General features: G+C 39.8%; 2 protein-coding genes, 1 long non-coding RNA gene and 1 pseudogene across 20 annotated transcripts, besides 3 other annotated features; 1 reads left to right on the top strand and 3 right to left on the bottom strand.

Moving 5' to 3' along the window:
• RNU6-1228P (RNA, U6 small nuclear 1228, pseudogene) lies at positions 3,115-3,221 on the bottom strand (annotated as a pseudogene).
• Positions 32,730-46,315, bottom strand: LOC105376090 (uncharacterized). The gene is made up of 2 exons (XR_001746731.3): positions 46,276-46,315; positions 32,730-33,127 (listed from the first exon to the last, which is right to left on the bottom strand). It is a non-coding gene; the product is annotated as an uncharacterized LOC105376090 (long non-coding RNA).
• Positions 46,316-54,026: 7,711 nt separating this feature from the next.
• On the bottom strand, positions 54,027-112,778 carry OSTF1 (osteoclast stimulating factor 1). 6 transcript variants are annotated; one of them, XM_011518524.3, is made up of 11 exons: positions 112,566-112,778; positions 83,742-83,788; positions 74,787-74,815; positions 73,673-73,723; positions 70,651-70,714; positions 69,469-69,522; positions 67,891-67,998; positions 66,897-66,946; positions 63,676-63,754; positions 60,360-60,458; positions 54,027-54,609 (listed from the first exon to the last, which is right to left on the bottom strand). In XM_011518524.3, exons 3-11 carry the CDS (start codon positions 74,787-74,789, stop codon positions 54,551-54,553), a joined length of 567 nt encoding a protein of 188 aa, XP_011516826.1. In that variant the 5' UTR covers positions 74,790-74,815; positions 83,742-83,788; positions 112,566-112,778; the 3' UTR covers positions 54,027-54,550. The 6 variants fall into 6 exon arrangements, with proteins under 6 accessions (XP_011516826.1, XP_006717116.1, NP_036515.4 ...); XM_006717053.4 differs by lacking the exon at positions 74,787-74,815 and having other exon boundaries at positions 112,557-112,778; NM_012383.5 differs by lacking the exon at positions 74,787-74,815.
• Positions 64,040-64,539: an enhancer, noted in NCBI's record as "H3K27ac hESC enhancer chr9:77751669-77752168 (GRCh37/hg19 assembly coordinates)". NCBI's record gives its function as "activates a minimal SCP1, AML or CMV promoter by ChIP-STARR-seq in primed H9 embryonic stem cells {active_cell/tissue: H9 hESC(primed)}" and the evidence as "EXISTENCE:reporter gene assay evidence [ECO:0000049][PMID:30033119]".
• Positions 112,388-112,477: a silencer, noted in NCBI's record as "silent region_19955". NCBI's record gives its function as "represses an Ori minimal core promoter by ATAC-STARR-seq in GM12878 lymphoblastoid cells {active_cell/tissue: GM12878}" and the evidence as "EXISTENCE:reporter gene assay evidence [ECO:0000049][PMID:35858748]".
• Positions 112,668-113,267: a silencer, noted in NCBI's record as "silent region_19954". NCBI's record gives its function as "represses an Ori minimal core promoter by ATAC-STARR-seq in GM12878 lymphoblastoid cells {active_cell/tissue: GM12878}" and the evidence as "EXISTENCE:reporter gene assay evidence [ECO:0000049][PMID:35858748]".
• Positions 113,137-140,715, top strand: NMRK1 (nicotinamide riboside kinase 1). 13 transcript variants are annotated; one of them, XM_047423548.1, is made up of 11 exons: positions 113,137-113,284; positions 113,424-113,641; positions 118,142-118,205; positions 122,710-122,966; positions 123,712-123,802; positions 124,085-124,133; positions 131,250-131,397; positions 131,479-131,550; positions 132,190-132,296; positions 134,452-134,535; positions 139,725-140,715. In XM_047423548.1, the coding sequence occupies exons 4-11, from the start codon at positions 122,926-122,928 to the stop codon at positions 139,742-139,744; spliced, it is 612 nt and encodes a 203-aa protein (XP_047279504.1). In that variant the 5' UTR covers positions 113,137-113,284; positions 113,424-113,641; positions 118,142-118,205; positions 122,710-122,925; the 3' UTR covers positions 139,745-140,715. The 13 variants fall into 13 exon arrangements, with proteins under 13 accessions (XP_047279504.1, XP_016870357.1, XP_047279505.1 ...); XM_017014868.2 differs by having other exon boundaries at positions 122,681-122,966; XM_047423549.1 differs by lacking the exon at positions 122,710-122,966 and adding an exon at positions 114,596-114,690.
• The last annotated feature ends 3,464 nt before the right edge of the window (positions 140,716-144,179 follow it).

Genomic DNA, 144,179 nt, shown 5'->3' with positions numbered 1-144,179 from the left:
GTAAAAATACATCTACTAAAAAGAAAGCTTGTTGTATGGCAGTTTATAAGAGTTTCCTGGTCCTCTAACACCAGAGTTACATAAAGTTTCCACAGCATACCCTATTTCCATTGCAAAAACCTTTAACCTTTAAGTTAATCCCTCCCCAAATTTGATGATGATGATTGATGAAAATGACAGCAAAAGCCTCCAACTGTTTATTTAGGCATCACTGCCCTCTGCTGGATAAAATTAGAAGTTTCCATGTAAGTGTACTTAGTTTTCCAGATTCTCTGGATATAAAAGGACTTTTAAAGTTATTCTTACCTAGTCAAATCCAGGGCTAAAACTAAGGATCAGTATTTGATTTTCTCCTTTTGCCTAAGGCTCCAATATGATTCAATACAACATTGTTACTGATCCTGTCTTTATCCAAAATTGTGATGTTTTGTTCATTGGGAACTTTTTTGCGTTAAATTTTATTTTTAATATCGCATTAAAATATTGTTTATCTTGATCACTGAATCTTTTGAGGCTCCCTTAAATTTTGTCCCTATAGCAAGTGCCTCACTTGCCTTACCCTAATCCCAGCACTGGTCAAACTAGCCCTAAACTACTTTCTCCAGGAAGTTGACAGCCACATTTGAACACTTCAGGAACATCTTCCTTGACCTCTCTCACTAGGTCTAGGCTCCCTAAACTAGGGTCCTGCAGAACCATGTATCTCTCCTTGCATAATTGCTGAATAAATATCTGACTCCACTCTAGACTGACCTCCATGAAAACAGGAGACTTGTCTGGAATTTTTTCTAAGCATAGGATTTTCAGTACCAGTAGTTAGAGAATAAATATAAGTTGAATGAAAGAATTACCAAATACCAGTGAAAGAAGGAAAATCTTCCTTCTATTAGAGCAAAGTAATAATAACAGCAAAAACAACTGCTATTTCCTGATCACTTACTGCATGGCGGACTTTGTGCTGAGTAACATATGGTCTCATTTAATCCACACAACAGTCTTGCATGGCATGGACCATTAATACCCACATTTCAGCAGAGGAAGAATCTAAGGCTTAGAGAAATGCAGAAACCAGAAGCATTTCTTTCTGTAGAAAGAAATGTAGAAACATTGGTTCTAGAGCTTTCCCTTCATAACACTTTTACATATCACACAAAAATAATTCCATCAAACAAGACTATAAGAGACAATAACTAAAAAAAGAAAAAAGTAGGAATTCCAAATCCTACCCAAAAAGGATTATATGCCTGTTATGTGAAAGGCTCTAGACTAAGATCTTCAGGGAATGAAAAGGAAAAGCAGAGCAAATATCTCTCTGGGATCATCAGTTTAGGAAAATATGGAATATTTTAAAAATTAACTATGCAAATACTAATGTAAAAATATAAGGTCTAGTAGGGTCAATGTCATAAGAGAAGGAATAAATGTGAGAGAAAGATTATAATCTGGTTGGAGGGATCAAGAATCCCTTCATAGGAGGTGGCAGCATGTCAGCCAAGCTCTGAAGGAGAGAATAAATATTAACAGGTAGAATTGAGGATAGGAGGAGGGAGAACAACTGAGAAAGAGGCAACAGTCCAAGGAAAACCACCTTTACAAAAATCGTAACAGCGGGAATGACGACAGTGAGAGAGATCTGGTCTAACCAACTCTATCTTGCCTTTAATGTCCTAACTACCCATCGTCATGCCTGAGTGTGGGCCAAGATAATTTAGGGAGAAATTTAGTTTATAGCTTAATTGATAATAGCCCGTCCCCAAAACTACCACCTCTATAAAACTAACTAAAGGTCACCAGGTTAGGAGGATGAGAGGGGCCTCAATTCATAGTTAAATGACTACCAGCCATTATTCTGGAAGACATAAGATTTGCAACTTCCCCAAGTACTCCTGTAAATAGCATCACTATTGTAGAATCTGAGATTGGCCTTTTGAGATGTCTTTTCAGACGTTTGCATTTCTGATGATGGGATGGTCATACGGGGACCAGCGACTCCTCTGTGGCCCCCACCCAGAAGCAGACTCAGTGCTGGAGGACGGTTTTCCACACCCCTATGATTGCATTCCCAACCAATCAGCAGCACCCATACCCTAGCCCCTGCCCACCAAACTATGGTTGAAAAATCCTAGCCTCCAAATTTTCAGGGAGGCTGATTTTAGTAATAATCAAACACCAATCTGCCGTTTAGCGGGTTCTGCACGTATTAAACCCTTTCTTTATTGCAATCCCCCTGTCTTGATAAATTGGCTCTATCTTAGCAGTGGGCAAGAAGAACACACTGAGTGGTTACACAAACACAAGGAAAGAGGCAGGAGCGTGTGTGTGTGTGTGTGTGTACGGGAATGTTGCAGTTTGTCTGCAACACAAGGCACACATAGAAAGTAAAGGGACATGGGGCAGGAATGCAGACTGGAACATAGCACCAAGGCACCCCCATGCCAGGCCAAGGGACCCTTACATAAGTATTTCCTACTAGAAAGAAAGAACATTTCTGAGCAGGGAAATGCTGTGAAGCTCAAACCCTCCTCCCCCACCAAAATCCATTGCCTCGGGCTGCTGGTAGTTCCCCTGGCTAATAAGGATACCTCATCCGAGCCATTTCCACTTCCAGGCTTTGTCACCTGCTGAGGCCAGAAAGGCAGTGAAAGGGTCTGGAAGCATTGGTGGCCTAGGGAGGGTGGCCCCTGGTGGCCACTCAGCTAACCAACATGGTGGCAGAGGCGGCAGCGGAGGCCCCACTGCGCTACGTGGGTCTGGGTTGGAATAACAGAGTAAATGGTGGGCAGCAACTTAGCACTGGCATTATTGGTGAGGCTGGGACACAGGCTCTCCAAGTCCCGCTGTGGAGGAGGTGCTAGCATCTACATGCACACCGTTCCTAATAGTAAAATCCTTGGAAGACCTTGATGTAGTTCTTGTGTTCAATCACGGCTCAGAAAGGAGCACTATTTAGTCAGTGAAATCCACAAAAACAGTTTTTTCTAAAATCAATAAACAAGTTGGAAATTATTAGAATAATTTGGTGAGTGATATGCACCAGAATTAGTTATATCACTTGTTTTGTGACATACAGTTTAGTTTAGTTAGAGAATAAGAAACCCATTTCTGATTTTCTTTTTTTTTTTTTAACACTTCACAAACTTGTGTGTCATCCTTGTACAGGGACTGTGCTAATGTTCTCTGTATCATTCCAGTTTTGGTATGTGTGCCACCAAAGCGAGCACTGTCATTTTCTTATTCACTTATTTATCTATGCAGCCATAGCAGTTGTTGGATGTTTTAAATACCTCTCAGGTTTGCAGTCATTCATTCACATAGAGACAGAAAGCTGTCATGACGGCCTGGCAGCAAATGAGAAGACATGAAGACGTCCCTCCTACACAGTGGCTGAGCTGATCTCCCTGCATCCAAGACCATTCCCACCCACCCTGCAGAGCTCTGTCCTATGACATCACCTGCTGACTCCCCTAAAATAGCACACTGACATAATGTAGATGTGGTTTACTTTTTCCTTCAGAGGTGGAGGACACTGTTACCAGAATAGAACGGGTTTATTGCCTGATTAACTGGCCTAAACGGTGGGTGAGATGTATTCATCCATTTCTAATTAGTGAAAGCTGGCTTTGTGCCAAGCTCTGTGCTAGACTCTGGGACACAGTAAGAAGAAATGAGTAAGCAAAGGAGCCTCTGGAGGAAGGACACCCGCTCAACCTTAGAGGGTAGGAAAAGCTTCTGGGAGAAAGTGGTGTTGACAACGCTGGGACCTGAGAGATGAGGAAACATTAGCCAGGCTCTTCAGATGCTGGGGAGGAGACAGGGAAAAAGAAAGGAAAGGAGGGAGGGAGAAGGAGCAGAACACAATTGCAGGAAAAAAACAGTAAGTTCTTAAAGACGTGCAAGAGAAAAAATATAGTTCCTTGGGGAAAGTGGATGCTTCTTAAGCCTGGAGCACTGAGCACAAGGTGGGTGCTATAGTTTGGATGTTTGTTTGTCCCCTCTAAGCCTTATGTTGAAATTTAATCCCCAGTGTGGCCATATTGGGAGGTGGGGCCTAATGGAAGATGTTTGGGTCATGGAGATGGATCCTGCATGAATACATTAATGCCCCCCACGGGGGGTGAGGGTGAGTGAGTTCTCATTCTATTAATTCCCTCAAACATTGGTTGTTAAAAAGAGCTGGCGCCTCCCACTTCTCTTGCTTGTCCCCTCTCTCAGCATGTGATATCCGCACACACCGACTCCCCTTCCCCTTACACCATAAGTGGAAGCAGCCTGTGGCCCTCACCCATTGCAGACGCCCAATCTTGAACTTTCCAGTCATTGGAACCATAAGCCAAATGATCCTTTTTTCTTTATCAACAGCCCAGCTTCAGGTATTCATTTACAGCAACACAAAACAGACTAAGACAGTGGGGAGCTGTCACAGGTAAGACTGGGGTGACAAGCAAAGCCCAGGTCACAGAGGTCTTCATAAGCCACATGAACAGGACTGGGCTTTATTGTGAGAGTCGTTGAAAAGATTTAAGAGAAGGGTAATGTGATCAGATTTGCATTTGAGACAGGGTACCCTAGCTGCAGTGTAGGGACTAGATGGGAGAGGGCTAGACTGGAAGCAGGGAAACAGTAAGGATTCTTGCTGTGGTAAATCAGGTGAAAGAAAGATGATGGTGTCAGAACTTAACTAATGACCACGGGGTTGAGAGAAGTGGGCATTTCACACACTATTTATTACAAAGAATTAAAGACCTTGGTGACTGATGGATGGTTTTAAGAACTGAAACTTTGTGTCCCTCTCAACTCCCGACAAAATTTATATTTTGAAACCCTAACTTTTATGTGGCTATATTTGGAGCTAGGGCCTCTAAAGAAGCAATTAAGGTTAAATGAGGCCATAGGTATGGGGCCCTGATCCAATAGGATGTGTCCTTCCTTATAAGAAGAGAAACCAGAGAACTTGCTCTCTCTCTTTCTCTCTGCCCGCCATGTAAGGACACATTAAAAAGGTGGCCATCTGTAAACCAGGAAAAAAGCCCTCAGCAAAAACTAAATTTACCAGCACATTCATCTTAGACTTTCCAGCTTCCAGAACTATGAGAAAATAAATTTCTGTTGTTTAAGTCACCTAGCCCATGATATTTTGTCATAGCAGCCAAATAGACTAATACGGATGGGGGTTCACAGAGAGAGAGGAGTCAAATGGGACCTCCAGGGTTCTAGCTTGGTTAAGATGCGACCTGGAATACCAGGCACTGATAGGTGTGCACAGGAGAAACAGGCTTGTGGGGAGGATGAGTTCCAATCTGGGCATATAGGGTTTGAGGGACTATGGGACATCCAGGCAGAGATGCCCAGTAAGCAGTTGGATACATAAGTCTGGGGCTCAGAAGAAGCAGCTAGATCAGAGATGTAGATTTAACAATAAGCATATAGCTGATAATTAAAGCCTTGAAACAACAAGATATTTCTCAGGAAGAGAATGAGGATGAATAAAAAGAAAAAAAAAAAGACTGAGGACATACATCAAAAAATCACCAATGTTTAAGGAATGGAGAGGAAAAAGAAGAGCTTTTGGGGAAGTTTAAAAGTGGAAGGGGAAAAATCCAAAAATGATGGTGGACAAACATAAATGGGGGTGTGGAAATATCAAGAGGGAGAGCATGAACAATACTGTTGGCTGTTTATGGGAGACTAAGTTAGGTCAAGGCAGAGAAGGGATGCATTGGTTCAGCAGTGCAGGGGATGCTGGCAACCTGGAAAAGAGGACCTTCAGTGGAGTGGCAAGGGCAGAGTCAGGTGCAGAGTAAAGGGCAGAATTAGCAGAATAAACTCTGAGAGAAGTGGAAGTAAAACAATAGCAGAAATAAGGTCAAACCATATTTGCAAATATTTTTACTCTTGAGCTGTAATTTTTTTTTTTTTTTTTTTTTTGAGACGGAGTCTCCCTCTGTCACCCAGGCTGGAGTGCAGCGGCGCGATCTCGGCTCACTGCAAGCTCCACCTCCCAGGTTCACACCATTCTCCTGCCTCAGCCTCCCGAGTAGCTGGGACTACAGGCGCCCACCAACACACCCGGCTAGTTTTTTGTATTTTTAGTAGAGACAGGGTTTCACAGTGTTAGCCAGGATGGTCTCGATCTCCTGACCTCATGATCCACCCGCCTCGGCCTCCCAAAGTGCTGGGATTACAGGCGTGAGCCACCACGCAAAGCCGAGCTATAACTTTTTGATAGATGTAAACAGGAAGATGGAATTCATTACTAGAAGCCATAAAGAGATACTTTATTTGTGTAATGCTATTTCTTAAATTAGACTATATGGCAGGTTAGAAATGAAGTCACATTTCAACATTATGTGGAACTAGATTGGTATATTTTGTTCAGATTAGATTTTAATGGAAATGAAGCTTTGTGAACTTTTAAGCTTTCAAAATGGTTTCTTTTGTTTATTTGTAAAGTGGCTTGAGAGCAACTATAAATACATTTTGACATCAGGCAAATTCCAGGAAAGTTATCTCTGTGTATGTAATATTGGTTGTCATTATGGTGATTTGGAGAAAATAATACTCCGTACATAATTATAACCAAATGATCCATATTGACCCAAAGCCTTACTGAACTATTGTTGAGATAGAAATATCTGGACTGTAGTAAGAGTCTTGGAAGTGCTAATTCTCACCCTCTCCCTCTACCTCCCACTTTTTCTCTGCCTCTGTAATCATCCAAATGCAAAAAGCCCTAAATCAACACTTGGCAAAATCCTCCTAACATTATTTTGAGACGTTTCTGTTTACTTGTGAGTTTTAATTCCTCTGCAAGGAGTTCTTCCCTGCTCTCAAATCCCGAAATGTACTAGAGGATTCTATCACTCTCCTCCTCCCTCCAAATCCCAGAACTTGGCCCATCGAAGACCCATAACCTTACCTTCCCTCTGATTCTCTTCTGCTCCTCCCAAGTCCAGGCAGACATTATCCAGTATTTATGTGGGAGAACTGGCTCTAACTGTTCATGTGGTTTTCCAAACTTTGTGTTTGCCTGGTCTTAACTTCAAAAATACAAAAGTTAAAAATTACTTTTCTTTTACCTGCAATCTGCTCTGTGTCAGCCCATCTCTACGGTATAAAGATAAATTTCATACTATATCAGACTGACGAAGAGATACAAAACCTATAGGGAGGGAATTTTAGTTTATATCTCAAAATATTATCTTGCCACTTAAGCAAATAAAAGAGAGAGATAGAAAGGAGGAGGAAGGAAAGAAAGAGGAAGGAAGGAAGGGAGGGAGGGAGGAAAGTCATCAGATTTAATTTAAAAATTAGATTACCCCCATCATCTAACAACACAATCACTGGGAACAATTTTGGTATATATCTTTTCAATTTATTATCTATATATCCATCTATATATTTCTACTATGTCTATCTTTTGCTACCTGTAGGTTGCAATCTGCTTTATTGAATTTAATAATTCACTTCTCTCATGCTTGACAGCATTACTCAATTCTGAAAAGCCTTTCTAAATATAAAAAAAGTAAATTTAAATTTTTTCTTTAATTTTTAACGAAAAAATTTATGACACTTTTTTATCTTAACCTACCTTACCCAAACAATTTTCACATTGCTAACTAAGCAATAAAAACAAGTTTATACAAACAGCAGACAACAGTATCCCAAAGTATCTGAATATGGTTTGTATATTGACTAAAATATAATAAAGATCTATTGTACTCACAAAATGAGGACAAATAGTCTTCGTAGTGGATGTTGGTTGGGGACAGTTGTGAGAAAGTCATTCTTTTGGAAGATGAATTTTCTATACACCATTTTCTTTACCAATTTTTCACATTTTCAGGGATTCATGATTATATTTGGCACTCAAATTAGAAATAATTGGACTTAGAAATAAAGTTAGATCACTGAAAGCTATCTATAGGGTAAAATAAAGGCTAAATCTTTGTATTAGTCTGTTTTCATACTGCTATAAAGAACTGCTCAAGACTGGGTAATTTATAAAGGAAAGAGGTTTAATTGACTCACAGTTCAGCAGGGCTGGGGAGGCCTCAGGAAACTTACAATCATGGTGGAAGGCACCTCTTCACAGGGCAGCAGGAGGGAGAATGAGTGCAAGCAGGGGAAATGCCAGACGCTTATAAAACCATCAGATGTCATGAGAACTTACTCACTATCACAAGAACAGCATGGGGAAACCGCCCCCATGATTTAATCACTTCCCACTGGGTCTCTTCCACGACATGTGGGGATTATGGGAACTAAAATTCAAGATGAGATTTGGGTGAGGACACAGCCAAACCATATCAGTTTTATAATTCTTAGCAAAGTATGGAAAGAGCACACAGAGACACTATGTCTTTACCCCACTGGATTGGTGAACCTACACAAAGCAAAGTATTTAGAATCACCTAATGTGGTGCCCAATTCTACTTGTTTCACATTATATTATTTGACTAGAAACTACTGTGTTGAGAAAATTGGTTTGGTTAACATGGTTATCCTAAAATCATTTGGTTAACATGGTTATCCTAAAAGCATAATGTTTAAACAATCTGGTTTGGTTAACATGGTTATCCTAAAACTATGTTTTAGGATATAATGTTTCATATCGCATATTTACTTAGTATTGCTTGGGTGAAAAATAGTTAAATTTTTTTAAACATTGTCTGAAAAGTTGTATAACTGTGAAATAGCCAATATGGCCAAAAATTGTTGAATGAACAGTCATTATATGAAGTAAATCTATCTATGGAAACATCATTTTATGCCAGTAAATATGATTCTACAGCAATATTTTAAATGGCTGCATAAATTCCATTACATAAATGTACCAAAATGTATTTAAACAATTCACAATTATTAGAAATTTAGTGATTTTTTTCCAGATTTCATTGTTGTAAACAATACTATGCATGATCCTTCTTGTGGTGAAGTCTCCTAAGAGGCTTTTCATATTAAAGTATTAGCCCTTTTATCCAAAGCTAGATCCCAATTCTTCTGATTCCCAAGTTAGTATTTTTCTCTCTACGCCAAATTGAGGAGACAGGGATCACACTAAATTTGCTGTACATAGATTGACACAACCACAGAAACAAACAAGCAAAGATTCCCATGAACACACACATATTAAAAGTAAAGGCAAAACTGCAATTACTTTTGTACCAACCTAATAGAAGTTTATGTTGATCGTTTGATTCAGAAGAATGCAATTCTCACTCCAGAGTAATTGACCAACGGTTTATTAAATAATATGCTTTTCAGAGGAATATAACCAAGAAAAAAATTTACTTCTTGTCCAAATTTGTCTTCATAGTTTAGTTTGGAAATCCCTTCTGAAAGACTCAATGCTTTAGGCTAGAGTTTCTTTAAGAGTTTTTCAACTTTCCTTGTTAACCAAGTAAGGGAAAACTGTGTTATGCTAGAAAAAAAAATGGCCTGGTTCCAATTCTTTTGCCTTTACCTTTGTTCCTTCATTGACTTGTAAAGGTAATTAATATGGAAAAACTCTGGTGATCCATATGGCCAGTGTTCTCCACTAATTAAGGTGTTAGTTCACATACATACACAGACACATACATGTGTTACCTGGGCAACTATACACAGAAGCAGAAATTAATTAACATGATGACAAATATAATTAAAGCAAGAACCTATGGCCTTAAAATGGTATTATCTGGTATCACCAAAAGAGTAAGACTGAATGTGTTTTCATTTACAGAGAAGTAAATGGCTTCAAATTCCTATTTCCAATTCAGTTATGACATTTTCCTGATGAAGCATACGTCCTGGCCAGAGTACTGTGTTATAAACAAGCAAATTTCCTGTAAATGTTACAAATCTATTTCAAATCTAACAGGTTCTCTTATTTCTCCAATAGCTCAGGTTAAAAATATATATATACAGCACATTAATATAATTTATCCATCTTGTTCAGGAAGAATAGAGAATTGGTAAGGTTAATTGATTTCCCATTTACTATTTCTGGTGTTGGTTTCCATGAAAAAAAAAAGATGTGTTTGGATGTCAGCAAATCAATAACTATTTCATTTTCCTTCATTCTTTTTATGAGGAGGCAGCCTAGGGCAGTGAAAGCCTCCCCAGACATAGGAGACATGGAAATGCCTAAGAGGTGCTACTGCTGCTGGAACAGACACCTGGAATTGGTAGTTGCCATAACCCACAATCCTCACAACAATCACCAGCAATTTCTGGCAACTCAACAATTTCCACTGTTATGGAAGCCAGAATCAGAAAGCTTACCCTTTCCTCCCACTTCTGAACTCTCATAAATGCCACTTACTGACAGAACCTAAAAGGCAGCCTCTTGGCAAAGGATCCTGGGAAATGTAGTTTGTAGACTCCCAGAACTAGCAGTACAGAAGCAAGTAAGAAAGAGTAAGTGCTCAGCTTAGAGACAGCAGATAAATAATTGGCACACCTCTAAAACTAAAAACAGAAGCAGAAAAGCAAAACAGAATTACGGAATTCAGAGGAAACACTGACAGTACAGAGAACGGTAACCAAAAAAAACTTTTTAAGAAATGATTAAGAACAGAAAAAACAAGAAAAGGTAGGACATCCATAAAAACAGAATGAGACACTGTTAAATAAAAAGGCATCTTAAAACAAGAGAGAGCAAATGGAAACAAAAACTGTGATAATTAAAACTAAAAATAAAAGTTCAAAAGAAGACTTGAAAGGCAAGGTAAAAAAAAATCCCATAAAATTTAAATACACAGGAGTAGAAAAAATGACAAAATTAGAGGATCTACTAAGATCTGAATAATAAGAACTTCAGAAAAAGAAAATGGAAAATAGATGAAAGGAACATATAAAAGACATAATAAAAGAAAAATTTCTAGAACTGAAGAAAATAAATCTATAGTTTGAAAAGCCCCACCCAAGTACCCAAAAATGACCAAGGCATGTCACCATAAAATTTCAGCACACCAGGGATAAAAAGAAAATCCTAAAAGTTTAAATAGAAGAAAAAAGAGACCATGTATAAAGATTCAGGAATAAAAAGTCATCAGACTTTTTTTTTTTTTTTTTGAGATGGAGTTTCCGCTCTTGTTGCCCAGGCTGGAGTACAATGGCACAATCTCAGCTCACCGCAACCTCCACCTCCTGGGTCCAAGCGATTCTCCTGCCCCAGTCTCCCGAGTATCTGGGATTACAGGCATGTACTACCACTCCCGGCTAATTTTGTATTTTTAGTAGAGACAGGGGTTTCTCCATGTTGGTCAGGCTGATCTCAAACTCCCGACCTCAGGTGATCCACCCGCCTCGGCCTCCCAAAGTGCTGGGATTACAGGTGTGAGCCACCACACCCAACCAAAGTCATCAGACTTTTAAAGAGCAAAAATAAAGGAGAAAGGAATAGAAAGTATCATCAAAATTTTGAAGAAAACTTATTTCTAACATACAATTCTGTCCCGTCTATATTATCAAACAAAAGGTAAAATAAAAATAAAAACATTTTTAGAATACAGGTTACCCCAAAATTGTCTTCCAAGCATTGTTTCCCAAAAAGTTATTGTAAGGTAAATTCCACCACAAGAAGGAAGTAAACCAAGAAGTCATGAGTTTCAAAAGAAGGAATGAAACACAGAAGAGGTGAGGGGAATTTGGATGAGAATTGGTTCCTCAATGGCAGCTATGCAAAAGCCTAGAGATCAGCCAATCCAGACTGGATTAGTAAGATAAAAGGCTCTGGAACAGAGTTGTTTCCATGGGGAAGAGTAAAGGGGAGGACTAATAGATCAAGTATGGCTATACAAAAAGGACATGTACAATTCTGTCAGAGTACTTGGGAAAGAGTTGACAGGTACATGGAAAACCAAATATATTGGTGGTGGGGGGAGGATCCTAGCAACTACTAACTCCAGCAAAAACAAAAAGTTATAAAAGAAATGTATTACATTTTATGATAATGCTGTGAACAATACATACATAATTAAAAGAACGTAAATGGTGAATACTGATTTCACCAAAAATGTATAATGTAGTAGATGTTTGCATGGGGTCAGAGAAAGCACTGGTGATGTGGGAGTATATAAGAGATAAAATCTCAACTATGCTAGTAGAAAATCAATAGAATATATTGAAAACTAAAACATTAAGGAATGTCATTTAACCATGACGATCCATTTTACACATCATGAAACTATTGCTTTTAAACTGTCAGCAAGTTTTCACAGGTCATACTCAGAAATGGACAGTGCTAGCATTCCAGTCCTAGCCTGTCATGCAAAACCTGTGCCTTCGACTCCTTTATGTGCTGATTCTGCCTCATTGGCAGTGTCATCTTTTATGTCTTTTATGTTTAAGCTCTAAGTCCCACTCTCTAAGGTGTGCATTTCTAACACCATAGAATCCCACATGACATCATGTTAGGGATATTACTCAGAACCTATTGCAGAGGAGAATCATACCAAATCATTTGTCATATAATGTGCTAACCACAAATGGTAGCACATCCTTTGACCAGCATCCTCAGAATAAACTATAACACCAAGATCCTATTACAATTTTAAAAGGAAATCATCTAAAAATGGGATGTTCTCATTCCTGACCTCTCAAAAATAAAGATTCTTAATAATCATTAAAATTCTTAATGATTTTTAGTAATCATAACTCTTTGTGAATGATTTCATACCATTTCTTTGGGTGTCTCACAGAAATGCCCATTTTCGTATTGCAAGCTACTTTGGAGAACTTTTTAAGTACATGTCAAGTCTAAAGTTGTAGTTTTTGCCAGATATAAATTGGAACAACCTGAGGAGTTTTTTCAAATACTGATCCCTAGACACCACCACAGACCAATTAAAAATCAGAATGTCTAGATGTTTTAAAAGCATTCCAGGTTATTCTAATATAAAGTGTTGAAAACCATAGGTTCACAATGTCAGAGTCGTTTGAACCTGTCCAACTCCATTTTGAATAGGGGCTGGGTAAAATGAGGCTGAGATCTACTGGGCTGCATTCCCAGGAGGTTAAGGCATTCTTAGTTACAGGATAAGACAGGTGGTTGGCATAGATACAGGTCATAAAGACCTTGCTAATAAAACAGGTTGCAGTAAAGAAGCCGGATAAAACCCACCATAACCAAGATGGTGACAAGAGTGACCTCTGGTAGTCCTCGCTGCTACACTCCCACCAGCGCCATGACAGTTTACAAATGCCATGGCAACAACAGGTTACCCTGTGTGGTCCAAAAAGGGGAGGCATGAATAATCCACCCCTTGTTTAGCATATCATCAAGAAATAACCATAAAAGTGGGCAACCACCAGCCTTCAGGGCTGCTGTGTCTATGGAGTAAGCATTCTTTTTTTCTCTACTTTCTTAATAAACTTGCTTTCACTTTACGGACTCACCCTGAATTATTTCTTGTGCAAAATCCAAGAACCCTCTCTTGGGGTCTGGATCAGAACCCCCTCTCCGGTAACAACAATAGTGATTCTCAAAATGTGGTTCCCAAATCAGCAGCACTAGCATCACCCGGGAACTTGTCAGAAATGCAGATTGAGCTCTGGCGACCAGAAGTCTAAAGTCAAGGTGTTGGCGTGGCGCGACCTCACTCCCTCCCAAGGCTCCCCGGTTCCTTGCCTCTTCCAGTTTCTGGTGTCTGTTGGCATTCACTGTGGCTGCATCCCTCCAATCTCTGCCTCCGTCTTCACATGGCTCTCTCATCTGTGTGTCCGTGTCTTCCCTTCTTCTGTCCCTTACAAAGACACTTGTCATTGGATGTAGGGTCCACTTGGTAATCCAGAATGATCTCATCTTAAGATTCTTAACTTAATTACACCTGCAAAGACACCCTTACCCTCACATTCATAGGTTCTGGGGACATATTTTTTTGGGGGACACCATTCAACCCACTACAACACTCAAGTTTGAGAAGCAGTGGTAGAGGCAGAATGAATGAGGAAATTCCACATGGAAAGGTGCTCCCTTCAATTTCACAAAAATCCCCCCCCCCTTTTCATTTTCTCCTCTTGTTCACTTCTTTCTCTTCCTTTTATTCACTTGATTGTTATGTGTTTCTATTTCTTTTCCACTATTTTTTTTTTCCTCATATTCCTTGAGAAAAAATTTTTCCATTACTTTTTGACTCTTATAGCCCCGTTCAGGCTGCAAACTGCATTTCCGTTTTAGAAGAAAATTCAGAATAGTGAAACAAGGCTTCCTTTTTTGGGTGAAATATCAAAAATCATATTTCACATAAAATGTGATCAAATCTGATTTTAGAATTAATACTACAGATAAATGCTGTAGATGGTTTAGTAATTCTGTTTTTCCCATTGCAACCAGTGTCCTCTAGTGGTCAATGTTGGAATTGATAGTAAAAAATAAACATTTTCATCTCTTTTCTTGCTTACTGATTAAATAACATATGTTGAGAAAGCAATGTGTGTCAGATACTGTAGATGTCTATATAAGACACCTAGACAAATAAAATTAAGATGCCGTCCTTCAAAAGCTCGACTTTTTCCTGTATTATTTCAGAGATGCTGGAATATTTGATTGGAATATTTATTTCATTAAAATCTATGAAAACCATTTCAAGTTCATTAGTGTAACTATGCAGACGTTCTAGCAAGCAATTTTTTTTGTCCAGAGGGATAATTCCAAGAAACTTTATAATGTATGAAAAATGAATGAAATATACAACATAACTCAGGTCAGAAACACTTGGTGTGATGATTTAATAAATTGTACATGCCAATATAAAAATTTTAACTCTTTGAAACCCCTTTATCTCTCATGTTAATCCTTATATCTCTTTTATGTTTTGAAGAATAGCAAATTGGTTCAAGAGTGCACTAATCAAGCACACACATTTTACTCTCTTTCCTCCCCAAATCCCATGGAAATAAAAATAAATAAATAAAATAAACATGAGAATAAATCTGTAAAGAATTGAATCATGGGAAACTGGCATCACCAGACCAAAAGTAAGTGCAATTTTGACTAAATGTATGGGGTAAGTGTATAGCAGAGTCATGTCAGGCATGGGAATTCCTGATCTGAGTAGGGTTTTCCAAGAGTTGTATTGGTCTTCATAAGACAAGGAGGTACTTAGGGGTGAAGAGGCCATAGCAGGAAGGGAAGCTGGGGGAGTGTTCATGTGGAGAGCCCAGCTTCTGAGATGCTTTCCTCTTAAACCCCAATAAAAGAATCTTCCAGTTAGAAATCTAGTCTTTCCCCTCCTACACTATAATTCCCTCTTTTAAACTTTTCCTATCCTTCAGTAGATAAATTCTTATTGTTATGGGCTAAGTTGTATCCCCAAAAATGCATGTGTTGAAGTCCTAACCCCCAGTACCTCGGAATATGACTGTATTTGGAGGTAGGGTCTTTAAAAAGGTAAGTAAGGTAAACTGAGGTCATATGGGAAGGCCCTAATCCAATATAACTGTTTCATAATAAGAAAAGGAGACTAGGAAGCCGGCAACACACAGACTGAGGGACAAGCACGACAGGGCACAGCAAGAAGGCCGCCACCTGCAGGTCAAGGAAAGAAGCTTCACTGTAAAACAACTCTGCTGACACCTTGATCTTGGACTTCCAACTTGCAGAACTGTCAGAAAATAAATTTCTGTTGTTTAAGCCACCCACTCTGTGGTAATTTGTTATGGCAGCAAACTAATACACATATTCACCTGCAGAGCCTGGTGGAATAATCTTAGAGAGGCTGCACAGGACAATTCATAAAAAGTGAATGAAAGGGAGTCCCAATACCTCGTTATCACACTGGCACCCCTCAAGAGGGATCCTTATTATTTCAAGTCTATGAGCTGTAGCACAATGCACAGGACAATTCATAAAAAGTGAATGAAAGGGAGTCCCAATACCTCGTTATCACACTGGCACCCCTCAAGAGGGATTCTTATTATTTCAAGTCTATGAGCTGTAGCACAATGCAGTCTGCAGAAAGACGAGGAAATTTTAGAAAGAGCAGTAAAGCCAAGATGTTCAGAAGCATCCCTGAGTGGACAACTGGAGACACAGATGACTGAACTATCTGCTTCCACTGCTCCTGCATGATGATTTTACTTAGTACATGGATGAGTATTCATTTTAACCATTACATATTTGTCTGGGTGTAATACATACAATTATTATATCAATTCCATTATTTTACAGACATTGCTGCTAAAAATAAGGCTAGTAAAAATCGAGAATTGATTTAAAGCTGAAGAGGAAAAGTGAAAAATTCCATAAAGAAAAAAAAGTTATGTACAGGGCAATAATGATCATACATCTACAACCTAAGATGCTAGGAAACAAAAGAGTATATATACAGAGTTCTAAGAGGAAAGGATTTAGAACCTGAAATCCCATATCCAGACAAATTATCACTCACATAAAAGGACAAAATAAGGATATTTGTAGATGTCACACAAAACTTTTAGATATAACTACTGATCTGGTTTGGATCTGTGTCCCCACCAAAGCTCATGTTGAATCATAATCCCCATTGTTGGAGGTGGGGCCTGGTAGGAGGTGATTGGATCATGGTGGCAGATTTCTCATGAATGAGTTCATACCATCCCCTTGGTACTGTCCTCATGATAGTGAGTGAGTTCTCATGAGACTGGTGGTTTAAAACTGTGTGGCACCTCCCTGCTCTCTGTCTCAGTCCTGCTTTTGCCGTGTGATGTGCCTGCTCCCCCTTTGCCTTCCGCATGATTGTGAGCTTCCTGACACCTCCCCAGAAGCAGACGCAGCTATGCTTCCTGCACAGCCTGCAGGACCATGAGCCAAATTAAAACTTGCTTTTTTGTAAATTACCCAGTCTCAGGTATTTCTTTATAGCAATGAGAGAACTGACTAATACAAATACTGAATGAGGAACTTCAGTAAGAAGGAAATTGAATCTCATAAGTTAAATTGTATGTAAGAAACATTGGTAAGCACATTGATAATATGTGATAAAATAAATACTGAGGCCTGGTGCCAGTGACTCATACCTGTAATCCCAGCACTTTGGGAGGCCGAGGCAGATGGATCACTTGGGTCAGAAGTTCAAGACTAGTCTGGCCAGCATGGTGAAACCCCACCTCTACTAAAAATACAAAAATGAGATGGGTGTGGAGGCTGGCGCCTGTAATTCCAGCTACTCGGGAGGCTGAGGCATGAAAATTGCTTGAGCCTGGGAGGCAGAGGTTGCAGTGAGCCGAGATTGTGCCACTGCACTCCAGCCTGGGCAACAGAACGAGACCCTGTCTCAAAATAAATAAATAAATACATACATACATACACACACACACACTGAGTGTTGAGTAAGGTAGAGAATAAAGAATTCCCTTCTCTTGGCATGAGTAAAGAGGAGGGCTTGGTTTGGGAAGCCCTATGTTATAGGACTGGGATCCCCCATCTTGCATTCCCTTTTTAGGGTGCTGATAGGCGGGAGAAAACACTTTGGGCTTAGCCCCAGATAGTCTGAACACAAGAGGTAGCTCTTTATGGGTAAATGCCAATTGTCCACACTTGGTGTCCATAGTGAGCACTGGTGATCTCAAGCACAGTCTCCCCTCTCCCCACCGGGTCCCCACTGGGGTTAGAAGAGCCCTTGTGATATGGTTTGGCTCTGTGTCCCCACCCAAATCTCATCTTGAATTGTATCTCCTACAATTCCCACGAGGTTTGGGAGGGACCCGGTGCGAGATAACTGAATCAAGGGGGCAGTTTCCCTCATACTGTCCTCGTGGTAGTGAATAAGTCTCACAAGATCTAATGGTTTTATCAGGGATTTCCGCTTTTGTATCTTCCTCATTCTCTCTTTGCCTGCTGCCATCCCGTCTTCCTCATTCTGTTTGCCTGCTGCCATCCATGTAAGAGGAGACTGGATCCTCTTTGCTGTCCACCATGATTGTGAGGCTTCCCCAGCCATGTGAAATTGCCAGTCCAATTAAACCTCTTTCTTTTGTAAATTGCCCAGTCTCTGGTATGTCTTTATCAGCAGCGCGAAAACGGACTAATGCATCTTGGTTTCAGCTTGCTCACTGCTCAGCAATCAAGAAGATCCCTGGGCCAGTCATTTGAAATACCATTTTATCTTCAAAATAGGTAAATAAAAATGATTAACTTGAGAATATAGAAACAGAGGAACTAAAATACTAGACAATAAATAACAATAACATATAATAAAGGAGGAAAACAGAGATAAACAATCCAAAGATTATTTGGAAGGGAGTTAAAGATACAGGCAAACTTAGATTCCATTAAAGCAACTAAGTATGCATAAATTTAAGAGTGAATGTAAGAACAAGTGAAATAGAATATATAACTTCCAAACTATTAGAGTCGAAAAATGAGAAAGAATTTGATCAATCCAATCAAATTTTAAAAAGAAAAAAGATGCAAAGAACATGTAGTATATAAAATGCACAAAATGAGATGGTAGAAATAACTTCAAATAGATCAATAACCTAAAGTGATTAGAATAAACTCACCAATTAAGAGACAAATATTCTAAAAAAGAATTTTTCTAAGAAAAGGTTTAGAAAAATAAAATACACATATATGCTCTCTTTAAGAGATTCACACGAAACCCAACAGCACAGAAAATTTGTAGGAAAATATGGCAAATGTTATATTAACCAAAAGAAAGCTAATGTAACCATGTTAATATTAATAGCAGACAGAATAGACTTTAGGATTTAAAAAAAATCCTTTTAGGGATAAAGAGGGTCATTATATAATAATGAAAATGAATTCACCACAATGATATAATAATTTTTAGCTTATACATACTTAACAGCATCACCTAAAAAGATATAAAGCAAAAATTCAGAGAATTACAAAATGAATATGATAAATTCACAGTCACAATAGGAAATATCAACATAGGTCTATGAGTAATTGACAGTTTGAGCAGAGCAAAACTATTAATCTTTATATAGTAATTATATAGAGAAAAACCTGTAACGAACAATTAGTAAGCACACATCATTTTCAAACACGTACAGTATGTTTACCAAAATTTACCATATACTAGGTAATTCTCAGCAAACACTAAGAATTAATGTCACGCATACCAGACTCTCTGGCTACTATAGAAAAATGTAGAATTCAATAAGCAAAAATACGATTGTATTAGGTTTCTATTGCTGCTATAACAAATTGCCACTAATTTAGTGGCTTAAAACAACACCCATTTATTATTTCATAGTTCTGTAAGTCAGATATCTGGGTGCAGCATGAATCAGCTGGTTCATGAATCAGCATGAATCATCTGGTTCACAGGGTTATAATCAAGGTGTTCAGCTGGGCTGTGTTCCTTTCCAGAGGCCCTGGGGATGTTTCCAAACTCAGACTGTTGGTCTAATTCAGTTCCTTGCAGGTATAGGACCCAAGTCCCGGCTTCCTTACTGGCTGTCAGCCCCAGCCAGTCTTTGCTCCTAGAAGCTGCCTGTACTCCCTCTCATGCTTTCCATGTGCCCCACCTCCTGCAATCCAGCAGCAGTGATGAGTCCTTCTCATACTTCCAATCTCTCTGGCTTCTGCCACATTTCTCTGTTTCCAGCCAGAGAAAATTATCTGCATTTAAGGATATATTTAAGTAGGTTTTCCCCACCCAGATAATACAGGATAATTTCCCTATTTTAAGATCCATCATCTTCATATCTGCAACTCACTTTTGCCATGTAGAGTAACATATTGGCCTGAGTGCACTGGTGTTTACAGCTAATTGATCACAACCAGTTATAAATTTATTTGTTTCTTCTCCACTCCCACTGCTTCACTTGACTAGCCTTAAAAAATAATTTTAAAAATTAAAAATAATAATATGTAAAGTAACAGATTTACAGGTTCCTGGGATTAGAGTGTGGACATATTTTGGTAGTGGGGGAGGGTCTGCCTATCACTATAGTCCAATAAATAAACAATATATTTGGAATTATTTTAAATCTATACTTAATAGGTCAAAAGAAAAAAATCATGAAAATTTTAAAATATTTAGAGCTTAATAATGATGAAAAGCCAAAATGTGAAGGAATGAGCTAAACCCAATTTTGCTTAGAAGAAAAGCCATAACCTAAAATGTTCACGTGCAAAGAGAAGAAAAAATATTAATGAATAAATGTACTAATACAGAATTTTAATTAAAAACAACAGTCTAAACTCCGGAGCTGGGAAGGAAATAGTAAAAATAAGAGCCAGAGTCAATGAGTAAACAACAAACAAATTATAGAGAGGATCAAAGAATTCAAAGAGTCAATCTTTGAAAATACTACTAAAATAGACAAATTTCTGACAATATTGATCAACAAAGAGAGAGAAGGTAAGAATACAAAAGGAGAATAAACTGCTTTTTTTTTTCATTTTTTTTTTTTTTTTTTTAGAGATGGAGTCTCACTCTGTGGCCCAGGCTAGAGTGCAATGGCACAATCTCAGCTCACTGCAACTTCCGCCTCCCGGGTTCAAGCAATTCTCCTGCCTCAGCCTCCCGAGTAGCTGGGACTACAGGCACACGCTGCCACGCCCGGCTAATTTTTTTTTTTTTGTATTTTAGTAGAGACGAGGTTTCACTGTGCTGCCCAGGCTAAACTCCTGAGCTCAGGCAATCCGCCTGCCTCGGCCTCCCAAAGTGCTAGGATTACAGGCGTGAGCCACCGCGCCCGGCCATAAACTCCATGTTAAAAAAAAATTATGTGAATACTATAAACAATTTTATGACAATAAATCACCAAGATTGCTCTATATATGATCAATAAATGAAAAATTAACATTCCGATACAACAGCAATAAACAACTGGAAAATGTCAATTAAAAGAATTTACAATAGCAACCATAAGATTCCTAGGAATAAATCTAACAACAACAAAAAAGATATGCAAGACATTAATAAAATCAAAATACTATAATGGAGGACATGAAATAATCCCTAAACAAAAAAAATCTCCATAAATGGAGAGATACACTGTATTCATGACAGGATAAAAAAGAAGGCCATTATTTTCAAATTCATGTACATTTTCAGAAACACAAAAGGAAAATAAAATTAGTACTTTTTTTAATTTGGTATTAAGGAAATAGTCTAAACAAAATTAAGGATAAGTCACAGACTGAGAGAAGATATTTGTAATATACACATATAATGAACAAAGGATTCTCTTCCCTAGTATATAAAGAACTCCTAAAATTTAATAAGCAGAAAACAAATAACCCAGTAGAAAAATGAGCAAAAGAGATAAATAGGCAATTAACAAAAGAGGATAACTAAATAATTTAACCTTGATAATAATCAGAAAAAAAATCCAAATTAGAACAATAATAAATATTATTTTATATCCATCAAGATGACTAAATCTAATAATGTCAAGTTTTGGAGGTTATGTAAGGAAAGGGCAGCTCATATATTACTAGGAGTATAAATTGCTATAACTACAAACCCTAGTGAAGTAGAGACTACACATACTTTTCTATCTAATAATTCCGTTTTCAGGCCCCAACCCTAGAAAAATACTTGCCCAAGGAGACAGGTATAAGGATGGTCTTTTTGTGATGAATTTCTCAGGTGTTCTTTGTGCTTCTTGTATTTGGCTGTCTAGATTTGTCACAAGGCTGAGGAAGTTTTCCTTGATTATTCTCCCGATATGTTTTCCAGGCCCCCTCTTGCTTCTGCTCTGCCATGTGAGATGGCTCCACCTTCTGCCATGAGTAAAAGCTCCTTGAGGCCTCCCCAGAATCCAAGCAGATGCTGTTCCATGCTTCCTGTGCAGTCTGCAGAACCATAAGCTAATTAAACCTTTTTCTTTATAAATTACCCCACCTCGAGTATTTTATAGCAGTGCAAGAACGGCCTAATACACTGATCATCTGATAAAGTCAGTACTGTTATTGTCATCATTATTCTTATTTTATCACTGAGAACTTTGAAGCACAGAGTGTTTTAAAATTTTACACAAGATTGGTAGAACTAGTGTGGGAGCGCTGGAGCTTGAAGCCAAGAAGTTTGTATTAATGAGCCCACGACCCTTACGACTATATCATTTTTTCTTTCTTCGCAAGAAAAAAGTAGATTGAGAGTGCATTTACAATCTGTATGAGAGAGACTATGTGTGGGTAGTGATGATTTACCTTAAATCTTTAGATCTGAAGGACAAGCGGACATTCACAAGCAAAGAAAGGGAGTGTTCCAAGCAGAGTGAACTCGTAGGAATTACCTTTGGAAGCAGGAAGCACAGCATGCAGAATGGGATAAAATAAGGTCAGGTAGCTGGGGCAGGGATAGCCAGAGGGAGAGCCATGTGAAAAGGACTGGAGGGGAAGGAGGAAGGATGAAACATGCAGGGCTTTTAAAAATGTTTTGTTATTACCCTGGAAAACAAATGAGAATTCATCCATGCGGATGAGATTCAAGCGTACAGAGCTGGTTGGATGGCCAAAAAATGGATACAGGGATGTGGAGTGATCAGTTGGAAGGCAGGGGAGAGATGACCTAGTGTGGTCCAGGCTGCTAAGGAGGGGTGGACAGGTTCCAGTGAGGTGGTCAATAGAATAAATAATGGGTTGAAAGTGAGGGGTTAAGGTGAGGGAGAAATTAAGGATTATTCTAGATTTCTGACCTAGATAAAAGGACAGACAGTATTGTCACTAAGATAGAAAATGCTGAGTAAGTCTGTAGGATATGATGAGGTTTCTCTTCAGATAACCCGATCAATCTTTTATTCTTTAATTCATAGTACCCCCCCCTGCCTTTTTCCCTTTTTCTCTTTTTTTTTCTTTTTGCCTTTGTTAGATACACAGGCACGCCACAGTACCAGGCATTACCAATACCAGCTCACGTTCCTCTCCTTATTCGGAAAGAGGACTAACTTTCTAGCTCATTACAGACACCCCTTCCCCTTTCTTCTCTGCTTTCTTTTACATGCCCACCTTATCTAAAAAAATCAAATGTTTAGCCAACCGGGATTCATTTAGATTGTACGACCCAACCCCAGCCAATGGGGAAAGGGTACAGGGGCAGGACTTGTGTCAGGAATAAAGGCTCTCGTGCCCCTTTGTTCAGGTGTGCTCTCATGGCGACTGGCCAAGGAGGCACCCCTCTGCGCAGAAGTAAAATTGCTTTGCTAAGACTCCTTTGTTCGAGTGTTCAATTTCCTTAGGATTTTGAATGTTATTCCTAACAAGTCTGAGTGTGGGAATGAGGGAAGACCCTGGGCTGGGTTTTGCACACATTGGGTTTAGAATGCCTTGGGAATGTTCAAGTGGAAAAGGCTGGGAGGCAGTGGGAGACACAGCTCTGGAGTCAAAAGGACAGAATGGCCCGGGATGGAAAGATAAATTTGGGAGTCATCTAGTGGTATCTAAATCCACGAACAAGCATGCTCTCTCCTAGGGAAAAGGAACCTGAGAAGAACAAGAGTCAAAGGTACAATTAGAGCTAGCCCGAGGGGGACAGGAACCGCCCGTGGTGTGTTGTACTGGTGAACCTTGGCTAGTACATGTGTCACAGTGGGAAAAACATCCAAGATGATCCATTCATAGAGGCAGCTCAGGGAATCTGTCTCTATCACGACCCTGATATGTTGTTCACAATCCTACAGCTGCAGAAGGCTTCACCAATGTGAAGTAGAGATCCACGAAGTAAGTCTACCCCTTCAGTATCCTCAAACCCAGGCCCATATGCCTGCCCATATGCCCACCCAATTAGCCCCATGTGTTCTTGTACTGGCTGAATTGTGCCTCCTTCCCACCCCCAAATTCACAAGTTGAAGCCCTAACCCCGAGTACCTCAGAATGTGACTGTATTTGGAGATAAGGCCTTGTGGAGATGATTACATTAAAATGAGGTCATTATCATGAGCCCTAATCCAACCTGATTGGTGGTCTTAAAAGAAAAAAAAAAATTGGAACACACACGAAGACACCAGGGATGCACAAGCACAGAGGAAGGACCATATGAGGACGCCATGAGAGGGCAACTATTGCAAGCCCAGGAGAGAGCCCTCAGGAGCAGCCAACCCCCGACAGACCGTGAACTTCCAGCCTCCAGAACTGTGAGAACATAGATTCCTGTTGTTTAAGCCACCCAGTCTATGATATTTTGCCATGGCAGCCCTAGCAAATGAGCACATTCTTCAAGGCATAATGTCTCATTTTTAATTTTCTGTCATCTAAGGTAGGCTTTTCTTTTTTCTGCTATAAAGGATTAACCGGCTGAGCGTGATGGCTCATGCCTGTAATCCCAGCACTTTGGGAAGCCGAGGCAGGCAGATCACCTGCGGTCAGAAGTTCAAGATCAGCCTGGCAAACATGGTGAAAACCCTATCTCTACTAAAAATACAAAAATTAGCCAGGCATAGTGGCAGGCGCCTGTAATCCCAGCTACTCGGGAGGCTGAGCCAGAGACGCTTGAACTCAGGAAGCAGAGGTTGCAGTGAGCAGACAGTGCACCACTGCACTCCAGCCTGGGTGACAGAGCGAGACTCTGTCTCAAAAAAAAAAAAAAAAAAAATTATCCATCCCTGGTTGTCTAGTGGTTAGGAAAAAAAAATTAATAAAAGCTAATAAAAGCTTACCCACCAAGGATCACCAAGACACACCTGGGGTCAAAAAGAGGTTAGGTTTACTTGCTTCCTGCAGCAAGAAGAGCACACACCATGAGAACTGTGGCACATCTCAAACTAGGGTAATTAGGGGAGGATACTTACAGGGTTTGGGGAACTGGGGTTTGTCATAGCATGGATTTAGGGCAGAAGATGATGGGGAGGGTCTGAGCAGTGATTAGTCAGAATCTGTCAACTTGATAAGTTTTTGGAACAATCAGTGGTCTTATCTTTAAAAGACACAAGTCCTTGTGCAGTTACTATAAAATCAAATCTGTGGTCTTATTTTGAACATAGGGCCCTGGATGAGCTGATGTTAAAAGGGTCTTAGTTTGGATAGTTTTTCCTGCATGTCCTGGTTTGGTACAGTTTGTCTGTTTTGCAAGTTATAGAACAGTTTTGCAAGTTGTGATTTCTGTTTATTTCTCTCCACTCAGACCTCTTTGTGCTTACCTCAGGGATCTCAGACATGACTTAAAGAGCTGACATGGATAAGTGAGCACTGGATTGGTGAAGCATGACTATGCTTTCTTTCTGGGCAACTCCAAACTTTCTTATCTGTTTACAAACCACCATGATCCTAAGATGTGAAAGAAGCATCTTGGCATCTGAAAAACTAAAGATTCAATATGCTCAATTAAAACAAATTTACTTTCTCATTTAACTGACATCCAAACAGTAGAATTACATTAACAATTTAGCTCAAAAGTTCAAATTGGGGCTCTAGAGTCAGGCAGACCTTCATTCAATTCACATCTTCTTATAGGATTTTAGGCAAATTTCTTAACAACTTTTGAACAGTTTCATCACCAGTGAAATGGCATATATAATACTGTCTTTCTAATAGGGTTATTGTGAGAATTAAATAAGTTAATGCATGTCATCTGCTTACTTGTTACTACATTACAAATAGCCCTAAAACTTAGTGGCTTAAAACAGCAATTTTATTTTGCTTATGGTTTTGTGGGTCAGGGATCTGGTAAGGGTTTGGCTGAGCATTCATTTCCGCTCCACAAAGCACCAACTAAGTTGATTTCTTTGAGGCTGGGGATCCACTTCCAAGAACGCTGACTCCCATGACCGGCCAATTGATGCTGGCTGTCAGCTGGGAGATCACCCAGGCCTGGCAGTCAGAGCCCTTGGCTCCTCTCCAGTGCACCTTCCCACAGGGCTGCTAAAGTTCCCCGAAAGTCTGGCAACTGAGTTCCAAGAGACCTCAGTAGAAGCTGGAAGTCTTCTTTTAACAAAGCCTTCAGTCCCAGAGTGTCACTTCCACTGCATTCTACTAGTGATGCGTGTCGCAAAAGCCAGGTAGGAGAATTAAACTCTACCTGTAATTGGGTAGCGGGGTAAAAAATGTGTGGCCATCTTAAATCCACCACTTATGTAAGTGTTTTACATAGTAACTAACCACCGTACTCTGTGAGCTAGTACAATCATTGGAGATATTACTGAATAGAACATAGAACAAAAGATAAAGCTTTTGTTTCCTAAAATCAGCATAGGAGCATAAAGTAGGTATATATTTTGATATCCTGATAGAACTTTTGTCATCTTTATTAACTCTATATTTCTTCAAGGAATGTTTTCCCTGGTTTCTTCAATAATTATAACCACCATAAGTGCTAATGATAGCTTTTCAGAGGTATATGAATTCTAGTTTTGCTATTCTAGCTTTGTTGAAACATTTTTTAAATAATAACTTGTCTCTCTATTGCTCAAGAAGTCCGTTATGAAGCATTCCCAATACCAGTTGTCGCTAGCAACAGCTATCAGGCAAAGGGTGGGAAAGAGCTTTCTCAAATATTAAGTTAAACCCTTTCTTCTCTTCCCAGCCCCTACCCAGCACTCTCTACTTCCATAGGATAAAGTTAAATGACTGGTGATCCAAGTACCTGAGAGAGGCGGCGTGTCCAGCCTTGAGAGATGAGGTGTAACCCAGATTATCTTCTGGTCACAGTTTTTGAAATGAAGGACAGAAGATGTAGGCTGACTTTCAAAATTGTCTTCAAATATCTAAAGGGCTGTCATCTCGAAAAGGCAGATTTAATTCCAAAGTAACAAAAAAAATCTTGGAGGAGTGTATGAAAGTCTTGGTACAATAAAACTACACATTCTCTTTCTCTTAGAGCTAATTAAAAATGTAATGAGGTGCCTCAGGAAGTAGCATTTTTCCATTCCCTGGAGGGGTAGGTAGCAGCAGGGTCTGGATAACTATTTTGTGGAGATGTTACAGAAGGATTCCCACAACTATCGGTCAGGGACAGGTTGTTTACATGATGTCCAAGTGTCCTTTGGACGGTATATAATTTACAGTCCAAATAAAATTCACTTCTTGTTTTCATGCCTTCTTTTACAATCTATGTATGTAAAATCCTTTAGTATGTGATATATTAACCATTCCTTCCCAGGTATGGAATGGCTTTGAGGTTCAAGAGACCCATGCGGCAGAATTTTGGAGATGAATAATAATTACTGAAGAATGGCTTACAGATCCTGCAGACTTGTGTTAAGGCAAAAAGTCCAACATGCCATACAAATGGAGATATACAGGAATTGGATATAATAAGGTGTGGCATCTATTGGTTTGGGGGCATAGGAAAGTCAGTGCACAAAGTACAGTGTTGGAAAGCAGAAGGAAAGTAAGCCTGGTAGGAACCTTGAGCGTAGTAGCATTTATTCACCATGATTAGGTAAGAGATCACTGGGATTATTGGGATTAAATATTGGGATAGTTATGGGCATGGTTGTACTATTAGGCTGGAGAAGGGCTTCAGTCACTAAGGAAGAGGCTGTCACAAAACTAAAGACTACTATCTCCACATAGATCATTCTCACAGGGAAAGTGTTTCATCTTTACCAGAAGAATAATTAGAAAATTATGAGCTCACCAATGACCTTGATATTGCCAAATACAGTTACCATCCTCTGGGCTAATCTTACTATTTCTTTCAGCAACTTTTCACACAAGTTTTCATTCCCGTCTTTTTTTTTTTTTTTTTTTTTTTTTTTAAGATGGAGTCTCACTCTGTCGCCCAGGCTGGAGTGCAGTAGTGTGATCTCAGTTCACTGCAACCTCCGTCTCCCAGGTGTAAGTGATTCTCCTGCCTCAGCTTCCCAAGCAGCTGGAAATATAGGCCTGCGCCACCATGCCTGGCTAATTTTTGTATTTTTAGTAGAGATGGGGTTTTGCCGTGTTGGCCAGACTTGTCTTGAACTCCTGACTTCAGGTGATCCACCCACCTTAGCCTCCCAAAGTGCTGGGATTACAGGTATGAGCCACTGTACCCGGCCACATTCCTCTTTCTTTCTTTAAACATTTTCCTCTCTTGGTTTCAGTGGTTCTACACTGTTCCTGCTCCCTCCTCTTTGTCAGTTTACTCCACCCACATTCCCTTTGCTGGCCCTTCTTGACATCTGTTGTAAAGACTGGGAGTCCTCAAGCCCCATAATAACTATTCTCTTCTCATATCATTAAACACCATCTATGCCACCCATACACTGATCACCCCCGCCAATGTCTATCTTGAGGCCAGACCACACCTAACAGCTCAACGTATATATAGGTTATATACCTAACTGCCTACTTGACATCTCTACTTGTGTATTTCACACCCTTAAACTCAAGATGTAGAAAATACATTGTTTGATTTTGCCCTTTGCCCACACTATTCCTCATACCCCCTCCCCTCCAAATCTGTTACTCTCTAACTCTTCCCTATACCAGTAAATGGTGCATCACCATAGACTCAGTTATTTAGTCAGACACCCAAGAATTTTCCTTGACGTCTACTTCTCCCTCACTCTACCATATCCAATCTATATTAACAAGTTCTGTGAGTCCATGAACAAAATATATCTAGAATCCATCCACTACCCATTTTTTCATAGCCACAACCCTAGTACCAGCTACAGCAGACCTTGTAATGGTCTTCCTAACAGCTCTCCCCATACCTGCCTTGAAGACCTTCAATCTACTCTCCATCCAGCAAATGCCATAGCTCTTTCAAAAAGTAATTTGTTTATCTAACATGTGTTTCCATTTCTCCCCATCCCAGCCCCAAATGGCTCAAAAAGAAAAAGGCTTACAGAATTTTTACTGGACTGTAGGAACAGGTGAGGTATCAGTTCTTACAATTTCTAAGATGCAATCTTTCAGTTCTCGTTAATTCTTTTTTTTCTATTACTCTTTTCCTTTTCATGTGTCAATAAAATGCCTAGGAAATATATCCTCATCTGCCAAAGGAGTCCACTTTTTGACATGTGTGCTAGCCAAACTAGCCCCATAGTGGTCTTTTTAAAGGATAAATCAATTCAAGTGAATCTTAAAACTTAAAACTTTCTATGACTTCCCTTTGAACTTAAAAATAAAATCTAACTCTTTACTGGAACTTATAAGATCTCACAGCAATGCTTCTCAAACTATCTATGGTAAAGAACCAGCTTGTTTTTCTTTTTTTTTTTTTCTTTTCAATTTTCAATTCCTCTCTGATGGATACTTTTATAAGATAAAATAAAAATGAATTACTAGAAAAAATGAAACCAGAAATAAGACATCAAAATATAAGTCCAATTTTTTCATTAGATTGAAGAGCTATCAAACCACTATGTCAAATCATTTAAAAGGCTTTACAAGCTTATTTTCAATTTCTGTATTTATCCCATCATCAAGGATTGACACTGACCTGGATTATTTGGCTTCAGCTTACCTCTCTAACTTTGTCCTAGAAAGTCTTTCCCTCCTTCACTCTGTTCCAGCCCTACTTTCTATATCTTAAACAAAGCAAGGTTTTTCTAGCTTCAAGGCATGTTCCTTCCCCTGGATCTGGAAGCTTCAAAATCCCATATGCCTTACCTGGAGAGTTCCTTCTCATCCAGTCTGTCAACTGAAGAATCATGAGTTTCATAAATTTGAAAAAGAGAGCTTTTTTTATACATATAAAGGCTTGCAGCCTGCAGGGTGGCCTTTCTAACAGTCTGGGAAAGTGTATCCCCCAGCCAGAAGCCAGAAACACACTTCATGGGAAGGGCAAGGGGAACAAGAATTTATGATGAACAGGGTGGCCAAATATACATATTCAATAAGCTAGAGGAGGCCCGGATGCAGTGGCTCATGCCTCTAATCCCAACACTTTGGGAGGCCAAGGCGGGTGGATCACCTGAGGTCAGGAGTTTGAGATGACCAGCCTGGCCAACATGGTGAAACCCCATCTCTACTAAAATTATAAAAATTAGCCAGGCATGGTGGTGGGCACCTATAATCCCAGCTACTTGGGAGGCTGAGGCAGAAGAATCACTTGAACCCAGGAGACGGAGTTTGCAGTGAGCCAAGATTGCTCCACTGCGCTCCAGCCTGGGCGTCAGAGCAAGACTCTGTCTCAAAAATAAAAATAAAAATAAGCTAGAGGAGGAGTCATGAGTATTTATGAAAGGAGAAACAAGCACATGCACAGAGCTTCGTGACTCTCTATGGAACCCAGGCACAAAAAATGGCAGTGTTAGCATGATCCAAGGGTGGAGTTTTCAGCCCTCTGATGTCAAAAGGTGAAGAGAGGACATGAAAATCCACACTACTCATCCTCTGTAGACTGGTCAGAACTACTCTGTGGTTGGTGGTCTCTTATCAGGAAGGAATGCTGGTCAGTTGTTGTGCTGAAACTGCAAAAAGGGGGAGCAGCCTCAGGAAGCTGGGTGACATCAGAGGTAAAATGTTTTGAAAGAACTGGTTTCTGTTTAGCCCTCAGGGAAGAAAGCCTGTTGGTGGTTAGTGAGGGGATGGGTATAATAAGACGTGTCCTATCTCCCATCCCATCATGACCAAGAACTCAGTTTTCAAGGTTACTCTGGCATCCTGTTGGCCAAGAGGGGGTCCATTTAGTCATTTGGGGGGCCTAGGATTTTATTTTCATTTATCAAGTTTCATTTTCATTCCCTTTTCTCAAATGACAATCTCAACTGAAGAAATCCTGTTATTCCCTAACAGAGCCCCTGGTTCCTTTCTGCATACCACATATCATAATTCATATTCTTTACCTATTTATTGTTTATCTCCTAAACTAGACCTCAGTTAAACATAGAAAAAACATGTCAGCTTTATTCACCACCAATATCTGCCATACACTAGGCACTCCATAAATATTTGTTGTATGATTGAATAAATGAATGAATTGAATGAATAAATAAATTAGCTTTTCTGATAGAGGACACTACTAGCCATGCTATCCATACATTTCATTCAGCATTTGAGCAAGGGCAACTTAGCCAAAATGAACAACAAAAGTATGCAATTATTCTATGACTTCATTCAACTGTTCATCTTGTTGACCTAAAGGATAAACTGAGGTAAAATTAATACAAGTAGAGAGTTTATTGGACCAAGTTTGAGGACTGCAACTGGGGAGAATAGTTTCAAGTTTCCCAGAATATATGCTCTAATTAGCAGCAGCTACAAGTATACAAGTGGGTGTTTGTTTGTTTGTTTGTTTGTTTGTTTGTTTTTGAGATGGAATCTCACTCTGTCACAAGGCTGGAGTGCAGTGGCATGATCTCGGCTTACTACAACCTCCACCTCCTGGGTTCAAGCGATTTTCCTGCCTCAGCCTCCTGAGTAGCTGGGACTACAGGCACGAGCCACCACGCCCAGCTAATTTTTGTATTTTTAGTAGAGACAAGGCTTCACCGTGTTGGCCAGAATGGTCTCGATCTCTTGACCTTGTGATCCACTGGCCTCAGCCTCCCGAAGTGCTGGGATCACAGGCATGAGCCATTGCACCGGGCCACAAGTGGGCTGTTAAAGGAAAAATGAAGAGGCAGGTCCTAGGTTGTTTACCAAGTTTTTACATTAAAATAACATAAGCTAGATTGGCTATACATTTTTCTTTGTATCACAAATTCCAGGAACATGAAGATAATGGGTGAGTCAGCTAGTCAGGAAACTACGTGGAAAAAAAAAAAAAAGAACGAAATGCCTTTAAACAATTGCTCCTGGGCATGGGTAGGGGCTGGGGGATGACCTATGTCCCATATTCATGAATCTCCAGGCCTTATAAATGTTGCACACCTCACATAGCTCAGACTGCTCTGGGCTATTTCTTTTTTCTCAATTTAAATCAGGAATTTTCTAAAAAATAGTACTAAATCCAAAATTATTTAATGACACAACTGTCTGCTATTAACTGACCTTCATGGGGTTTGTGTGCCAAAAAAAAAAAAAAAATTTCATCTCTTCTATCCTTTTGAATAACTTCACAGATACTCTTTTACTCACTTAGTGTAAGCATGTGGCACTTATATTCCCTTCAGATGATACCATTACCCACAGGGGTAAACACTTTAAGGTTAAGATTAAAATAGCACTATATTTTTTTTTCATCAAGGCAATTTTGCTTTCTGATGTTTTGTTTTGTCCTTTATTTGTAGACTGTGGTAGAATAATATGAATATGAAAGGCAATCAACTCAAAAACAAAAATCTTCTCCAAGCATATAAATATTCTTAAAACCTTTGTTGAGAAAAAGGCTTGACATGCAAGTGGCACTCTAGTTGACTACTCTGACAAAAACAATATGTAATTTAATTTCCTTGCCATTACCCTGACGAAACTTAATTAAATGTTATGCCTCCAGAGAATATTTTTCAAGATACAACAATCCACATTTGAAATATTAAATAAGGAATTAAGCAATCCTCAATTTAGAGAGTAGAGGTTGCAGGGGAAGTTGGGGGATAAATTTCAGGCGCCTCAAAGCCAAAGCTAAACAAGGGAGTTGAGCCAAGAGTTAGATTTCAGAATTTTCAAACAAATAACAAAAGAGTTGGAGAACTAGGAGCTGTCCCCTCTTCAGCACTTCCTTGAATGTCCACAGTTTCTTCTCCAAACCCAAAGGGTACAGGAAGAAGTCAGAAAGAGGAGAGGGGTTACTTTTTTTTTTTTTTTTTGAGACAGTGTCCTGTTATGTTGCCAAGACTGGACTCAAAACTACTGGGCTCAAGTGATCCTTCTGCCTCAGCCTCCTGAGTCACTGGGACTACAAGCACAAACCACCAAGTCCAGGAAGAGGGATTGCTTTCAGATCCTTCCCCAGAGCCTAGTCTGAAGCTTCTGTTATCTAAGAAGTCAGCACCAAAAGAGCCATCTTTCCAAGGAAACACAAACCAACCTGTTGCTTTGTTAATGTTATTTATTGTTGTCTTCCCTTCTTTAGATATTCACTCCTTTAGGAATGAAATCTTACCTCTATGATTCACCCTTATAACTCAGCTAGGGCATGCCTTGAATACAAGAGGTCAATAAATATTGTTGAATGAATGAATGTATATATGACTTAACACTAGAATGTACAGTAAATGATGAATACAGCACTGTTCAAGTTGAATATACATTGAATTCAATTTTATATAAAGTTGTACACTAAATGCTGAGAAAAACACAACTATGAAGATTAACCACAGCTCTTACTCTTTAGGCATAGATGGTCTAATTGAAAAGTCAAACTTGCACTTAGTGACATCAGCAAAATGGTGAAGTTGGCAGCTGCAGTTCTCATTTCCCACAGAAACTCTAAAAAACAAGAATAAACTATCAGAATCAACTTTTTCAGAACTCTAGCAAACAAAAACTGAATTAAAAAAAGCACAACAAAATGTTAGGAAAGTTTGTGGTGATTTTATAGCAGATTTGGTCTTGAAGCAGGGGCTGCCTGCATTCTTAGTGTAGGACGCTTTCCTCTGATTCAAGAGGGAGTGGAGCAGAGCAGATATTATCCACAAATCATGTATGTCTGTTCTAACCTGTCTGGGGACTACCTGAAGGAGTGATGGAAAGCAAACATCTCTTTTTCTACCTCAGAAATCAGGCCAAAAAAGCAATGCTCTCAAATACTACAAGCCCAACTAACAACTTTCAGGTGCCTGGGACAAAAGATTATAGTCAAAACATAAAATAAGTTGCCCAAGGCAAAGGCTGAGGAAAATTTCTTTAGGAAATCAGGACATTCAAAAGTAGTCATGTATACTGGGAATTTAGAAAGCCATGTACACACCCAGGACAAAACACATACAGAAGAAAGACCTAAGATGACCCTACACTTTCACCTTGAGTTGATCTGTAGACTCAGTGTGAGGATGGCTAACTGTTGAAGGAAGGGCACACATGCACATATACAGAGGCAGTCTGGAAAGATTAGTAGAGGTGGTTTTCCCTTTCTCTCCCTTTGTTTTGTTTTGTTTTTAGTTCCTGGCACTCACGGAAATCTCAGTCAGAACACTAGCTGAATATAAGCTAAGGAACAAAGACTTCTATGACCTCACATGATAAAAAATATAGTCTTTTCAATAATAGTTTGGAAAAAATACTAAACAAACAGACTACTATAACCTTCAACAATAAAAAAAATCACAAGGCATACAGGAAACAGGAAATTGTAGCCCATTCAAAGGAACAAAATAAACTGAAAGAAACTGTACCTGTGGGAGCCCATACCTCAGACTTACTTGACAAAAACTTTAAAACAACTGTCTTAAGTATGCTTACAGAGCAAAGAGAAAACACAGATACAGAACAAAAGAAAATCAGGATAATAATATATGGGCAAAATAAGAATATCAATGAATAGGTAGAAATTATATAAAGGAACCAAACAGAATATTTGGACTGAAAAGTACAAGAACAAAAAATTTTAAAATTCACTAGAGAGGTTCAAAAGCAGATTTGAGTAGGCAGAAAAAAGAATGGCCAAATTTGAAAATAGGACAATTGAAAATACTGAGTCTGAGTAAAAGAAAAAAAAAAGTGAACAGAGTCTAAGGGACCTGTGGGATACCATCAAGAAGACTAATATATACAACAGAAGAGTTTGAAAAGGAGGAGCTAGAGAAAGGGGCAAAATAATATTTGAACAATATTATTGTTCAAATAATGGCTGAAACTTCCCAAATTTGATGAAACACATGAATCTACAAATCCAATAAGCTTAACCAACTCCAAGTAAGATGAGCTCTGAGATCCACACCAAGACACATCATGATCAAACGGTCAAAAGACAAAGAGATAATCTTAAAAGCAGCAAGAGAGAAGCAGCACATCACGTAAAAGGGAGACTCAAAATTAGCAGCTGATTTCAAAAACTATCAAAAACTGTTTGGGCTAGAAGACAGTGGGATAACATATGTGAAGTGATGAAGGAAATAACTGTCAACTAAGAGTTCTATAACCAACAAATAATTTTTCAAAAATGATGGATAAAAATAACACATTCTTAGATAAACAAGTGATGAGGCAGCTTGCTACCACTAGACCTGTCTTACAAAAATATTTAAAGAAGTCCTTCATATTGAAACAAAAGAACACTAAACAGTAACTCAAAGCCATATACAAGAAAAATAAAGACCTCTGGTAAAGGTAAATACATGAGCAAATATTAAAGCGATTATTATTGTATTTTTTGTTTATAACTCTACTTATTTCCTACAGAATTTGAAAGAAAAATGCATTAAAATATAATAAATCTATGCTTCTAGACACATCAAGGTATAATTTGTCATAACATCTTTATGTGTCTAGAAGCATAAGGAGAGGGATGACAGAGCTGTATAGGAATCAAGTGTTGTGTGCTATTAGAGTTAAGTTGATATCCAATCTAATTAGATTGTTATAAATTTAGTTATTTGCTTTGGTTTTTTAATTTTAGGATGTTAAATGTAGTTCCTGTAATAACCACAAAAAAATCTTAAATATATATACAAAAGGAACTGAGAAGGGAATAAAAATAATCTGCAAAAAAAAAAAAAATCAATTAATCACAAAAGAAGGCAGTAATGGAAAAAATGAAAGACAAAAAAGGCATAAGATGTACAGAAGACAAACTGACAAAAGTAAGTCCTTTCTTACCAGCAATTATTTTAAATATAAATAGGCTAAACTTTCCAATCAAAAGGCAGAGATAGGCAGAACAGACGAGAAAACATGATCCAATTACATCCTGTTACAAGAATATCCAAAGATTGAAATTAAAAGGATGGAAAAAAATATTCTATGTAAATAGTAACCAAAAGAAAGCTGGGGTACCAATACTAAAATTAGACAAAATAGACTTTAAATCAAAATTGATTAAAAGACACAAAGAAGGGCATTATATGAAAAAGAGTTTATCAAGAAGATATAACAGTTATAAGCATATATACAACAGACAACAGAAATATTGACAGAATTAAAGGGAGAAATAGGCAGTTCAACAATAATAGTTGGAGACTTCAATACATTTTCAATAATGGATAGAGCATCTAGACAGAAAATGAATAAGGAGAAAGAGAACTTGAACAACATAAACTAACAAGATATAACAGACTTATATACAACACTTCATCCAACAACAGCAGAATATACATTATTCTCAAGTGCACAAGGAACATACTCCAGGATAGAGCATATGTTATGCCACAAAACAAATTTCTATAAATTTTAAAAGATGGAGATTATACAGTGTATCTTTTTCAGTCACAACGATGAGATGAGATAAAGCTAGAAATAAATAATAAAAGAAAAACATTTTTAAATTCACAAATATATTCAGTATGGATCTAAGGGGAAAAATTCACAAATATATGGAAATTAAATTACACATTCTTAAATAACCAAAAGATCAAAGAAGAAATCACAAGGGAATTTTAAAAATACTGAGAGACAAATGAAAATGAAAGACAGTATACAAAAACTTATGGGATGCAGCAAAGGCAGTGCTCAGAGGAATATTTATAGCTATAACCAACTACATTTAAAAAAATAGCTCAAATCAATAACTTAATTTTATACCTTTATGAACTAGAAGCAGAAGAACAAACTAAGCCCAAAGTTACTAGAAAGAAGGAAATAATACAGATTAGAGTGGAGAAAAATAACATAGAAACTAGAAGGTAATAGAGAATCAACAAAATCAAAAGTTGGTTTTTTGAAAAGATCAGCAAAATTGACAAAATTTTAGCTAGACCTGACAAAGGAAAAAGAGAGAAGACACAAATAACTATTAAATAAAATCTGAAAAACAAATGGAAACAATACTACTATCTTAACAGAAATAAAAGGGATAATATTATGAATAATTATATAGTAATTGGATAGCCTGCAAGAAATGAACAAATTCCACACAAATTACCTAAACTGACTCAAGATGAATTAGAAAATCTTAACAGATCTGTAACAGGAAAGATCAGATTAGTAATTGAAAACCTCCTAATAAAGAAAATTTCAGGACCAAATTGCATCACTGGTGAAGTACCAAACTTGATGATTTACCAAATATTTTAAAAAGAATTAACACCAATCCTTCTGACATTTTTCTAAAAAACAGAAGAGAGAGGAATACTACCTAACTTCTTATGAGATCACCATTACCTTATCTGATATCTGTTGAGGTGATCAGACCCAACACTAGGCCGTGGGGGCTACAAAATCTGGCAGAGTCAAAGGAATGAGAAAAGACAAGTTAAGAGTGCATAAGGTGGTTCCAGGGGGCCAATGCTGGTATGGAGGCGCGAAGGCCCCGAGCTCTGGGAGCCCACACTGTTTATTGGTGATTAAACAAAGCAGGTGGTGAGGATGTGCAGACGTGGGGGTAGAAAAATAGCAGTGACGCATATAAACACATACAGAACATGCTCTGCTGCTTCAGGTAACGGAGAACATGTTTACTAGCCTGGGAGAGCAACCAACAAGTCTGTGCACTTTCCAGAGGCTACGAGGGGTTTTATGCCCTGGGCTTAGATTTTGTGGTGCAGCAGGGTAGCCTTCCACCCTTTGGCACAGAGCTTGGTGTTCCAAAGGCCACCAGGGGTTTTAGACCCTGGACCCTGGACATCTTCCAAGACTCTTTTATATTATGACAGACAAGCCAGTCCTGCCTTAGCTCTTCTACCGACAATATCAAAGCCAAATAAAGCCATCACAAGAAAAGAAACTACCTTTTGGAAAAATGGAAAAACACCTCATGTTCATGAATAGAAAGGCTTAAAATTATCAAAATATCAATACAACTAAGCAAACTACAAATTAATGTAATTCCTATAAAAATTTCAACAGCCTTTTTGGGAAAAATGGAAAAGCCAATCCTCAAATTCATATGAAATTTTAATGAACCCCAAATAGCCAAAATAATATTAAAATGAACAAAGTCAAGGACTTGCATGTTCCAATTTCAAAACTCACTACAAAGCTACAGTGATTAAAACAGTATGGTACTGGCATAAGGGTAGAATACAGATCAATGGAATAGTATTGAGAGATCAGAAATAAACCCATATATGTATGGCAAATTAGTTTTTGACAATGATATAAAGTCCACTCAACAATGAAAGAACAGGCTTTTCAACAAATGGCCTGTAACAACTATATTTCTACAGCTAAAAGAATGAAGTTGGACCCCCAAATTATACCATATACAAAAGTTAACTTAAAATGGAACAACCTAGATATAAGGACTAAAACCACAAAACTTTCAGAAGAAAACACGGGAGTAAATCTTGACCTTGGATTTAATAATGGAGTCTTAGATATGACACCAAAAACACAAGCCACAAAACAAAAAACAGGTATATTGGACTTCATCAATATAAAATTTTTGCACATAAGGGGCATTATCAAGAAAGTGAAAAGAAAACCCACAGAATGGGAGAAAATATTTGCAAGTCATATATCTGATAAGGTTATATCCAAAATAATGTTAAAACTCCTAAAACTCAACAAAAACAACCCAATTTAAATGGGCAAAACATTTGAATAGCTATTTCTCCAAAGACATATGGAAATGGCCAAGGAGTACCAAAAAGATATTCACTACCTTTAGTCATTAGAGAAATGCAAATTAAAACAGTGTAATAGTGTAATAGTGTTTCACATCTACTAGGATGTCTATAATTAAAAGTGGAAAATAAGCGTTGGCAAGAATGTGGAGAAACTGGAACCCTCCTACATTGCTGATAGGAATATAAAATGGTGCAGCTGCTGTGGGGAACAATTTGGTGGTTCCTTTAAAAAGCTAAACAGAGGCCGGGCGCGGTGCCTCACGCCTGTAATCCCAGCACTTGGGGAGGCCGAGGCGGGTGGATCACGAGGTCAGGAGAGCAAGACCATCCTGGCTAACATGGTGAAACCCCGTCTCTACTAAAAATACAAAAAAATTAGCCGGGCGTGGTGGCAGGCCCCTGTAGTCCCAGCTACTCTGGAGGCTGAGCCAGGAGAATGGCGTGAACCCGGGAGGCGGGGCTTGCAGTGAGCGGAGATCGCGCCACTGCACTCCAGCCTGGTGACAGAGCGAGACTCTATCTCAAAAAAAAAAAAAAAAAGCTAAACGGAGAATTACCATATGGCCCAGGAATTCCACTCGTAGGTATATACCGAACAGAATTTAAAACAGGGACTTGACCAGGTACTTGTACAGCAACATTCATTGCAGCATTATTCACAATAATGCTGTCAAAAGGTGGAAACATGTGTCCACCAACAGATGAAAAGGGAAACAAAATGTGGAATGCACATATAGTAAAATATCATTCTGTAATCCCAGCACTTTGGGAGGCCGAGGAAGGTGGATCGCCTGAGGTCAGGAGTTCAAGACCACCCTGGCCAACATGGTGAAACTCCATCTCTACTAAACATACAAAAAATTAGCCGGGTGTGGTGGTGGGCACCTGTAATCCCAGCTGCTCAGGAGGCTGAGGCAGGAGAATCACCTGAACCGGGGAGACGGAGGAGGTTGCAGTGAGCCAAGATCGTGCCACTGCACCCCAGCCTGGGTGACAGAGGGATACTCCATCTCAAAAAAAAAAAAAAAAAGAAAGAAAAGAAAAAGAATATTATTCATCCATAAAGAGAAATACAGTTTTGATACATGCTATAACGTGGATGCACCTTGAAAATATTATGCTAAGTGAAATAAGCCAGATGTTAAAAGGACACATATTATATAATTTTAATTAGATAAAATATCTTGAATAGGAAAATTCATAGAGACAGAAATAGACTAGAGGTTGCCATGGGGCTGGAAGAAGAGGGGAATCAGAAGTTATTGCTTAATGGTGACAGAGTTTCTGTTTGGGTAATGAGAAAGTTTTGCAGATAGATAGTGGTAATGGTTGCACAACATTGTTAATGTAATTAATGCCCCTTTTTAAATGTTTTATATATTTTACCATAGCAAAATAAATTACACTGACAAAACAATATGAACAGATATCTGTCTTAAGAATATTTGGTTTTTAATAGAGAACTATATTTATTTAAGTAACATTTCTTAAAGGCCCTCTGTGGTCCAGACTCTGTGAATGCTCTGGTGCACAAGACAAGATTTCAGAGCTTAAAGAATTTACAGTCCAGTAGAAAAGGCAGACCAGCCAACATCAACCCTGATAAATCCAGGGAAAAATGTAAACCTGGGAAGTTAGGCAGCACACAACAGGAGCACTTAATTTAAAACAGATTGGGTAAGGCTGTAAGATGAAAAAGGGTCAAAGCATTCCAAGAAAGAACAGCAAGTTGGCAAAAGCTGTCAATGAGACAAACATCGGGCATTAGGGGGAAACTGTTAGTGGTTGAACAAGGTTGGAGCAGAATTGGGGAGGGAGAGGCCATTATTGAGGGGATAGTGAGGGATGAGGTTAAAGATACAAGCAAAAACCTGACTAAGCTACACTGAGGAGTCCTTCTCCCAGTCTACAGAGATGCCATTACAGGATTTTATGCAAGATGGTAATATCATTAAGGGCAGCTCTATAAAGAATGGATTTAAGAGTGGTAAGACTAAATAAAGGGAGTCAGGCATTTCCATGAGCTTGAGAGAAAAATCTTTAGAAGATAGAGGACCTATCAATAATGCCCTAAAATCACAAAATGCTTGATAAGTCCTGCGTTGGTAATGCTTTGGGTAAACAGGCATTCTCATACACTGTTGATGTAGGGCAATTACCCTATCATCGTAATGTGACAATATTTATGGAAATATATGTGCATGCTTAGCAATTTTTCAGGAATTCATCCTAGAGATAGACATGCTCTTGTATAAAATGAAATACATATGATGTAATTTATCACTGCACTGTTTGTAAACCTAAACTATTGAAAATAGTGTAAATATCCATCAGTTGTAGCCCAATCAAATAAATTATGGTACAGCCATATACTGGAATACCATTTGACAATTAAAAATAAATGATAAAGCTCTTATATAAAGACAGAGAATAACTGCCAAGATTTTTTTTTTTTTTAAACAGGGTCTCATTCTGTTACCCAGGCCGGAGTGCAGTGGCACAATAACGGCTCATTGCAGCCATCAACTCCTGGGCTCAAGTGATCCTCCCACCTCAGCCACCTGAGTAGCTGGGGACTACAGACATGGGCCACCATGCCCAGCTAATTTTTTGTATTTTCAGTAGAGATGGGATTTTGCCATGTTGTCCAGGCTGGTCTCTAACTCCTGAGCTCAAGTGATCCTCACCTTAACCTCCCACAGTGCTGGGATTACAGGCCTGAGCCACTGAGTGAGGACTAAATTTTTAAGCAATAACAAAAACAAAATAATCTCACCCCATCCCCCCAAAAAAGTGTAACATATGATACTATTTATATTAAGAGGAAGGGAGAGATCTTAACTTTTTTTAAAAAATGCTATTGCCAAGATAAAATTTTAAACAATAACAATAAAAAATAAACAAAGACCGGGCATGGTGTCTCAAGCCTGTAATCCCAGCACTCTGGCAGGCCAAGGCAGTAGGATGGCTTGAGCCCAGGAATTCAAGACCAGCCTGAGCAACTGCGGAAATCCTGTCTCTACAGAAAATACAAAAATTAGTCAGGTGTGGGGTGCACATCTATAGTACCAGCTGCTCAAGAGGCTGGGAGAATCGCTTCAGCCTGGGAGGTCTAGGTTGCAGTGAGCCGAGATTGTGCCACTGCCCTCCAGCCTGGGTGACAGATCAAGACCTTGTTTCAAATAACAAAAAAGCAAGAATTGAATGTGTTACTTTTTGTGTAAAAACAAAAGAAAGAAATTCTGTACTAAAGAAGAAAAATGCAGCTGGGCATGGTGGCTCACGCCTGTAATCCCAGCACTTTGGGAGGCTGAGGCGGGTGGATCACCTGAGGTCAGGAGTTCAAGACCAGCCTGGCCAAAATGGTGAAACACCATATCTACTAAAAATACAAAAATTAGCCAGGCGTGGTGGCAGATGCCTGTAATCCCGGCTACTTGGGAGGCTGAGACAGGAGAATTGCTTGAACCCAGAAGGCGGAGGTTGCAATGAGCCGACATCACGCCGCTACACTCCAGCCTGGGCGACAGAGTGAGACTCCCTCTCAAAAGAAGAAGAAAAATGTTAAAAGGACATTATTAAGACAATTAGGGAAGTAACATTATAACAATGTTAAATTCCCTGAGTGTCTTGAATGTGTTGTAATTATGTAGGAAAATGTCCTACTTTTCTATAAGCGGATTATTTGTTTTATCATTCATTCTATAATTTTGACAATGATTAACGTAAAGCCCATTGGCCTATAGTTTCTGAAATCCAACTAAATATTTCCTTCTTTTAAAAATAAGCACGTTTGTTACCACCAAATACGAGCCTTTCAGAGAGATAATGAGGCCCTTTGTGGAAATTAATCCCAGCAATATTCATTGCTCAACCCTCAGTTCTAAATTTCCTCCTGACCATCAGTCTGATGCCTTGGTTAGAGTTCTGTGACTTTTTCATTTTCTCTGTGCTTTAGGAACATACATAAGAATTGTAAAGGTGGACACCAGACTGGAAAAAAAAAAAAAGTTCTATAGAGCCATTGAGAATCTTTGAGTTCAAGGTTAGACATTTAGTGTCATCATTCCTTCATTGTCATCAAGTATATTCCTTAATTAGAAAGCCTGGATCACTCTACCTAATTTATTGCCTCCAAAGTAATTTGAAACAGAAAAAAATATTAAAATTCTATTTTAAATTATCTAATGCAAGTCAAACTGGAGTATAAAAGAGGATTGAGACACAATATTTTACTTACCAATTCAGAGAATTGTGTGCCTGGAAGACACACCTGTTCATAACTCACTCAATCACAAAAAATGAAAATAAAATAAATCCGGAACTAGAAAAATTTTTAGAAATCATCTACTCTTACTCCCGCATTTCAAAGATAAGCAAGTTGAAGCTCGGAGAAGAAGGGATTGAGCGTTTATTGAACGAATATTATGTGATAAGCATTTTTTTTCTTTTTTTTTTTTTTTGAGACGGAGTCTCCTCTGTCCCCCAGGCTGGAGTGCAGTGACGTGATCTCGGCTCACTGCAACCTCTGCCTCCTGGGTTCAAGCCATTCTCCTGCCTCAGCCTCCCAAGTAGCTGAGATTACAGGCACCCCTGCCATCATGTCCAGCTAATTTTTATATTTTTATAGAGATGGGATTTCACCATGTTGGCTAGGCTGGTCTTGAACTCCTGACCTTAGGTAATCTGCTAGCCTCGGCTTCCCAAACTGCTGGGATTACAGGCGTGAGCCACTGCGCCCAGCCATGACAACCATTTTACACATGATCTCTTGAAACTGTAACTGTCCTACTTGGCGGCCAATAGTAATCTCAATTTTAGAGATGAGAAAACAGAGGTTCAAGAGGTTAAAAAAACTTGCCTGATGCTTTTTAGTTAGTCTGTAGTTAATTCCACGTCCAAAACTCAGTTCTCCCTAAAAGTGGATGCATTTTTCTAGAAGGGGAAGTCAAAATACTTTGTACTACTTTGAATGTTCTGAGAGTGTCTTGCTCTATTTGAAATTTTTGAGAATTTCTTGCTGTATTTGAAATTTGTGAGAATGTCTACAATGACAACATCTTTAAAAACTATATTTAAAGTGTTTTGTATTTCTGAATCACGGGGAGTAATTCTGCCAATGATATAAACAGACATTTTGGACCTCTTGGAAGCATTTTAAAAATAGTCAATTAATTCTATATAAATAACAAAATAAACAAATCTTTGGGCAGGTTCATGCATTTCTTTGGTTTGTAGTGTCAAGCCTCTGAGTTTGGGAAGTAATTGTTTGATTTCAGAATCCAAATAATGTTGATGATACCTTACCCACATCCACAACTAGCCAGAAGTAACCCCACCATTTTTGAAATCTGAAAAAAACATTGTTTGTATGTCTATTTTAGAACTATTCATTATATATAATCTTTGTGTATCCATAAAATATATATAAATATTATGTATATGTCCATTTCTCTATGTGCCTCCAATGAGGCTTATCACAAATTTTGCTTATGTATAGCAGTCCATAAAACCACATGGTTGAAATTATACTGATCATTTATTCACCTGTTCATTCAAAAAGCACTTGCTTAAACCTGTACACAAATATTTATAGCTCTTATAATTGCCAAAAGCTGGAAACAACCCAAATGTCCAGCAACGAACTGTGTTATATCCATATAATGGACTATTACTCAACAATAAAAAAGGAAGCCACAACTGATACACGCAACAAACTTTGATAATCTCAAAGTCCTTATGGTTGAGTAAAAGGAGCCAGCCTCAAAAGACTACATACTGTATGATTCAATTTATATGACATCCTAGGAAAAAACAGAACTACAGTAATGAAGAATAGATCAGTGATTGGCAAGGGGGAGGAGAAGGGGAGGGTGTGACTCCAGAGTGATAGCACAGGAAGTTATTTAGTGTTCTGTATCCTGATTGTGGTGGTGGTTACCCAAATCTATACACATGTTAAAATTTATACACTTAAACATAGAAAGAAAAAGAAGTCAATACTACTATGCATTTCTTTTTAATGTTTAAGCACTTATTGTATGCTAGGCACTGTGCTATCTTGAGGCAAGAGCAATGACAGACCCTATCCTCAAAGAGTGCAATGAGTTAAGGCATGAATATAAATACAAAGTAACTACAACACAAAAATATTTGTTACCTGATAACTAAAAAATAAAAACAGCAAATGTTATAAGAAATTAAAGGAAAAAGAGATCATTTGTAGCTTAACTACACAGAAAATGCTTCAGAGTAGAGGTTGCATTGGATCTCACTTTCAAGAGCCAGAAAAGGCAAATGATCATTCCATGAGAAAATTTAGAAAGATTATCTTGTCAATAGTGTGCAGAAAGGTGTCTCAGTCTGTTTTCTGTTGCTCACAACAGAATACCTGAACCTGGGTAATTTACAAAGAAAAGGAATTTGTTTTTTAAAGTTATGGAATTTGGCCGGGCGCAGTGACTCACGTCTGTAACCCCAGCACTTTGGGAGGCTGAGGCAGGTGGATCACTTGAGGTCAGGAGTTCGAGACCAGCCTGGCCAATATGGTAAAACCCTGTCTCTACTAAAAACACAAAAATTTAGCTGGGCGTGGTGGCATGCACCTGTAATCCCAGCTACTTGGGAGGCTGAGGCAGGAGAATTGCCTGAGCCTGGGAGGCAGAGGTTGCAGCAAGCCGAGATCACGCCATTGCACTGCAGCCTGGGCAAGAAGAGCAAAACTTCGTCTCAAAAATAAATAAAATAAAATAGTTATGGACCTAAGAAGTCTAGCTTCAAGGGGCCTCATTTGGAGAAAGCCTTCTTGCTGGTGGGAACTCTCTGCAGAGAACTGAGGTGGCATGGGGCATCACATGTAAGGGGGCTTAGCATGCTGGCTCAGGTCTTTCTCTTCTTTTGAAGCCACCAGTATGACTCCCATGATAATTAATTGACCTATTAATGGATTAATGTATTCATGAGGGCAGAGCCCTCAAGACCCAATCACTTGTTAAACATCCCATCTTTCAAGACTGTCACATTGGGGATTAAGTTTCAACACGAATTTTGTAGGGGACAAACATTCAAATCACAGCAGAAGTGATGCAACAAAAAGGGCCTAGAGGTAGAAAGCATGCTTAAACAGAAGACAAGGAATGTGGAAAGAGCCTGAGCTAGGGTGCTGGCCATGTAACCTGGCACGGCCTTCCAGGCAGCTGGATACACACTTGGGCCCCCCTCCCACCTCAGGTTGTACCGCCTTTCCCGGCAGAATCGATGTACACCTTACATGTATTTGATTGATGTCTGTTTGTAACTTCTGTCTCCCTAAAATATATAAAATCAAGCTATAACCCATCCACCCTGGGCACATGTTCTCAGGACTTAAGACTGTGTCTCAGGACTTGGTCACTCATATTTGGCTCAGAATAAATACCTTCAAATATTTTACAGAGTTTGACTCTTTTTCATGAGCAATCTGCTAAGAGGGAGAATAGCAGAGGCTACACCTGGGCCTTTTGTTCCACAGCAAGAGGTTTGAATCTTTATTCAAACTTAAAAGTATTTTAAGTTCTAGAAATTGTTCTAGATTCTTTTAGAGATTAGAGATTGTCCTAGAGTTGTATAATAATGTGAATAGTTAACAGTTGAACTTTACTCTTAAAAAACGGTTAATATAAATTTGACATTGTGTTCATTTCCAGAATTAAAAATTAAATATAAAAAAATTAGACAGTAATGATGATTATACAACTCTGTGAATACACTGCAAACCACTGAATTGTATATGTTAAATGGATAAAATATATGGCATGCAAATTATATCTCAATAAAGTGGCTTTAAAATTTTTTTAAAGTATGGGAAACTGCATGACATAATTTTTTAAATATCAAATAATAAACAATCCCTTGACCGGGCATGGTGGCTCACACCGGTAATCCCAGCACTTTGGGAGGCGGAGACTGGCAGATCTCTTGAGCTCAGAAGTTCGAGACCAGCCTGGCCAACATGGTGAAACCCCATATCTGTAAAACAAACAAACAAAAATATACAAAATTAGCTGGGTGTGGTGGTGCGCACCCATAGTCCGAGCTACTCAGGAGGCTGAGGCAGGAGAATCGCTTGAACCCAGGAGGCAGAGGTTGCAGTGAGCCGAGATCATGCCACTGCACTCCAGCCTGGGCAACAGAGTGAGACTCTGTCTCAATCAATCAATCAATCAATCAGTCAATCAACAATCCCTCAAATCACAATTTAAAACTCCTTATTGAGGTGGAAATAAGGAAAGAATTTTCATAGATTTTATAAAATAAAGAATAAGAAAATAATACATGATAATTTCTTAAGTATTGGCTTCTTTCATAATAAAGAAATTATGTTGAAAAAAATGAAAATGACATATACAGAATAAAGTAAGTTTATCACATAGCTTGTAGTAACAAGGAAAATGAAACAGTACTGGATGTACATTGTTACAGTTTTAGTATTAAACCACAATCAACATGCAACAGAGGAGACCCACAAAGGAATGTGAACGCAATGAAACTTTTATTGTGTATCATTATGAATTATGTAAAACTATTATCAACAGCACAATAAAAAATGCATGCAAGCCATTAAAATAAGCAAAGCATATCAACAAAGATTGAGGACATGAAATGGCCTTGTGTTCTCATTCAGTTGAAGTAATTACAAATTTTACTGGGCTCTTGGTTAAAAAGGAAACATAGTCGCCACAAGTATTTACTGAAACATTACCTATTTGCCTATTTATGATGATTTCATTCTTAAGATTCCTCAGTGGATCTAAAGGACAATGCTGCTACTAAACAAAGCCGTCCAATACATTTATTCTTATTCTCCAACTTTAAAAGGAAGCATCTTAAACATGAAAGTGCTATTCACTGCTGATAGATGAAATAAAGAAAAAGCAGAGTGAACATTGATATTCTGTAATAGGACAGACTCCACGGGATTGAGTGATCTTGTTATTGTAGTAACTAAGAGACCATAAAAATCAGGACACAAGACATTCAACTCCTGTTTATCTAGGAGAGGTAACAGGGGACGGCCAAAAAACATGGGATTATAAACTCTACAATGGCATTTTGGTTGGCATTTCAATTTCTTCTCATATTTGCCACATTAAATCAGAAGATAAAAGGTTTTTTTTTGTTTGTTTTGTCTTTTGTTTTTTTTTTGAGATGGAGTTTCGCTCTTGTTGCCCAGGCTGGAGTGCAACAGCGCGATCATGGCTCGCCACAACCTCCGCCTCCTGGGTTCAAGCGATTCTCCTGCCTTGGCCTCCCGAGTAGCTGGGATTACAGGCATATGTCACCATGCCCGGCTAATTTTGTATTTTTAGTAGAGACGGGGTTTCTCCATGTTGGTCAGGCTGGTCTCCAACTCCCGACCTCAGGTGATCCGCCCGCCTCGGCCTCCCAAAGTCCTAGGATTACAGGCATGAGCCACCATGCCTGGCCTCAGAAGATAAAAGTTAAAAAAAAAAAAATAGTTGATTTAATCAGGCCCTTTCCATTCCCCTGTGTGTGGCTAAAATGGAATTAAAGAAAAGGAAGGAGGAGAGTGCTGAATATAGAGTACCTGGAAAATTGACTCAAGGAAAACATGCCCACAGTGGGAAAATGGTCTCACGCAGTAATACAATCTAGAAGGAAATACCCATGGCAACCATCTCAGACCCCTTGCTTCCAATTCCTCACTTGCTGGTCAGCTCTTGTACTGACTTATGTTTCTCATAGCAAGTCACTTCCAGGCCTCAGGCTCCAGCTATTAAAAAGGGGATGGGTGTAAGGCACTGGACTGGACATCTAAGGACTGTTTAAAGACAATATGGAAGAACAATTCTCATATGAGCAGTTATAGTTTTCCTGCTGAGATTTCCTAGCAAGGAATAATTGCTTAGTAGTTAGAACTAGCAGTAGCAGTTTCAGTTTCAACACCAGAGGAAAATAAATACATTAATAAATAGTAGTGGTAGTGGTAATAATTAATGAATTCACATAGCAGTATACAAGACACTATTGCTAACTAAAAATGAGAAATGGGGAGAGAGAGAGCTGATAAGGCATGATTTCCCATTTTCAAAAACAGAAGAAAGGCATTCACAAACGTCATACAGTATCTATATATGGTGGCTAAAACATAAACAGTCTGTGAAATGCAATGGCTCATAGAAGAGCAAGACTCCCAGCATTGCCCAGAGCAGGTCTAAAGATCCAGTGAACACCTCCACCACACCAGACCACACTCACATACTCAGCTGTGCCCTCAAGTGCTCTTTCATCCTGAGACCAACCACCTGAGCCCCAGATCTGAGATTAAGCACAGGGGTTTGTCACGCGTTCTGATGCAGATGAGGCGTACCACACCCTGGAAAGTTGACACAACCACCACAGAGGGTTAAGCTGTGACCCGAAGCTCAAAAATCAGGTCCTGGTCGAAGACCTCTAAGAAACTGATGCAGCAATGATAACTTGCTTCACACAAGGAGGAGCTGGTATCACCTGATCCTAATTTTGGGCATATCATGTGGACCAAGGGACCTGGTCAATGTCACAGGCTCAGGATGACAGAGGACTGCATGCCAGCTTTCCCTGAACCCTGCTGTCAGGGTGGCATGCCCTCTCTGAGAGCTTTCAGGGCCATGAATCTCTCCAAAGCCATTTCTAGTTTCAGTCAATGACCAGCTTTGTGTGACTCTTCAAGCCAACCTGTGTCCAAACAGGCATCACATCCACATCTCATACTCACTGTTGGCATGAAGCATTTTCTTGTGGCCTCAGGAATTCACCTTCTGAAATGGGTAATAACAAAATATGCAATTTAGTTCTTTTTTGTTCACCTTGTTCAAAGTTAATATGATTGTATGATACTTTAAAGTGTCTTCAATTCTCTTTTTGTCATTGAAGCTGTGAGACTAAATTCTTGAAGTTTAGACTTTATAGGGGAACCTATGAAGGTGCAAAGTCTATTCATTTGAATAATAGTATTGTCTGAATTTTGAAGTCATGTAAGAGCAGGATAGTAACACCAAACACCTTTCTGATTTCAAATCATCATGTATCAAACATCAGACCCACGGTCTATCAAGCCCATCAAACCACTTGAAAGCAACAGGATAAAACTGAAACAGTGGCAGAGACAATCTCCCTACTTCATCTTTGAATTACTGTAACAGTAATAACCAGGTCTTTTCCAGTTATATATCTCTTCTCTGTAACTCAAATAAAGTACATTTATATTGAAAAACTCGGCCGGGCACAGTGGCTCACGCCTGTAATCCCAGCACTTTGGGAGGCCAAGGCGGGTGGATAACTTGAGGTCAGGAGTTCGAGACCAGCCTGACTAACATGGTGAAACCCTGTCTCTACTAAAAATACAAAACTTAGCCAGGCGTGATGGTGCACACCTGTAGTCCTGGCTACTCGGGAGGCTGAGGCAGGAGAATTGCTTGAACCTGGGAGGCGGAAGTTGCAGTGAGCTGAGATCGCATCACTGCAGTCCAGCCTAGCAACAGAATAAGACTCCATCTCAAAAAAAAAAAAAAAAAAAGAAGAAGAAAAAGAAAAACTCTACTACCACATATGAAGAAACCTAAATGACTGGAAGGCAACATCATTGTCCTCCACTCATTTTTAAAGTATTTTAGGAAATTCTGCTCTTCAATATTGGTGGTGAAACTGAAAAACGTGTTGACACACTCCTTTGTATAACACACATATCTGGTTTTAATGCAGACTTCCCTGTTCATGGTTATACCCAACATTAACTGAGCAACTGCTCAGTAGTAGAGTTTTTCAGGAACTAAGTCATTTGCATATATGATTTTATTTAATCCTTCTAACTCTAGGCAGTAGATACTACCACTTCCTCCACTGCACAGCTAGGGAATCTGGGTGTTTAGGTAACCTGTCGCAGGTCACTCAGCAGAATCAGGCTTGAATCCAGACAGTGTGATTCCAAAGCCCATACCCCTCACCACTTCTCGAAGCATTCTACTAATTTCTGTCAGAACTATGGGTCATTTAGAAAAGGTAACCATTTTTCCTTTGAGGCTCAGCCTCTTCACTCCTTGTCTATTCCTTCCACTTTCCTTCCTGCTTCCTGTCAGGCTGTCTAATGTATACCTTTGGATTTCCTCAGTGTTCTTTTCCGGGCACCGCGAGGAACCTGGCCTCCCTGTGGCTCCCAGTTGCCCACAGGGCTGAGCCTGCTGGGAAACCCAAGCCGCTGGCCACTGGCGACAGACACAGCAGCACTGCCTGGGAATTGTGAAGTTACTTACCTCCATGTACACATCGAGCTCCCAGACTCAGGTAAGACCACATCCCCTGACCCTTCCAAGGGATGCATTTATTTTCATGGTTACACAGAAGTGAGGAGCTCTCAGACTCTCTGAGAGAACTGCTGAACTTAGCAATGTAAACTCAAAGCAAAATGAATAGGTGCTGATCTAAGCTTTCCTTCTCTTATACTTACTCATACTCTAATGTGTACAGAGTAGGAAATTTTGGAAACTTGGGAGTAAAACCTGCTTCATTAAATATTTCTTTAGGGTTACTGGGAACTAAAAGTTTGGTGAAAATTTCTCTGGAAGCGCTTAGGGTCATTTTAAATAAATTATGAATTGATTAGCAGATATGCTGAATTTGTTAGATGCCTATATCAAGGGCTTCCGTTGGAAAGAAGCTGTCCTGTTTCTGCAGATTTTTCTGAGAGAATGTGAATGATGACATCTGACTGTTGCAGCAGGCAATAGCGCGTGGGTTCCCCAGACCCGTGTGTCCACCTTCAACCAGTTCCTTCACTTCTTCAAACCTCAGCGTCTCTGTAAAAAGTTGGGGCATTAACATTCCTCGCCTAAGGTTACTGCAAAGATCAAATGACATCATGTCTGTGAAAATGTCTCGCACAGGCACTGGAAGAGTAGACATTTCATAAATGGTAGTTTTATTTAATTTCATGTCATTTTAAGGGAGGGGCAGATGTAAAAGCTTGTTATTGAGAAATAAGGAAACAGAAGCCACAAATTTGTGGTCTGCAATTTTTCCTTCACATGAGAAAACTGTTCACCAAAGCTATATTTGCAAACAGGAATACCAGAATCTTTTACAATATTTCTCCCACTAAAACCTCAACTTTTAGTAATTGGACACTTCAAAGTTTGGCTATACAATCTTTTCCTGCAATATACATATTTACAATATAAAAATCAAGACAAAAAATACACAGTCTGAGTCAATAGGGAAGGCAGATAATCAGATGTAAATGTTAGGTTCCACAGCCTATCAGAAAAGAAATCATCATTTACAAAGATGATAAATATAGTGCTCACAATAAGAAAATTAGTAAATCAGAAACTCTACACAATAAAAAACATTTATGAAGAAGGCTTATGTGGAAAAATTACATTTCCATCTTTAAAATTATCTGCAAATTACCTAAAATTTCGTTTTCAGCATTATTTCCTTTTTTTTTTTTTTTTTTTTTTTTTGAGATGGAGTCTGTCTCCATTGCCCAGGCTGGAGTGCAATGGCGCAATCTTCGTTCACTGCAACCTCCGCCTCCCGGGTTCAAGCGATTCTCCTGCCTTAGCCTCCCAAGTAGTTGGGATTACAGGCACCCGCCACCATGCCCAGCTAGTTTTTTTTTTTTTTTTTTTTTTTCCTAGTAGAGACAGGGTTTCACCATGTTGGCCAGGCTGGTCTCAAACTCCTGACCTCAGGTGATCCTCCCGCCTCGGCCTCCCAAAGTGCTGGGATTACAGGCGTGAGCCACCGTGCCTGGCCTATTTCCAGTTTTTTTTTTTTAAGATTAATAAAATGGAGTCGCCATTGCTTTGTTCAACATTTCCCTTTGAGTAATAACATAATTAATCTACTGAAAAGAGGAGCCATGGGGGCTTATAAAGAAATGCTGTAATACATGTCAGCCCAACAACAACAAAATGTGCAACAGAACAGCCCAGAAAGAAAACTGAAATGGGAACCTCTGATAAGAATTTTTCTTTGCATGAGGCTCCTGGGCCTACAACTAAACAAGTATCGCACTGCCCAAGTAGCTGGAAGGCATTTCCTATTTAAAGGGTGCAATCACTAGAAAGGAGTTCAGGCCACAGTGACTGTCAGCAAGCTCAGATTACAGCAAAACCTCTGAAGTTATTTCCAAAACATAATCAGAGCTCTCCTCTGCACAGTCAGAGCAGTGGCAAATTCCTAGAACTGATTTTTGTTGCTGAGTTCAGCACTAAACAATCTCTGAGAAAGCTCAGATTAGCCAGGCTGAATAAACAAGAAACAAACCAAAAAAATTTCCAGTGGAGTTTCAGCCACAACTAAATGAGTTGTCCTGTTTTACCAAAAATTCATGCACATAGCTAAGCACTCTCCTCATCTTCAAAAAAAAACTATAGTTGTCCAACTTTCTAAAATTCTCTTAAGTTTGATAATGTTAAAAACAATGATAGTGAGACCTCCACTATTCTTTCCCTCAGATATACAAATAATATATCTAAAGCAAGTACATGGTATTTTGATAAAAATTGTCTATAGCCACACAAGCTGTATTATTTCTGCCCATGTTTTAAAAATTAAGAGTCTTTAGTTGAAATCCATCCTAATTACCCCAGCCCAAAGTATAGAAGAACAAAAAGTTACAGGGTTCTCTAAAAGCTTTTTGTTAAGAAACAAGCCCCATTTTAAAGAAAAATCTTAAAGGATCTATAGGAATAGATACAATTTCAGGAAGAATTTCATATCTTCAAGTTTATGTTTAAGAAGAAATACAACTGGTTAAATCAAATTTAATAACGTATTTATTTTAAGAATAAAATGCCCTCTTTTGTTGGTGCCAGAATTTGTGTTCATACTTTGTTGTCACTAGTGGTACAGATTCTCTTCTACTAAAATTTAGTTGAGGGTGTTTGAAAGACCTCAAATGGGCTTCTCTGGGTATCGTTTCTCAAGGCTCCCACAGAGTGAAAAACCAAACAGTCACAGAATAAACTCTTATAGAGGCAGTTATTCATTTCCTGAGCTAACCCACTTCCTTCTTCATACATTTCCTTCTCTTCATCAACGTGTTTTTTGAAATTAGCATTGAAATCATCTTGCAAAATATACTTTTGGACCTAGGGCCGGGATTCTAGGCAAATTCCAATGGCCATGTCATTTTTACATCATCACTGTAGTGATACAAAATTAGAACGCCAAATGAAGTGTCATGTCAGTAGTACAGAAGGCTCCCTGCAATGCTAATTGTGTTTCAGCAAAAGAATCTGAATCATTATGAACTAGATCCATACTGTGAGAAAACAAATGTTATTAAAAAAACTGAATGCAAAAAATTTCATGGTTCCTGACTACTCCATATGGAAAAGTATGGCATCTATCATAAGGAAATAAATTTTTTTAACCTTTCAAATCTTAGCGAAACTGTAATGAGTTGTTGGGTTTCTCCACTCTAAATACAACCTTGGAGATAAAAACTGGAAGTCTCACAATTATTAAATTTACCTATTTTATTAGACATGCACCTTCTCAATGATTATTGTCCTGACTTTGATCAAAGCTAACACAAGAAGTTGAACTAAAATGTGGCTCTCATTATTCTTCTGTGCTAATAAATATAAAATATAATTTAAAAAATAAAATCAGTTCTTACCTAAATATAAAAAGCTTTACTTACTTAACGACAATGAGTGATACCACAGAAACGGACAAAAGAAATAAAGTCTCTCAAAATGTTTATTTTTGTCAGAATAGCTGACAATTTTCTGTTAAGTATTTTGGTTTATTATTATAATAAGCATTTCCCCCCCTTGAAAAATCCATTCAAAATATCTCAACCATTGAGGTAAAGCATTTTAACTAAAAAAAAAAAAAAAAAAAAAATCCTAATTTGTTTTTAAAGAAAAAAAAAAATCTTAAAATTCCTTTTGCTTGATAAATAGAAATAATATCTTCTTGTTCTACTTTGGTGAACATAAATGTGCCAAGAATCCAGTCACTTACTGGCAAACCAAAGGTGGGAACAATTCATTTACACGTTCTACTCAAACACAGTGCAACACTGCCGTGTTCATATATAATTTTCTTTATAGTTACCAACACTTTTCTGGCAAAGACAAAGTTTTGGAATGGCAAAAGCAACAGAAGTTTTAGATCTCAAAGCTCCAGAAAGGAATTAATCTGAGTCTTCATCATCGAGATAGTCCTCGGCATTGCTTAATGTTCGAACTGCATCTGAAAGAAAGAGGAGGGAAAAAAGCAAAATAGGGAAATTATAAACTGCTCAGATTTTATTTTTTCATTTTCAAAGCTCTTAAATTAGAATAGAATCTTCCATCTGACCCAGGGATTGTACTTTCCCTGAGGATCTTTCTCTGCTTTTGCTTTTCAGCCTAACCATTAAGTTTCTGTTGCCACAGAGGCTGATGATGCGTTCCACAGTCATGCAGAAGTTTTGGTCCTAGGTGCCATGCATCCATTTCCAACAGAAAGGCCTAGCCACAGGCACCATGACCAACATGATACACCACCAGCAGCACTCCACTCTGACAACTGAGCTTCCAACCTCCTCTCCCAGTGACAGCCTGAGGTCTTGCCTAAAGGCAAAGTCACTAGGTAGGACGTTAACTACCGAAGGGGAAAAAGGAAAAGAAAGAATGAAAACAAAGAAGCTTCCATTTCAATGTAGAAAACACCGACAATAAAGCAAAAGGCTGAAATGGGGGGGAAAAGTTTTAAAATAGAGCTGGACCCCATCAAATGTTCAAGCAAACTTGAACAGGACTCAAAAGGAAGACATCTGATCTTTCACAGTCACCCCTTCAACTGTCTAGTCAAATTCCTATAGCAACAGATTAGCCCAAGTATAATTTTAGTGGGAAAAACAGAATGCAAACACAAGCACATTGTTGAAGTTCAATAAATATATGTCACAGCACCCAGATCTTCATGATCTCTAAGTATCACATCTCTGAAGCTTATTATACATATGACCGGTTCCAAGTATGGGGCAGGAAGTGTAAGGGATGGACCTAGAACCCTAGTCATGTCATAAAGCAAGCATCCTAACAAAGACAGCATCACGTGAAAGGGTCTGAGATTCAACTTAAAGAGGCCTCCACTAGCCAAAGATGGGCTATTGATAAAGCTACTAATTGGAATGGATTAAAGCACATTAAATATTTCAAGGCACACCAAAAAGAACTCATCTGTCACCCTTTGGAGGATGACAGAGACCAGCTTATTATTTTAAAACCTCTTAAATAAAGGTCAAAAATCAAGCATTTATCCTGCCCTTGCTACATTAACTGTTCCTCTGCGTAACAAAACAATTGATGAGGGAAAACTTTTCCTAATAGAATGTTCCAGCTAATAACTCAAAAAGAAGTGATTTAATTAGAATATCATCATTTTGTGCCGTTTAGTGAAGTAACAGATCTAGGCAACGATCATCAATGGATGTCACATCACAGGAAGAGTGACAACCAGGTATCATGTGCCCCTGATAAAAGAACACAATATTCTATATGATTTATTATTCCTTCTACTACCAAGAAAGATACATGATTAGGTAGGTAGGTAGATAGGTAGGTAGGTGAAGAGATGGATAGATTGAACCTAAATTGGATCAAACCTCTGGCTAGCTAGCTAGATTTGATACATAGCTAGGTAGGTAGGTAAGTAGGTAGGTAGGTAAGTAGATGGATAGAACCTAAATTAGATCAAACCGATAGATAGATTAGATAGATAGATAGGTAGATAGATAGATAGATAGATAGGCAGGCAGATACATGATTGATTCATGATTGATTGATTGATAGAATGAACCTAAATTGGATCAAACCTCTAAATCTAACACTAATTGACAAAAACATAAAGGACAGAGGAACATGACAAATAACACCATGGGAATGCAGTTAGCAATGTCCACAATGGGAAATTCAAGTGAGTTGACCCAGTTTCTTTAATAAATAAATTGCAAGGTTAAAAAGGGGGAAGAAGAGAGGGAAAGGAACTATTGCTTAAAAAATAAATAAAGAGACATATCTACCAATCACAAACTGACCTTATGTGAATCCTGACTTAAATAAACCATAAGTAAATAAATAAGTAAAAACAAAGATGTATGAGAAAATGGAAGTTTGGACAAGGACAAGATATTTGATGATATTAAGGAATATTAAGGAATTATTTTTTAGGTATGCTAATGCTCTTTTAAAAAAAAAAGTTTTCATGTTTACATGTTTTGGAAAATGATTATTGAGAAAAAGAAAAGAAGAAGGGATGATCAGTACAAGGGAGGTGGAAGCCGATTTATCTTGCAAGAGAGAGAAGGAAAGATAAAGCAGAACAGAGGCCAAGTCTCTTTTCTGGATCTCATTCTGTCACCCAGGCTGCAGTGCAGTGGTACAATCATGGCTCACTGCAGCCTTGACTTTCTGGACTCAAGTGATCCTCCCACCTCAGCCTCCCAAGTAGCTAAGACTACAGGCATGCAGCACCACACTCAGCTAGTTTTTAATTTTTTTTGTAAAGACGTCATCTCACTATGTTGTCCAGGCTAGTCTTGAACTCCCAGATGCAAGCAATCCTCCCTGCCTCCCAAAGTGCTGGGATTACAGGTGTGAGCCGCCACACCTGGCCATGTTTCACTGACTTCACACCAGCCTTCAAGCTACTGGAAGTCTCCAGGTTGACTCTATTCTTCTCCACTCTCCTCAAGAGGAGTTCACAAGAAGTGGGAGGAATATATTTTGTTCTCCCCCAACACACACCCAGGACCTTCAGGACTTCATGTCAACTTGGTAAAATGTAGCTTTCTAAGCTAAAGCCTGAGAGACAAATAGGAAAACTCTGTCCCCTTCTACTCCACTATCCTAAGTTTTGCCCATATTCTGTGTCCTTGGATGGTTACTTCTGCTCTTTATTTTATTCTTACTTCTATTAAAAAGAGAGGATGATTTGCCACAGTGCAGACTCTGACTGAGTGGTCATCAAAAGACAGGCACAAGTCAGCAAATAAATTCCTTCTCCTTCTTTCCTTTCATGAACTGTTCTGAGGCAGTTTTCCCACATGGTCAGGTGTTGTGTGATGAGCCTGTATCTCTTCACAGCCCACCTCTGGGCATAGCACGCATAGGAATGTATCTTCCTGCAGCACTGCCATCCTTCCCTAGCTCACGTTCATTTTACCTCAGTCCCATCACCCTGGCTTTACATATCTCAAATCAAGAACCAGCACTTAAAACCAACCAACAAACATACAAACAATAAATAAATGATGGAGAAATAAACACAGGCATATGGATGACTCTCACAGACATAATGTAAATGAAAGAGGTCAGTCACAAAAAGTACATACTGTTTGATTCCATTTACATAAAGTTCACGAACGGGCAGAACTAATCTATGGTGAGAGAAGCAGAAGACACTGAGGGAGGCATGTGGCGTGTGGGAACTGTTCTCTAGCTTCATCTGGGTTGTGGTGAACAGGTGTAAAAAAAATTAATCAAGCTGTATGCTTAAGATTTATGTACTTACTTAATGTAAATTATACACAAATTTTTAAAAGTTGGAAAAAAATGTTAAAGGGCTCAACTCGAGTATAACCCCCAGCCCTATATCCTAGTTATCTTCCATAGTAACTGCAAAATGTGAATTTTTGTACTTATTAAAAAATCCACATTGTGCTTCTAAAAGTAGACAACAACTACCTTGGGAGGCCAAGGCAGGCAGATCGCTTGAGGTCAGGAGTTCGAGACCAGCCTGGACAAAAAAGGTGAAACCCCATCTCTGATAAAAATACAAAAATTAGCCGGGCATCGTGGCTCATGCCTGTAATCCCAGCTACTCAGGAGGCTGAGGCAGGAGAATCACTTGAGCCCGGGAGGCGGAGGTTGCAGTGAACTGAGATTGTGTCACTTCACTCCAGCCTGGGCAACAGAGTGAGACTCTGTCTCAAAAAAAAAAAAAAAGTGGACAACAATATCAGAATATACCTTTTCCAACTTAGAGTTCATGCTGACAATTAACTCTATGGCCAAATAGTCCAAACCTATTCCAATGAGGATCACAATACAAATTAACTGTATAATTGGGGAAATGAAGCAAGAAAAAACATTTTAAAAGTAACATGAAAATTGAAATATAAAAACTCATTTCTTGGCTCTGTCTGCCAGGCCCTAAGATTACCTCATTAATGAATCTATTACCTAATCAGTTCAAATTCAGGAAGGTAGACTAAACACACTTGGGGTGCACAGAGAAAAGAGTACCTGCCTCCCAGCCCTGTTCTACGAAGGCTGCAGAAAGGCTCATTACCTGCCTCCCTCAACTCAAACCACTCCTGAGTAAGGCTTCTGGGTAAGCTCTCTGAGGTCTAAGAAAGTTTGGTATATGCCTTGTCTATCAAAATGGAGCTCATAGCATGCATTAGACTCTGATACCTTCAGGTCATAAGAAGCCTTACTCTTCGGTCAGGACAGGCTAAGGGTAGCCACACAACAGGAAGTCAGTGGCAGAGAAAGGAAGTTAGGCCAGACTCCTACTTCCTGACCCAATCAAGGCAGCAAGGAGTAGGAGGTCGAACTCAAGCAGAAGTATGTCTCTCACACTATTGCAAATATGGCTTCTCAATCATAATGTAGCTGGGGAGCACCAGCTCAGCTGATACTTTCCCATTCCCTTAGTAGAACCCATCTCCATCTATCCATGAGGAATTACTTTAAAGAAAGGCTTGCACTCCCAGTGAGCTCTCATGGATTAATTAAGGAATACCAACTGATTAGCAGTTACACTATATTCAAACTGAAGTTAAAAAAAGAAAAGAAATCTGGAACAAAGACATATCTAGAATAAAGAACAAAAGGAGGCTGGGCACAGCGGCTCTCGCCTGTAATCCCAGTGCTTTGGGAGGCTGAGGCAGGAGGATGGCTTGAGTCCATGAGTTCGAGACCAACCTGGACAACATGGCAAGACCCCTATCTCTACATTAAAAAAAAAATTAGCTGGGCATGATGACACATGCCTGTAGTCCCATTTTCTCAGGAAGCTGAGATGGGAGGATCACGTGAGCCTAGGAGTTTGAGGCTGCAGTGAGCTATGATTGCACACCTGCACTCCAGGCTGAGCAACAGAGTAAGACTCCATCTAAAAAAATAATAATAATGTACATTTAAACTCTATTTTAAAAAACCACCCATAATACTATGAATAAAGTCCAGAAGATTTAGCAAAGTCTAGAATAAATTTGATTACAGTTTACTGATATCCTCATTTAAAACAGAAATAAAATATAATCATGGAGCTATTAAATGTTATTTTTAAAAATATTTAGTGGTAATCACTCATAAATACATATTTAAATGAGGGAATGAAGATGATCGTTCTCTGAAAAGGACTGTAATGGAAAGCAGGGTGATTAGAACTTAATTGCAAGGAATAAAAGAAACACACAATAAAGGTAAAAGATTATGTTTCTTGTCTAATTTCTGTTTAATTGAGGGTGTCCTATTTTGGGGGTTCTCATTAAGATCAAGGATATTGAAACAAACTTCAGAATCATCTGAAGAGTTTATCTTTTTTTTTTTTTTTTTTTTTTTTTTTGGTTTTCTTTTTTTGAGATATGGTCTTGCTCTCACCCAGGCTGGAATGCAGTGGTGCGATCACAGCTCACTGCAGCCTCAACCTCCCAGGGCTCAAGTGATCCCCCAGCTCAGCCTCCTGAGTAGCTGGGACTACAGGCCCACACCACAATGTCTGACTAATTTTTGGTACTTTTTGTAGAGACAGAGGTCTCACTTTATTGCTCAGGCTGGTCTCCAACTCCTGGGCTCAAGTGAACCTCCTGCCTTGGCCTCCCAAAGTGCTGGGATTACAGGTATAAGCCACTGCACTCAGCTGAGTTTATCTCTTTTGCGCCATTCTAAGTTAATAAATCTTAGTTATGGGGCACCAGAGGAGAAAGAAGAATTTAAAACAAATACCTGTTCCCTGTTTCTTTTTCAGGAGAGATGCACAGGCAGCATTGGTAGCCATGTCGAAGGCCAGCTTCTTCTCAATGTTTCTTAAGTCTGTTCTAGCACCTTCCCAACACAAGAAAAGTCAATTAGGTGTCTTTGAAGACTATATAGTAGTAGCCAATCCTCTCTCCCCACAGCTAACAACTTTTGGCAAAATAAACTAGTGAACAACTCTGGCTCAGAAGTAAACGTTCTCAAAACAATAAACTTTCTCATGCAGTATAATTTGGCATCTTTAATCGGGAAGCTTGTTGCTGCACCTGTGATAACAATTAATTCCGAACCTTTTGAGTCCCTATAGAATTGCATGTGAACTTTTCAGTGAGGAGTTTATGGTCCCTGTGGGGCTTGACTTCAATGAGCCCTTTGCTTCCTCTTTTGCTCAAGAGGGTCTTTAGAAAAGACCAAGTGGATAGTGCTTGAGGGGATTAATATTTTATATCTGTAAGTCTGCTCTCATGCAAATTAACAGAATAGCAACACGTAAAACCAAGAGGCAATTCATTATTCCCATAAGCCATCTTCTACCCACTTTTCCTTTGCCTTTATTGTGTTCAAAATTACATCAGAATTCATGAATACATTTGCATTGTTAAGGATTCAAAAATACAAATGTATGCTGAACAAAAGCACAAGTCCCATTTCATTCCTTCATCTTCTACCTACGCCTAAGGTAACCATTCTTAACAAGTGGGTGTGAGTTCTTATCTCCCTTATTTGCATCAGTGCATTCATACACATATTGATATAGACACAAAATCGTACTACACGTATTGGTCTGTGATTTCATGTTTTTAAAACTTTAATGTCTAATGGTACTGTTTTCTTAGCAAATACACATATTTGTAACTCAACCATTTAAGTATTCCATTTTGTGGTGCTCCAAAATTTAATTACTCCTGTATTGACGGGCACTTAGGCTACTCCTAATTTTCATTATCACAAATACTCCAGTGAACATCCTTGAACAACATCTTTGTTCACACGTATTTCTGAAGAATGGTTTACTAAAAATGGTATTGGAAAGTCAGGCTAAGTCCATTTTAAATTCTGACAGCTACTGTCAGATTGCTTTTCATACTAGTCTCTAATGATCCTCTGAATTTCTGTGGTATCAGTTGTAATACCTCCTTTTTCATCTCTGATTTTAAGATTGCTTTCCAAGAAGGCTTTAGGCCAAGCACGGTGGCTCACGCCTGTAATCCTGGCACTTTAGGAGGCCAAGGCGGGCAGATCATTTGAGGTCAGGAGTTCAAGACCAGCCTGACCAACATGGCCCATCTCTACTAAAAATACAAAAATTAGCCAAGTGTGGTGGCGCATGCCTGTAATCCCAGCTACTTGGGAGACTGAGGCATGAGAATCACTTGAATCCAGGAGGCGGAGACTGCAATGAGCCAAGATTGCGCCACTGCACTCCAACCTGGGCAATAGAGCCAGACAGTCTCAAAGAAAACCAAAAAAACAAAAAAAGAAGGCTTTGTCAGTTCATACTTTCTGCCACAGTGTAGGAAAGTATCATATTTTTTTTGCAACCACTTCCCCTTCAATAAACAAAAATAGGCCAGCACAGTAGCTCATCCGCCTGTAATCCCAGCACTTTGGGAGGCTGAGGCAGGCGGATCGCTTGTGTTCAGGAGTTTAAGACCAGACTGGGTAACATGGCGAAACTCCATCTCTACAAAAATTAGCCATGTGTGGTGGTGCACGTTTGTAATTTCAGCTATTCAGGAGGCTGAGGTGGGAGAATCACTTGAGCCCTGGAGGCGGAGGTTGCAATGAGCCGAGATCATGCCACTGCATTCCAGCCTGGGCAATAGAGACCCAGTTTCAAAAAAAAAAGAAAGAAAGAAAGAAAGAAAGAAAGAAGTGTCCCCAAATTTAAAGGCAAAGAAATATTGCATCAAGAAAAAAAATAGTATGTTTAATTAGTAATATAATGATCTTGTGTCAAAATCTTTCTCCTAAGCAGATCATTCTATTCACAGTAGGGTTATATAAAACCTCATTCTCTCAGTGTGCTACAGATCAAAAACTCCTGAGGGTTAACAGTTCTGTGACTAATCATATACTATATTATACTTTAGAGCTCATAGACATGATTTCTATCAGAACAGGAAATATTCAGAGACAGTGATGATAAAGAAGAAACACAACTATTTCCTGGGTCCCTTTAGATGAGCACTAATAGGAATATAATGTGATCCACATATATAATTTTTAATTTTCTAACAGCCACATTTGCAAAATGTGAAATTATTTTTAATTATATATTTTATTTAACCCAGCATATCTGAAATATTATCATTTCAACACATAACCAACATGAAAATTACTGTGATGTTTTACTTTTTGTTTCACTAAGTCTTTGAAATCTGGTATGCATTTTACACTTACAGCACATCTCAATTCAGATAGCCCCATTTAAAGGGCTCAGTTGTGCACGTGGCTAGTGGCTGCCATATTAGGCATCAAAGTCATCAGTATACCCTTTACAGGGCACTAGAGTGATCCTCATAATGTCTGGCCTTTTAGACCTGCAGCTTACATCACCAGCATACTTAAAATCTAAACCATTTCCTATCATATATCCCACAATATTGCTCTGAGGATCCCTAATGAGGGTAATTCCATGACAAGTGTCTTGGGGACTCAAGCATCCTACATGATAGGCTTCTGGACTAGAGTATGGTATAGGTGATCTGCCTGGCCTTCTCTAAGAGTAAACTAATATTTGTGGGACAAAAGGATAAAGGGATAGTCAGTTTATAAATTCACTGTTTCCTCTGACTTATAAAAACAGGGGATCAAGATATCCTCTCTCGTTCACTTTACATCTAGCACCTGCTCAGCTCAAAGCAGGACATTGCAGCCGCATCATTCTTGCTTATCTGTCAAGACTTCCCTGTGAGAACAGGGGCCTCAGCAACTTTACCTATACAGCTTTCTCAGACAGGATCTCCCCAACACACGTGTACACATACATTCTTTGTTTCTAAGGCTCTATAATCCTGCAGAAACATACAATACAGTTCTTACTAAAAGTAATATATGTAATGTTAAAGCTTGCCATGGTTTTAGTTTATATTAAAAACTAACACAAACCAACCCCCAATAATTTTATTTTATCATAACTATTCCATGATACACAGGCAGAGCAAAGGTTAAACCCTATTTTGAAATAAGACTATTATTCTTCCTACCATTTCAAATGGCGTAAGTTGATATAGACTATTTTTCAGGGCAAGCAAAGACCAGATAAACTCAGCACAAACTTTACCTTTTGCCAGAAGCAACTGGACGATATCTGCATAACCCTTCCAGGCAGCAGCATGCAAAGCTGTATCTCCCAACTTGTTCTATAGTGATAAAAAGAGAAAGTACCATTTTTAAGATAGAGGGTGGATTGAAAGTACATGTTAATTCAGGTTTAACCCAGTTAAACCTAAAAGTTAAACCTAAAATGGGAACAAAGTTATAGAACCACATAAAATTCCAAAGAGAAAAGGAAAGGAGACTCAAGAGATGGGAGAGGAGTCATTTTTGGGAGATGGAATAGGATGGAGGAGTACAAGCTGACTTGGTGGAGCACGAGCTGAAAAGCACATGCCTGCGGAGGGAGATCCAGGAGGAAGGAAGCAGATTTGAACATGCAGAAGCCTGGCAAAAATTAGGAATTGGAGATTCCTGGAGGTGCTAGGGCAGGCATGAGGCATGGGTGGGAAAACAGAGATATTGGTTTAAAGTACTCATAAAAAGTAGAATCTCAGAACCTCTTCCCCTTCTCTTGCTGCCAGATGACCCAATAATGATGACAGATTTACTTGTTGAGAAATTAACCTGATAGTTTCCAAGTTCATGAACACTAGGTACAAGAGAAGTAGCAAAAGGCCAGAAACTCAAACCTGAGGGTTAGGTAAAAAACCTACAGACTGAACAGTAAGACCCCTCTCTCAGGTACCTTTACGTACCCCACTGCCCAGTGTGCACATACCCCCAGGCAGGAGACTGGAGGGCACTTCTCTGGTGAAGCAGTGCAGCCCCATGTGCAGGGAAGGGAAGGAGTGTCACTTTCATTAGCATTTGGGTGTCACCTAGCAAAATAGCCAGGACCTCACCACATCACCCTATGGAGAAGCCCAACCGCCAGCAGGCCTCACCAAGCACACACAGCTTCCAATCACACCTAAAAATGAATGGATAAGGGCCAGGCATGGTGGCTCACACCTGTAATCTCAGCACTTTGGGAGACCGAGGAGAGCGGATCACCTGAAGTCAGGAGTTCGAGACCAGCCTGGCTAACGTGGTGAAACCCCGTCTCTACTAAAAACACAAAAATAAGCCAGGCCAGTGGCATGGGCCTGTAGTCCCAGCTACTTGGGAGGCTGAGGCAGGAGAATAGCTTGAACCCGGGAGGCAGAGGTTGCAGTGAGCTGAGATTGCGCCACTACGCCCCAGCCTGGACAACAGAGCGAGACTCCATCTCAAATTAAAAAAATAATAATGAATGGATAATGACACCAAGTGTTCGTGGAAAGCCTACAATATTTTAGTAAAGACCAAAACAAACAAAATAAATGGATCTCAAAGGGAAAAAACACAGTACAGTGAAGAGCCAAAAAACATAGTTTGAAAAGTTATAAATATTATATCAGCAAGATATAAGATCATATTGTGTCATGAAACAAGAAAAAGATACTACGTAAAAGTAACAATCAGAGTAAAATAAGGGCTTATAACAGAATTCTAAGAATGGCCCCCAAGGTTCCTGGCCCTGGTACAGGCCCCCTCCTCTTGACTGCAAGTGAAAGCAGTGAATGTAACAGGCTATCACTCCCATAATTAGGTTTCTAGTCAGCGGATGTTGAATTCTTCAAAAGGGACATTATCCCAGGTGGGCCTGACCTAACCAGGTGGGCCCCTAAAAAATAAAAACAATGAAACAGCAGAGAGACAATCTCCTTCTGGCCTTGAGGAAGAAAGCAAACAGCCATACTGTGAGCTGTCTACAGAGAGGGGTGGCCTCTAAAAGCTGAGGGCCTCAGTAATACTACAGTTAGAAGAAAATCAATTCTTCCTACAACCTAAATGCACTTGGAAGAAGACCCCAAGCTCCAGATGAGAATCCAGCTCCAGCCAATCCCTTGATTTCCACCTGGGAGACCCTGAGCAGAGAACGCAGCTATGCCATGCCCAGAATTCTGACGTACAGAAAGTATAAGCTGCTAAGCCTGTGGTCGTTTGCTAGGCAGCAATAGAAAACTAATACAGAACTCTGGGGAATTAAAAAGATAACCAAAATAAAACAAAGGTGAGAATATCTCTGGGAAAAATTAAGAAAACTGAAGGTTCAATCCAAGAAGTCCAACATCCTACTAATGGGCATTCCAGAACCAAAAGAACAAAGAAGGGTCAGATAAAAATTCTAAAAGAAATACAAGATAATTTTCCAGGCTGAAAGAGTTCATCATAATCATTGGGAAGAGATGAATGCTAGCACATCATCATAAAATTTGAAAACACCAACAATAAAGTAAATACTCTTAGCAAGAGAAAAAGCAGATCATACATAAAAGAATGGGAATCAAAATGGCACCAAATCTCTCAAAAGCAACCCTGGAAACAAGAATGCCACAGAGCCATGCCTTCAAAATTCTAAGGGAAACTGTTTTTGACCTAGAATTCTGATCAGCCATATAATCAATCCCAAGCTTCTCTTTCTCAGGAATCTACTTGAAGATGTTCTCTGACAAAAGAAAGACAAGGGATCCAGAAAAATGAAGATGCAACATGGCAGAGAACGGAAGGGGTTCCCTGGAGGACAGCAAAGGGCCACAGGGACCAAGCTGCTCAGACTGGAGAATGATGGAGAGCTTCAGGAAGTAATGAATCCAGGGAGAAAAAAGAAAGCTGTTGATTATCTTACACATTTTGGAAAAGTATTATATATCAAGACTGTATAAAACAGTAGAGAAGTCACAGTGAGATAACAAAAAATGAGTTTTAAAAAGTAAGTACAGAAACAAAAAAAGGTTATATAAGCAGTGAACACTATTTAGACACCCATAATAAAGTAAATATTATATAGTAATATAACCAAAAACTGTGATGAAGTACACTGAGGAGCAGAGGAGAACAGGCTTGGTGCTGGGGTGCTGAAAGATGAGAGCTGGGGCAGCTGACAAGCTTAACCCTTCACATACCCAACAGGAGGCCAAAGTACACATGAAGACAATGCATGGCGAGATAGCTCCGTCAGCCTATTCCTTAGTAACACAAAGGTAAGTACAGGAAGAAAGAGCTAAAAGCTGAAAGTGACATATGAGGAGGAGTGGGTTTGGCACTTGGGGCTGTGGATAATTTGAATTTTAGTACAATTATAATTTTTAAATTATGTGCTTGTGGGATTTTGACTACAATACTTCACATGCCCATGAGTTGCTCTGTACTAAAGACAACAAGCAGGTATGTGTTAAATAATTTTCAAATAAGCAGTCTTACCTGCTGGTTCAGTTCAATATTTGGTTGAGTAAATAGCATTTCCACTATATCTGAAATTCAAAGAGAAAAGATACCTTTTAAGAACGAAAATTAGAAGCCTGACAAATCTAGGTACAATAATTTTATAAAAGAGAGATTCTTCAGAAGAACCTTCAAGAAAATGTTAACACATTTTGTAAAATTTATAAAATAGAAAAACTTAAGAATCTAAAAAGTGGAATTATTTAGGAAAATATACTTTTTCTAATAGTTTTGGCTTTTGCATTTTCATATGACACTTAGAGGAATATTTTTACATTCACTATAATACTTTTCATTCATATAACTAACATGTTTATTAGCTGAAATAAGATAGGCTTCTTTTTAGTAGACAGTTACAAATTTTCCTTTGGCACTGCTATTTAATTTGTTGAGATCTTCATTTCTTATTGTTGTTGAGTTTATTTCTTTTGTTATAGAGAGAGGTAGAAAAGCGGTGGGTGATAAATTTTTGTCCAGGAAGAAATACATCTAAAAATTCAATTTGTCATTATTATTGATTACAACAGAAAAAGTATCAATGGAATCACTAACTTTGGCAAATGTTGGCTTTCTCTTGAATCTAATAGTTTGCATTAAACTTAAAATGCAAATCATAAAAGAAGACCTTGTGAAAAGCTAAGCTAGAGGAGCAAATTCTGATCTTTCCTTCTGTAAGATTAGACAGTGGTTTTGTTTTTATATTACTGCTGTTTTCCAGTAACCTTTCTAAGCCTGAGAGAGGAAAGGAAGTGTCCAGTCTTTCAAGCGAGAGGGACCCATGCAGTGAGGCTGACTGACCACATTCTACCCACTGTTCTACAGAGCTTCCAGGAACAAGGGTTTTGGCCGGTATTCTAAAGGATTCAAAAAGAATAGCCAATGCTTTTCCTTTCTCATTTTTTGTAAATCTGGCTCCCGTAGGTGAAACACATTTTCAGCAGCATAGAAACATATAACAAACAAAATGTAATACCTTTGTGGCCCCCGTGGCAAGCCCAGTATAAGGCAGTGCTTCCAGCTTTGTCTAAGCCATTAACACCCACTCTGTTGTCCAAACACTCTCTCAACCAGCTCAAGTTGCCTGAAAGAATTTTACATTTACAAGAACACAAGAAAAAAAGCTTTCACTTTTTATTTTGCTTTTAAATCAATGTCATTCTGCATAAATTTCCATTTGCAATGGATTAATCAGCAAGTATTAAATTAAGACCTCCCCATTAATGCATTTATTATGGTACATTTTGACTTCCAGCTTATTAATGGAAAGTATTAACATCAATGTTTCTAATGATAAGTTAATGGGAATAGTTGCCCAAATGGGTATACTTAAGGTATTTCTATTCTGTTAAAAAATATATAGGGGTGTGTGTGTGTGTGTGTGTGTGTGTGTGTGTGTGTGTGTATGTGTGTGTATGTGTATATATTATTTTTTTCTTTGTGAAATTCTGGAAATTGAGGAAAAAACAATCAAACCTAAGAACAAGCAGATACTATTCATATTCATATTTAAAATGCATCTTCAGTTCCTATAAGAAAGGCTAAATAACCTACTCAAAGCTGCTGCTCTTATATGCTAAACTATAACTATTAATTTAAAATCCTCAGGCTAATGTCCCAAGTATCTAATTCACAAAGAATTTTTTAAATGTCAGTTTAGTCCTTTTACTTTTTCACAATCCTAACCAATAATTTCCTTGTGTACATTCAGATTTCCAAAAAAATCTAAAAATGGAATGAAATGGAGCTCATTGAGGCTTTACAAAAACTCCCCATTATCTACAGCAGGGTTTCTCAGCAGCAGCCCCATTGGCATTTGGGGTTGGATTTATTGTGGGGGTGCTCCTGTGTGCTGTAGGATGTGTGGCAACAACGCCTGCCTCTCCCCAAAAGATGCCAGTAACATCCCTCCAGTCATGACAGTCAACATGTCTCCAGATATTGCCAAATACCCTCGGGGTTTGTGAAAGAGGAATCACCCCTAGCTGAGGACTACTGATCTACAGAATAAAGCCCAAGACAAGGCTGATCGTTGTTTGGTCAAGGATCTTCCCCAGGTTCATCCCTGTTAGTCATGCCCTCCCTGGCCAAATGCTCACCACACCAACGCTCTCCTAAATGCTGTACCCACCAGACCCTTCCATTCTCTTGCCCTCCAGTTACTCACCTGGGCCTCTACGGCCTGTCAAACACATTTCAATTGCTGTACTTATCATACCATATTTTAATGATCTGTTACATCTCTCTCTCCCCTGCCAGATGTTGTGCTTTGGAAGTCACAGACCATGTCTTTCGACTTGCATCTCCCCACAACAGTGTTTCTTGACTGACATTTTAAAACTAAAATCACACTTCTCTAGGGTAGTAGATGTTGGGACAGACTGTAAGGCAGGGATTTAACTGAGAAGGTGCAAAGGGAACTTTCTAGGATGGCAGAAATGTTCTAGATCTTGATCTGGGTGTTGGTTACGTGGGTGTATGCACTTGTCAAAGCTAATTGAAATCCGTGCCTTTTACTGTACTGCATACCTCAGTCAAAAAGAATCACACCTACCTCTTTTTGCTGCTTCATGCAATGGATTGTCAATGGATTCTGCCTGCTCAGCCACTAGATTGAAAATAAAAAGTGTTAACCCAATGTGGAATTGCCACACAAATGATTTACTGAAGCCACTCATTCACCACAGTCCCCCAGCTTCAGGAGTACCAGGGCATTCAACACAGTTTCCTTTACTTAATGTGGATAAAAAGTAACAGAAAATCAAATGGATAGTTCTTGCATTAAATGAAGCTGAATTATGTGTTTAGGGAAACCAAGCCAAGCAATAAGGCAATAACATAGTAATTAACTGGAAGTATAAACAAAAACAAACAAACCCGCATACCTGAGTTAAATGCACACTTGATATTACTCAAGTATTTAATAAACAAAGTCACAAAAATGCAAAAGGAAGCATTTGATGTTCATTTTTACATTTTGTAGATCACTCTGCTTTAAAGATACCTGAAAATAATTTTGGTTCTCTTGTGTGTATTTATGTAGGATCGGATGAGGGGAGTATTTTGCTTCCTGTATTCAGAAAGAACAATCAGCATAGCTACCTGCCTCTTAAAGAAGGCATGTTCGCTGCTGTCCTAGAATCAGTAGGAAGTGTTATTAGGAAATGGAAGAAAGAGGATTAAAACTCAGGAGCCTTGTTTATCAATTCTGTGCTCTTTTGACTTGATTCTGCTGACAACTAAACAAGTGTTTTATCTGTTTGTCCCACTTCCAGCTTGAAGCAGCTTCATGGCGGGAGCCGTGTCTCTCATCTCTCAAAGTCTCCAAACTGCCATGATAAGCATTTAATGAACATCACTGCCCCAAACATGAATGAACAAGGCCGGGTTACTCCATCACAAAAGAAACGGCTAGTCTAAGAAACTATCTGCAAGATTGAGTTTATCAGCATTAAAAAAAATTGTTTTAAGGGTTGAAGAAAGTAAAACCATAAGTGTTTCCTTGGAAACCTTGGGTTAAGAATGCTAAAATGCATTCTCTTAGGCCACAGAGTCAGGCTCAAGCACATCTGGTGTTCATGGCCAGTTTATTAACAGAAGGCTCATGGAATAGAAAATGTCCTAGACTGACAATGACTCCATTGCTTTCTCAGCCACAGTAGCAAGCAGAAAAGCATCAAGAACCAAAAAATTCCAAGTGAACGAAGCTAAAGTAAAACCACTCAGCAACACTTACCATAGTTGCTTGGAATTAGTCCAGTCCTGCCTTTGGAGGTGCCTTTCCACCAATTGGTATCGCTCTGGTAAAAGAAGAGTTAAATTAAGTGGTATGAAATCCAGACTGCATTCATTCACTTTTCAAATTATCTAGCTCCTAGGGAGTACCTGTTCTACAAAATGTCCATCAACCCTACCCACACTATCAAGCTTCCTCACGCCCTAGCTGTGGGTGTCCGTCTCCCTTACCACTCAGTTACAAATAAACACGCATCTGCCTGCAACAAATGGAATACGTTTCATGACAGAGTCTCAACAACCAAACAAATAAGAGATGACATGAAACAGAAGAAAACAAATTACGCTAGTTTAGACTAGCTATATGATTTTTTGTCCACAGTTTCATTTCTCTTAGCTTTGAGATAATTTTTTTTATGGGGGAGGAAGTTCTAAAGATCTCTTTATATTATCTTCATTTTGGGGGTAACTTGTTATTATAGAAAAATTTAAACTTACAAAAAAGTAGAAAGAACAATGTAATGACCATATATATACCCATTTCCCAACTGCACAAATCATTTATTAATGACCAATATTGTTTCATATATGCCCCCATGACGTCCCTCCCCTCCTGGATTATTTTAAAATAAATTCTAGACATCATATTATTTCATTTGTAAATATTTCAGTACGTATCTCTGAAAGACACATACTTTTTGAAAGGCAATTATAATGCCATTATCACAGCTTAAAAGTTTTTTCCAACAATAATTCCTTAATATCATCAAATATCTAGGTCGATACTCAAATTTCCCAACTGCCCCATAATTTGGGACTCAAATAAGGGCTATACAATATGATTGATTTGTCTTTAAGTATCTTTTAATCTATAGGTTGTCTCTCCATTCTTTTTTATCTCTTACAATGTATTTGTTGAAGAATCCAGTTGGTTTGTTCTGTAGTGTCAACCTCTATGGATTTTGCCTGTTGTATCCCTGTGTTATCATTAAGCATGTTCCTCTGTTCCCTGTATTGCCTATAAATTGGTCATCAGTTCTAGAGGTTTAATTAGATTCAGCTCCAATTTTTTTTGGCAAGGCTATTTCCTAGGCAGTATTGATTTCTTCCATTAGGAAATGCAAACTATCTAGTCGGCTTCTTTTTGTAATGTTAGTAGCCCTTGATGATCATTGTCTAGATCCACTATTTCCTAGAGGCTGCAAGATGGTGACATTCTAATTCTATCATTCCTTCTTCATTGAAATAACCTGAATACCTCTTTAAACAAAAACTTCCTCATCAGCTCTCAGATTGCCCAGGTAAGAAATTCATAAAGAAAACACAGAATAAATGGTGATTCTTTCCCTTAACAGTTGTCAGAATAAAAACCTGATTTCCTAGCATTCTCTCATGCTGACCAATGAGATTTCCTCAGAAGTAACATTAGAAACTCATAAATTTAAATGTATTTAATGGGTTTCAATTCTTGGAAGTTGTTGCCCTAATTGATGCTCAAATTGTCCTATCTTTGGCCAGTGGGAGTCTCTTCAAGTTCGTTCCCAAGTCCTTTCAGTGTGACCCTACTGTCTTTAGGAGCTTCCATGTTTTCTAATAAGAGGATGTTCTGGGTTTATCTTGTACCTCTGCTGCCCCTGACTTGGTACCAGCCATTTCTCAAAGAAGCCTGTACATTTCAATGGAAAATAACATATTATTATTGGGTTGGTCATTTTTCCTAGGCCCTTTCAAAGAACACAGCAGGGAATATTTTTGTTTTATTTTAGATAAAATACAATGTGATCCTTGCAATTCAGATGAAGGAATACAGAGTTTTTCTTAAACTGTCATTAATCTTACATCTGTGTATCCTTTTTGCTATGCTGAAAATCCGTTAGCAACATCACCGACCTAATTACTCATTTGCTCTAAACCACAATACACATGCAACAATCTCAGAATTAGCAATACCTACATTTCCCTAACAAGGGCATGATTTAAAACAATTTACCCTTTTTTGGCCATTTCTTTTTGTCCATATATATATATGGACAAAATATATATATATATATATATATATATGGACAAAATATATATATATATATATATATGGACAAAATATATATATATATATATGGACAAAATATATATATATATATATGGACAAAATATATATATATATATATGGACAAAATATATATATATATGGACAAAATATATATATATATGGACAAAATATATATATATATGGACAAAATATATATATATATATATATATATATATATATATATATATATATGTCTTTCATACATATCCATATTCTACTATGGATGTTCAGTCAAATTGCTGAGTTTTAAACTTGGAATATTTCCTCTCTGTGTGGTTAGGCCAATTACCAGGGTACAATTAAGTTCATTTGATTCATTCTGCTTTTAATTTTTAGGGATTGCTTTTTACTTCAATTTTTAACCATGTCAAGGTTTACATCAGTTCAAAGTCAAATCCACAAAACAAGGTATAATTTTCTAAAAAGTCTATCTTCCATCTATGTTCATTATACCCTATTTCTCTCCTTCCACCTAGAGAAAGGATCTTTACTCTTCATAGAATAAAACTAAATTTTACTTTGCAACTCATCTTTCAACTTTTTATCTGAAATTGAGAAAAACAAGTGTCTGCATGTATGTGTGTGTACACATACACTCTCACCCTTTCCTAGAAAACTGAGGATATATTATCTACATTTTCTCACTTTGCTTTTTTTTTCACTTAAATTACTTCATAATAGCATATAGAGATATTCCCCATTTCTTTCTACAGCTGCATAATATTCTGTTTGTGGCTAGACCAAAGCTTATTCAACTCTTTCCCTATTGATGGAAATAAGGGCTATTTTCAATCTTATGCTACTATCAATTGTGCTAAAATGAACAGACTTGTACATATGTATTTCTATGTACATATATATTTAAATAACTTACAATGTTATAGCTACATAAAACAGTCTTTATATGTGGTATTACAAGATGTTATCTGGACTTACCATGTCAGTAATGTAGATAATATCACCTTCCTCAAAGTATAATTCATCTGGCTAGAAGAAAAAAAAAAGTTTGACTCCATGTGATTTTTCATGAATTAGAATATGATTATATAGATTCAAAATTCTATCATATTCTAATAAGCAATGTGGTTTTATACACTTAAATCAGCACATAAGCCATATAATAAAACACTACTGAAAAATTAACACATGAATAGACGGCTAGATTTTTTTCCCATGATGAACTTCAAAGAATTACATATATAAAGATTCTCCACACACATCTTGCATTCTTCTACAACCAAAGCAAGACATTTGTATATCAAAATAGAGTATTAATAAAACTTCTTCCTTGTAGAAATTCTAAAAGGTGGTATACATTTTTTCATAAAAATATAAATGTCTAGAATTAGAGTCATGAAAAACAGCCAGAAGCTTGATTTTCTCTTAAACAAGGCCTCAATCCTTGAACACTTTAAGATCAACATCTGCTATCTGCTCATTTTAAGAAAATCATTATCCTAGCTCTTCATGTTCAGGGAGAATGAACATTTTCTGTATGAGAAAAGTTAATATGTAATTCAACCATTAATAAGGCTAAAGAGCTAAAAGATATGAAGCAGTAACTCAGCCAGTCCAGAAACCCCAAGCAGCTCTAAGGAGTTGGCTAATTACACAGACCATATGTGCTCTGGCCTGTACCAACCAAATGTTCTAAAAACTTTCTGAGGCCAGGTGCGGTGGCTCATGCCTGTAATCCCAGCACTTTGGGAGACCAAGGCAGGTGGTTCACAAGGCCAGCAGTTCAAGACCAGCCTGGCCAAGATGGTGAAACCCCATCTCTACTAAAAATACAAAAATTAGCTGGGCATGGTGGGGGATGCCTGTAATCATAGCTACTCGGGAGGCTGAGGCAGAGAATTTCTTGAACCCGGGAGGCAGAGGTTGCGGTGAGCTGAGATCACGCCACTGCACTCCAGCCTGGGTGACAGAGCGAGACTCCGTCTCAAAAAACAAAACAAAACAAACAAACAAACAAAAACAACCAAAAAACACTTTCTGAATAAAGATACACATTTTAAACATCTTTTGACCATCAGTAGATAACACTTACCATGACTTTGTAAGTAAGTAGGGTGATGCCTACCGAGAGCAAATTTCAGGTGTTAGGAAATGTTTACATCATCATGGTGGATGAAAAATGTAGGACACAAATTTCACATGTGATAAGAACACAACTATGCATTAAATAGACACAAAAATTTCCAAATTCTGTCATGAGCATGTGTTGCTTTCATATTTCAGGTGGGAAAAATACTTTTAAAAGAAAGGCTTTGATATTTCTGATTATAATTACTATTCCATATAAATCAAAATTATGCTAGTGAAACAAATTACTTCATCCAGCCAGGCGTGGTAGCTCATGCCTGCAATTCCTGCACTTTGGGAGGCTGAGGCGGGCAGATCACTTGAGGACAGGCGTTCGAGACCAGCCTGGCCAACATGGTGAAACCCCATCTCTACTAAAAACACACACAAAAAATGTGCCAGGTGTGGTGGTGCACACTTATAATCCCAGCTATTCGGGAGGCTGAGACTTGAGAATCACTTGAACCTGGGAGGCAGAGGTTGCAGTGAGCCAAGATTACGCCATGGCACTCCAGCCTGAGTGACAGAGCAAGACTCTGTCTCAAAAAATTTTTTTAAAAAATGAAATTAAAAATAAAATATTTCATCCATTCATTTTTCCATTTGTTTACCTCCTCTCAGTAGCAGACTAGAGCAGTAAATATGATTCTGCACTAGCAATTTATTTAGTTTTAAAGCTGATCTACATTCTTATTATAACTATTTCTCCATGAATCTAAATGAAGGCTATTATCAGCAATAACATGCTTTAAGCAACCATAATACATGAAAATACTTAGATGCATTATGCATTCAAATATAAAAATTAGCAAATGATGATTATTGATGCCCCCAAATGGCTAAGTCCTTTAAAAGGTAACTTTCTGAAATATATATTGCTTTTACACTTTGATTTGCACAGACTAGTCTTACACATAGCACAAACTATGGAAAATTAGTTATATGTACTAGACCTTGTAATACACATTTTGATATTATTTGAAATAAGTTTTTACTTTTTTTGTTGCTTGAATTTGGGAAAAAAGAAGTTAATGACCACTAATATTCTCTCAAACCTGCCTCAAAAATGTTCTGATGATCGATCAATGACCACTATTACTACCAATATGTGATAGATATAGAAAGTGATTAGGTAAACAAACTATTTCCTTTAGTATTTATTTGAAACAAACTGGATCACTCCCAGAGAGGCCAGAAAGATGATTCTCTCCGCACGCCAGCATCCCAGCTGGACTCAGCAGCCACCTCTGCCCCAACCTCCCGCCCACATTAAGGTTGGCCTTTGCTGGCAATTTTAACACCATCTGACTCTCTCACCTTTAGATGGTGCTAAGGCCTGGGAGGGGAGAATGAAGGAAGAAGAAGAGTGTCAGGAAAATAGGATATGTGGGCTGCAACATTTTTCTGGAGGAACTTTTCATTTCCTGGAACTTGAAAGAGTTCAATGCCTTGAAGAAGTCTGTCCCATCTATGAGCCGTCCTGGGCTGTTCTTACTGAGTACATCTCCCAAAGTTAATCTCACTCAGTTATGTCTCACAATAAATCCTCCTCAATCAGTACTTTCAAGAAGTGAAGAAGTCATCTTTCTCTACAGTTTGACCCTCCTTCTAAAATCACAAAAGTCAAATCTCCCTAAATTTCCATATTTAATAAAATCACTCACCCTTTAAACAAACAAAACACTTTATGAAAAAGTACCAAACAAATAGCTTTTAAAAACAAAGAACACACACAAGCATGGTAATGAGTCTTTCTTATAAAAATAAGCAATAAAGTCAGGGGGAATAGGGAGTAACTGTTTAATGGGTACAGGGTTGATCTGTGGGATGATGAAAATGTTTTAGAACTAGACAGAGGTAATGAATTGTGAATGTACTAAACACCACCAAATGATTCACTTTAAAATGGTTAATTTGGAAATAAGCCAGGCACAGAAAAACAAACATCGCATGTTCTCACTTATTTGTGAGATCTAAAAATCAAAACAATTGAATTCATGGACAGAGAGCAGACGTATGGCTACCAGAGGCTGGGAAGGGTAATGGGCAAACCTGGGGGGAGACGGGGATGGTTAATGGGTACAAAAAAAATTTAGAAAGAAATAATAAGACCTATTATTTGATAGCACAACAGGATAGCTAATAGTCAATAATAATGGTACATTTTTAAATAACTAAGAGTATAATTGGATTGTTTGTAACACAAACGATAAACGCTTGAGGGGTTGGATACTTAATATCCCATGATGTGATTCCACATTGCATGCCTGTATCCAAACATCTCATGTGCCCCATGAATATATACACCTACTATGTACTCACAGGAATTAAAAATTTTTTAAATGGTTCATTTTATGTTATGTGAATTTTACCTCAATTTTTTAAAAAAAGTAATAAAGCCCAAAATAGTCAAAACTCTTAATGTCTTTCAAGTAATTCTCGTCCTCTGTGGTTTGGGAAAGTGCATCATTTGAGAAAGACCACTAAGTGCCAGTCGCTTCGACACCTCTCAGTGCTATTTCGGTTTTTGAATTAATGGCTGCCGTTCAATAGTGGTGTCTGCCACAAGCCACCCATTAGGTCAGACTTGTTTTTCAACTGAGGCAATGAGAACAGGCAGTCCATTTCAGTCAGGCAAAAAGTGACCTCATTTTTTCATCCCGAGAAATTACAGTCGACAGTTTATTCTCTTTTAATCCATAGCTCCCAGACACGGAATGCTACTACTCGTAAAATGTCTTCTTCTAAAGAAACTAGGGACACGTTTTCCTAATCTAGCTAAGTACCAAATTCTTCACAGTGTTGGTGGCAGTACATACAACACGGTAATTTCATTATTTTAACAACAGATTTCACCTGCAATATTCACATTTTCCATTAAGAAACCACTAGCAGGATACCTGATCTAAATTGTTCAATGAGCACCTACTTTTAAATTCCCAGCATCACAGTTAGGGAACAGAAATGGGAAAACAATAACATAATGAAGTATGCACTTCTCTGTTTCCAGCTTTTCTTTGTTTTTTGTTTTTTGTTTTTTTGTTTTTTTGAGACGGAGTCTCACTGTCGCCCAGGTTGGAGTGCAGTGGCACGATCTCGGCTCTCTGCAGGCTCCGCCCCCCAAGGGTTCACGCCATTCTCCTGCCTCAGCCTCCGGAGTAGCTGGGACTACAGGTGCCTGCCACCTCGCCCGGCTGATTTTTTTGTATTTTTAGTAGAGACGGGGTTTCACCGTGTTAGCCAGGATGGTCTCGATCTCCTGACCTCGTGATCCACCCGCCTCGGCCTCCCAGAGTGCTGGGATTACAGGCGTGAGCCACTGCGCCCGGCCTTTCTTTGTTTTTTAACTACATTCCTCCTTTCCTCTCTCCTTGAAGAACAGCAAGGTATCAGAATAAGTAGGCTGTTGTCCACTGGGATGTTACAGCAAAGAGTACACACTTGGTAACATATATTCCCATTCCATATATTCTTGGTAACATATAATTCCCAAGGCATTAATTTTGTTGGTTTATGCAAATATATTTTATGAAAAGTTTAGAAAAACTGATATACTTTTGAAATTTTTAAGATTTGTCAGTCTGAAGCCCCCAAAATTAATAAAAAGAGAAAACAAATTCTCCACAGATGTTTTTATTCAACACTTTATAGTATATATTATGTGCCACGTACTGGTCTGGGCATTCAGAAATATTAACTAATTTGTTCCTCACCAAGAACACTATGAAGTGGGTGCTATTCTTATCATCATGTTACAGATGAGAAACCTCTCCAAGGCCATAGAGCAGGTACATGGTAGAACCTGGACTTGAACTATAAGTCAGATTACGAAGTCCCTGCTCTTACCCACCACCTGTGCTTTCTCTCATACAAAAGGCATCACACACAGCCATTATTGGCCATCATGGTGTCATGACCAGATTAACAGCTGGCCACCTTGGAAAATATCTGTCTGTATACACTCCCAACTGCCCTACCCCTATAGTACAGTATAACAAAACCAATGGCAGCATATTTTACTTGCAAAGTATACTTGACCTCATTTGGTCCTCACAACTCACTAGGCTTGGATGGGTCATGGATATAATCTCTATTTCACAACCAGGCTTAGAGAAGTTAAAAACTCTCTACAAATCAGAGTGAGTGGCAGGGCTGGGCTCCTATCTCAGCTCTTAGATTCCCAGTCTCCTTCCTCTACACGTGGCTCTATTAACCTAGTGCAGCCCAGCAACCTTTACATGACAGAGCAGGGTCCTGCTGGTTTCCCTTTGGAAATCAATGCTCCTCTTAACACAGGAAATTCTGTTCCCTCCTCATCAGTCTGTCTTGACACTCGTCAATTCAGTCCAGCCAGGTCCGTGGTTGACACTTTATTAAAAGGAGCTGGGTGAGAAAAAAGAACCAAATGGGGCTGGGTGGTGCCAAGACACCCTTGCCTTTAAGCAAGACAAATGAGAAATGGGTTGGCAGGAAGAACCAGGAGCTACCTAGCGTTCTTCCTGTTCAATGGATCCCCAAGACTGGGGTTGCGCATTGCTGTCCCCATCTCCTGAGGGGGAACAGGAGCTTAAAACTGGACCCAGGCCTGCCTGGGGAGCTGCACATGCCAGCAATGTCCCTCAGAGCCCACCTCAGCCTTTCAATATTGCCTGGTCCCAGTGATTTCGAGGAGGCCAGGTCAGCTTAGGATATGCTGTGGTGTATCTATCCCTCCAGAGAAGATGGCTGCTGGTCAGAGGGGAGAGAGAGAGACCAAACAGCTTCCAACAGAAATTCTCATTCAGAAAAAGAAGATAAGACTAACCTAGTTCTGGAATGAGATTCAAAATTTAACAATGGGTATGGCATGGCACTTAACCAGTCAGGAAGGTCTGTGGGAGCTAGAGGCTACCTGCTGTACCAGATGCTACCCCCTTCATACCTGAATTGAACGGAGCTGAACAGGGGAGAAATATAGAGGCAACAGGGCTTGAAGTGGTCATTACTGACTGTAGCCTATAATCCTTGGGACTAAAAATATTAAAAATACAACATTTTAAATATAGAATATTTTTTAAAGCCTAAAGAATTAAATGTATATTCTCCTGTATATTCAATAATAACTAAGATTTTTTTAAAAGCAGTGGAGAAACTCCATCTTAGAGTAGAATTGGAAGTAAATAAATCAATACACAACCCATCAAAAATATCTGTTAAATGTCTATTAATATAGCAACCACTATTCCTTCGATAGTAACAATTACTCCTTAATAGTAAAAGCAGCTTTAGGCAATTAATCTCATTTAATTCTCACTAAAACCTGGTGGGACTATTATTATCCTCACTTTACAGATGAGAACACTGTGACAGAGAGGTTCAGTAATTTCCTCAAGGTCACACAGCTGCTCAAGAAGTGGAGCTGGTCCTGAACCCTAGTGCGGGCTCTGAACCCAGTGCTACCCTGCTTCCTCAGACGCTGTGTCTATGAGCAGGACTGAAATACCACGTGTGGAAGTTCAGAGGCAGGAGAGGCAGTCCACCTCCAGCTGGAGTGGTCAGAAAAGTCTTTACAGAAGAGGAAGTATTTAATGTCAGCTTGGAAGGGACAGGGCCATGGGTCTAGAAAGGGTTGAGAGATAGGTTCTACTGTGAGTCACATCTAGATGGGATAGTTCAAGAACAGGAAGGAGCAGAGCACAGCGGGGCTGGAATAGGGGCTGGACTATATAGGATGACATCTTTAGTCAAATAAAAGGTTGAAGCAGTTGGTGGAAGCAAAGCCACCTTTGAGGAATGCCAATCTAGCTCAGACGACAGATGGAATGGAGGAGCTAAGTCTGTAGGCAGTGAGGAAAGGCATAACCAGGTCATGAGGAAGCAAAGGGGAAGGAAGAGGTCGGTGAGAAAGGACAAAGGCGAAGACAACGAAGCATACGAAGAGAGGAGATAGAGTCAAGAGTCACCTCCAGTCTCAAAACAAAGTAAATGCAAGTCCCATTCTAGATTCGAGGAGGCAGCAGAGAATGGTCTATTCATTGAGTGGCCCAGGCTGGCACCTAACCACCCCTCACCTCCCTCACTTTTATCCCTCTCAGGGTCATGCAACCAATCAGGACACAACTGATAAGGACAAGCAGAGGCATAAAATGACAGCGCTCCCCGTGAGCAGGGCTTAAAGACAACAGCCCTGGGCCTCACACTTCCCTGTTATGGGCTCTTTGTGCCCTCTCCCTACCTCAAATTCTTACGTTAGAGTCCAAACCCCCAGTACAGATGCCCCTGACATACGATGATCCAACTTAACAATTTGTCAACTTTACGATGGGCTTATGGGGGTATTAAATGCATTTTTGACTTATGGATTTTTTTGTCTTACAATGAGTTTATTGGGTTCATCATAAGTTGAAGAGCATCTGTACTTCCATATATGACTGTATTTGGAGATAAGGACTTTAGAGTTAACTAAGTTAAAATGAGGTCTTTAGGGTGAGCCCTAATCCAATGACTCATATCTTTTTTTTTTTTTATTAAGACGGAGTCTCACTCTGTCGCCAGGCTGGAGTGCAGTGGCGCAATCTCAGCTCACTGCAATCTCTGCCACCTGGGTTCAAGTGATTCTCCTGCCTCGGTCTCCCGAGTAGCTGGGGTTACAGGTGCACACCACCACACCCAGCTAATTTTCGTATTTTTAGTAGAGATGGGTTTCACCATGTTGGCCAGGATGGCCTCGATCTTCTGACCTCGTGATCCACCCGCCTCAGCCTCCCAAAGTGCTGGGATTACAGGCGTGAGCCACCGTGCCCAGCGACTCACATCTTTATAAGAAGAGGAAATGAAAACACAGACATTCAGAGGAAAGACCATAAGAAGACATGGAGAGAAGTCTGACATCTACAAGCCAAGAAGCAAGGCCTCAGAAGAAACCAATCCTGCCGACACCTTGATCTCAGTCTTCTAGCTCCTGGAATTGTGAGAAAATAAACTTCTTTTGGTTAAATCACCCAGTCTGTAGAACTTTGTTATAGCAGGCTCAGTAAACTAACTCTACCCATTCCCAATCCCTCACCAACACAGGAGAGTTGTCAGTGGAATCTCTTGGTGAGAAGAATAAAAACCCTACCTTTCTTGCTCCAGAAACATTTCATGGACAAAGTCTTGGGAGAACTGTCTGAATATGCACACCCCCATGTTAGTCTATTAGTGGCTACTATTTTTTGGTGCTCACCATGTGGTAGGCCTTCAATATTCACCCCACTCCATGCTCACAGCATGGTTCCACTGCAGAATGGTATCCCCACTTTCACATGAGGAATCAATGGCAGTGAGGTAAGAAAATTCACGCAGTAAGTAAAAGACAGATTTGGGATTTGAAGGCAGGCCCTGGCCTGATGGCAGTGAACTGATGCTCAGTGTCACTTGTTCTGTGTGACCTTCTGAGTTGCCTCTAACTTTGGGGACAGCAGGGTCTGGGGCAAACCCAGGTGAAGCGGGCAGCAAGCTGACTGCCCACAGAGAGAAAGCTCTGGTCCCTAGCATATATGAGAGAAAAGTCAATGATAGCAGGTTTCCCCTTGATATGGTTTTGCTGTGTCCCCACCCAAATCTCACCTTGAATTGTAGGTCCCATAATCCCCATGTGTTGTGGGAGGCACCTGGTGGGAGATAATTGAATCATGGGAGCAATTTCCCCCATATTGTTCTCGTGGTAGTGAATAAGTCTCACAAGATGTGTTGATTTTATAAGGGGTTTCCCCTTTCACTTGGTTCTCATTCTCTCTTGTCTGCTGCCATGTAAGACATGCCTTTCGCCTTCCGCCATGACTGTGAGTCCGATAATCCTCTTTTTCTCTATACATTACCCAGTCTCAGGTATGTCTTTATCAGCAGAGTGAAAACAGACTCATACACCCCTTCTCCCCAAGAAATCTTCTTGGTTTCTTTCCTTTCCTTCCTAACTGTCTCGACTCCCTGCTTCACCGTCTAGTCACTCCTGTATCAAAACCATCTACTCACCTCCAATCTTACCCAGAGCAAAATCCAAATGAGATCCACAGGCCCTAAATGCTCTGCCCTTCCAGTCCACCCCAACTCTCGGAAGTAGTCTCCCACTACCCTCTCCCATGTTTGCAACTTTCCAAGCCATGCTGTCTTCCCTGCTTTTTCTATTCTAGCATCCACCAAAGATGCTGCTTGCACTTGTTGCTCCCTCACTTCCTTCAGGTCTCTCCCCAGATGCCACCTTTATAGAAAGGCCATCTCTGAACATGCTATTGAAGACAGCACTCTTTTCTCCATTAACTTCTTTGCTCCTAACCCTCCTTATTTTTCTCCAGAGTACTTAGCCCCTGACAGTCACATTCATTTGTCTGTTACTCTCTGTCTCTCTCCACTGGATGCAAGCTCTACGAGACCATCCTTTCTGTTGTCCCTGCACTAGTCACAAGGCCTGGACCAGTGTCTGGCATATAATAGGCGCTTAATAAACCACAGATAAATGGACGGATACCGGAAACTACAACAATGGAAAATGCACACTGCAGAGGAATAAAAAATTGTTCTGGAAGGTTAGCAGTAGGTATCATTATGAGCTATTTTGAGGTAGAGGGTCAAGAGGAGAATGAAGGAAGGTTAGTATGAAATTCAGAAGAAAGATGACTAAGACAGGGTCGCTGTGCTTTATATGCAAGTCACTTGTCAATTTGAAAGCAGGTGGTGTCACCATGTAGGGAGAAGCTTTACAAGACAGACATGACCTCAAGATGCAGAAGACATGCAAATCAGCCTGGGACTTAACTTGCACAGCTCTGGACCCAACATCCATTCCTGAGAATTACCTAGGTCTATCAAAGAAAAGGCAGACCATTCACACCAGAGGAAATGTCTAAATAAAATCATCTTAGGTTTTTCTGTCAATTTTAGAAGTTAAAAACTGAACACTTACAGTTCTGGGTTCAAACGTATACAGGGCTCTGAAGACTTTAACTTGCCCTAAAAAAGGAAGAAAAAACAACAACTGAATTTTTCATTCCTGAATTTGCTCTTAATAGCATTATCCATTATATCCTTCAGAATTCCCTAATTAAAAACCCATGTGATCAAGTAGAACAGAGGATACTAGAGGCTGGAAAGGGTAGAGAGAAAGGAAGGACAGGGAGAGATTTCCTAAAGGATACAAAATCACACCTAGATAGGACGAATAAGTTCCAGTGTTCTATACCACCATAAGATGGCCATAGCTAACAATTATTATATAGTTCAAACAGCTAGCAGGAAGATATTAAATTTCCCAATACAAAGAAATGATAAATGTTTAAGATGATGAAATGCTAATTATCCTGATCTGATCACTATACATTATATGTATTAAAACATCACTATGTAGCCCATGAATATGTACAATTATCTGTCAATCATAAAATAAATTTTAAAAACATATCATTATATATCAATGTGACTACATAGAAAAATATATAAGTAGCAGCAGCAACTACTGTCATTATAAAAACACTGACTGAAATATCTCTATCCAAGAAAAAAAAAGCCTGTGGGAGAATGGTATTTCAGAATTGAGTGCCTTTTCCACATAGGAGATATTTTTTAATATTTCTTAAGTGAATGTAAGAACAGACACACACCTCTGAAAAATGACTTTGCTTCCTTCTAACAGCAAGGAGCTACATAATTATTTGTGCTTAGGTTCTGTCCTATACAGAGTCCTTCCAACCCTGAGATCTAAGTTTAAAAATATAAACATGACCATCTTAACATAAACAAATCCTTAATGTGATAATCTACACTGGTTTAATATTCTTAAATCAGTGGGTTGGAATTCTATATATTCCAAAAGAAAAGAAAATACCACGGAGGAAAAAAAAAAAAAAAAAAAGGACCCATTGGAGAAACCTATGATTCCATTAAGTCCCAAAACAGAAAAGAGGCAACAAGGTCACATGCCTGAGTTGTCCTCCTTCCTGCCAAACAATACTTCCTCCTTTCTCTCTTCGTAGACTGCATTTCCATGACACTCCGGACTATAATCACTGATTTGCTACCTGTCTCATTTGAGGGCAGGAACTCTAACTTGGTCAATTTCCCAGCACCTAACTGGTACATAGTAGAACTTAATAAATGTTTGCTAAATGAGTATAATCATCCCTCAGTATCCAAGGGCACCGGTTCTAGAACCACGATGGATACCAAAATCCATGGATGTTCAAGACCTTTATATAAAATGGCATAGTATTTGCACATATATACATCCTCCCATATACTTGAAATCATCTTTAGATTACTTATTATACTTAATGCAATGTACATACTATGTAAATAGTTATATTGTAATTTTTATTTGTATTATTGTATTATTATAATAATAATTATTATTATTTGAAACAGATTCTCACTCTTTCGCCCAGGCTGGAGTGCAGTGGCACAATCTCAGCTCACTGGAACCTCCACCTCCCAGGTTCAAGAGATTCTCCTGCCTCAGCCTCCAGAGTGACTGGGACTACGGGCACCTGCCACCATACCCAGCTAATTTTTATATTTTTAGTAGAGATGGGGTTTCGCCATGTTGGCCAGGCTGGTCTCCAACTCCTGACTTCAAGCGATCTGCCTGCCTGAGACTCCCAAAGTGCTGGGATTACAGGCATGAGCCACCATGCCTGAACAATATTGTTATTTTTTAGTATTTTTCCTGAATATATTTGATTCACAGTTGGTTGAATCTGTAGATGTGGAACCAGTGGATACAGAAGGCCAGCTGTAAATAAGTAAATTAACAAACCCAAACAGTATAGGAAAAAAGCCTATAGATAGCAAAAAAAAACAAAAAACAAAAAAAAAACAAAAAAAGGGGGGGTCCTCTTTTAATAAAATAAATAGATTTAGAACAGATATCAAAATAGAGGGACTATCTATTTGATAGCTATTTAAAAGCTTTGGGAGGCCAAGACAAGTGGATCACTTGAGGTCAGGTGTTCGAGACCAGTCTGGCCAACATGGTGAAACCCCATCTCTATTAAAGATAAAAATTTGCCGGGCATGATGGCGTGCACCTGTAGTCCTTGCTACTCAGGAGGCTGAGGCAGGAGAATAGCCTGAACCCAGGAGTTGGAGGTTGCAGTGAGCTGAGATCACGCCACTACACTCCAGCCTGGGCAACAGAGCAAGACTCTGCCTCAAAATAATATAATAATAATAAATAAAAGCTCAGTTGCAGCACTAGAAGAATGTTATCTTCTAGTTCTAGAAGATGGTTATCTAGGACAAGAAAATAATGCAGAACAGTGGCCTCCAAGGTGGGATACGGGAAGACTACTTCAGAAATTATTTACATTTTTATCTTTCTTATTCTTTTCTATTCCTATTTGAACATGTTTTATGATATAACACCATAGAATAATATACATACAACTTATAAATCCACATGCGTTTATATAGACTGAATACTCAAAAACCTTTTGTGGATCAATTGTAAGCATTAAGAAGACAAGTATTTTTGTTGTTTTATGAATGAGACACCCGAGTGCCTACCACAGTGCCTGGCACATACAAGGCACTCAATAATTAATTATTTATGGAATGAATGAAGCATGAAGAAAGGAATAGATGGAAGCATGAATTTTAAAAAGTCTGAGGCCAGGCATGGTGGCTCATGCCTGTAATCCCAGCACTTTGGGAGGCCAAGGCAGGTGGACTGCTTGAGGCCAGGAGTTCGAGCCCAGCCTGGCCAACATGGCAAAACCCCATCTCTACTAAAAATACAAAAATTAGCCAGGCTTGGTGGCACACACCTGTAGTCCCAGCTACTCAAGAGGTGGGTGTCATGAGAATTGCCTGAACCCAGGAGGTGGAGGTTGCAGTGAGCTGAGATTGCACCACTGCACTCCAGCCTGGGTGACAGAGAGAGACCCTGTCTCAAAAAAAAAAAAAAAATTAATATTAAATAAAAATTTAAAAGTCTGAAACCAGTAGTTTACAACAGTACTGTCTGACATAACTTCACACAATAATAGAAAAGTTCTGTATCTGTGCTAGTCACATGTAGCTTCTGGGCACGAGAAGAATGGTTCATGTGACTGATAAATTGATTTTTAATATTATTTTAGTTAATTTCCCTCATGTTGCAGGTTTAGAACATCAGAAAATGGATTGACTTAATGTCCATTAAAAGGGGATTATGTAAATACACTCTGATTTGTCCACAAGACACAGTCATCTTAAACAGAATGCTGCACATTATTCACAATAGCCAACATAGGAGATCAACCTAAGTGTCCATCAACGGCAGAATGAATTTTTAAAATGTGATACATACACACACACACACACACACAATAGAATACTATTCAGTCTTAAAACAGAAAGAAATCCTGTCATTTGTGACAACATTAATGAACCTGAAGAACATTATGTTTTGTGAATTAGCCAGGCATGGAGAGACAAAAACTGCATGATTTCACTCACATAGGTGGGATCTAAAAATGTTGAACTCATAGAAACAGACAGTAATATAGTGGTTGCCAGAGGCTGGCGGGTAGGGAGACTTGGGGGGATGCTGGTTAAAGAACACAAATTTCTGTTAGACAGCAGGAACAAGTTCAAGAGATCTATTGTACATCACGGTGACTACAGTTAATAACAATGTATTATGTACTTGAAAATGCTGAGAGTAGATTTGAAGTGTTCTCACCACAAAAATATAATGTAAGGTAACACATGTTAATTAGCTTGATTTAGTCATTCCACAATGTATGCTATCAAAACATCATGTTGTACACCATAATGTATACAATTTTTACTTGTCCATTAACAAAAAGGGTTGCCCAGCCTGGACAACATAGCAAAACCCCATCTCTACAAGAAATACAAAAATTAGCCAGGCATGATGACATGCACTTGTAGTACCAGTTACTGGGGAGGCTGAGGTGGGAGGATGGCTTGAACCCAGAAGGCGGAGGTTGCAGTGAGCCAAGATTGCACCACTGCACTCCAGCTTGGGCGAGAGAGCAAGACTCTGTATCAAAAAAAAAAGAGACAGAAAAAAAAAAAAGAATATTGCAGACAGAACCACAGACACTGACATAGAATATAATCTACACACAAAAAAGCAGGTTTATAACAGTAGGCAAGTACCATCCTGTTTATGTCAACAAAACACACACAGCCATTGAATGAGAGCACCAATTGCGGGGGCATCATATTCTACTTGACATTTACTGTTTACATTCATTACGCCAAGTGTGTATTACCTTTATAATCAACGAAAACAGTAACAGTGTGATTTGGGATTGGGAGGAGGAATCATTCTTCTAAACATCTTAATATAGAAGAGCAGCTCAGATCCCTGTTACCAGAAAACACTCTTTTCACCATCAGAATTCCAGGGCCACATCTCTCCTGCTCTACTAGGAGGGGCTTAATAGGCACACACAAAAGTAGAAATTTTTTGGGTCTGGAGTTTGTTTTTCACTCATATAGACTGAAGAAAGGAAACACCAAGCGGAAGGAGGAGCTGCCAGGAGAAATACAGTATTTTCTGCTGACTAGATTGTCTCTCTGAGAGCAGAGATTAGTTATCTTGATTACTTCGAACTTTCCAAAGAGAAGTTATACAAGGAAGCAGTCCACTTGTGACCAAAATCAATAACGATAGAACTTTCTTGTTCCTTTGAGGGAAGGCAGCGATGAGATGTGTTATGGCTAATTTTGGAAACAAGATCCCATGCGAACTAAATGGGTTTAGGTGAAATTCAACAAAAATTACAGAACCTGAAAACAAATATGTGGATGTGACTAAACCACTGATTTTTGTAATTGTATCTTTCATGATCATATTACTTAAAATGTTCACAACTGAAAGTGGGAGATTTATTTGCATTTTGATTTATACTAAACAGTGAACAGCAGGCAACTCCTTAGGCTATTATGCAAATGAATATTCTATCTGTTGTAGAAAACACTTTTACATACACAACCTTATTTATTGCTTAATGTTGGGACATTAGCCTCTTGTCCCTTTTCATCCATACATTATAAAAGTTCTGGGATTAATTTATTCCATCCTCAAAATTGAGTCAAATGGAAATGAAAGAAGGCAATAGAAATAGCCTCAGAATATGAAAGAAATGCATAAAGAAGAAACACAGATGACTTTTATGATTACTGTTTAACAACCCTGGATACTGTTCTTGTCGAGAAAACAATAATAATAATACTGAATTAATTGATCATTTTACATCATATTTATTTCAATTTTGAGCAATGTTCTATAGGTCTATACATTTACAGAGTATCAAGGGGAAGAAATTAGAGTACTCTGTGTTTCATATTATCTTCCCTGCAAACATCCTTAAAAAAAAAAAAAAAGCAGTAGGCTGAGTGCGGTGGCTCATGCCTGTAATCCCAGCCAGGCTGAGGTGGGCAGATCACAAGGTCAGGAGTTCCAGACCAGCCTGGCTAACTTGGTGAAACCCCACCTCTACTAAAGATACAAAAAATTAGCTGGGCGTGGTGGCACACACCTGTAATCCCAGCTACTCAGGAGGCTGAGGCAGGAGAATCGCTTAAACCCAGGAGGCGGAGGTGGTAGTGAGCCGAGATCACACCATTGTACTCCAACCTGGGGAACAGGGAGAAACTCCGCCTCAAAAAAAAAAAAAAAAAAAAAAAAAAAAAAGCAGTAAACATCTTAATAGATCACCAAGAGGAAGTACTGATCAATTCCAAGTTTACTTGTTCTTGTGTATGCAAGGAGGCTAAGTTAGATGCTTTCCTCGGGCTCCCTCAAGCTTGATCATTGTCTCATCAAAGTCTAGTGACATATAACAAAGAGGAAAAATGGAGCTCAGAAGACTATATAAATAACCTGAAATTACCCTGGAATTCAACTGAGTTAAGGTTAAAACGAGGCCCAATCTTTTGTCTGAGGCTTTAGGTGAACCTTGCATGAACCTGCACGTATTAGCACTAAGGATCTAAGCAGGGCTGGTCTCTTCACGTAAGCAAGATCAGCACAGCAGCAGCAGCGGTGCACCTGCTGGCTCACTTCACTGGCTCCTCACCTTGCCAGTCCCACCCTTCTCTGTTCTGTCCAACCCCACCCAGTCCCTGAAGAGAAGGGTGAGTCCATTAGTCATCAGCCAAACACTGTATTTTCCTCTGGAGTTGGGATGACCCTAGACTTCCATAAATGAATCCCTGTTCATAGTGGTAGAGGCAGGGCAAAGGCAGAGAGAAGGGTTCTGCAACAGGATATTCTACAGGCAAAGGGTAACTAGGTGAAATTTCTGCTCTAAGTTATGCAAACAGAGTATGTGTCAGCTCATTTTTGAGGCCCTGAAACAGCACTTAGGCGGGCCTGGGGCTTACAAATTTGAGCAAAGAATTTCTAATCTATTTTATTTCCTGTTGGTGAAAAACTGGAGAAGCCTCTAAAGAAAGCCACTCAGATATCATTAAAAAGGGATTGGGGCCGGGCACGGTGGCTCACACCTGTAATCCCAGCACTTTGGGAGGCCAAAGTGGAGGACTGCTTGAGCCCAAGAGTTCAAGACCAGCATGGGCAACACAATGAGACCCCAGCTCTACAAAAAAAATTTAAAAATTAGCCAGGTGTGGTTGCGGTTGGTACACACCCATAGTCCCAGCTATTCAGGAGGCTGAAGTGGGAGGACTACTTGAACCCAGGAGGTCAAGGCTGCAGTGAGCCATGACTGCACCACTGCACTCCAGCCTGGATGACAGAGTGAAATCTTGTCTCAAAAAAAAAAAAAGAAAGAAACTGCTCACTATAAGAGACAGATACACAGATATACGATAAACAGCAAGAGGAATGACTATTTAAAATATCAGCCCCTGGCCATCTGTAATAGATAGACTATTTCACTTATGTCTTTTTAAGAATGTTAAGAAGTGTGAGACACTTAGATGGGCTTCACTTACAATGGCTATGATAACTACTACATACTCACTCTGATGGCTAAAGTGAAAAATACTGACAATGGGATAAATCAACTGTGGTGTATTCAGACAATGGGATATTATTCAGCACTAAAGAGAAATGAGCTATCAAGCCATGAAAAGACATGGAGGAAACTAAAATGCGTATTACTAAGTGAAAAGTCAACATGAAAAGGCTATGTACTACATGATTCCAACTATATGACATTCTGGAAAAGGCAAAACTATGGAAACAGTAAAAAGATCAGTGGTTGTCAAGGGTTGGGGGAGGTACAGTTGAAAAGGCAGTGTACAGTGGATGTTTAGGGCAGTGAAACGACTCTGTATGATACTCTAATGGTTTATTAGAGTATCACTGCCATTACGCATTTGTCCAAACCCATGGAAACCACATCAACAAGAGCAAACCCTAACATAAACTATGGATTCTGGATGATGATGATGCATTGATGCATCAATGAAGATTCATCAATTCTAACAAATGTCTTTTTAAGAATGCTGTATCTGGTGAGGGATGTTGATAATGGAGGGGCTACACATGTGTGGCAGCAGGGGTATATGAGAAATCTCTGTACCTTCCACTCAATTTTGCTGTAAAACTAAAACTGCTCTAAAAAAAATAGTCTATTAATTTAAAAACAATACCAGCATTGCTAAGCATTATAGAACAAATAGAATTCCCAGATACTGCTAGTGGGAGCATAAATTAGTACAGCCACTATAGAAAATTGTTTGGTGGTAGCATTAATTCATTGTTACTAGTCTTAACATGCCTTGAGACCTTAAGTTGCATTTTTGGGAGTGGAACATAACTAGAAATCCCTTCCGGTCATCTTCCGTAGGAAGAAAATATTGCATACAAAAATAACCCCTCCTCACTGTTTCACTAATCCCAGAACACAGTGAGTCACCTCAACACTTTTAAACTGAAGGTCATGACCTATTAGTAGATTGAGAAACTAATTTAGTTGACTTTAAGAAAATTAAATGGGTCAGAAAGACCAGTGTACACTATACATAATAGAAGAAATTACAGTTTTGTGAAATTTTGTCTTATTGGGCATGGACAGGTAGATGGATATTTAATTAATAAATTTACCAAATACACATTTTTTGGCCTAATGCCAAATGACCAAATGCTAAAATTAATATTTGCCAAAGCCAAATGTGGCTTTAACAGAATGAACTACTGGGATACAAGAATAAATCTGAAACCTGGCCGGGCATGGCGGCTCATGCCTGTAATCCCAGCACTTTGGGAGGTGGAGGCGGGCAGATCACTTGAGATCAGGAGTTGGAGAACAGCTGGCCGACACGGTGAAACCTCATCTCTACTAAAAATACAAAAACTAGCCGGGCGTGTTGGCGGGCACCTGTAATCCCAGCTAGTTGGGAGGCTGAGGCAGGAGAATCTCTTGAACACAGCAGGTGGAGGCTGCAGTGAGCCAAGATTGCACTCTAGCCTGGGCAAGAGAGTGAGACTCCACCCAAAAAAAAAAAAAAAAGAATAAACCTGAGATTTTATCCAAAAAAATAATTAAAATTACACTCTTATTACTAAAATTCCGGTAGACTCACTTTAAAAGTTTGATATAAAAGGGCAGAAATGGTAATTCCTTGGTACTGTTAACTGCAGCCTGATGGGACTTCTGTAAAACTAAACAAATCCTCTCTCTAAAACAAGGTCTGTAGAAAAAGCAAGATGTTCTTGCGCTAGCTCTGCCAGAGTCACTGCTGCCGGAAGTGACGCTGCCAGCACATTAGTAAGCTATCCTTCCTCCCTGATAGGAACCAACTGAGGTCAAGACTTAATCTCTTCATCTCCTGGGCCTGAATATTTGCTTAATGATGATGATATAATGTCACTGAAAGTAGTCCCACAAAGAATACAATGGATTCCCCAGAATTACTAGCAATCACACTCTCTCAACATTAATTCTCAATCTATGCCTGTAATTTTTACTCTTTATATAATAATTTTCATACTTAAAATTCGGACTCATTATCATCATTAATTATTAAAATAATTTACTCCTCCAACAATGAATAATCATTTATACATTCAACTGAGAGAATTTCAATATATTAATATTGAAAATTTTCTTGGGGAAAAATTGAAGAAAATGATTTCAGTCCTAGGAATTAAAAAAAAAAGTTACCCTGGTCATGCCACCTCCACAAAAGGCAAATCAGAAAGGCACACATTGTAACTGTTACATTTAGAGAAATTACTTGTTTCCAAAGCAAATTTTTTCTTTTTCTTTTTTCTTTGATTAATTAATTAATTTATTTATTTATTTATTTGAGAGACAGGGTCTCACTGTCACCCAGGTTGGAGTACAGTGGTGCAATCATAGCTCACTGCAGCTTCAACCTCTCAGGCTCAAGAGATCCTCCTGCCTCAGCCTCCTAAGTAGCTGGGATTACAGGTATGCACCACCACACCCAGCTCATTTTTTGTAGAGACGGGAGTCATGTTGCCCAGGCTGATCTCAAACTCGTGGCTTCAAGCAATCCTCCCACCTCGGCCTCCCAAAGTGTAGGGATTACAGGTATGAGCCACCAGGCCCAACCTTCAAAGTGAATATTAAGGTAACAGTAAATCCATATGTCATGCCTTGTTTGCATTACTGATGCTGCTAAAGTGATGAGGCATGAGGGTTACCGATGCACTCTATAATCCTTGCTCAAGCAGAAGTCTTGGTGTGCCAAATAAAGTTGGCATTCCACCATTTGGCCAGTTATCCAAAGCTTAATGGTAGATTTTGGAAAAAATTTGAGTCTAAAGCGAACTTCTGTGTTCCCCTCTGGTCATGTATGTGTGTATTTTTATGTTCTGGGTTATCAAGAAAAATACATATCTTACTGAAGTTCAAGGTCAAAAAATGTTTGGGAGCCATTGCTCCAGACTATCTGATAAAATTAGGAATTGTTACAGGACTCTATAAAGAATATTTTCCTACTTTGTGGATCTCAGCAAGTATATAAAAAACAATATTCTCCCATTTCCCCCAAAAGCAGATAATTGCAAGCAATCTTAGAGCTCTCAAAATGAAAGAAGAGGAAGAGAATTATTTGATCAAGAGAGAATCATGGAAAATAATACTTTATACATATATCTTTCTCACATCTGTCTAAGAACATGCAGGGAGCATTAATCTTCTTAATTTATACCCCGTGGGTACTAAAAAATAGTGTCATCATCTCTGGCTACTCTCGGGGTAAGAAAAAGTATTAATTATTTCTATGAGGCATATTTGAATTATTCTACTAAATATGCATGATGAAACAGGATGTTTTCTGTTGAAAAACAAAACAGGGGGAGTCCGTGGGATGGTATCCAAGAGTTAAGGCCATCATTTTTTATTCTTGGGGTGACAGAAAACAGCTGTACTCTGTTGGGCCAACACAGGCTCCCCCTCAACCTCTGGCTTTGTGGATTCCAACACCCATAAATGAGGTGATTAGCTCAGAACAGGCCTCCTGGCCCAGATCTCTATTGGCGTCATTCCACAAAAGCCCACTGCTTTTTTTTTTTTTTCTTTTTTTTTCTTTTTCTTTTTCTTTTTTTTTTCCGAGACAGAGTCTTGCTCTGTCGCAATGCTGGAGTGCAGTGGCATAATCTGGGCTCACTGCAACCTCCGCGTCCCAGGTTCAAGTGATTCTCCTACCTCAGCCTCCCAAGTAGCTGGGATTACAGGCATGCAACACCACACCCAGCTAATTTTTGTATTTTTAGTAGAGACGGGGTTTCACCATGTTGGCCAGGATGGTCTTGATCTCTTGACCTTGTGATCCGCCCGCCCCGGCCTCCCAAAGTGCTGGGATTACAGGTGTGAGCCACCACGCCCGGCACCCACTGCTTTTTTTTTTTTTTTTTTTCGAGATGGAATTTCACTCTTGTTGCCCAAGCTGGAGTGCAATGGCACGACCTCAACTCACTGCAACCTCCACCTTCCAGGTTCAAGCAATTCTCCTGCCTCAGCCTCCCAAGTAGCTGGGATTACAGGCCCCCACCACCATGTCCAGCTAATTTGTGTATTTTTAGTAGAGACGGAGTTTCACCACGTTGGCCAGGCTGATCTTGAACTCCTGACTTCAGGTGATCCGCCTGCCTCAGCCTCTCAAAGTGCTGGGATTACAGGCATGAGCCACTGAGCCCAGCCTAAAAGCCCACTGCTCTTGAAAATAAAAAGAGAGGCTATAATCCTTGGAAAGAAAGTCATACTGTGAGTATAACAATGTCCAATAGTTTCCAATGTAATGAGTAAGTTTCTTCCTGCCTACTTATACTCTTGGATTAATTAAATCAAGTTCAATTAATTGTTTGCACATATACCTTTAAAGAAAAAACTAACAGCAACAACTCTGAACATGACATTTCCATCCCTCCTCTCTCTAACACCACCTCTTCCCCACCACTTCCCCTATCCAATCCAAAAAAGAAACAGAAAAAACCTAAAGAATTTGAAACATGTCTTGATTTCAGCTGCAGGAATAGCGGACTCTTTAAAAACAGTAGCCTGAGTGTTTTCTGACAAGAGCGTTCTGTTTATTAACAGTGTGCCTTTCTAATCCATTTTTTCTTTGCTTATACTTTTCAGTGCCTTTCAGCAAACTTGGTTTACTTTTACATCTTGATGGGCCATACCTACTAGTTAATTTTATTTAGTCTCCATCATATAACATAAAAATCCCAGAGAGCGGGGTTTGAAATTTCAACTGACAAGCTCTTTGCCAACTGTCTTCACTGGGTAAAAAACAGAGAAAGAAAGCAATGGTTCCTAAAAACCCTTCATCTCAGGACAAACTGCTTCCAATGTCAGTCTGAGGAGACCTTGGGAAAAATGGAAGAAAATGATCTCTGTCCTTGAAATTAAAAAAAAAAAGTTACCCTGATCATGCCACCTCCGCAAAAGGCAAGATCAGTCCAAAGGCTCGTCCATGAAGGCAATGCTTGTTTTTGTATGACCTTTAAGCTAAGAATGGTTTTACATGTTTAAACAGATGAGAGAAAAATGAAAAATAGTATTTCAAGATACATGAAAATGATCTGAAATTCAAATGCAGTGTCCATGAATAAAGATTTATTGGAGCACAGCATTCATTTGTTCTTTGTCTGTGGCTGCTTTCACATTATACCATGGCAGAGTTGAGTAGCTGCAAAAGAGCAACGTGTGGCCTACGAAGCCTAAAGTATTTACTATTTGGCCCTTTATAGATGATGTTTGCAGACCTCTACCTTGTAGTCCTCTTTTTGCAAGTAACAAGTCAGACAAACAGAGCACTGGGCCACAGCATGAAGATCTGCAGCTCCTAACCTGCTTCTCCCCAACCCCAAAACCAATCTGGGTCATGACTTCCTCCCATATGAAATGACTGGTTGGGCAAATGATTACATATATGCAAGATTAAAGACAGAAAATTCCCTAACATCAAAATCTTTAATCCAAAACTAAATTATCCTTCTAAACTCACATTTATGGGACACTTACCATGGGCCAGACACCATGCAAAGTACTAACTCACAGCAATTTATTTAATCCTCAAAACAATCTGGTGATGTAAATGTTCTATTAACCCTATTTTATAGCTGGGGAAACTGAGGTTAGAGAGGGTAAGTAACTAGTCCAGGTCCACACAATTAGGGAGTGGCAGCAAAGAGCCTTAAACTCAGGCCCATCTGGCTCCAGAACCCATGCTCTGAATACTGTTCTTTTAATTCTGGCACCCAGGGACTGAATGACACTGAACAAATACCATGTGTGAAATACTGAGCGCAGTTCCTGATGTGTTGTACGTGCCCATAAATGTTAGCTACTATTAATTACTATACCTTTTTACATTATTCTGGGACTTACTCCTTGTGTTTCTCCTCACTGGCAAGAGAGTATTATCGAAATCCTCACCCTGTATATTAGAAAATTTATCACACATGATATCCCAGCAAGAGATATTCTAATGCTTTTTTTGTTTGTTTTTAATTTTAGCGACAGGGTCTCACTCTGTCACCCAGGCTGGAGTGTAGTGGCTCTATCACAGCTCTGCATAATCTCCAACTCCTGGGCTCAAGAGATCCTCCTGTCTCAGCTTCCCAAAGTGCTGGGATTACAGCCACCATGCCCGGCTAACTTTTCAAAAATTTTTTTGTAAAGACAGGGTCTTGCTGTTACCCAGGCTGGTCTTGAGCTCCTAGCTTCAAGCAATCCTCTTGCCTTGTCCTTCCAAAGCCCTGGGATTACAGGTGTGAGCCACTGCACCTGGCCATAATGCTTTTTTTGTTTGAGACAGGGTCTCACTCAAGTCGTCCTGGCTGGAGTGCAATGCCACAATCACAGCTCACTGCAGCCTTGACTTCCCAGGCTCGGGCAATCATCCCACCTCAGTCTCCCAAGCAGCTGAGACTACAAGCTTGTGCCACCACACTGGGGCTGGGCTACTTTTTTTTTTGTTTTGTATTTTTAGTAGAGACGGGATTTTACCATGTTGCACAGGCTGCCCTTGAACTCCTGACTTCAAGCGATCTACCCACCTTGGCCTCCCAAAGTGTGGGATTACAGGCATGAGCCATAACGCCCAGCCCATAATGCTTGTTTTAAGCAAACAAAGCTCACACCTGTAATCTCAGCATTTTGGGAGGCTGAGGCGGGAGGATTGCTTGAGCCCAAGAGTTTGAGACCAGCCTGGGCAACACAACAAGACCTTGTCTACAAATAATTTTTAAAAATTAGCTGGGTATGGTGGTGTATGTCTGTGGGTCCCAGCTACTTGGGAGGCTGATGTGACAGAATCTCTTGAACCCAGGCAGTGGAAGCTGCAGTGAGTCAAGACTGTGCTACTGCACTCCAGCCTGGCACTCCGGCACTCCAGCACTCTAGCAACAGAGGGAATTACCATAATTAAAAATAAGAGTTTATCGTGTCCCTTAAAATTTAGCTTCTGGGGTATATACTTATCTTTAGTTGTTATGTAAAAAAGGCTGGTGGTAATATTATATATGCAATCAGCTATGTAAAACAAAAATCTGCATAGAAGAAAAACTGGAAAGAAACAACATCAAAATGCTAACTGTTATCTCTGAGTGGTAGAACTATGAGTCATACTTATTTTCTTCTTTATTTTCTAAATTGTCTACAATGAATAAGTATCCCATATACAATCAGGAAAATGTGTTCTCTTTTAATGCCCTTTTGAAGAATAACTTATAAGGTACCTGTATTTTATTTTATATATTTATTATTTATTTGTGACAGGGTCTTGCTCTGTTGCCCAGGCTATAGTACAATGACGCAGTCATAGCTTGCTGTAATCTTGAACTCCTAAACCTCCTGCCTCAAACTCCTGGGCAGCTGGGACCACAGGCACATGCCACCACACCCAGCTAATTTTTCTTTCTCTATTTTTTGTAGGGATAGAGTATCATTATGTTGCATGGGCTGGTCTTAAACACCCGGTCTCAAGCAATCAGCCCACCAGGGCCTCCCAAAGTGCTGGGATTATAAGCGTGAGCTTATAATCTGGCCTACTTGTGTTTGATTTATCAGCAATGTATTTACTAATATGAGTCCTCCTTATCCACTTTCTCTTCCTCACTTCATCATGAAAAAAAATTGCCATGCCTAGTACACCCACAAAACTGAGAACATAGGGACACTTAAATTAACACAGTGAGGAGGCTTTCATGATCAGCGCAGGCTATTGTGGGAGGTGACATCTACTTTAATTTTGGAGATAAAAGTAGTTATTCATTGTGATGCCACTGGAGTAGAAAAAATTTTAAAAAACAAACAGTAGTTACCCATGCAAAAGGGGGCAGGATCAGGCAGCCCCAGAATAAAGAGCAGGGTCTGGGGTTCAGGAAGCGGGGTCTAAGAATGTCCAGTCAATCAACATGCCTGAAGCCTGGGGTAAAAGATGGCGAGAGATTAAACTGGGGCATGAGCGGATGCTAGAGGTTTTCAAACTTTTTCGAGATCCGTAGGAAGAAATATATTTCATATCAGGACACACACACTCATAAAACGTAAAAAAGGTCTTATAAAAATTTCTTATCCTTACTTTGAGTGATTCACTCTGATATTTTTTGTTTGTATTCTATTTTCTTTTCTTCAAGACGCTAGTCATGACTAATTTTACTGACTTTACTACCTACCAATTCACCACTCACAGAGTGAAAAAACACCAGCCCAGAGCATTTCACATATCAATGTGTGCATCCACTGTTTAGAGATGAAATTATAAAAATGCCCTCACTGGCTGGGTGTGGTAGATCACACTTGTAATCCCAGCACTTTGGGAGGCCAAGGTGGGAGGATCACTTGAGGCCAGGAGTTCAGGATCAGCCTGGGCAACAGAGCGAGACCCCATCTCTACAAAAAACAAAAATAAACAAAAAATTAGTTGGGACAGTAATGTGCGCCTACAGTAATGTGCGCTACTTGGGAAGCTGAGGCAGGAGGACAGCTTGAGCCCAGGAGGCTGCAGTGAGCTATAATTGTGCCACTGCCCTTCCAGCCTAGGTGACAGAGCAAGAAGCCATCTCTAAAGAAAATAATAATTTAAAAATTTTTTTAAATGGCCTTACTCTTGGCTCTCTATGAAGACACATGCTAGCAAGACAACATGATGATATAAATGTGCCCTTTATTTATAGTGCAACCTCTTTCAAACCTGATACAGAGACCAGGATATACACAACATCTAAGAAGACAAAATGGGAATCACTAGAGACAGAACTGAGCTTAAGCTAAGAGCTCAATCAAAGCTGACCCAACAGATACACAGGGGCCAAGTTGGTAGCTGAGGGTATTTTACTATTTCTAGCTAATATTAGAACTCTGGTAAAATAATACAAACTTTGGACATAGGAGAAAGATTATAAAACACAAGAGGAAAAAATAAAGAGCAAAGGATTATCAATATCTTTGAAAACGGAGCCCCTCTTTGTTCAGAAAACAGAAGGATTCAAATGTTCTTATGTAGCACGTACAAGAGCCTCCACAAAAGTCCATATCTCAAATTCTAACAGACCCAAAAAGAGGAAAACGAGTTCAGAAAGGTCATCTATGAGAAACTAACAAGCTGTCCAAAGCATCTGTTTCTTCCAAGATCATCTACTCACTAAGACAACAGCCTTTAAACTGAAAATTGTTTCCCTAATTGCATCCTCTCTCAAGTCACAGCAGTGCTACTTCAAAAGGTTGGTGTTGTGTTCCTAAGAGCCACATTCCTATCATAAAAGTGGCTTGCCTGGTGACCTGGAAATGTCTGACCTGACGCCCTGACCTACCTGACCTGACGCCCTGACTCCACTCCAGGGCTCCGCCTAGACAGCCCAGGTGGTGAGCCCTTTCTCCAGCTTGGCCCGGTCCTGAGAGTCGAGATTGTTTACGGGAAGGAGGGGCTAAGCAGAAGTCAGGAGGATCTGGAAAGACCGAAGGAGTCCAAGTGACTCCCAAAAAGGCCAGGGGAGAATTTTAACCCTAAGAAATGTCAAGGTATTTTCCAAGCCAGCTCAAATTAGGGATGGAGGAAGGGAAGCACAAGAGAATGGAGTCCTTTAGGATTTCCCCAGAGAACGGGAAGGCCAGGAAGTGAAAAGCTGTGGTTTCTGGGGCTGTAATTAAAATACGGTAAATTACAGGACCATTCTCGCCGAAATCCCCCTTTCACCTGGAAGGTGGGGGAGAGTTGTGACAATACTTCCACGGTCAAATTCTTACCTTCAGCCACGCCAAGGCCCCGGGTCAGACCTACCCCTGAGGTTGCAGCTGCTCAGAAACTTTTTTTTTTTTTTTTTGAGACGAGTCTCACTCTGTTGCCCAGGCTGGACTACAGTGGCCTGATATCAGCTCACTGCAACATCCGCCTCCCAGGTTCAAGAGATTCTCCTCCCTTAGCCTCCCGAGTAGCTGGGATTACAGACATGCGCCACCACGGCCCGGCTAATTTTTGTATTTTTAGTAGAGACAGGGTTTCGCCATGTTGGCCAGGCTGGTCTCAAACTCCTGACCTCAAGTGATCCATCTGCTTCAGCCTCCCAAACTGTTGGGATTACAGGCGTGAGCCACCGCGCCTGGCCTCAGAGACTTTTTTAAAAAAAAAAACTCTTTTTCACTGATGGATGCCCAGAAGATCATTTTATCTTTTTATGAACATGGGCACATGGACAAGGAGGGAGGAAATGGAGACAATGGAATCTTTTCTTAAACTTCTAGGAATGCCTTGGTCCCCTCCCAAGCCCTTGAGCCTGCAGAACTATTTACTGTTTAAGATGTGGATGGCGTGGCAGTGAGAATAACCTCTGCTCACAGAGACAGAAGAAGGAAAAATCAGTGCTCTCTGGGGCAGTGGCTTGCCACCAATATGCAGTGGTCATTTAAATTGTAGGCTTTCAGAATAATCACTAGGAATTTGATATCCTTCTATACCCACTGTCTACATGCAGAAGTAACCTGCTATCTCTTGCTATCTGTCCTAACAAATTGTAGTTCTTTACCTTTGGTTTTAAGATACTTAGTGGAAAACTAACACTTGAGCACTATAATAATTTTCAACTATGAATAGAATGATTTTTGTTTGAATTCTAAAGCCATAGCAACAAAATTTATTCCCGTAAGTATAATTCTATGTCCTTAAAATTGCCATTTTGGCCAGATATAGTGGGTCATGCTGGTAATCCCAACACTTTTTTTTTTTCTGAAACAGAGTCTCACACTATTGCCCAGGCTGGAGTGCAATGGCACTATCTCAGCTCACTGCAACCTCCGCCTTCCAGGTTCAGGCTATTCTCCTGCCTCGGCCACCCGAGTAGCTGGGTTTACAGGCGCTCATCACCACACCCGGCTAATTTGTTGTATTTTCAGTAGAGGCGGGGTTTCACTATGTTGGCCAGACTGGTCTCGAACTCCTGACCTAAGGTGATCCACCTGCCTTGGCCTCCCAAAGTGCTGGGATTACAGGCGTGAGCCACCACACCCAGCCCAATCCCAACACTTTGGGAGGCCCAAGTGGGAAGACTGTTTCAGCCCAGGAGGTCCCACTATGGAGACCCCATCAGACCAGCCTGGGCAACACTGTGGGACCCCATCTGTACAAAAAAAATGTTTAAATAGTTGGGCTTGGCAGCACATGCCTGTAGTCTCAGCTACTCAGGAAGCTGAGGCGGGAGGGTCACTTGAGCCCAGGAGGTTGAGACTGCAGTGAGCCATGCACTCCAGCCTGGGCGACAGAACAAGACCTTTTCTTAATTAAAAAAAAAAAAAGCCATTTATCAGAATTTCTTTAAATATATAAATGTTATTTTCTTTACCCCTGTAATCCCAGCACTTTGGGAGGCCGAGGTGGATGGATTACCTAAGATCAGGAGTTCGAGACCAGCCTGGCCAACATGATGAAACCCCATTTCTACTATAAATACAAAAAAGTAGCTGGGCATGGTGGTGCATGCCTGCAATCCCAGCTACTCGGGAGGCTGAGGCAGGAGAATCACTTGACCCCAGGAGGCGGAGGTTGCAGTGAGCCAAGATCGTGCCATTGCACTCCAGCTTGGGCAACAAGAGGAAAACTCCATCTCTAAAATAAATAAGTAAATAAAAAAGAAAAAAAGAGGCTTTTGGTTTCTGCCAGTATAGCTGGCAGAGTGATGGGTAGGGAGAGAATCATTCTCTTAGCAGATTAGTCCTCCCTCTTCTAGAGATAAGCACTGAAAACCCTCCTCTCTGGAATCAAATACAATGATTTCTGTAAAGCAAGGTCTTAATTTAAATCTATGGCTTAAAACTATCACCTCCAAAAGAGATGGGGAAAAATAGCATGAGAGGAGACAAGAGGATCCTGAATGATATTTTGCACAGAGAATTTCTAAAATCTAGTAGAATACGTAGTATTTTCACATCTTGGGTCTACAGAGTTGATGTTACTGAGTTATAACCAACTTTACATTTTCCAAACATAAAAGTCTTCAGTATCTCGATGGCCATTCAAGAACAACCACATTTTGCAAGGGTCTCCTTGGAATCTGTGCATATAAAGCCCCAGACATATTCCTGCAGGGAGACCCCAGTGTTCTCTTTCTCTAGACAGCTACAAGAAAAGAAAAAAAAATTCTGCCCTATGTAGCGAGAGCCTAAGTGAATCAGATCAGGCCTAATTATTAGTACATTATGCCCCCTTCCTAACCCTCATCCTATCCTTTCCCATCTCTTTGTTGTTTCTCATGGAAATCTGGACTTATGAAAAGCCTTTGCTTGGTGTGTTTAATTCCTCCATATGTTTCTATCCACATGCTGCTGAGCACTGAGTAGCTGGGAGTTGGGAAGTGGATCATTGAAAATGGCCCAGGAGTCTAGGAGAAGGAGCACGAAATGAAATTAGTCAGAAATGTGAGAAATTATTTGAGAGGCCAGTACGAGGCCATGAAGATTTCAAATCAGATTTAGCATGAGATGAAGAAACTAGCCTGAGCAACAAGGTAAAACTGTGTCTCTACAAAAAATACAAAAATTAGCCAGGCATGGTGATGCACAACTGCAGTCCTAACTCCTGGGAAGGCTAAGGTGGGAGGATCACTTGAGCCCAGGAAGCAGAGGTTGCAGTAAGCCCAAGATCATCACACCACACTCAGCCTGGGCAACAGAGCCAGACCCTTGCCTCAAAGAGAAAAAAAAAAAAAAAACTGAGGCATAAAGTAGTCTAGTGACTTATAAAGGTCACCTAGCAAGTTAACTACAAAATTGGTGCTAATGGAGCTGTTGCTTTAAAAAAAAAAAAAAGAGGGGACGGCACGAGGGCCAGAAGTTCATCCCACTCATAATGAAGCATGTCCAACCCCCATTAGACTTTTATGTTTGGAAAATGTAAAGTTGATTATAACAGTAATACCAACTCTGGAGACCTAAATATGTCTGGGGCTTTATATGCACAGATTCCAATGAGATCCTCAAAAAATGTGGTTGTTCATGAATGGCCATCAAGACACTGAAGACTTGATGTTTGGAAAATGTAAACTTGATTATAACTCAGTTTATCATGGTCTGAACTAGCTTTTCAGGTTAAATCTGGCTGAGGGGAGGGGTCCATTCCATTGGTTGGGGAGCTTAGAGTTTTATTTTTGGTTTACACTTTAGAGCCCCAATATTTAGATACAGAATAGGTTTTCAAGAGTGCAAAGGCCTTAGGCAAGGACCAGAAGCCCTGTCAGATGGGAAGGGTTCCCTGAAAGCAGAAGCAGGCAGTCACCATAGTAGTGACTCCTACCTCACATTTCAGCTTCGGATAGGCCCAGGTTCTAGTGAGCAGTTGCTTGGATGACCTGAATGCAGAGAGATCAAAGAGAATGATTTATTCCCCCAAAGAAAAATGTGGTCGAAAACAATTTTAAGTTTGGCACACCATTCAGAATATTAACTTTGGCAGGAATGGTTTCTGTTGCAAAGTTTCATGGACACTTTCCTTGCCTGAAAAACCAGCAGGAATACCTTCAGATGAAGTCCTCGCAGGGCTAGCATCAGATAAATCTGAGCACTGACTCATCCAAACAATAAGCCCAAAAAAGCAATGAAATAATACGTGCTAGCCAGAAAGTCTTGTGAACCTGGGTAGTCAACATTTCAGACATAAGCATAAGAGTTTGGTTTTCAAATAAGGAAGGATGAGACTCCGAGATCCTCCAAATCTTCTGGAGTCTGAGATACCTGCCAACTGTGTCTAAAACCTAGAGGGGCTTCTTTCAGCCAACCCCGTCTAACCCACACTCAGCGAGCTAAAGTTTGGAAGCGTCTTCTCCCCAAATATGGATTTGGTCAGGAAGTTCCTCGAAGACACACACACATTCCAAGATAACCTCCAGGTTGTAGTCATTTCTTTGTCTCATGGCAGTAAGTCCTGGCTGGGAAGCCGAGAATCCTAAAATAGAATCCATGAGTTTCTCAGAACCAAGCAAAATTCCTGGAGTGTAGGGATGCCAGGGAGACCCTTGTAAAGGGCCTGAGACAGTCCCTCTAGCATGAGTATAAACTGAGTTGGTTAGAGGGTCTCCCTTAATTTGAATTCAAATTGCCCTCAGGCTCCCTGGAAATTGGGAGCACCCAGCAGAAAAGATCCACATTAGATGCATTCTTCGGTCCCAAGAATATAAAACCAAAATAGCTTATCCAATTATAAGGGATGCTAAAGACTTTTAAATTCCATGCCAATCAAAATGCACAAATATAAAACCATCCCCCAACTCTAATCCCAAATGTAAGCTGAGAAATTTGCCTTGTGGCTTTCTAAAAATCCTACAGATGCACAGACATAAAGTGGTAAATGACTGGAAGAATAAAAAGGAGGGGGCATGTCCAGGCGCGGTGGCTCACGCCTGTAATCCCAGCACTTTGGGAGGCCGAGGCGGGTGGATCACGGAGGTCAGGAGATCGAGACCATCCTGGCTAACACGGTGAAACCCTGACTCTACTAAAAATACCAAAAATTAGCCAGGCGTGGTGGCGGGCGCCTGCAGTCCCAGCCACTCAGGAGGCTGAGGCAGGAGAATGGCGTGAACCCGGGAGGCGGAGGTTGCAGTGAGCCGAAATCGCGCCACTGCACTCCAGCCTGGGCGACAGAGCAAGACTCCATCTCAAAAAAAAAAAAAGGGGGGCCACAGCAGTCACACCAATAACTTGTTTAATTGATTTGCAGTTGCTAAATCTCTTCAACTCGTTGCCCTAAACTAAACACCTACAGCAACTGTTAACACTGAGAAACAGATAAGCAATCTGTGAAGAGGGCTGACGTGTGCATTTAAATTCTTGCTTTCTGTGTGGAGCAATACCATTTTTCACAAACTGTTACACTGGGTAAACGGCCTTCCCTTTATTCAGAGAAAATTATCTGGTTCACAGTTCTCTGTGCACATACCAAATTTCCTTGACTTCTCTGAAAGAAGCTTAGCCCTTATTTAGTTAGACAAATGTGGACAGGAGGATGCATTATTTCATTTCTGCCTGAATCAAATGACTTTTCCCCCTTTGCTGCCCAGCAAACTCTTACTCAGCATTGGGAACTCTGCTTAGATTACTCCTCTTCCGTAACATCTTCTCAGCTGCCTCAAGCTCCTTGCCCCATGCTTCCCAGCCCTCTGATCACACTTTGATAACATCTCCTATCACAAGCACTGAGATTTTTCTGTTTAAGACATGCTCATACATTTTTGGTAGGGAAGTAAACTGGTATGACCTCTTTGAAAAGCGATTTGGAAATTTCTATGAAAACAGCAGTGCACTTACCCTCTGAAACAACAAATCCCACTGCCAGGACTTTATCCTATGGATTTACGTGTGTAAGCAACAACAATACTATTGGGAGACTATTTGTTATAACAAAAGATTGAAAACAATCCAGAAGTACGTTAATTAGGGTCTGGTTAAATGAGCTCAGCAGAATACTATGTAGTTATTTAAAAGAACCAGGAAGTTCTCCTGGTTCTAATATTTGTGTTGTATTGTTTGTTTGTTTATTTGAGACAGGGTCTCGCTCTGTCACCCAGGCTGGAGTGCAGTGGCACGATCTTGGCCTCCCAGGCTCAAGTGATCCTCCCACCTCAGTCTCCTAAGTAGCAGGGACTACAAACACGCACCACCAAGCCCAGCTAATTTTTTCATATTTGTTGTACAGAAAAGGTTTCACCATGTTGCCCAGGCTGGTCTCAAACTCCTAGGCTCAAGCAATCTGCCTGCCTGGGCCTCCCAAAGTGCCAGGATTACAGGTGTGAACCACTGTGCCTGGCCTGTACATTTTTCTGAAACTCCTTTAATTTGATAAGAGAATCTTGACACCTCACTCATATCAGCCCACTGAAAGGTGTCCCTGTATCATTTTTTTTTTAATGTAGTCTTTCCCTGTCCATTAAGCAAGTGAGGACAACTTTGGCAATGGGTTCTGTTATGCCCTGAGGTATAAGGTGTGTATTAGAAAATCTCACTGCACTAGTCACGTAAGTCAAATTGTGGGAATGCTGAAACGCCAAGGGAGGGGACCCCAGTATTTCCAGAAGGGAGGAATGCTTATCAGAAGCACATAACCTCCAGCCTTTGCTACTTTGTAGTAAAGCTACAAGAAAAGCCCAATCACAGTCTCTGAGTCCACCCCCACCTTCTTTCAGGGAAAAAAAAAAAAACCCACCTTTTTTTTGTATCAAAGCGTTTTACATTATCTGTCATTCATAACGATTTAGTGGCTGTGCAGTTACAAAGAAATAAAAGACTGTTCCACTCTCAAAAAGTGCATAGTTTAATGCTCTAATACGGATCCATTGAAAGAGGGCAGTTACACAAACCAAATACCAATAATACAACTGCATAAGCTAATAAAATGACTGTCCAACAAAAGCAGGTCCAACCCAATAACATCTCTGGCAGGTTTCTCTGCTCATATGCATGGACTCAATTAAAGCTTCTGTTCCACTTCCAGGTCACACCAACCACTCACTAGCTTTGAGATCTTAGATAGTTTACTTGACCTCATTAAGTACTACTTCATCCATAAAACAGGGATATGAGGACCCACCCACCTGATAGGAAAGTCAGAATAATTAAAGGAGACAGAGCATACACAGTGCTGGGTGCAGTGCCTGACATATGGGGCCAAATATATGTTAACCATTCCCATCATCATCATCATTGTGAAATTTTCAAGATGTTTCTCAGGCTTTATTCTGCCAACAGGTATAAAAAGTATCAAGTTTATAAAAGAAGACTATTCACGTGCATATTTCACCTCACTTTTGATTAATTCCTTTGTTGGGGTAAAAAATACATAAAAATTAAGTTCATTTTAGATAAAAACCTTTTTTTCTCAAAAATGTTATTTAAGCAGCATGCGTGTGATGTCTTTTAAGTTTTATGATGTTTTTACTCTGAATAACAAAAAAACCTGAAACACTGACATTTGCTTCTTCAAAGTTCCATGAATTTATTTTCACAAGGCACATGAAATATTTATGCTTTACTTTCACCACCAAAATCAATAAGCCATTTGGAAAAAATGGCCAAGGTCAGACACCAGGTTTCCAACTACAATAGATAGTTACCAAACCTGCTTAGAATGAGATGATTCTACAGCCCAAATCTCATTCAGTATCCTTTGGCCCATTCTTACTCTCAGAATAAAATATTTTTAAAAAGATTTTACAAGAACAAAAGTTCTGTTTTCTACACTTCTACACTCTAACAAGCCAGACAGATTCACGCTAATTGAACTGCAAGGCTTCTGAGAGTGGCTGAAAACAACATAAATGCTATATGTGTAAAACTAAGAGGTTGTACTCATTCAGAAAAAGGAAAGGAGGGTCTCAGCCAGGTTTGGTGGTGAGCATCTATAATTCCAGATACTCTGGAAGCTCAGGAAGGAAGAAGACTGCTTGAGCACAGGAGAGCAAGACCAGCCTGGTCAACATAGCAAAATCCCATCTCCAAAAAAAAAAAAAGAAAGAAAGAAAGAGAGAGAGAGAAAGAAAGAAAGAAAGAGGGTATCATAAAGAATGAGCTGAAGACCACGAAATTGCAACACATCTTAGTAGAGTACCATGGTGGCACAGATAACAGTTAAGGGAGAAAGTTTCAATGACAGACCTTGTGTGGCCAAAAGTGATTCTACAGAAACAAAATCAGTAAGCAAGGAAAGGTCAAACTGCGACAGAATTGATTTTTCAAGCAGAATGCAGGCAATACCGTATAGCCTTTTGGAAACATATGCCAACCAACAGCAAGACTTTTCAAACGGAAGCTGAGACGCTGTTCTGAGGGTAATTGTTTTTATTTTCTTTTTTGAAATGAAATGGATGTGAAGAAGAAAGAAACCTGAAAGAATATTCAACCAAATGTAAATAGTGATTATCAGTAGATGACAGGGATGATTCCTATATTTTAGTTATATATTTATTGTTTACCTTTTTCTAAATTTTCTAAAAATAAAAAAATTATATTTTTACTTACAAGCTTTTTTAAAAAAAACAAAATGAATGAGATCAGCCATCCACTTGTAAATATGGGATACTCTAGGTAATATCTGTAGATACATACGTCTTCCCCATTAGACTCAGGACCCTCGTGAATGACACCATAGATTATTGTTCCTGGGAACCCCAGTGTCTAGCACAGGGCCTAATATATGAGCTACATTTATTAAGAAACATTTGTTTAGCAAATGAATTCTGGATATGGCCAAAAACCCAAACAAGGTAACCCTGATCTATCCTCCAGATGGTACAAAAATGGCCAGGGTCTCCCACTAGCATCTGCCCGGGACTTCCCTGGGCAGCCTCCTTCCACAAATCGGCCCCCTGTTGGGGATGTGCTGATCAGCCAGAAAGATGCTATTAGCCTGCATTATAGCTTAATGTCCCTTGTTTTTAATATCTTCCAGCAAGTCCTTTGTCCTTACTCACCTAGCTCCTTTCCTTTTAGTATTGTCTACTGAATTGAGCCATGCTGTTTTGCCCAAATCTTGCTCTGAAAGAAGCTGTAAGAAACATGGCTAGGATGTTCTGTCTTGTATTTCTGCTAGAGATATCCAGGCCACTCCAATACTTTAAGAGAACCCACAGGAAAATCTGTCTCAGATCTCAATGCCATTAAAATAACTACTTTTCAGAGTAAGTGACACATTTTAATTTTATGAGCACTATGAATCTTGAGATTTTTCTCTCTGCTTGCAGCTGAGAGCCAAATCTACAGTGACCTTACTACACATGCAGGTCTGTCTGTAAGCTAGCTTTTCCTCTTGTTTCATCTTACTATTCTTCCCTTCCTCTAGATGACCATGCTTTATCTTTACTTTTTCCTCTCTCTCAGATCATGTGTATTTTTAGAAGTCCTTTTGGAATGAGGCAAGGTTTAAACAAACCAAAAAATTAAATACAACCCCAAAGCCCCCAATCCCATGCTGTCTTTGGAGATTTTTATCCATGCAGCTTGCCTGCAGGACAAGAAAGTAAAGCTCCACACCACTCTCCTTGCTGTCAACCAGGGGCTGACCTTTATGTGCATTTGTGACAAGAAAGTCTGTAGACCAGAGGCCCCTCCCTTTCGACTTCCTGACCACCAGCTCTAAAATACACATTTGACCGCCAGTGTGAATGGAGCACTATGACTTAAGGCAGAATAGCAAATGGTTAAGAGTGCAGACTTTGGCCAGGCACAGTGATCCCACACTTTGGGAAGCGAAGGAGGGTGGATCACAAGGTCAGGAGTTCAAGACCAGCCTGGATCCTGTCTCTACTAAAAATACAAAAAAAAAATTAGCCGGGCATGGTGGCGGGCTGCCTGTAATCCCAGCTGCTCGGGAGGCTGAGGCAGAGAATTGCTTGATCCCGAGAGGCGGAGGTTGCAGTGAGCCGAGATCGCGCCACTGCACTCCAGCCTGGGCAACAGAGCGAGAGTCTGTCTCAAAAAAAAAAAAAAAAAAAAAAGTGCAGACTTCAAAGCCAGACTACCTGGGTTTTAATACTGCCTGCTACATCCCCCACTCTAACTGTTGACTTTAGACAAGTTAAATAACATTTCTGCGCATCTTTATTTCCCCATCTGTGCAACAGGAACAATATAATGGTACTGATCTCATAAGATTGTTGAGAGCAGCAAATGTGTTAACACGTGTAAAGTGACTATACCATTGCCTAACACACAGTAAATGTGGGACAGTACTACGATAGGACATTTCTGTTTTTGTTTTTTGTACTCTGTTGAGACGGGGTCTTGCTATGTTGCCCAGGCTAGTCTCAAACTCCTAGCCTCAAGCAATCCTCCCACCTCAGCCTCATAAAGTGCTAGGATTACAGGCATGGCCCACTGCTCCTGGCCATCGCTTTTTTTTTTTCTTCAACTAAGCTAGCCCACACAAAGTTTCAACTCTGATTGGCAGTAATGTTTCTCACTGTAAATTACTAAACTGGCAAACCCATTTCTATGGTAACTTTGTGTCTGGATCTCATTTGTAAATTAATGTTGATTCAAAATTCCCTTTATCCTGAATCAAGGACCAGATAAAACAAATTAAAATAAAATAAAATGCAAAGTTCCCTCTAAACACCTGTCATGTTTAACCATAAGCTTTCTGATGTGAAGGAGAAAGGAGGTTCCTGGGAATGTATCCACAATTAGTAACAGGATGACCCTTAAACCCCCAAGTGTGAATGAACCCACATGTATACATTACTGTGTACACACACACACACACACACACACACACACACACACCTGTCAATGTCCCTCCATTTGCAATATAGACAGCATTTAATACGCATGAAGAGATTTTTAAAAAGGGCATTCTTTAACGTATTTCAACTGGCAGCAGGTGATCAGAAAAAAATAAGATAAATAAAATATTGTTTAGCTATCAAAGAACAACTCTGCACTGTTAGATACTTAAGGTCCTGATTTGCACCTGAGTTTAGAAAGCTACCTCATACATATGCACTTAAAATGGAAATTTCTCATCAGATTCCACATCTAATGCAATGCAGAACCCAACTCTAGCTGTGCCCCATCTTTGCCCAGGGCAGAGCCAGTCTCAGCAACTTCCTTCACACTCAGCCCACCAAGATGTCAGTCCTCAGTGAAGCACTATTCCACATACGTACGTACATGATTATCAAATAAAGGGACTTCATACTCCAACTGCAGGAACGCAAAGAAACAAAACTAGATAAGTATGAAAGCTATAGAGTTTAGGAAAATCAAGGAAAAAAGTAATCACTGAAACTCATCTCTTGCAAAGAAAGTTACTTCAAAATTTGACGTAAATGGATTAAATTTCAGCATTTCGCTATACCGAAATTACACTATGGGAAGAAAAAACCCAAGAATACATCGGAGCCATTTATCTTCCATTTCCTGTATTTCCCTTAATTACCTACCCAAATGAATGCACGTAAGAGTTGTTAAAGTATTGAAATACGTCAGTCCTTTCTAATTACCTACCCAAATGAATGAGCGGAACAGTATGTTACAACTTTTAATTAAAATACGTCAGTTTCTTTTACAATTATCTTATTTCTGCATATCACAGAAAATATTCTAAGAACAGAGCAAAAATGAACAAGGACAATCCGCCCAGAAAACTGCTTTGAGGAATTTAGTAATCTCAGCCCTCTCAGGTTTAGCACGCCAACGTCTTTGGGAGAGCAAAGGCAAAGGAGATGATAAAATGACACTTCCAAATAGCAACAGCTGAGATCACTGCCGCATCCTAGATTCTTTCCACCAGGAGCGCGAGTATAGGGTTTTTTTCTAAACGCTCTTCCCAAGATCCCGAGGTCAATTTCAAACGCTGCTCCACGCTTAAGTCCCGAGGGAGGCTCGCTCGCCCACCCCACCCTGCAGGGATTGCACTTCCCGTTCGCTCTGGCCGGTCAGGAACCCTAACTTGACAGTGACAAACACTGAGAAAAGAGGAAGTGGCTAAAGATCATTTCATGACATTTTTTAAAGGGAGATCAATGGCCCTGTCTTTCCGGAAAACTTCCATGGGACGTTGCCATCACACCCTCTGAAAGTTTCAGCGAATGACAACGTAGCAAAAGTGAGGGCTACTCCCCTTTAAATATATATATATATATTAATCCTCGAAATCCTCTTGCTATCAAAATCGATCCCTCCTCCGTAACAGCGAACGCAAAACTAAGAGCGCCCATCCCGGTGGGGCCGATCTCGGAAGCCAGGCTCGGGGCCGGGTGCGCGCCGGGTCCTCCCTGCCAAGCTGCAGAGGAGGCGCCGGCACCGCGGCGGTCGCAGGACCTGGCAAGCGCCTACCTTACCTCCCTCACCTGGTTTGACTGGTTTGGGTGGCGGCTTCGACATCTCGCTTCCTGGAGCTGCAAATCCTAAAGACCCCGCCGAAAAGCCCACCGCTTGCCCGCCACCTGGCACTCCGGGCACCCCAGTTCTTTTTGTCTGGCTTACAACCGTGCGCCTCCTAGGACCGGCGCCCACCCTTGGCTGCGGGAAGAGCGGACGCAGGCAGAGCGGCTCCGCCGAGTGCTCCGCCCCGCCCCGCGGCCGCCGGAGCAGTCCAGAGCGCGCGCCGGGCCGACGAGGAAGTGGACCCCGCCTAGCCGAGCGCTAATTGGCTCCCGGGCTGGCAGCTTCGCCGCAGCAGGAGCGCGGGCGGCGCGCACGGCGGCGGAACCAGCCGGAGCCGAGCGAGGGCGAAGCGGGCGTGCGCCAGTGCAGTGCCGCGGGCCGCGCGCGCTCCCGATAGGGAAGGGCCGGAGCTGCGCAGGGGCGCGCGGAAGAGGCCAAGCTAGCCGGAGCCCCGCCCCGCCCCGCCCCGCCCCAACGGGGGCTGGAACCCGGCGCCGAGAGTAGAGAAAAGGGGCCTCTGGTGACCGCCCCTACCTGGCATCCCTCTAACCCAGGAGGAGCGTGGGGAAAGGGGCTGTGGGCCTCTCGGGGAGCGAGCTGCGGGTAGCGGCGCACTGGGTACAGGCGCGCGCTTGGCTGTCGCCTCTGCCGCTGTGTTTGGGAGGACTCGAACTGGCGCCAGGTGAGTGCGTACCTGCTCGCCCCTGCCGCGCCGCGCCGCCTTGCTGGGGCCTGGAGGTGTTTCCAGAGGGTTTCTGTGCTGGAGCCCGGGACTTGGTTGCGCCCTGAAAGCCTTGCCTGGACTCTTGCCACCCTCACAGAGCTGATAGGTGGCCTGCCGAGGAGGACGTGTACTCATGGTGGCGTGGTGCTCTAGCGCCCCGGAATAATCCTGAAAATGGGAACGCTGCCTCCAAGAGACCGCGCAGCCTGGAGAAGTCGCCAGGGACAGGATCAGGACTTGATCCTCGCGGATCGATATGGTCTCATTCCTCTAGCGTTGGGGTGATGACCTACTGCCCGCCTGCTGCCTGTTACTGTAAGGCCTGCTAAGAATTTTTTTTTTTTTTACTTTTTTTAATGACTGAAAAGAAATAAAAAGAAATATAATACTTTGTGACACGTGAAAATTACATGAAATTACGATTTCAGTGTCCGTAAAATTTTACTGGAACACGGTCACGCTCATTTGCATCTGTGTTTTCTGTGGCCGCTTTCGCATTACCCAGCAGGGTTGAGTAGCAGCTGGCAAAGCCCAAAGCATTTCCTGTCTGGCACTTTACAGAAAAAGTTTTCCTACCCCTGATCTATCGGATTGAATCTTCGGTGGGAGGAAAGAACTGGAGCACACAAGGAAGCCAATGGCATAAGTTCAAAATAACAGTCAATATTGTAAATTAATTGTATATTTGGGGAAAGAAAAAACTGTTTACCTAAGAACCTACATAAATGAAACCAATGGGGGAGGGGCATGAATTGCGTTTTCAAAAACCCCAGCCCTTCACGTCTGTAATCCCAGCACTTTGGGAGGGCAAGGCGGGTGGATCACGAGGTCAAGAGATCAAGACCATCTTGGCCAACCTGGTGAAACCCGATCTCTACTAAAACTGCAAAAAATTAGCCGGGCGTGGTGGCAGACGCCTGTAGTCCCAGCTACTCGGGAGGCTGGGGCAGGAGAATCACTTGAACCCAGAAGGCGGAGGTTGCAGTAAGCCGAGATTGCGCCACTGCACTCCAGCCTGGCAACAGAGCGAGACTCTGTCTTAAAAAAAAAAAAAAAACCCAGCCTTGAGGGATTTGTTTACCAAAAGGGAGCAAAGTTTAAACAATAGTAGGAAAAGACTGCCCTATCTCCTGGAAGAAGAGAATCAAAATAGCTGTTGGATAGAATACAGAGTAAGAAGTCCTGGAAACATTTTTCTCTTTTTAAAATATCAGACTGTCCTGTAGATACATTTGAAGAGCACATTTAGCTTTGTCAGCTGTCTTTCAGATCATTTGCGTTAGAGAGCTGCGTTAGAGAGTTCGTACAATCTGCTGATTCTGCACATGCCACTTCTGACCATTCTGCAGTTTAGAATCCAAAAGGCAAGTGTTTAGTAGTGAAATGAATTAAGCATAATAAACACACCTGAATTATTTTAAAAAACCCAACATTTTACTTAGGGTTAAAAAAAAGTGTAAAAAATAAAATTAGTCATTTCAGGTTTGCTCTTGGCTATCCTAGTTTGTTCTCCTGCTATGCAAAAGCTCTCCGCTGTTGAGGAAAGCCTTGCACGCACTGGGAAAATAAACTACACAGATATTCCATGAGATTGAAGGTGGTGTGGATTCTAGTGATAGACGTGCCCTGAAATGATGACTCTTTGGACACATCACATGATTTACAGTTTGTACGAAGCTTGCATTTGCTTCATGAAGCCTGGCAACTCAATTGCGAGCTTTTTAAATTTGATTTTTTGTTTTGTTTTTGGTTTTATGGGAGGCAGTTTTTGGGTTGTTTTTTGCCTGTTTGTTTTGGTTTTTTTCAAGATAGGGTCTCGCTGTGTCACCAAGGCTGCAATGCAGTGGCACAGTCATGGCTCACTGCAGCCTTGGTGATTTTTTTTATAGGGGCAACAGGCAATGAAATAGTAGAATGTGATGTGGAGGTGGACAGTGCCAGGCCTGAACTTGGAGCTCCCCTAAAGCTGCCCTGTGCATCCACACTGTTTTTGAAATAAATGCCTTCAGGGATTGCTAGGCCCACCCCCCACCCCGCCCTAGTCACTTAGCCCAGTTGCCTCTCTTGTCTCTGCATGTTCCAGTTACCCACCCTTCCCATCACATTGTCACTTGCTCATAGCTGATAGGGTATGCCCAGCATTTACCCAAACACTGGCTTGGACAGGCCCAGACTGCTAACTAATGTAGAACTGGGAGTTCCTGTTTTGGTTAAAAAAAAAAAAAAAAAAAAAAAAAAACTTACATTTGACTGTATCTGAGAGATTTTATAAGTAGGTTTTTTATGCCATCTTACTCCTGGTTCCTGAATGCAAGTAACCCCCTCAAGCCTATTTCCCATGCCACAACCATGCTCACTTGTTATTTACATGCCATGTAATTGATGCAATGGTCACACGTGTAACCACAGATGTGGCAGTTTAGGACGGGGACCAGTAGTCCTTTCCATTCTGTGTGCACAGCAAATAGATGCCCCATCAATAATACATCAGTAAGAATGACATCAATTATACATCAGAGCCTGACAATTAAGCTAGCACATACCTAACACCCTTTCTTTGCTGTTAGTAATAAAGTGCTTTTTAGCAGCTTGGAGTGATAGAAAGAAGTCAGCTCAATTGGTTTAGTTTAATATCTGGCTTTTCCACTTACTGTCTGTGTGACCTTAGGCAAATTGCTCTATTGTCTGAGCCAGTTTCCACTTATGCAAAATGAAGGGGTAGACCAAGTAATCGCTAAAGCTATACTTCTCCAAGTTTGAGAATTTATGCTTCAGCGAGCTATCCAAAAATAATGGGGGCAAGGAATGACAAGGTTTTATGAATTTTTATTTTATTTGGTAAAGTGAGGATATCACTCTACTAACATCTTCTGACAACATAGTTTTGTAAGAGAAAGAACATTTATCACCACAAAAGTGAGATAAAGAGCAGCCTCTCCCTTCCCAAAAAAAGGCTAATTGGCAGCATTGAACCGACATACCAAAAAAATAAGAATAGGGTAAAATAAAATTCAAAAGCAGAAAAATTACAACATAAAAATGTATTTTACAATATTCATTGTATGCAGTCATTCCCTCGATACATCTTGTAAATTTGGATGGAGATGTGTATTCAACAACATAACTCTGGATGAAACTTAAATATGCAACTTGTCTGCTATTTTATTTTATTTTTTAAGACAGGGCCTCACTCTGCCACCCAGGCTGGAGTGCAGCGGCTCAATCTCCACTCACTGCTACCCCCACCTTGTAGGCTCAAGCAATCCTCCCACCTCAGCCTCCGAAGTAGCTGGGACTACAGGAGCATGCCACCATGCCTGGATAATCTTTTGTATTTTTGGTAGAGGTAGCGTTTTGCCATGTTGCCCAGGCTGGTCTCAACCTCCTGAGCTCAAGCAATCCGCCTGCCTTGGCCTCCCAAAGTGCTGGGATTATAGGCATGAGCCACAGTGCCCTGCTGCTATTTTATCACAGTCATTATTGATTCTTGTCTCACATAGACTTGTTAATGGAAGTGGACCCCAGTCTTAAGCAATTGTACTCAATGTGGGATATTTAGATAAGCCAAGAAGTCAGACAACAATAGCCCTCTTCCCACCAGGCTTTTTTCTGCATAACCCCTCCCCAGGGAGAGTGTGGACACAGATCATAGAAACTGGAGCATTGCTGGGAGCCTCCAGCTTGGCAGGCAGCCGCTTGCCCCTGGCTACACGGCCTAGGTCCCTGGCAACCCCCCTGAGCAGATAGGAAGGAAGAAGAGTGGCCTTCAGGGATGACCTTCAGGAGCCACTATTCTAAGATTCCCTCCAGCTGTGCTTCACCTTTTCACTTAGTGAGAAAAATGGCCCATTGTAATAACCAAGGACTACTTTAGTGAACGTTAGGGAGGCATGTATGAAACTGCCCTCCATCCCCTAAACCAAAAATCCACAAAACAGTGGCCGGTGGCTTAACTTGGCCCTCTGCCTGAACATTTGCAGTTTCATGTAGAAAGCACAACAGAAATCCAATTAAGAGAAATGATAGCCCAATAAAAGGGAATTTCATTCTTGTCATTAGTAGACCTGTTAAAAAAATTATGATTATATGTTGAATTTCATCAAAAAAAATTGTGAAAATGTTTTTTCTCTTGTTATATAAGTCCATACATAACAACCTAGATTTTGCCTCTTGGCCCACATAGTGTCAAATATTTACTGTCTGGCCTGTTTCCAAAAAAAATGTACCTAGCCAGGCCCAAGACCTAGGCTTTTGGGTGAAGAAATAGTGTCTTTAAACGGCATTAGCTTCATTTTGCCTCTGGCCAGCAGTAACTTTCTTCTTGTCTCATAAGGGCAGTATCTTTAAACGGCATTAGCTTCTTTTTGCCTCTGGTCAGCAGTGACTTTTTCCTTGTCTCATGAGGGGAGAAAGAGGCCAGCCCACAGGGGTCCCTCCCTCACTGATAATGAGTCATACCCAGGCGACTGAATCGTGAAGGTGGAAGGCAACCTGGCTAAGGAGAGGATGAAACTTCATATACCACGCTGTGGCCTAGCAGTTCTTCCACGCCCAGAAAACAGACGTTCAAGGGGGAGTGCTCCGGCAGGTCACCTGACGTTGAACTGTTTGACAGTCCTGAGCACACCCCAGTGGTTGGCACTCAGTGGTAGCAGGGGAAGCCAGTGCGGCGGGAATGTGGATAATGCGGGGCTGGGCTGAAAGGTCACTGTCATCCTCCCCTCTCAGCTGGTGCTCCTAATTTAGGATTCTTTTATCTCCCTAGACATCTAAATGAAATGCATTTGATTTGTTTGTTTGTTTTTTTACTTTTAGGAAATATTAGGAAGCTGTGATTTTCAAAGCTAATTATGAAAACATTTATCATTGGAATCAGTGGGTGAGTAATTTTGCTACAAACAGCTCTTTAAGATACTGAGGATGTCCAAATGGTGTTTCTGTGTGGATGGAGTGGGGGACGGAGAAGCAGTGAGGATTCCAGAGTCCTGGGGAAGAGCAGACCACTGTGGAATATCAGTGGAGCACTGGCTTCATAAATGCCAACAAGAGATGGAAGAGTTTTCTATAAACAGAGAAACAGAAGAGTCAGTCAACCACATTTACCCACTTTCCCATTTATTTTGTGGAGCTAACACCAGAGACAAGGTCTGATTGGGCACTGCTTTCATTCAGGATGATTTATCATTCCCCATATCATTCTCCTTCATCACGATGGAGGAGAAAACTTAGTTTCTTTCCAGCTGTGCCCAGCTTCAGACATTTGGTATACAGAACACCTTCACCTCCATTCCTTTCCCCCATGTTTTGGGTGGCCTTATGTCCCATGTTGCCCAAGCTAATCCTTGTGGCCCTGGATGCACCTCTCTTTCTCTCAAACATGTTCTAAATTATATGGTCATCCTACCTGTGGTGCCATAGGCAGGCATGCAAATAAAACATCAACATCAACTGAAAATGACATTATTTGTTTTGCTACCATATTATGTTCACCTTTACTCTAAGTATATTCACATTGTTTGTGACCCAATTAATAAAATATCTGAGACTACTTTGTTTGTAATTTTGGGGAAATCATTGTGTTATGGTATTACATTACCATAGTAAGTCATCAATCAGAAGTAAAATTGAGTGAACTAAATGTTAGAACTCTGCTTTGCCTCCCATCTAACCAGAAGAAAAGTTCAGTTTTTCTCTGCAGTACTTCTCTTGTGTTTCTCTTCCTTCTCACCCTCACTGCCACCATCCTGATACAGGCTGTCATTCCCTAGTCCCCATCTTTCCCTTCTAATCTTTCCTACACACCTCTATCAGTTTAATCTTCATACAGAACATTTTGATTATCTGCCTGATGAATGATATTCAGTGGTTCCGAGTTATTGAGAATTAAATCTGAATATCATGATGTATGAAGGCCATCTGTAAGTAATAAAGGAAATGTATTAGCCTCAGGGGTAGCAGGCTGCGGGAAAAATTTGATACAGGAGCTCAGTGGTATCACCAAAGGCAGTTTTTCTCTCTTTTATGTGTCTTTCATTTGGGTTCATCTTAGAATTGGCTTATCCTTTTGGTCACAAAGATCTACTAGGAGCCCTGTGACTTGTTTCTTCATAGCCTGTCACTGGGCAGAAGGGGAAATGCTTCTCTTCCCCTAGGTCATAGGTCTCCCTTTGCTGGATAAGCCTGGTCCACATACACTCAGCCACCATGGTAAAAGAGGTGGGATTACACTGATTGGTTTAGGTCAGTGGGTTCTGTTCTGGAATTGAGAGTGGGAGCAGTCCCAACCGGACCTAGAAAACAGACATGGAACCTGGAGAGGCAACTACAAAGTCCACTACAGGATCCAATCCAGCCTTCATCTGGCATCTCTGTAAATAAGATTTCCCTCTTCTCAATGTCCCAATACAGGGCCGTATACCTAGAAACCTACCTTCTGTCTTGTCCTGTGTACTAGGTACTATCCATAACTCCCTAAGAAAGCCTTCTTTCCACTATCTTTTATTTAGCAAGTGCCATGATTTCTAATTTTTTTCTTTTAAGAAACAGGGTCTCACTATGTTATCCAGGTTGGTCTTGAACTCCTGACCTCAAACAATCTTCCCATCTGGGCCTCCCAAAGTGCTGGGATTACAAGGATGAGCCACTGCTCCTGGCCAAGTGCCTCAGTTTCATTTTAGTGCTGCTGCACCTGTGAAGCCCATGCCGGATTCAGTTAAGGCGACTTTTGTTCCTGCCTTGCATCTTATGAACTTAGCCACTTGCTTCCCTAGGAAGTAATTGTCCAATAAGCCTCAATCGAATAATTACTTCATAGGGAAGTAATAACTTAGTAATTATTCAATTGCAAATAACAGGGGTTCTGAAGGAATTCAGGGGGCATCCATGAACTTCCTGGAAATTTAACACAAATGTAAAGACAGTCATTTTTCTGGGTGTGTTAGTCCATTTGTCTTGCTATAAAGGAATGCCTGAAGCTTAGTAATTTATAAAGAAAAGGAGGTTTATTTGGCTCACTGTTCTGCAGGCTCTACAAGAAACATGGTGGTGATATGTGCTTCTGATGAGGGCCTCAGGAAGCTTACAGTCATGGTGGAAGATGAAGGGGATCCAGCATGTCACATGGCGGAAGAAGGAGCAAGAGAGAGTGAGAGGGAGGTTTCAGACTTTTTAAACAACCAGCTCTCACGTGAACCAACAGAGCAAAAACTCACTCATTACCATGGGGATGGCACCAAACCCTTCATGAGCGATCTGCCCTCATGAGCCAAACACCTGCCAGCAGGCCCCACCTCCAGCTTGGGGATCACATTTCTTTTTTGAGACAGAGTCTTGCTCGCCCAGGCTGGAGTGCAGTGGTGCAATCTCGGCTCACTGCAGCCTCCGCCTCCTGGGTTCAAGCGATTCTCCTGCCTCAGCCTCCCAAGTTGCTGGGACTACAGGCATGCACCACCACGCCCAGCTAATTTTTGTATTTTTAATAGAGGTGGGGTTTCACCATGTTGACCAGGCTGGTCTTGAACTCCTGACCTCAGGTGATCCACCCACCTCGACCTCCCAAAGTACTGGGATTACAGGTGTGAGTCACCGTACCCGGCCAGGGATCACATTTCAATATGAGATCTGGAGGGGACAAACATCCAAACTCAGTCACTGGGGAAAGAGATGATAACCTTCATGGGATTCTCTCAGAGTCCCACAACATAAAAAAGTTTAAATCCATCCTGGCATTAGACTTTCCCATCTCCATTACTTAACATGGACTAGTTTTATTAGTATACAACTTCTCAATCCTTAGTTTCCTCAACTGGAAAATTGGAATATTAACATCTACCTGTTGCAGAATGTATTCTCCACGTGTTTGAGTAATTACAGACAGCCTTTTAACTTCTCCCCAGCCCACTGTTATGTCCAAATACAATGAGCCCTCTTGTTACCTGGCACATAAAAAATAAATGGGCCAGGAGTTGTGCATTTATTTGGGTGTTGTGAGCAAAGAAGGGAGTGGCACCAAGTAGTCACCCTTTTTCCTTCCTCAGATCCTAGGACAGAATGCATGCTGGGCACGCTTCTCCTCAGGTTGGGTAGCACACGCAAGCTACACGTGGTGGTTGTGGGCGTGCCATAGGAAAATGTTCCTATTCCTTTCCCACATGTTTTGGGTGGCCTTCCTATTCCTTTACCCCATCCTATTCCCCCATTCCTATCCCTTTCCCCCATCCTATTCCCTTCCCCAAGGAAGGTTCCTATTCCTTTCCGCCATGTTTTGGGTGGCCTGAGCTGTCACCTGACCAGGATGTCTGCAGTCTGAGTGTGGATCTTAGGTGCAGGCTTGTTTAAATACTTTTTCTCCCCTCTCCTCTCCATATCTCAGACTGTCTTCTAGCCGATCTGTCTCCTCCAAGGCTTGTGCAAAAATGGGGTGTGTATTTCTCATTAGCTTTAGCTAAGTCAGTGAGAAAGGATCTAATTACTACTGTTGGTTTGACTGCGTGATCTTAACAGAGATAAGTCTAAAAAATGACAGATTTTTCTAGCCAGATTGTTCATATTGTAATAAAGTCACCCCTGTTCACTATCTCATTTAAACCAAAACTTAATACCTAAACTATGGACATTTGGTATGGTTTACAGACATTTTTGTTAAAGAAGGGGAAAAGTCATAATATGTTCTTGATACATAGGGTAGCACCCACTCACTTTTCATCGTTTTCAAAGAGATGGCCCATATCCTACCCAATTGTATATCGTAAGGTTACATGAGAAATCTTGTGAATCAGGTTCCTTCTACCTTGAGGTATAAGGTAGTAATTGAGTTATATACAAGCCATTTTGATGAATGGATATTAGTTCATTTTCCCTTTTCTAGATTATAAGTATTTGTGGATTGATCTCATCTGGGATTAAGCAAAGTTTCTTACAAATAGATGTGTAGTCAGGAGGTTTTTGTGCTGTGAACATTTTGGTGGTATGGTGAAATCTTGACCTCAGAGTAATAGTTTTAAGTGTACAAAATAAAATGCAGGAATACAAAAGAAATTGGTTATATTGAAATATAGTTATAAAAATATTTTTAAAAACAAATTTGTGATATTGTGATATATACTCTTCTATGTTAATATATTAAATAACAATAGCCAGAAGTGGGTCTAAACAATGCCATAAATCAGAAACAATAATGAACATCGATGATACTTCAAGATATCCACCCCAACTGCAACATAATATGAAAACATCTGTGATTTCTCTTGGTGAATGTCAGAGGTACTTATATCACTTACATTTATAATTAAAGGAGATGCTAAATTTCTGTCAGAATTCAATGAAAATAAAGGTATAATTTTTTTCTCATTCAAGTTCACAGATGCCCTGACTTATGTTCACAGACATGAGCCCCAGGTTAAAACACGCTTTCAATAAATGACTGAATCGAGAAGTGCCTCCCTCCCGTGTGATCTCCTCGATGCTGCAAAACTAGATCTAAAGAGGAGTAACTCAGTGCCCCTTCTCCTGGACTTCACAGTCCGGTCAGAAGAGACAAATAACTGGCCTGTTGTGATAAGCTACAGCAGACCTCCCAGCTGGCCCCCAGGTGGAGAGAGATGGGGAAAAGGAGGCATCGCAGAGGAAATGTGATTTCATGGTAGGTGGGCTTGTAATAAGCCACTCCTCTGTTTTTTCCACTGTGCCTTGAGGCAAAATCACAGTGACCATATGCAGTTTTATACACTTGCACTAAAATGTGCTACTCATATTCTCTGTGTTGCATATGAACCATGTGAATATTTTGACATAGGCAAAAAAAATTTTGCTTCCAACACAGTGTCTGTATTTTTAAGTGTTAGTGTTACTCAGTTCCCTTACTTGGTAGTTACCTTTCTCCTTCATCTTTCCCAGCTTATTTCTTATTATTAAGTACATCAGATCTACCAGTGCCTGTGGTTTAAGGCACTATCTATGAAAGAAATCATTTTTTTCTTAAATAGTAAATATTGCTTTAAATACCCTCTTAAAAAATTATTTTAAAGTGTTTAATTTTGGGCCAGGCCTGGTGGCTCACGTCCAAGCACTTTGGGAGGCCAAGGCAGGTGGATCATCTGAGGTCAGGAGTTTCAGACCAGCCTGTCTAACATGGCGAAACCCCATCTCTACTAAAAATACAGAAATTAGCCGGGCATGGTGGCGGGCACCTGTAATCCCAGCTCCTCGGGAGGCTGAGGCAGGAGAATCACTTGAACCCATGAATCGGAGGTTGCAGTGAGCCAAGATTGCACCACTGCACTCCAGCCTTGGTGACACAGCGAGACCCTGTCTCTCAAAAAAAAAAAAGTGTTTAATGATTTTTAATGCATTTTCCTTCTTGGTACTTTCTTTTTTCTTTGCTTCAGTGTGACAAACAGTGGCAAAACAACACTGGCTAAGAATTTGCAGAAACACCTCCCAAATTGCAGTGTCATATCTCAGGATGATTTCTTCAAGGTATCTATAAAACTTCTTAAATTATTTATTTAATACAAAAATGTTTAACCACCACGTTAATTGAATTACATCCAAGAAGTCTTTGGCTAGAGATTTACGTTTTGTATTGAAATTAGGCTCAGTGCAATGGTGTTACTTATCCACTAGATGGCACTGTCTATCAGTGCTGATCTTTCTTTGATCATCCAAAGCATTTATTAAAGACTTCTCTCCTTTTTAGTCTATAATTGTATTATTTCTTTCCTACACACTGTTTTGATGGGTACTTTATTATTTTTCCAGCCAGAGTCTGAGATAGAGACAGATAAAAATGGATTTTTGCAGTACGATGGTAAGTAGATTTACTTGTCAAATATTATATGCTTATGTTCATTTTCTTTTTCAAACCCAAAGAACTTCACTATGTTGAAGTTGATGGTTCTGTGGAACAAAAATTTAAAAAAAGAACTTCACTATATCTGTGAAGGCAGTCTTAAAATGTGTTTAAATATATTGTTGTACTTTAAGCCTGCATTTGTAGGTTTCTGATTTATGTTGAACTATTTAAATAAGTTAAAACCTTTTTCCAGTTTTATATTTAAAACTGAAAACACTGGGGCCAGGCTTGGAGGCTTACACCTGTAATGCCAGCACTTTTGGAAGGCCGAGGCAGGCAGATCACTTAAGCTCAGGAGTTTCAGACCAGCCTGAGCAACATAGGGAGATTCCATCTCTACCCAAAAAAATACAAAAATTAGCCAGGTGTGGTGGTGCATGCCTGTAGTCACAGCTCCTTTGGAGGCTAAGGTGGGAGGATCACTTTGCCCAGGACACTGAGTCTGCAGTGAACCGAGATCGCACCACTGTACTCCACCCTGGGTGACAGAGTGAGACCCTGTCTCAAAAATATATATTTTTTAAAATGAAATAATAAAACTGAAAACACTGAAATGATAGATTTTTCTTCTTTTTCATTGAGGTAAAATATGCCTATATAATTTACTATCTTTACCAATCTTAAGTGTACAGTTCATTTGTAATAAATACTTTTTTTTCTCCCTTCATTCCCCCCCACCTGCCTCCCCTTCCGGGTCTCTGGTAACCACCAGTCTACTCTCTATCTTCATGAAATCCACTTGTTTTAGCTCCCACATATGCATGAGGACATGGGATATTTGTCTTTCTATGCCTGACTTATTTCATTTAACATAATGGCCTCCCGTTCCATCCATGTTGCTGCAAATGACAGGACTTCATTCTTTTTAAGGCTGCATGATATTCCATTACATATACACACCATACTTTCTTTGTTCATTTATTCATCGATGGGTATTTAGGTTCATTTCATATTCTGGCTATTTGTGAATAGTGCTGCAATAAACATGGGAGTGCAGCTATTTCTTGGATATATTGATTTCTTTTATTTTGGATATATACCTGGTAATAGAATTGCTGGATCATGAGGTAGTTCTATTTTTAATTTTTTGAGGAATCTCTGTACTTCTCCATAGTGGCTGTACTAATTTACATTCCTTCCAATAGTATATGATGGTTCCCCTTTCTCCACATGGAATCACAGGGTTTTCTTCTGAAGCAAGTTAGGCTTGCTGTCCCTCTGCCCATTCCTGTTCTGAAGATGTATAAGTAGCTACATTGGCCACCCTCAACCACCCATGAGAGAATTTTGCCTGGAGCAAACTATATTCTCTCATTCTTTCAGCTTTCCTTCTTGGTGGCCAAAGTACTAGGCCACTGTGGTTTGGTTTTGTTTTTTTCTCTGTTCAGAAAGGTTTGTGAATATATTTTAGATGGATTCTCCTCATTCCTTACTCCAAGCTCACAGTTTTGAAGCCAAAGGATTACAGCCTATCATAAAACATTTTTTGTAGAGAATATCATGCTAATAGGCAGTTTAATATTTGATTATCTTATTAACTTTTATAATTAAAAAGATGATCATTGAATACTTACACAAACTAGTGACAGAGGGAGCTCTCTTTAAAAAGTCATAATGTTCTCTATTTTTAACTGATAACCTTTTAGGAAAAGTGTTATCAATCAGTTCTTACAGACACATAATAGTTTTATGAGAGGCAAAATTCTTGACTCACTCTCTGTTCTTGCATCTTGAGTTGCAGCCAGGATCATTTTTTTTTTCTTCTCTTCCTCTCGTCCAGAGGTTAGTGAGAAAAATCATTACAAAGTAAGGGTGAAAAACAAGGAAAAACAGTTTTCAACAATTGGAAAAGAATTACTATTTCTAATTTTTAATGAATTCTTACAAACTGATAAGAAAAACTAATATCCCAGTAGGAAAAGGGCCTAAGGATGTGAATAAGCTCTTCATAGAAGCAGTCAGTTATTGGATTAATAAATGTACAATAAAAGTCAACCTTAAAGAACTGCAAGTTACTTTTTTTCCCACTTACCAAGTAAACGAAGATGTTTAAAGCAATGATAATTAGCCAGTGATAGCATGGGCTCAGTAAAACAAAGGCCCTAATATACTTTAGATGGAAGTATATAGATAAATTGGTACAGTCTTTCTGGAAAGGAGGTTGAGCATGTGTCCCAAACTTAGCATGTTCATGCCATGACTTCAAGCATCTCACATCAGGAATCTATCTTAAGGAAAAACTTGAACATTTTAGGTAAATGTACAAATTTAAGGTAAATCAAAGTACTAGTCAAGGCTTTCTGAGCACAAACAGGATAGTTTTAAAATGTGGAACTACCAAGTTTGTAGAGGAAATAATTCATTTTCAATGGAATATAGTTGATTAATATGAAAGAAGTCAAAACAAAAATTAAAAATCAAGGGATGGCCGGGTGTGGTGGCTCACACCTGTAAGCCCAGCTCTTTGGGAGGCCAAGGTGGGTAGATTACTTGAGTCCAAGGGGTTCAAGACCAGCCTGAGCAACATGGCAAAACCCTGTCTCTACAAAAAATACAAAAATTAGCCAGGTGTGGTGGTGCGCACCTGTGGTCCCAGCTACCAAGGAGACTGAGGCGAGAGGCTCACTTGAGCCCGGGAGGCAAAGGCTATAGTGAGCCGAGATATGCCACTGCACTCCAGCTTAGGTGACAGAGTGAGACTGTCTCAAAAAAATAAATAAATAAATCAAAAGATGGTGGAAAAATAGAAAATAATAGTAAGATGATAGATTTAAGCCCAAATATACCAGTAGCCACATTAAGTGAAAGGAACTAAAATACTCCAAAAATTGTCAGACTGGTATTTTTTTTTTTAAGCCAACAATAAGCTCCTTAAAAGAGAAAGACTTAATGGCCAGGTGCGGTAACTCACGCCTATAGTCCCAGCTACTCAGGAAGCCGAAGCGGGAGAATCACTTGAACCTGGGAGGCTGAGGTTGCAGTGAGCCAAGGTTGTGCCACTGCACTCCAGTCTGGGCAACAGAGCGAGACTCTGTCTCAAAAAAGAAAAAAAAGAAAAAGGATATGTATAAGGACATAGAAATATAGGCCGTAAAAGGCTAGAAAAAGATCCATGATGGAAACACCTACTGAAAGAACTGTTATAACTCTAGCAACTATACTAATACCAAACGAAGTAAACTTTAAGGCTGAGTATTACTGAGAGAGAGAGAAATGAGTTACTTCGACAGGAAGATAAAACAACCTAAAATTTTTATCTACCTAATACCATAACATTAAAATGCATTAAGTAAACACTGACAGAGCTAAGAGGAGAGAAAGACACAAATCCACAATCGGTGTGGGAGTTTTTTGTTTGTTTGTTTATTTTTTATTGAGATGGAGTCTCACTCTGTCACCCAGGCTGCAGTGCAGTGGTGTGATCTTGGCTCACTGCAACCTCTGCTGCCCAGGTTCAAACAATTCTCATGCCTCAGCCTCCTGAGTAGCTGGGACTACAGCCACACACCACCACGCCTGACTAATTTTTTTTTTTAAAGTAGATTTGGGGTTTTGCCATGTTGGCCAGGCTGGTCTCCAACTCCTGACCTTAGGTGATCTGCCCACCTCAGCCTCCCAAAGTACTGGGATACAGGTGTGAGCCACCACGCCTAGCTGATGAGGGGGATTTTAACACAACTTCCTTTGTGTATTAGTTTGCTAGGGCAACATAACAAAGTACCACAGAATGCCTTAAACAACAGAAAATTATTGTCTCACAATTCAAGAGGCCAGAAGTCTGAGATCCAGGTGTCAGCAGGGTGGGTTCCCTCTGAGGCTGTGAGGGAGACTCTTTTCGGTGCCCCTCTCCTGGCTTCTGGTGTTTGCTGAAATCTCCGGCAGCCTTGGTTTCGGCTGCATCACCCCAGTCCCTGACTACATCTCCACATGGTGCTCTCCCTGTGTGTGTCTGAATTTTCTCCTTCTGTAACCAGTCATATTGCATCAGGTACCCACCCTACTCCAGTGTGACCTCACCTTAACTGATTGTATCTGTAATGACCATATTTCCAAACAGTCACATTCTGGAGAACTGGGCATTAGGACTTTAACATAGGGGGACGCATTCAACTCATAACAGCCACTAATGAGACTCACAGACAAAAATTGCTAATGATATAACAGATTTGAACAATACAATTAACTAACTTGACCAAAAACTGACATGTACAGAACATGCACCTAATAACAGCAGAATACATATTTTTTTTTCTTGAGTACATGGAATATATTACCCCAAACAGTCCATATATGCAAGGGCATGGAGTAAGTCCTAATACATTTTATGGATTGAAGAAATGTAAAGATACTCTATAATCACCATGAAGTAAATTAAAAATCAATAACCAAATGTTTGAAAAGTAAGCATTACCCTTTTTTCTGATTTTCAAAAACTTTTTCTAATGGAAAATTTCAAAGATATGCAGAAGTCAGCAGAAAAGTATAATGAACTCTCTCTTGAGTTCGCCATCCAGTTTTAATAATGATGAAATTTTGACCAATTATATTTCATCTATACCCTCACCCACTCTATTCACCTATATTGTTTTGAAGCAAATCCCAAACATCATTGTAGTTTATCTGAAGCAAAACACTTATCTATTCCTTGGGTCAAAAGCTAAATCACAATGAAAATTAGAAAATATTTTTAACTGAATGATACAAAAATATATCAAAAGTAGTAAGACTGCTGGTTCCAGCCAAGATGGATTAGTCCCATTGCTCACTGTTCCTCCCCACTGCAATGAAAAACCCTAGACGTAATGCAACAAACAGACAAAGGAAGACTGAAAGGAAAAAAGAAAGCATGCTGGCTAAAGATTCCAGGACGGGAGGAATGACATGGCTATGGGATCCATGGGTTTTCTTTTTGCCTCCTACATATACAGGAGAAGTATACAACATGGAACCATCCATAGGCACAGGCTAAAAAAGGGACAAGGAAAAGGGTGGCCTACCAGAATAGAAAAACTTTTTGATAATATCCACCCTACTCTAGCCAGACACAAAAGGCAAAACTGTCCTCCCTTCATTTTGTTAGCTTGGTGCGGAGCTAGACTTCCAGAAGATCCATTCAGCATTAGCAAGGCAGGGTGAGTCACCCCTCCACGTCACCCATGGGGGTTGGATCAGTGGAACCAAACAGGAAGCTGCACTTTCGCCTCCACCTGGCAGTACTCAGGTGGAAAGAGGCAGTGTGCAGTGGAGCAGGTTGGCACTTCACCTTCCTTACTCAGGGCGTGTCAGCTCCTGTCAGCAGAACCCAGTGGAAAGCTGAACTTCTACCCACAACTAGCAGCAATGAAACTTAACCAGCACTCTCCTTGACGCCCTCTTCTCACAATGGACCAACTTCCCCCACAACACAGCATCAGCAGGGCCTAGCAGGAAGCAGAGCATCCACCCCCACCTGAACCTGCAAGCTATACCAGAACAGAGTGACTGCCTGCAAAAGAAGATTAAATAGGATCTACAGCCTCATAACACAGGATCTAAAATGTCCTGGACACAGCTGAGAATCACTTATTATACCAAGAACCAGAAAAGTCTCAACTTGACTAAGAAAAACCAATCAACAGACACCAATACCATGATCACACAGATGTTGAAATTATCTGACAAAGAATTGAAAGCAGCATTATTAAAAGGCTGTAAACATAATATTGCAAACAGGCTTGAAACAAGTGAAAAACTAGACTGCCTCAGTAAAGAAATAGAAGATTTGAAAAAAGAACCAGATGGAAATTTTAGAGTGGAAAAAATACATTAACCAAAATTTGAAAAATCACTGGATTGGCTCATTAGCAGAGTAACTATGACAGAGAAAATAATTAGTGAACTTAAAGACAGAACAATACAAATTACTCAATCTGAACAACAGAGAATAGACTGAAAAGAAATGAATAAAAATGTGGAACAATAATGAAAGATCTAATATTCATATCATTGGAGTCTCAGGAGAAAGTGTGGGACTAAAAAAGTATTCAAAGAAGTAATGGTTTAAAAAAAAAACTTCTCAAATTTGGTTTAAGACATAAAACTTCAAGAATCTGAGCAATCCCCAGATTAAATAAGTCTGATTAAAAAAAAAATAGAGAAGGAACAGATTACAAATACCAAAAGCAAAAAAGGTAATATCACTGTAGATCCTACAGACATTAAAGAGATAAAAGGATATTATGAACACTCTTGCTATACAAATAAATTTGAAAAGTTAGGTGAAATTGACAATTTCCTAGAAAGACATCGCTTACCAAAACTAACACCAGAACAAAGAAAAAAATCTTAATAGTCCTATGTCTATTAAATAAATTAATCCATCATTTAAAAACCTTCCACTAAAAAACACTCTTAAGTGCTGTTGGCTCAATTCAGTAGTTCTGGAGTGGAGCTGAGAATTTGCATTTCTGACAAGTTCCCAGGTGATGCTAATACTACTGGTTTAAGTACCATACTTTTAAAAGCTATAGGCTACTTTTCTAAAATCACAATTAACTCGAGAAGTATGTACATTTTTAGAGTGTGACAATGACATATTTGTGTTCTTTACAAATAGTCTGACTTTTAGTTATTTATCTAGAAGAGCTCTTTGGTATATTAAATATCTTAACTCTTTGCCAAAGACATTACAGATATTTCCCTCCATGTGTCATGTATCTTTCAAACTTATCTGTAGATATTTCATCTTCTAAAAATTTTAAATTTTTGTGTAGTCAGGAGAGAATCGAAGTTATAAGTAAAGCAAGGTTAGCCATGGGTTTCTGATTATCAGAGCTGGTAATAGGGACCTAGGAGTTCACTGTACTTTACTTTTTTGTATGTTCGAAATTTTCCATAATAAAAATGTTTCACTGTGGTTTGTCAGCATTAGAGTTTCCACATGTTATCTAAATTATTTGTTATTAGGAGTTTTGAAGGGAAATAAAATGGTGGTGTATATATTTACAGAATCCTGGATATACTCATCACAAAAAGTCACATCACAAAATTTTGTGCTATATTGATTGCATATTTTTGTGTGTTTGTTTGAAGTGCTTGAAGCACTTAACATGGAAAAAATGATGTCAGCCATTTCCTGCTGGATGGAAAGCGCAAGACACTCTGTGGTATCAACAGACCAGGAAAGTGCTGAGGAAATTCCCATTTTAATCATCGAAGGTTTTCTTCTTTTTAATTATAAGTAAGCATCTCCACCCTAATATTGTCTCTGAGTGAATGGGGGGATAAAAACCCTTGTGAACTAAGTATGCTGTTATTTTAGGCCCCTTGACACTATATGGAATAGAAGCTATTTCCTGACTATTCCATATGAAGAATGTAAAAGGAGGAGGAGGTAAGTTTTGAAGCCATCTTTGTGAGTTGTAATTCAAAACAAAAAATGTAGAAGAAAAATGAGGACAGCAACATTATTGAGCAATGCGTATACGTCATTTTTCAGAGACAGGAAGCCTTAACTCTTTTACAAAAGGAGCAAAACTCTTTTCCATAAATGGTCATCCGCATGGAGTAATGCAAATTACTTTCTAAGAAAAGGGCCTTATATCAAGCTTTCGGCTCATTTCTCCTAAATCCTCAAACAAAGCAAGCCCATGGTGATTAGGATTTTAATGTAAGTGAGCCTGTTCTGCCACAGCTACAAAGAACACCAATTAGTTCAAAGCTTAATCCAACATAGTGGTCTCTCCATTGTTATTTACACTATTTGTCTCTTAGTTCTCTTATAAAGCACTAGAAGGAAAAAGAATAATTAAGAATGATAGTCAGTGGATTACAAAGTTAATTTTAATATCAAAGAACTAAATCCATGTTACTGTCGTTCTAACTGCCATTGAGTTAAAACATGTAGTACATGTAGTCCTAATCCTGTTTAGATTCAGCCTCTGAGTGATTTCCCCATTATCCTGACCATTCATATTTTACTTTATCAATTGTGTGTTTCTGTCAACATAAAGTTTCCTACGTGTTTTGATAGTACAAGGGTCTATCAGCCTCCAGACTCTCCGGGATACTTTGATGGCCATGTGTGGCCCATGTATCTAAAGTACAGACAAGAAATGCAGGACATCACATGGGAAGTTGGTAAGTGCCTTTTCTCCTTCTGTTCAAGGCCTTTTACTTGTCATTTGCCTCAAAGTATAGAAAAGAAAGGACTCATAGAAAAGTATAAAGGGATGCTTAAGCAAGAACACTCTGGGCTTCTCCTTTTCCATAGCTGGTTCTCCTGGTTTCTGTTTCTCTCTGTGGCTCTTGTCAGCTTCTGGATGGTTATTCATTCAACCAGTATTGAATGAATGCCTTCCAGTGCTGCCCTGGAGATGGTGAGGGGAATGAGGCAGACCCAGCCCCTGCTCTTATGCAGGTAACATTCTATCATGGAAACAGGTGCTAGAGATACCAGCGGCCCAAGCCTGTCCTTTCCAGCTGCTGTAAGTTCTGCGACACCAAGTTCTAGGGGACTGCCGAGATCCCGGTAGTCAGGAAAGGCTTCCTTGAGGAAGTCACATTTAACCAAACTTCAATGAGTTTAACTGAACAAAGGAGATGGGTTGGGGAGATAGAAGATTACCCCAGAAAGTGGGTGTGGCACACGAAAGGGCCAGGGGACAGGAAGGAATGAGAAACCCCTGAAAGAAAGCTGGTGTTGAGAAAGCTTTCTAGTAAAGAAAACCAGGGGAGTGGATTGATGCTAGTGATACAGGCAGGGTCCAGACCCTATAAGGCCAATAATCTAGGTAAGGACTTTGATCATTGTTCTCAGAGAAGTAAGAAGCTCTCTAGAGAGAAGTTTTAAACAAGGGCATGATTGATAAAAATTCTTGTTTTAGTTAAGACCCCTCTGGCTGTGTGGAGAATGGAGGAGGATAGATTTATAGGGTGTGATGTTGGACGCCCGCACTCAGTAGAACTGGGTGATAGAACAGCTATGGAGGGGGCGGGAAGATGACAGATGCCTCAGCAACTGACAGATGTTAGAAAAAAGTGAAGGCATTGCAGACCTGTAAGGGAGGAATGCATGTCTCTTTTGCACATAATGAGGTTGAGGTGCCTGGGAGACATATGTAGCAATTTGGAGGTAAGCATCCGGATCTGTGGGCTTGAGCTAAGAACAGATCACTGGAATAGGGCACTCAATGCAGGGAAGATGGCAGAAGGCTGTTGGATAAGGCAAAGGAGTTAGAACTGATGTATGCTTTTCACAATAAAGGGGACTTGTCTGTGTTGTGAGAAGCCTGTTGGCCTCCAGGATAGGCAGCTATGTCAGAGCCATGTGGAATGCACACAGAGTGTACCCCCAGGGCCAATGCTGAGATTCTGGCTGCACCACGTCCAACTTGGACCATTGGTTGCAAGAACATCCTCTTGCTTCCCTTCTCTCCCTTTTACCTAAAATGCAAATCTAATCAGGCTCCTGCTCTGCTGAATACCTTGAGTCATCTCCAGATCTTTGAGATACAATCCAAACAGCCAGACATCAAGGCCTCTAACGACTGAGGTACTGAGGTACACCCTTGCTCTAAAATCTCATCTCACGCTGTTCCTGGAGCTTCCCCATATTCTAGCCATTCCAAAGGGTGCATCAGTGCTCTTGCCTCTCCCTACTCATGCTGTTTTCTGACCAGAAGGCCCTTTCCTTCCTTTAACCTAGACAACTTCTACTTTTTCTCCAAAGCTGCTTATGCCAGTTTTATTAAAAATACGTCTTTTCTCTGATAGCAGAAAACACACACACACACACACAAACATACACACACACACAATACATATTTTCTGAGCCTGGTGAATTCTGAGTTTGTACATATGTTGCAGATCCCAGACCACTGCATTGTTTAAGAAGCTTCCCAGGTGATCCTGATGTATAAGTATGTTGAAGAATTACTCCTTAAGTGACCCTTTTGGGTGAACACCTTCAGTGCACCTAAAGTGCCGTATGCACAACACCACTTTCTTTCTTCTGTTTCTTTCCTCCTTTCTTCTTTCTTTCTCTTCTCTTTTAATTAAATAATTTTCACATAAGCCAGTGTGGATTTATCTGTAACAATCCAATATTTTTGACCTATTATAGCTGGCTAGCATCTATTTCTTTCTTTAATCACTATTAATTTCCTTTTAAGTTATGGTCCTGGGTGCCTTGGTTAAACCTATTGGCATTTACAAGAGATGTTGGGTGTCAAAGTAAACATTGTATATTAATAAGCCTGTTAGCATTTGAACTGCTCTCTTTTCCCCTTCGTAGTGTACCTGGATGGAACAAAATCTGAAGAGGACCTCTTTTTGCAAGTATATGAAGATCTAATACAAGAACTAGCAAAGCAAAAGTGTAAGTATTGTGCTAACAAAGTGGATGGTAGAGGAGAAACAGCCAGGAAAATCATTCATTACATATGAAAGAATGGAATACCAGAATGCTAGTGTAGGAGTGATTGTGCTCATCCATTCTTTGCTTTGAGGATAATTCAGAATCAGAAATTCTGGGGGGGGGTTTGGAGACTCAATTATTTTGTCTGTTTTTAGGGGTAAAACCATGTACCCTTTGTTACATCTCTTAATGCTATTTATGTGATTTACTTTAAAACTTTTAGTAGATGGCTGTACCAAATGGGACTGGAAGTATCCTTTGGGCACAGTATAATTAAAATGCTGATGATTTTTTTTAGTATGTCCAGAGCTCCCCTTTTCTTTTATTCCCTTAAAGACTTTCTGTAAAATTTCTACTTTCCAAATACCTCAAAGATAAACAAAAGATTTTAAAAAGTATTATGAAGTGTTTGTTTAAGGTTTTCATATTGGACGGCACTGTTTGCAAGTGACAGGGATCTGCCTAAATATGGCTACAGCAGAAAGACAGTACAGGGGTAATGGTGGCTTCAGGCTCAGCTGGATTAACTCATTTATGCCTAGTGTTCCATTGTTGGAACTCTAAGCTTGTAGGAGTTATTTATATCCTACTGCTGAAGGTCATCACCAAGGTCTCGTTTTTCACAAAAATAATTTGCAACCTCCAACATTAATGGGTTAAGGAACTCAAATAAGGTCCTCAGGACTCTGCTTCTATTCTACTTTCTATTTAGGGTTTATTTTGAAGTCAGGCTCTCCACTGACCTGATGTCTGTTGACAACAACATCCTCCTAGGTCCATCAGTCCCAGGGTAAAAAGATATCTTTTTCAAGATTTGACAACGAGTTGATAAATGTTGGAGCTGGATATTGAGTACAAGGAGGTTCATATTTATTCTCACTTCTTTTGCATAAATTTGAAATTCTTTATTTTAAATAGTTTTCTAAAAAGCAATGTTCTGTTGTAGCCCAGATGATTGGTCCTGCTGGATCACATGACTTGCCAAACCAATCACTATGGCCAGGGAGATGGCATACTCTGATTGGCCAGGCCTACATCACATAACCCATCTTGTAATTGAATACCCCACCTAACACCTTCTGATTTTAAAAATTTCTCTGGCCAGTTGCAATGGCTCACGTTTATAATCCCAGCACTTTGGGAGGCTAAATTGGGAGGATTGCTTGGGGCCAGGAGTTCAAGACCAGCCTGAGCAACATAGTGAGAGGGACTCCATTTCTACAAAAATTAAAATTTTTTAAAAATTAGCTACCAAGCACAGTGGCTCACATCTGTAATCCCAGCACTTTGGGAGGCCGAGGCAGACAGATCATGATGGTCAGGAGATCCAGACCATCCTGGCCAACATGGTGAAACCCCGTCTCTACTAAAATACAAAAAATTAGCCAGGTGTGGTGGTGCGCGCCTGCAGTCCCAGCTACCCGGGAGGCTGAGGCAGGGGAATCTCTTGAACTCCGGGGGCAGACATTGCAGTGAGCTAAGATTGCACGCCACTGCACTCCAGTCTGGTGACAGAGTGAGACTCTGTCTCAAAAAAATAAAAATAAAAAATTAGCTGGGCATAGTGGCACGTGCCTATAATCTCAGCTACTCAGGGTATTGAGGTGGGAGGATGGCTTTAGCCCAGGAAGTCAAGGCTGCAGTGAGCCATGAATGTGCCATTGCACTCCACCCTGGGAGACAGACAGCCCTATTTCTAAAAATTAAAAAATCAAAAATTTCCCAAAGAGAAAGCAGGGCAGGAGGTAGAAACCAGAAGAAGAAAGTCGAAAAAACATGCTTAAGGGACAAAACTGTAGATGTAGCTGTTGTTATATTTGAACTATTTGAATTAAAAGAACTTCCATGGCTAACACCAGCAAAATGCAATCATCAGCTGGCTCAGAGAAGACAGTATGACTCACTCCAGCAGTGAAGAATATTATATGTTTTTTTTGGTGAGAAGCAATTGCCCTAGTCCAAATGTTGTCCTTCCTCAGTAAGAATTAGATTTCCTACCTACATCCTCAATAAATTCCTCTTTGACTAGGAGACTGAGCCCAACTAGGCAGCTCATTGATCCTAAACATTGTTGATTTCAGGATCAGCCCATCATATAGGCATGAACCCATTTGAAGGAATTTCAGGACCATTTTAAATTTTCTTCTTGCAAGTAGAATTTAGAATCCTTGCCAGATATGCCCGCCCACTCCTGCCATCTGTTACTTTGATGAAAGTCAGGCCTTCCATAATGAATCTCAGAGCACCAACATGAGTGGATATAGAGGGTGTGGGGTGAAGGGAGGGGCTCAGCCTTCATAAATGATAGCACATGAGCCAGAGCCACTTCTCTGAGAGTTATTGGCTCCCCTTTCTGTCCCTAATGAGGCACTTCCAGGAGTGTTTCAGCTGTTGGACACCTATAGCTCTTTGTCTTCTCAGCAATGGCCAGTGCTTGGGTCCAGCTTTCCTTTATGACTAAGTGATACACTGGAGTTTGGCCTTATGATCTACCTACTGATAAAGATGAAAGTAGCCTTTGTCATGTAGCTCAGGTAAATTGCAACCAGCTCCATTCCAAATTCAGTCTTCACCATCTGTTCCAAAGCCCAAGAACAGCTGACATGTTTTGACAGGTGCTGCTAGCTCACAAGAAAGTGCATTTCCCTGTGTTGTGACGCCCCTCCTTCCTTCCCTACATCCTAGAGGCAGGCAGGAAAGTATTTAGCTATGCCATTTGAGGCTTCTAGATATTAGTTAAAGTTTAAAAAAAAAACTTAAAAGAGGGATAAAAACAGAAATACATCAGCTTTTCTTACCTCCAACATTTATGCTGGTTTTTCTCAGTTACATAAATAAGTTACTGTTTTATTTCTAGTAACCTATCACCTTTCCTATTTCTTCCATCCACAGTATCCTGGCAAAGCTTTCCTGAAGGTACCCTCAGCATAGCCTGGTTTAACCCTGAGTATGACACACACTGAGCTAGCTGGGGAGGCCTTTCAGTGTTTCTAGTGACTAATCTTCAGGGTTTTTTTTCTCACATCTCATAAACTTGTTTAGCTAATTTTTCAGTCTTAAGTACATAAAATCATAATTATGATAAGGTAATAATAATGAAGGGGAAACAAGAAAGACTGAATTTAATTGTTAATGAAACAATAAATTATCCAACAGAGTAAGAGAATGGAGTTACACATTTAATTTAATCCTTATTTAAATCCAAAGTATGAGGCAAAATTTAATTATTTCCTTATTCTTACTAAAACAAAGTAGTCTAGCCACCAGGAACATTCAAACTCCCTTTAAAAACATTTATTTTCACCTCATTATAAAAACATTATTTTTAAGGTTTTTTATTTTTTGTTTTATTTATTTTTATTTTTTATTTTTCTCATATGGAGTCTTTTTTTCTTTCTTTTTTTTTTTTTTTGAGATGGAGTCTCGCTCTGTCGCCCAGGCTGGAGTGCAGTGGCACAATTTCGGCTCACTGCAAGCTCCGCCTCCTGGGTTCACACCATTCTCCTGCCTCAGCCTCCCGAGTAACTGAGACCACAGGTGCCAGCCATCACACCTGGCTAATTTTTTATATTTTTTTAGTAGAGACGGGGTTTCACCATGTTAGCCAGGGTGATCTCAATCTCCTGACCTCCGCCCGCCTCGGCCTCCCAAAATGCTGGGATTACAGGTGTGAACCACTGTGCCCAGCCAATATGGAGTTGTTCTGTCGCCCAGGATGGAGTGCAGTGGCACGATCTCAGCTCACTGCAACCTCCACCTTCTGGGTTCAGGTGATCTCCTACCTCAGCCTCCCAAGTAGCTGGGATTACAGGTACGCACTACCACGCCCTGCTAATTTTTGTATTTTTAGTTAAGACGGGGTTTTGCTATGTTGATCAGGCTGGTCTCAAACTCCTGACCTCAGGTAATCCGTCTGCCTTGGCCTCCCATAGTGCTGGGATTACAGGCATCAGCCACCATGCTCAGCCTTTTTAAATGTTTAATAGAAAGCAAAAGGGAGGAAGTAATTACCTGTGTTCCCTCCAATCATTAGTGTTAACATTTTAATGAGTACACATCCAGTCTTTTTGCTGTTCACATCAATCTGTCTTTTACAAGACTGCAAGGACAGTGTAGTTAATCAGCCATGCTTATCTCTGTTTTTAAATTAGTATTTAATATTTATGCAGCTTTATAGATTTCATTATATAATGAAACTAAGTAGCTCTTCCAGTTAAAAAAAAAATCAAGGCTGAGTTCTGTTTTGTACACTGAAGAGAAATGTAAGACTTGACATTGACCCTTTAGTACAGAAGAAACATGTCACATGTCTAGTTCCAAATCAAAAGAATAAGAAGTTGCAAAATAAAATTTAATTATCAGATGTTTGTATTTTTCTCATTAAATATAAAATATAATCTCATTATAAAATTATAGTATAATTATCTGGTACAGTAGTCCAAATTAACATAAGATCACTTAACCATTTCCCAATTGTTGGATATTTACTGTTGTTACAAGTGTTTCACATGGATATATCACATGCCATAAAAAATATCTACACCTACTCTTTGTTGGTTGTCTTCTTTTTGAATTATATCCCTGGAGTAAATTCCCAGAAGTGTCACTTATGTAGTCAAAGGATGTAATCATTTTTACATTTTACATATTTCAAAAATGAAATACTACCCAAAAAATGTGTGCTTTGCAACATCAGCTGTGTAATAAGAATGTGGTAGGTTTATCATTGAATTTCTATGCCAAATCAAGTATTCCACTGGGCTTCCTTCGTTTAAGAAAAGGGATTAAAGTAACAATACTTTCCCCACATCAAGGATAACACTCCAAAACAAGGATTATACTGCAGACAACTACCCTTTGTGGTTTTATTCTAGTCTTCAAACTATATCATTCTCTGAAGTCAAGGATTACTATACGAACTACAAGTGATATTGGATATCTATCTGATATTTTAAGGTATGCTTCAAATTTAATGCAGGGATTAAAAGAATGGGACTTGGACTCAATTTAGTTCTTTACAGGAAACCAGCATTTTTGGCTCCAGAATCCCTCTAATTTAAACATCCTTAGATTTACTGTTGTTGATGTAAAGATTTAATAAAATGAGAATTGGAATTCTCCATTAATTTCTTTTTATGTTTATTCCCAAGGTTTGCAAGTGACAGCATAAAGACGGAACACAACAAATCCTTCCTGAAGTGAATTAGGAAACTCCAAGGAGTAATTTAAGAACCTTCACCAAGATACAATGTATACTGTGGTACAATGACAGCCATTGTTTCATATGTTTGATTTTTATTGCACATGGTTTTCCCAACATGTGGAACAATAAATATCCATGCCAATGGACAGGACTGTACCTTAGCAAGTTGCTCCCTCTCCAGGGAGCGCATAGATACAGCAGAGCTCACAGTGAGTCAGAAAGTCTCCACTTTCTGAACATAGCTCTATAACAATGATTGTCAAACTTTTCTAACTGGAGCTCAGAGTAAGAAATAAAGATTACATCACAATCCAATATCTGTGGAATTCATTGTGTATGTTTATGTATTTGTGTGTAGGTGTGTATGTGTGTGTGTGATACATACATACATCAAGTATCACAAGACATTGACCTTATATATTATGCACTGTGATGTTTTTCCGTCTTTAATTATAAAAAACATATTGATCACAACCACAATTTGGAAAATGTTGCTCCATACCATCCCATACCAACACTCACCACCTGCAAATAATAGCATTACTAGGAGCTGCAGTCACAATGAATAAATCAACAATTCGCTACAAGATCTAGGATTATTTGTGTATTTTGTTGAGTGTGTGTGTGTGTGTGTGTGTGTGTGTGTGTGTGTGTTGGCGTGTATCTAATACCATTGTATCTCATTGTTGAGACTTTGTTACAAATAGGGTTTCTGGTTTCTTTCTCCCCCCTCGTGGTTCATTTTGTTTTTGTCAAACCAGTGGTCTAAAATCACAGAAATAAGCAATTACTTCAATCATGTGGAATCCAGGGGACCTATCTTTGGAAAGCACAGAAGGAGATCTGAATTGTGTGATCTCTTGAGGCTGCTTTCAATGCTGGAATTTAAATTATGTACTGAACAATCTTTTGCTTATTAATAAAAAGATTACACACAACCATCTCAATCTTTTTTTTATATATACTTTAAGTTCTAGGGTACATGTGTACCATGTGCAGGTTTGATACATAGTTATGCATGTGCCATGTTGGTTTGCTGCACCCATCAACTCATCATTTGCATTAGGTATTTCTCCTAATGCTATCCCTCCCCCAGCCCCCCACCCCCGACAGACCCTGGTGTGTGATGTTCCCAGCCCTGTATCCAAGTGATCTCATTGTTCAATTCCCACCTATGAGTGAGAACATTCAATGTTTGGTTTTCTATCTTTGTGATAGTTTGCTGAGAATGATGGCTTCCAGCTTCATCCATGTCCCTGTAAACGACATGAACTCATCCTTTTTTATGGCTGCATAGTATTCCATTGTGTATATGTGCCACATTTTCTTAATCCAGTCTATCATTGATGGACATTTGGGTTGGTTCCAAGTCTTTACTATTGTGAATAGTGCCGCAATAAGCATAAATGTGCATGTGTCTTTATAGTAGCATGATTTATAATCCTTTGGGTATATACCCAGTAATGGGATCACTGGGTCAAATGGTATTTCTAGTTCTAGATCCTTGAGGAATCACCACACTGTCTTCCACAATGGTTGAACTAGTTTACAGTCCCACCAACAGTGTAAAAGTGTTCCTATTTCTCCATATCCTATCCAGCATCTATTGTTTCCTGACTTTTTAATGATCACCATTCTAACTGGTGTGAGATGGTATCTCATTGTGGTTTTGATTTGCATTTCTCTGATGACCAGTGATAATGAGCATTTTTTCATGTGTCTGTTGGCTACATAGAAGTCTTCTTTTGAGAAGTGTCTGTTCATATCCTTTGCCCACTTTTTGATGGGGTTGTTTGTTTTTCTCTTGTAAATTTGTTTGAGTTCTTTGTAGATTCTGGATATTAGCCCTTTGTCAGATGAGTAGATCGCAAAAATTTTCTCCCATTCTGTAGGTTGCCTGTTCACTCTGATGGTAGTTTCTTTTGCCATGCAGAAGCTCTTTAGTTTAATTAGATCCCATTTGTCTATTTTGGCTTTTGTTGCCATTGCTTTTGATGTTTTAGTCATGAAGTCCTTGCCCATGCTTATGTCCTGAATGGTATTGCCTAGGTTTTCTTCTAGGATTTTTGTGGTTTTAGGTCTAACATTTAAGTCTTTAATCCATCTTGAATTAATTTTTGTATAAGGTGTAAGGAAGAGGTCTAGTTTCAGCATTCTACATATGGCTAGCCACTTTTCCTGGCACCATTTATAAATGGGGAATCCTTTCCCCATTGCTTGTTTTTGTCAGGTTTGTCAAAGATCAGATGGTTGTAGATGTGTGGTGTTATTTCTGAGGCCTCTGTTTTGTTCCATTGGTCTATATATCTGTTTTGGTACCAGTACCATGCTGTTTTGGTTACTGTAGCTTTGTAGAATAGTTTGAAGTCAGGTGGCGTGCTGCCTCCAGCTTTTTTCCTTTTGCTTAGGATTGTCTTGGCGATGCGGGCTCTTTTTTGGTTCCATATGAACTTTAAAGTAGTTTTTTCCAATTCTGTGAAGAAAGTCATTGGTAGCTTAATGGGGATAGCATTGAATCTATAAATTATCTTGGGCAGTATGGCCATTTTCACTATATTGATTCTTCCTATCAATGAGCATGGAATGTTCTTCCATTTGTTTGTGTCCTCTTTTATTTTGTTAAGCAGTGGTTTGTAGTTCTCCTTGAAGAGGTCCTTCACATCCCTTGTAAGTTGGATTCCTAGGTATTTTATTCTCTTTGAAGCAAGTGTGAATGGGAGTTCACACATGATTTGGCTCTCTGTTTGTCATTGGTGTATAGGAATGCTTGTGATTTTTGCACATTGATTTTATATCCTGAGACTTTGCTGAAGTTTCTTAACAGCTTAAGGAGATTTTGGGCTGAGACAATGGGGTTTTCTAAGTATACAGTCATGTCATCTGCAAACAGGGACAATTTGACTTCCTCGTTTTCTAATCGAATATCCTTTATTTCTTTCTCTTGCCTGATTGCCCTGGCCAGAACTTCCAACACTATGTTGAATAGGAGTGGTGAGAGAGGGCATCCTTGTCTTGTGCAGGTATTCAAAGGGAATGCTTCCAGTTTTTGCCCATTCAGTATGATATTGGCTGTGGGTTTGTCATAAATAGCTCTTATTATGTTGAGATACATTCCATCAATACCTAGTTTATTGAGAGTTTTTAGCATGAAGGGCTGTTGAATTTTGTCGAAGGCCTTTTCTGCATCTATTGAGATAATCATGTGGTTTTTGTCATTGGTTGTGTTTATGTGATGGATTACGTTCATTGATTTGCATATGTTGAACCAGCCTTGCATCCCAGGGATGTAGCCAACTTTGAGACAGTCTCACTCTGTTGCCAGGCTGGAGTGCAGTGGTGCGATCTCGGTCACCGCAGTCTCGGCCTCCCGGGTTCAAGCGATTCTCCCACCTCAGCCTCCTGAGTAGCTGGAACTACAGGCGCATGCTACCATGCCCAGTTAGTCTTTGCATTTTTGGTAGAGACAGGGTTTCAGGATAGTCTTGATCTCCTGACCTAGTGATCCGCCAGCCTTGGCCTCCCAAAGTGCTGGAATTAGAGGCGTGAGCCACCATGCCCAGCCAACTTTCTCAATCTTTAAAATATATTGTTACATTAACCATTCTCTACAGACTCAGTCAACTCTCATTATTTCTTTATTTCTAACTAGCTTGCACTCACTTGGTGATGACCAGACAGTTCTTTGGATCCCACACACTACAAAAAATACAAACAAAAACAAAACCCAGGCTCAAATTATAGTTCATCCACTCAGTAGCTATGAGTTCAATCAAGCTATTTAAAGTTTTGGTTTTCTCTTTTTAAGATAAGGGATATCAACAGTATTTAGAATGGGTGTAGGGTAGAATAAGGATAAAGTTCAAATATTTTAATGTGGCATCCAAGGCTTTCTCTGATCTGGCTTCTGTGTACCTCTCTATCCTCATTTCCCATCAGAATTGGGTCATATAGTCACTTCTCCCTGCAAGGGAGGCTGGGAAGATGTCATGATAGTTTCAGACCAATTGTGACTCTGCCTTGGGATGTTGCCACTGATCAACATCAAGGATCTTTTAGTGAGGAAATAGGAAAGCCACTGAAGATGCCTACCACGGCCTTTTTCTGCATAACTTCCCTGGCCATGATTTTATCAAGTTTGGGTTGCTGTAATTTGTGTTATTAATACATTAGGAGAATTTTGTTTTATTTTATTAGGATAAAAATAGAGTATAGATATGATTATTAAACTTCACTTCTAAGAATTTCTGAGATGCCCTCTTCTCCCCCTTCCCACTGCAGAGGCACGGCCCTGCTAATTGAGAATCATCAGTTTTCTCCCCATTTCAGCATATGAAGGTCAGAGAAAATATATCTTGCGAGAAAAAAATGCATCAAAAAGGAAAACATTCCAGTAATTTTGGGA

Source organism: Homo sapiens, chromosome 9 (genome assembly GCF_000001405.40).
Source record: "Homo sapiens chromosome 9, GRCh38.p14 Primary Assembly".
NCBI lineage: Eukaryota > Metazoa > Chordata > Mammalia > Primates > Hominidae > Homo > Homo sapiens.
The sequence above is the reverse complement of the archived record's forward strand: the minus strand, read 5'-3'. Positions and strand labels throughout refer to the sequence as shown.

Excerpts from the sequence above, each read along its gene's own strand:
- NMRK1 (NM_001330678.2), top strand. The coding sequence starts at position 122,926 with ATGGGGAAAAGGAGGCATCGCAGAGGAAATGTGATTTCATG. Across the intron at positions 124,134-131,249 it reads TGGATTTTTGCAGTACGATG|TGCTTGAAGCACTTAACATG; the intron begins GTAAGTAGATTT and ends GTTTGTTTGAAG. Across the intron at positions 134,536-139,724 it reads AGAACTAGCAAAGCAAAAGT|GTTTGCAAGTGACAGCATAA; the intron begins GTAAGTATTGTG and ends TTTATTCCCAAG.
- OSTF1 (XM_006717053.4), bottom strand. The coding sequence starts at position 112,599 with ATGTCGAAGCCGCCACCCAAACCAGTCAAACCAGGTGAGGGAG. Across the intron at positions 66,947-67,890 it reads TTGCCACGGGGGCCACAAAG|ATATAGTGGAAATGCTATTT; the intron begins GTATTACATTTT and ends TTTGAATTTCAG. Across the intron at positions 63,755-66,896 it reads ATATTGAACTGAACCAGCAG|AACAAGTTGGGAGATACAGC; the intron begins GTAAGACTGCTT and ends TTATCACTATAG.